The following is a 121,896-nucleotide window of genomic DNA, read 5'->3' as shown; positions in this document are numbered from 1 at the left end:
TACATATGGAGATGTTTGACTGAACAATGTGCCTTAGAGTATTGAATCCAGCATGAAAGTGCGGGGTCAACAATGCGTGAGGAGGTTAACATCACTTGACTTAGCGCACCACATAATAAGCATGCAGATAAAATAATCCCCTTCAAAGCATCAGGAGCTTTTTAATATGTTCCATTCGTACTCTTTGGCCTCTGAGAATAAGTGTTTCCTTTATACCAATAATGCAGCGTACTTAGAGTCCTGTAAAGCGGGGGGTATAGGTTTTTATTTATGAGCCTCTGAACCAGGGCTTGAAGATCTAGCAGGAATGTGAATCTGATCTGCCGCGGCACCAGGTCTTTACTGGACCTGCTGTGAGGGGAAAGGTCAGAAGGTCATTGAGGTGACATCCACATTTACAGAAGTCGGATTGGAAGTCCAAGACTTCTCGGCCCAAAGTGATCCCTCAACATTGCTTAAAGGGGCCCTATTCTGCTCATTATCATTTCATTTGTATCTAGTGTCTCCACGGGGACATGTCTCCATGCTTTAATGTTCAAAAAGCTCTTTATTTCTCTCATAGTGCTGCAGCACCTCTTGTCACCCTCTGTCTGAAACCAGAGCCTGCTCTGATTGGTTAGCTGGCCAGCTCTGTTGTGATTGCTCAACTGCTTAGAGATGTCCGCACCTCTTAGCCTATCACGTACAATGTGTTGGAGCGCTAGCCAATAGAAGCGTCAGTGCTACGTGGTGATGTCACTACGTTCAGGAAGTAAGCAAAGGAGGCCTCTGGAGGGAACTCTGGGATTGTAGCCTTTGTCAACCATCACATGCACAACAACACACACTACTGGAAAGGGGAAACCCCAAAAAGCTTAATAGGGCTGCTTTGATCTCGTCCCAAGAAGGTGAATTTTACCCGGATAGGGACTAACATCCAATTCAGACTCTTCAGACACATGAACTGTCCACCCTTGGTTTGTAGTAGGTGTGTGTTTGGCTGTTCTTTCGTTAAGGATTAAGTACCAGCCTTATATCGACTGATACTTTGTACATCTTTGCTTGAAATGCTTCAACGTAAAGAAACACTCTATCCTGTGTGTTTATGAGCAGATCAGTGATATTACAAGAAGTGCTCGGAAGCAAGAAGCCGGTTTTCAAAGCTCTATTCATCTATTTTCTGTAGATTCACACACAGCGTATAACTCCAACCATGACCTGATGTATTAACAGAAACTATCCAAGTGAAGAATGTTAAAAGAGAGACGAAGCAGAGGCACATTATAAAAAGAGAACACTTTAGTGGTGGCAAGCTGGAAATCAATGCATTAAGATAAGATAAGATAAGATGGAGCTGTATTAATCCCCGTGGGGAAATTCAGTAGTTTAATAATTCCTTACATTTATTATAGCGCTTTTCCAGATGCTCAAAGCGCTTTACAAATACTCAGTCATTACACATATCATACATGCATTGGTCACCACTGTGGACAATACCCACAGGAGCAAGTTCAGGTGAAGTGTCTTGCCCAAGGACACAGCAACAGGGTGAGAATGAAAAACATGACAGCACAGATTAACACAAGATTAAAGATTAATACAATTAAAGATACAATTAAAGTTATATATAGGTATACGTGACTGTTAAAATAAGAAATTAATTAAATGAATATAAACATATTTTAGTCATATATACATATTATTAAATATATTTATCAACCTGATCTCACCAGAATGCGTGACTCCACCACGACTCCTTAACACCGCATTGCGTGGTGGAGTCACGAACTTTGTTACATTTGCGTGTCGGCACCACGCAAACAACCCCAATGTAAAGTGAATGAGGCTCCTTTGTCGTGGTGCACACACGCATTTCTACAACGTCCTGCAGTGAGCTTTTATTCTATAAAACGTTTTTAAAATCTACTTTATGGCTTGTAGTAACTCACGGGAGGCTTCTTTTATTTTATTTGTATTCATAATCATTTTTATTTTTCGTCAGAATGTATTATGGTGCATTAGTTACGAATTTTTGTTCTCAAAAAACAGTGCATTTTGTGTAATACAACTGTGATTTTTATTACATTAGTTAGTTTTTAAGGAAGGCCAGAGCTTCAGCTGTGTCAAATAGATTGTTCCCTTTAGTTAACGTTTTTTAAAAGAACATTATATTCCGATTTGATCATGTCCCCTTTATTGTATTACGGAGAGCAATGTGAGCGTCCATTCCCATTGGATAACGGAGGATTTTACCCCGGAAGTAAGTTTTCTCCTTACTGTCGATTGATTTTACAGTGCTATCTGCACTACTCATCAACTCAAAAACACCAGATTATCCTTGTTGATTACACAACATTGGTTGGTTTAAATTGTGTACAATGTTTTTGTAATTTTCCCCTTCGATTCGGAGAAACAAATATGTGTTCAGTTTAGGATGGCCGAAGACACTACACTACCCAGAATCCTCAGCTATTGTTCCGCGTTGCCTCAAGCTCTGTGATTGGTTGACCTCCAACTGCATTCCATATGAAAAAAACGTTTCGTAAAAGATAAATCATACTTTATTCAGCAGTGCTTGCTTTACTCTTTGAAAGTCATCACATGAATGCATTGTAATAACTGGTTTGGCTGCATTAAATATTACACATCTGTCGTAGCTCTTTATTTGTATTTATCTACAGAGATCGGGCTCAGAATAGACCGGAAACTATTCTTTTACCGTTCTGTTTTAATTTCACAATAAAGTTAGTAGTAATAATTTGTTTTGATATTATTGTTTTTTATTAACTACTAGACCGCTGGTTCATGTTAAGACCATCTTTTCTGTGTTGCTGTCGGTTTTTTCCATCGCTTTTGTGTTACAAATATCAAAACAATAACTAAATATATCCGTCGTAAACTAAACCAGAAACAGCAGTATATTTTATTTTGTTAACACTGTAAACTTGACAGCTTTTTAACCCAAACCACCTACTGGTTAAAGCACGTTATTACCATACAGTCTATGGTTATTACACGTTTACGGAGCGTCCACACTACAGCTCCAAAAATAGCTTGGAGCTGGGCGTGTCTGGAGCTTGGGGATTTTATTCAAGCAACACGACCAACAACCAATCACATGAATCTCCCGCCCCCAACATACAAAGCAAAAACCCCCGGGGAGCAATATATATATATATATAAACTCCCCAAACAGGCGAAAACCTACCAGTTTCCTCCACTGTCTCTGCCACCTCCCTCCATGCCTGGTTCCTCCGGTTTGTATCCCGGTAGGTGAAGAGGGTCTGGTCATACAAAACCGGGTGATTTGCTACGGCGATAGTTAGTTTCTCCTCCGACTTTTTTTTAAATATAGAAATGAACGGCGGGATATCTCTCCCAGCTTAGACGCGGTTTGATTGGCTACGGCTTCAGCTGTCAGATTTTGGGAAACGGGATTTGATTGGCTGGCGCTGGCTACTCCGGCGTCTCAGGCGACAGAAGTTGAACATTGTTCAACTTCTGAGACGCCTGAGACGCCTCGCTCTGCTACCCACAATTCAGTTCGGCGAAAAAGCGCGGCTACGTGACGTCACCCCATTGAAAGTGAATGGGCAGATTGGAGCAGATTGGAGCTTTCGACGCTGTCGACGCTGTAGTGTAGACGGGCCGTTAGAGTAATATTGAAATCTTGAAAAGGGATGTCCAAAATAGCAATTATATACAGTTTTTAATTAACTATTTGTAGAGAATAACGAGTAATGTATATACTTTATAGGGATCTGCAGATACATATTTAGTCTTCTCAAGCACCAACAATCATTACATTACATTACATTGCATTTAGCTGACGCTTTTATCCAAAGCGACTTACAATAAGTGCGTTCGACCAACAAAATACAACCTTGAAGAAAACAGAAGCATAAAGTACATCAGTGCTACTCAACTGGCTTTAGATAAGCCAGTCCTCCAATCAAATATCTCTCCTGATTGTTGGCACTTGACAATCACCTTCCCTGTATTTTACTCAGGTGTAACTAAAGTCTGCTTTAAGGGTTGTTTATATTTCACATCATTAATCAGAATCTGTAAAGTAACTAAAATAAATGTAGTGGAGTAAAAATACCTGGTTAACCTTAAAGAAAGCCCTCAGGATTATAAAAGACCCCCCTCACCCCAGCCACAAACTGTTCTGTCTGCTGCCATCTGGCCAACAAGTCCTCCAACTCATACGACCAAATGGGTCGATTGTTTTAAGCCCTTATTACGACCAAATATGTCGTTTGTTCAAGCGCTTAATACGACCTATAATTACGTTTTAAAATTGTCGGCCTCGAGTGCTCCCGTTGAATGCAAACGTTACAGAGGGTTGTTTATTCACAAATAACCCTCTCTGTAAAATCCTAAATTGTAGGATAGTTTGGCCATTAAAACGCTTTATGATTAGATTTATAGCGAGAAGTATATATTGTACTTTTAGAATCCACGTCCAGTCGATATGTAGGATCTATAGTTTGATAGATATTACGAAGTTGATTTGAGATTTCGTCAGGAGAACGTGTATATGCGGCAAGCTTCCATGTAAAGTTACGGGTTGAAAACAGTATTTCCGGTCTCGCCGTTTTCATAATAAAACCAATGATCAAATGATTTAACAGTGATATCTGCACTACTCATCCACTAAAAAAACATCAGTTTATCCTAGTTCATTATACGACATTAATTGGTTTAAATTGTGTACAATGCTTTTGTGTTTTTCCCATAGGTTTTTCTCTTTCGATTCTGAGAGACACATTTCTTTTTTCAGAGGTTTTGATAGGCTAAAATCACGCCGCAATGCACGTCGGGATATGGTGTTTATGTGATATGAAATCGGAAAACATTAAAAATAATAATAGAACTTTATTCCGAGTGCTCTTGCTTTTCTCTGTGAAAGTCATCACATAATGGCATTGTAATACACGGTTCGGCTGCATTAAATATTACATATCTGCCCTAGATATGTATTTATAGAGCCCTGATCAGAAGACCTTTTGACAAACTGGAAGAGATGCCGCCAAAACTGAATACGTGACGTGAACCATAAATATATCAACAATTAAACAACATCTTCCATTTCTTTTCACACAATACGTCTCCTTGCAGTATCAACACTAATTCGGCTGACTTTTATATTTGATCCAATTAGTAGATAGTCTGTATTTACACCATAACGGTGCACAGCTGATCGAAAGGGACTTTTTTGTAGTTTTTAAAGATATTACTGATTTTCTGAACTACCTTTCCAACTCCTCATGCAGTTGACTGTTACAGGTCTATACAGGTTCATGGTACAATGCATAAGCTTCACATCGAGAGACTGAAACTGTATTTTCCTTTACCGTTCTGTTTTAAACTCACAATAAAGTGAATAGTCATATTATGTACGATATTATTATGTTTTATTAACTAGACCACTGGTCTAAACCGCACCTCCTAGTGGTTAAAGCACGTTATTGAATGTAGTTGTTGAATAAGTTATATTTATTTAGTTATTGATGAAAACATTTAAATATTAAGAGTAGCCTACATACAAAATAGGGGTCAATGATAGAAATATAGAATGGAAAATATCTAGAAGATACTGTAGTGATCTCTACAATAAAACAGTTTAGTGCAGGACGTCCAAAGATATTAACAGGAGGATGTGCAAAACAGACAAACTGATAAGGCTGAATGTTACTCAGGTGTAACTAAAGTCTGATTTAAGGGTTGTTTATATTTCACATCATTAATCAGAATCTGCAAAGTAACAAAAATAAATGTAGTAGAGTAAAAATACCAGGTTAACCTCTGAATTGTAGTGGAGTAGAACAAAGTAGTACATGCTGCTGTAACAAAAACATTTCCCAACTTGGGATCAATAAAGTATCTTATCTTAAGATGATCGATGGCTACTGCCATATTTGCTAAATGTGCATCTGAACCTTGACAAGTGCATGTTTCAGGCTTATCAATGAACAACAGGAGGGGTCACAGACATAAGTCCAGCTGTCATGTGGGTATATTAATGCTGCCCATTATGGACACAAGCAATTTTCACCCATGTATTAATTATATGTTTTAAATTTGATAACACCAATGTGTTTCGTGTCCCCTAAACCTCCAGGGATGTATACAGTTTAATACTGGCAACTTCTAATTGTGGGAAATACGAAAACGTCTTTTAAAACTACATTTCCCAGTAGAGACGTGCCATAGAACATGTTGCGAAACACACAATAGGCAGCAAGTGTAATTCTGGGGGGGAGGGCCGGGCTGGACCCGTCCAAGTCCAGTTTTGGATAGTCTGGCGTGGTTCCATTCCATTTCAAAGAGCTTTGACGCTCAGCGTAACCTTGTCACACTGCCACTCCAATATCCAATCACAGAGCTTGAGGGCTAATCACGGGGTTTGTAAAGCAAGGCGGATGTTGTAGTCCCAAACGATAGCTGGGGATTCTGGGTAGTGTAGTGTCTTCGGAAACTCTGTCGTGTCTAAACTCCGAAAAAACTATTTGTTTCTCCGAATCGAAGGTTAAAAACACAAAAGCATTGTACACAATTTAAACCAATCAATATTGTGTAATTAACAAGGATAAACTGATGTGTTTTAGTGGATGAGTAATGGAGATATCACTGCGTAATCATTTGACAGTGTGGGGAATACTTCCGGTTTTATTATGAAAACTTCGAGACCGGAAATACTGTTTTCACCCACGCTAACTTTACATGGAAGTTGCCCCATATACAGTACACGTTCTCCTGGCGAGACCTCAAATCATCTTCGTATATCTATCAAACTGTAGATCCTACACATCCACTGGACGTGGATTATAAAAGTACAATATACGCTTCTCGCTAGAAATCTAATAAAAAAGCATTTTAATGGCCAAACTATTCCACAATTTAGGATTTTCCAGAGAGGGTTATTTGTGAATAAACGACCCTCCGGAGCATTTGCAATCGACAGGAGCATGTTGTTTCTTACACGACCACTAGAGGCGCTACACTTTAAAACGTGTCTCTGGGTCGTATTTAGCTGCTGAACAATCGACCTATATGGTCGTTTTTTGTAGGAGGACAGGCTGCATCTGGCACAACAGCCGCATTCTAGGAGAGGATGTGGCTGTTGTGGAGGACTATAGTACCTGGGAGTGCACTTATGGGCTGAACTGGAGGATCAACACTGACGCTGTGTACAAGAAGGGGATGAGCAGACTCTATGTTCTGAGGAAGCTGAGATCCTTCCACGTGTGCAGCAAGATGCTGGAGATCTTCTAGTCTGTTGTGGCCAGTGCACTCTTCTTTGCTGCGGTCTGCTAGATGGGCAGCATCAGAGCCGGTGACACCAGCAGGATCAATAAAGTGATCCGGAAAGCTGGGTCTGTCATCGGCATCAAGCTGGACCCCTTTGAAGCTGTGGTGGAGAGAAGGACACTGAACAGGCTGTTGTCCATGATGGATAACCCACCCATCCTCTCCACCTGCAGCTGGACAGTCAACGGAGCTCCTTCTCCAACAGACTGCTGCAGCTCCGCTGTCACAAGGACCGATACAGGAACACATTCCTGCCCACTGCAATAACTCTGTACAATAAATCACCTCTGGCTGGAAGAGAACTCTCTGCTCCATAGTTTCTCTGTAATACAACCTCGCTGTACATTTTACACATATATAATCTGTTCAATATTTGATATTCCATATTCCATTGTCATATATTTTTGAATATGTGTATTTGCATATATAATATCTACATGTATGTTTTCTATTTCAACACGTATATTTTCTATTTTCTTTTCTTTTCTTTCTATTCTTGTTTATTTGTTTTATTGTAAAATGCCTTGTCTTTTATGCTGCTGCAACAAAAACAATTTTACCATCCAATCACAGAGCTTGAGGCCAAACCACGGGGTTTGTCAAGCACAGCACATGGTGTAGTCCCAAACGATAGCTGAGGATTCTGGGTAGTATAGTGTCTTCGGCCATCCTGAACTGAACAAATGTTTGTTTCTCCGAATCGAAGGGGAAAATTACAAAAACATTGTACACAATTTAAACCAATCAATGTTGTGTAATCAACAAGGATAATCTGGTGTTTTTAAGTTGATGAGTAGTGCAGATATCACTGTAAAATCAATCGACAGTAAAGAGAATACTTACTTCCGGGTGTAAAATCCTGCGTTATCCAATGGGAATGGACGCTCACATTGCTCTCCGTAATACAATAAGGGAACAATCTATTTGACACAGCTGAAGCTCTGGCCTTCCTCAAAAACAAACTAATGTAATAAAAATCACAGTTGTATTACACACAATGCACTGTTTTTTGAGAACAAAAAATCGTAACTAATGCACCATAATACATTCTGACGAAAAATAAAAATGATTATGAATACAAATAAAATAAAAGAAGCCTCCCGTGAGTTACTACAAGCTATAAAGTAGATTTTAAAAACGTTTTATAGAATAAAAGCTCACTGCAGGATGTGGTAGAAATGCGTGTGTGCACCATGACAAAGGAGCTACTCATTCAATTTACACGTTGTTTGCGTGGTGCAGACACATAAATGTAACAAAGTTCGTGACTCCACCACGCAATGCGGTGTTAAGGAGTCGTGGTGGAGTCACGCATTCTGGTGAGATCAGGTTGATATTTACATGTATGTGTGTCGGTAATGCATACATCAGGTTTGTGTTATTGCCAGCCATTGTTAAAGGTGGGGTAGGTACATTTGAGAAACCGGCTCGAGATCGCTAGAATTTGAAAATACACAACCGGAGAAAATCTACCACTTTCTTACAGAGCCCCTCCTCCAACACACACGAACGCGCACATGACCAATGAGGGCACGAGATAAGTTTGTGCCCCGATGGAAGGCTGACAGGCAGGTAGGCCATCCAGTTACTTTAGCCGGGCCGGCTAAACGGATTGGTTGTACTTTTTACAGTATTACGGCTTCTACAGATGAAATTTTTTTATGGATTTGTTGTCAAAGCACTTAAGATATTCATTGCTATCGGGATGTTAAGAGCATTCAATGGAATATAACAAAAAGTGTATCTCGAGCCGGTTTCTGAAACGTACCTACCCCACCTTTAACTGTGATGTTCCTACTAGTCACAAACTGCTTTAATTAACGGTGGATCGGCAATTAAGTCTGAAAATCCACCGTATGGCATTATGGTAATATGTTGTGATGGTAAGCATGTTTTGTTTCTTGAATTATAAACGACTTAATACAGCAATCTGTTGTTAGACTAACACACATTAGATTGTGTTTGTGTTCTTTTGAATAGGAAAATGCATTGTTGCGTTTCCCAATGCTTTGTTTGCATTCGATTGTGTAACGCTTTGGAGCTCTAGCTCTCTGTAAAACAAAGTACTGCATGCATTAACATCTAGTGATAAAGCAAAAGACTCCCCCATTAATAAAGGTAGCAACATAACACTATCTGCAATGAGTGTTTAGTGCTCGGTCTCTATGGAAAAAGGGAAAGGGGCTTGTGTTCCTCTAATCTCCCCCCGAGTCTCTTATTTAAAAGCAAGATGTTTGTTGACATTGGGAGCTTGAGTAAACAGCTGAAGGCGCTGTAGCTCAATGTGATCTCTCTTGCATGTGTGTCTGTTTCCTGGAAGGGACAATGTGAAATGCAGATTATGTTTACACGCCTCATGCCGCTCTGGTCAGTAGGGGGTACAGTCTCAGGGGGAGCAGCGCTTTCCCAAGCTAGGTCTTGACCCCCTTTGAACTCCTCGCTGGGCTCCATCGGGCCCTTTGGGCAGCTCAGTGTGCCGCAGAGTCAGGCAGGCAAGGGGCTTATGTGCTGGCTCTGCCGTGGCAGATTTTAAATCCGTCTGTGGGGAACAGATAGGTCTGGTTGATCAGCCCTCGTTTATAATGCATATTCTATTTGTAAATCCACAAAACTAAAAGTGTTCCCTTCTTTTGCCCACACAAACAGGCAGAAACAAAAGTGACTGCCACAGTTAGTTCAGTCACAGCAGGATATAAAATGCCTACCACACAAACAAAGGGGCCGCGAATTCAGTCAGAGATCGTGGCTATGGAGCAGCTGGAAGAACATCACATGATACAAGAAATCAGGTCACAATAACGCCGATACACGGAACCACACAATACTTTTCTGCTTGTCTTTCTGCTTCACACGCACGTAGAGCGTGTGATCTATTGCCTACCAGGGTTGAAGCCGAGCAGTGGGTGTAAACCAGACACATTTAGGTGTAAACAAGCAGCAAATATTGGAAATAAAGGAAATCTGCTGGAATGAAAGCGCTACAGGCACAGCGAAATGGCTCTGGCTGTTCCCACTATAATTACATGTGGTTTTCTTTATTCTAAATATACACATACAATAACCTACTTCCTTTACTGTTCCTAGTACATTATTACACTTCAAACATTACAGGATCAGTTTTCAAGTGATCTAAGTGAATACATATCGGGTGTGTGGACGCCAAGTTATTAATAACAGTAACTCACAATGTGCTCTCATTCCACAGAAGCACACAATTATAAAACACTCCAGTGGTATCAAAACACTTCAATGTTCGTTCTCTTACGTGTTAAAGCCCTTATGTCAATATTTAAAGTGTTCAAGCTTAAAGGATGTTGCAAACTTGCGCAACGGCAGTTGAAACCTTGGCAACCATCAGCCTGAATGATGCACACATCCAATGTGAAAAGCATGATGGACCATGCGATGCTGTATTGGCTGGTGGGTGAGGTTCTCCTCAGGGGAAACGCAGCTCCAACGCAACGCATACACCGGAACCATTCTCTGAATTAACTGCGTGGAAAGCACCAGAGGGACATCGAGCAGGACTTAAGCCTGGCTTGCAATTAAATTCTTAGCATTCCCAGAGACAAGTGTATCCAGCACTTAGAGTGTATGTCAGCCATTCTGTACAGGACTAAACAGCAAGTTGTTATTCATGACGCATGTTCTTATCACGTGAACACATTATACTAGTCTGACTTCTGCTGGACATGACATGCCATTACATCAAATAACACACATTGGATGGAGTCTCTTGTTTGCTTAAATGAGCAAAATACCGTGTTGACACATCCGTCATTGAACAAAGATGGCTACAGTATACATACACACATTTACTGTTAATTTAGTGCAACTGCGCTTCTATGCCGTGGTGCAAAAAACAACAATGAGTGCGTTATCAACTGTGCTCAGATAGCCTTTATTTATTTAATCTATTTACAAAGAATACAAAAGTCTCCTCCTGGAGCTGCGATGAACTGGTGTTCACAGCACGTACACTTCCTTCAAATCACTGAATTGAAACAACAACAAAATACACATTAGGCACAAAAGGGAGGGTGGCTGAGAAACTATGGGACGTGGAGGCGAATCATTTGTGGTGCAGTTTGGTCCAATTGGCAGCTTCTTTGCGTCCTTGTTTCAACCCCTGTACAAAAGGAATACGATGTTAATAAAGCTCACCTTATAAAAATCAAGGTCTCACAGCTTTTATGCAGCTGGTCGCATTGGAGGGAAAGGTTATTGGAGATGAGAAATAACAGCAACATGTGTGCAACTACCCAAAACTCCTCCAAATAATGACCATAAACACCCGTTGCTAAATAATGCAAGAGGCTGTAAATATAGGCTGTAATGTTCCTTTATAGCCATCATAAGGCAGATAGCTGCTGTGCACATACCAAGTAGTATCCAGTGTGATATCCACTCATGTACCAGGAGATCAGCACGCTGCCCAGAGCCTCGTCATCCACCATGTCAGGGCTCATGGGAGGAGGGGGGGGGATCATCTGAAGCAGAGAGGGAGGGAGAGATCATGAAGATGAAAATATGTGTTGTCTGTCAATTACATTTTGAATTGATAGTCGTTCCTTAATTTACCAGCTGAAGGAGTAAATGTGTGTGTTTTTACATCAAATAATCAGTGTCTGCCGTAGCTGGTGCATTTCTCTTTAGTGTAGAGATATATGCAAACTTACTGGAGGACCAAAAGGCATCATGGGAGGCCAGGAAGGAGGCGCAGGCCCGTGACCACCGGATCTTCTGCTTCCACCCTGATGAAGGTAAACAAAACATTCATTTTGATAAAAAGGAGAAACATGGCTCGAAAAACTTTCTTCACTGAACTTTACCTGAAATGAAATATCTACAGTCTGAGGCTTACTCAGTTGTGTACATAATGTCCAATCTGCAAGGGAGCTTTGATTTCATATTCATTCTTTGAAAAAACAACATTTGTACTATTCCTTCTTTTATACAGAGTTATATTTATACAGAGGGCAGAGACATTAGCATAACCACCAGTTAGATTCATTGCAACCCAATACAATCTCCCGGCTATAAATGCCAACTCTGAGAGGCTGTTGTTTATATGCTGGTTTTATTGTTTACATTGAATTTGTTATATTATTTTCCTTGCAGCAAAACTAACCCACTCATAGAATGTATTAAGCCTTCATTTTCTAATCTTACATTTCAAACTTTCTGCGACATTAGCCGCTTTCACACCAAGTACTTTGCCGCACTTAGTGCCCCCATGGAACTAAGTACAGACCGCGTTCACACCAGCAAAAGTCCCTGAGGGAAGATTAGGCAAATGAAGCCGCTGACGTCACTTCTTCTTCTTCTTCTTCTTCTGCTTTGGGTTTACTGGCAGGCCGCAAACAACTTCACGGTGTATACTGCCACCCGAAGTCCCCGGAGTTGGGGACTGGCTCCAGCAGAAGCTGCTGGGACTCCCAGCAGCTTCTGCTGAAGCCTTCCGAGTAAATCGCCAGAACGCCTCCTCATCTCCACCGCTCCCATGTTTTGTTTTGTGTTGCCATAAGTTATTCTCTCTCCGTTGGTGCGCGGAGCTGATGCTAATAATGCTAATGCCAGCAAATACAATGGCGGCTTCACAAAACTGTTCAGAGTTTTACGGGGCGTGGTTTGCAATTCGCCCAGTTAATATAAATTGGTACTTTTTTCTCCCCAGGATAGTACCACCTCTCTAGCAGGCACTAACAATGGGGGTAAAAGTTCTCGGAACTAAGTACTCTTTTTGGTGTGAACGCAAAATTCCAGCAACTATCGGAACTAAACGGGAAAAGTACGGGTAAAAGTACTCCGGTGTGAACGCGCCTATTGTGTATGAAAATAGTCTGTTACCGGGACATTCTCACAAGGCCTTTTGTGGGCGCCAGCAACTTCTTTCAATTGTTTCCGATGAGGAAGCAGCACATGTGTTTGCATGTGGCCGACTCGAGGGAAAGCGGCTTATTTCTGAGGGCACCAATGCTTCTGCGTGGACACACCGAGCGCTTCAAGTTGAAAAATATTCAAACTTTTCAGAAAAGCGCTGTGACATCACTGTGTGAACTGGAATAAAAAGCTTGTTTTTCAAAACAAAACCGAAGCCTTTTTTTTAAGCCGATCGTCTTTCCCCCTTCCCTCCTGTCAGACTGAGCGGTGAAGAATATTCAATGCAAAGTGAGAGAGCAACAATCTTTTCTGATAAATACAATGTCAATCAAGTGTAGAGTAGCACACAAAGATAAAACAACATCAATGGGGCGTTGCTGGTTTGTTAGACAACGGTGATGATACGTTGTCAAGATATCGTGGGATCATACTAGGATGAAGCTTTGAACAGAACAGGTGCTATGTGGCTTCTTTCTTCTCACCTGTCTGAAAGCATGCATGAGGGGCGGCCCAGGAGGAAAGCCAGGAGGTAACCCAGGGAAACCAGGACCCCACATAGGAGGAGGTTGTCTGTTGCTCTTGGACTTCTGCGGTTTACTGTGCTGTGGTTTGTGTTGGTTGGGTGTGGCTGACCGGTCACTCTCCTCTGTTGACGTTTCTGTCTCCTTTACCTGAGTAGCAGAGACAATATGTTAGCCTTGATTTGTCACCTTCTTTTATGAGTTTATACACATAGGAGGATTTTCTAAATAATATTTGAGTTCGTTTTTGTACCCCTCAAAGCAATAGGGCAAAAACAGAAGAAAAAAGTGTCTTGTTACATTTCTTACAATCCATATCAGATGCTTTACTAATTACACGTAACCCTTATATTGATAGCCCACAGTGTTATTGATAGCAATGTGTTATGTTGCATTCCAGAAGTATTATTGGATAGAAAAGGAAGTACTAATTGACATTAACCGATCTATTCGGTCAACAATTAGGTAACATATGTTCAGAAAATGGCCAAATAAAAACTTAAAGGATATGACAGTTTGTATGATTTTTAGAGCCAGTATTTTGATTTGATAAGAAAGGCCACCTAATTGTGACGTCTGTAGTCAACGCACTATAAAGGACTACAATTCCCACGGCGCCTGTGCTGACGCCACAGTGATGGGCAACCTGTTGAGAGACGCCGTCGAGGAACAGTTTTTAACCGTACTCGTACCGTACATACAAACCGTACGAGTACCCTTTAAGTTGTGAAGTTATAAGCATTATCACGAAAGAAAGAAAGTCGTTTGTTTTATTTGAGTTTTGCCCATTTCTTTTGAATATTGTAAAGGCCTATGTTCTTTGTTGCATGTGCAAAAGTTTGTTATGTTATTTTGAGCAAACACATCTTCTAAACCATGGGAGGCCAAGCAACACTTCAAACTGTGAGTAATTTAAGGAAAGAAACGAGTTAGAACTGTCCGTTTAAGGCGTCTAGTGGCTTGGTGGAAAAACAAGGAAGGAGGCCACGACACTGTTCATTTAAGTAATTTCCCATTTGTGGTGTGCATATCTGCAGAGTGAAAGACAGAACCTCGTGTGAACGGCATCATGGAATAATAAAGCCTTTTTTCACGAGGTGAAAGTTGTAGAAGTTGCTCATTGAGTGATTTGGAAAATGACTCCAGCTCCTTTTCATAGCGCACAGCGAGATGTAAAGTTGGTGAGCCATTCACAAATTAAGCTGCACGTGTGCAAGGGGCTTTTCAATACTGAACATATAGATGTGTAGAAAGAACCCTCTTTCCTTTAATGTTTTCAGTCACGCCATTACATTTATTTAAAAAGGGAATAATACTAAATGTTCCCAAACTAAATGAACTCAAGAGATGCAATGTACCACCATCAAGCTTAAATAAAGAGGCATGGAATATACATTGAATAAAATGCAACATTTCTAATGTAATGCACTGCTTTACCTCGACATTTGTTTCCTCATCAGCCTCGGAAATGTCTGTAAGCAAGTCTTCAAGGTTTTGCTCCTCCTCGTTGCCATATCCTGTAAAAACAACTATACAAGTGCCCTTATCCTCGTCTATGGAGGAGATGTTGGCTGCGTAGAGCTGGCCGTCCTCAGACCAGTACGCACTGCAAGAGTCCCCAACCTGCCACTGCAACACACAATAAAAACAGACTGTCACTATTCTGTTTTGGATGTGTCAGAGGCCTGTACGAGGAAGCCGGCTATTCGCTTAGCGAGCTAACTTCAGGGATAACGCTGGGTTTCCGGTCCTACGACCCTGGTTCACTTCTTAGCGGGCTAGATCTCCATGGTAACTTATGCTGAACGGCTAACCTGCTCTTTTACCAGCTGTATTCACCTTGCAGGTTCAGCTATGTGGCTTTGATCCTGGATCAAGTGTTTAAGTCATGGATGTTTAAAGTGCAACATCTTCATATTTGTCTAATATTAAAGTTGACTTTTCATTCAGGAAGTATGACGCTGCGCTGTCAGTACGTTTCCCCATGTTTGTGATTGGTCAAATGTTGCTAACCCCGCCCCTTTCACGTGAACGCGCTCTCAGCCGGACAGAGAAACCCTGGCTTGAGTTACCGAGTTGAGAACCAGCGTCGTAGGACCGCTTAGCGAGAGCGAGTTTGTTTTGGATTAGGTAAGCCGGGTAACTCAAACATATCCAGGGTATGTTGAACTGGATTCGTAGTACTGGGCAGGCCTCTGGTCTAAACGAAGCCAAATCCAGAATAAGTAAACGGGTGGAAAAAATTGTGAAATTAAATAAAAGAAATGTGTTATCTTTTGTGTAAAAAGGGTGTGATTTGGATTTGAGTGACATCACTGATACCTCTACTGACAATAATTACCCTACTATGTTTACACGGACTGGCCCCCCCTCCCTTAGGGGAATTCATCCACAAAAAAGACACTGACGTTGCACTGGGTCAGAAACCAGAGGAGCCTGTGAAGTCCACCGTAGACGGACCACTTTTGGACAAAACGTTCTTTCCATAAAAAGGCAGCTGGAATAGCCTCCCAACTGAGATACGGGATTGACCCACTCTCAATAGTTTTAAAAGTCAACTCAACTAATCATCACCACTAAATGCACTTTAATACAGGGGTATCTTCTCTTGCACTTTATGTATCGATACTGCCATTTTGTTTGACCATGTCCTAAATACTTGGGTATTTGACTCTTACACTTTTATGTATTTCTAATGCTATGTTTGGAATTTTCATTTTCTTAATGTTTTATGTGGAGACTGCGGCTGGAAAGTAGCTCAAAGTTAAATCCGGCATATTTACACTTGGCATATTTCATGTTTTAAGTGTTCATTAATGTGCAATGTCCCTGCCAAATAAACGAATAAATAAATAAAAATAAATCTGTATTCTTTAGTTAGTCACCTCTTTATCTGCATTGGTTCTTTTCCTGCTCTGGTTCTTCTTGTTGTTCTTGCGTTTTTTTCCAGGTAGGTTTTTCTTGGAGGCTTCTGGCTCTTCGTCACCCTTAAGGGCAGTCTGGAACACAGATCAAAAGCAAACAAATGAGCGGCAAAACTAAAAACATGTCCCTTTAAGTTACACATACATTGCAAAGCACCTGTGTTACCTTGAATGATGTGACTGCCTTGTCATAAGCCTTTATCAATGCTGTGTCATCCCATATATCAGAATCATCACTCTGGAAATAAGAACAGATTTATAGCATGAAAAGATTCTATAGATGAAAAGATTCATGTTCTTACACACATTTCACATTCAATGCATAACAAGACAGATAACATGCACAAGGATTGTGGGCTCTTTTGTGATTTGTATGCTTCTTTTTTTTTACTTACAGTTACACTTTAACAGAGTAGCTATTTTATTTAGTTATCCTGACCTGTATGGTTTAGCTTTGCATCACTGCACTTTGGAAAGGATGCTACAATAAGTGCAACATAAACGAGCAGCTAAAGCTAGCTCACGTGAAGTCTGTCCAATACAATATATTACAAGTGGGAAACATTTCGACAAATGAAACACTTCAGATACTCTATAGATATTAAGTTTTATTGTTTCTGTATCTTTTCCTCTTTGTTACCAACTAAACCGAGCTAGTTTGTAGCTTAGCTTCCAAGCTCAACAACTCTCCAAATCTACAGCAGCCTTTAAAGCATCGCACGTGTTGTCACCTTATGCTCATTAGTGCACCATAACTGACCTGTCCACCTCCACGAGAAAACAACGTGTCTTTGTATCCATTCGCCATGAGAAGACGTGTAAATGTCACTGCTCAAAGCTAACTGCTAAAAACTAACCCAGCAACGTGCGTCGGTAAATAGTGACGCGTGTTCTAATTCTGACGTATATTAGTTGCGACGTGGTGGTTGGCTTGGCAACGACAGTAGCTAGGTTAGCGCAGGTTAGCTTAGCTGTCGACTTCTCCAAGACACGTAAACGAAGCAGATTATTGTGTGTTATTGTCGGATATACAGTTATATTCTACACCAGGCAGCAGCGGAGAGCATCATATGTGCCGTGTGAGTCAGTGAAGATGATTGAGTCATCTTTAGCTTCTTTGGGGGCAAAAGTTGTTGTCGCTTCATCGAGCGACGAGAATCACCCTCCAGAAAACATCACGGATGGGTTAGTGTTTAAGTTGTTACATTATTTTTATATCCTCCTACGAACCGCAGAAATAGTGTCTTCCAATTTACTTTTTTGTGTCATTTGCTACTTATCTAGGGATCTCTCTCTCTCTCTCTCTCTCTCGCTCTCTCTCTCTCTACCTACCTACCTACCTACCTACCTACCTACCTACCTACTGTGTAACATTATCCTTACAGAGTGATATTAATACAATAATTCATTCACCTTTATTACATACATAAATAAGTAATTGGTCGGAACATTGCTATATATTTGGTGAATGCTGCCAAATCTTTAAAGACTTTGTTGTCAATGTACTGTGAAAAGAACTGAATTGGACTCCAGTATGCACAGGTTGTGGGGTCATCTTGACTAGTTTTATGGATGTCAAATGTGTCAGATCAGTTTCATTTATTATTGTCTGAGGACCACAGATGGAAATTAGCTATAAACTGGCATATTGCATCTCTTCTCTTTGCTGAGATTAATGTTTTTGTATGCATGGTCCTTCTATACATAAATAAAAACATTTTGTTTATTTTATATTTATCTGTAGTCAATCCCATACCATTTGGATTAGCGATAACATTAAGGTGTTTGTTTTTCCCTTTTTATCAAGAAATACCAACACGTTCTGGATGTCCACCGGGATGTTTCCTCAAGAGTTCATCATTCGCTTTGCTGAACCCACAGATATTTCTGCAGTGACAGTGGACAGCTATAATGGTATGGTGTCACACATACTATGCTACCTTTTATATTACTGTACTGCAATGTTTGCCAATTGACCCATTTTATAAACACTTACATGGACAGACAATAAACCCAATATATCTAATTCAAAGCAACCCTAATACATTTTAAAGCCAAAGGGCATAAACATGTGATCTGCTATCAAATCACCCCCATTTGAATATGCCAAATGTTTTTATTTTATTTTAATGTTTGTCATTTTTCAACCACATTCACCATGCTCATTGTCAAAAACAAGATTTCCTGAAAAACGTATCCTTCATAAAAAGAATACATGTAGTTTTTGTTGTTTCAGAGTTTTGTTCCTGTTAAAAAAACTTTATGAAAATCTAGCCTTGATTTTTTCTTCTGCAGTCAAGCATCTAAAGATAGAGAAGAACACCTCACAGAGCGCCTCTCAGTTTGAGTCTGTTACAGAGAAAGGTAAGAGGAACAGCCGTCGACAGCACCTGTTTGTGAATTTAGTTTTTAATGCCATAGAATTTTAATTGGGATTAACAACATCATTGTTTTACAGAATTTCAACAAACAGACGGACATCTTCAGTCAAATGCTATTTCGGTGAGTCAAAATGAAAGTATTTTAATGTAAAACAAATACAATTAATGGAATTAACAAATAAATCACCTACTTTTATTTATATTATTCTATTTTGCAGCTTAATGGGAGCGGTGCAACTCACCTTCGTCTCATCATCACCTCAGGATATGATCATTTCGCCTCAGTGCATCGAGTCAGTGTGCAAAATGAACACTCCTGATTGTTGTGAATTAAAGCCTGATCTATGTTCTATTGCTTTAGTCTTTATTTATACGTCATTAATTATCAGCCTGTTTAGATCACACACACACACACACACACACACACACACACACACACACACACACACACACACACACACACACACACACACACACACACACACACACACACACACACACACACACACACACACACACACACACACACACACACACACACACACACACACACACACACACACACACACACACACACACACACACTGATATCTTGTCCCTCGTGGCAGACAGCTGTACCTAAATCTGGAAAATCAATGGTTACAAAAACATTTAGTTTGTCATTTTTAACCGGATCGTCAGTCCCAGACACATTTCCTGGTTTTAAGCTAAAGTGCATTTTAAAATCTGGCCTGAAATTAGGAAATTACCTGCAGTCCATTTTTTGGGTTTGTGCTCGTTTAATATTATGGATTCGCTCCTAGGGCTTTTATCCCGCATTCAACTGCTCCTCACTAATTTCACGAGCTGACAGTCGGCAAGCTGTAGAATAAAAGGGCTGGATTGTGATGAATGGTAGACTTACGTACAAAGGGAGATTCTCTCTGTGTGAGAGATAGAGTTAATTAAGTAATTTTGGGCAGTGGGGGCTTAAATTGGCACCCGGACAGGCCCCCCCCCCCCTACCACCATGAGCGAAAATTGACATCCCCATAGAAACGGGCGATGCAGCTGGTTGGCTGGGGAACCAGATGGTTTCCCAGCCAACCAGCGACTCTAAACTACTGCGGGCCTAAATAGGTCGCTCCATCCACCTCCTGCACTATTATTACACACACACACACACACACACACACACACACACACACACACACACACACACACACACACACACACACACACACACACACACACACACACACACACACACACACACACACACACACACACACACACACACACACACACACACACACACCTATCTACCTCCATTGCCATTTCAACTCGTCGGTAGCAGAGATTTCAGCAGTGTGTGCGAGGACCCTTTGGGACTCCCTCCCCAATTACTTTGGTGACTGCAGAGGAGCTCGGGGATTTGCTGAGGCTGTGTTTGCGGGAGCTTGGCCTGCATGTAGGGCTCCGGATAAACCAATAACGCTGTGAAATACATGCCTGGATAACTAGCCCCCTGATATTTTAGAGCAACTAATTGCTTAGGGGTAGTGCTGGGATGAAGCACATTTGACTATGTGTGTGGGTAATGAGTAATGAGGGCAAGGTAGAAACTGTATAGTATTATTGACTCATCTATTATTTATCAGTATGGAATATTTATTATAATTTTTAGAGGTGAGGGTCGGACCATCAAATGTAGTGAAAACTCCCATTGTGCAATTATAGATTTCCCACAATAGTTCACATGGTGAATATATTCAATTTTCTCTCCTGTGAATATTTAAGCAAAGATGGCTCTTTTGTATGTCGAACCGGTTTGCAAATGCACCTCTCCATTAATAATGGATTCAGGCCCCTTTGTGCCTGACTGTCAGCCGATCAGGAGAATCACAGCAGGATATGAGGGCATTATTATCATGTCACTGCAGGGCACGGCCAAATTGTCCCCAGGAGGGTTTGGACGACTGCCTAACTGCTGTTCAATCGCCCTGAGACATCTGCTGGACCAACACTCAGTATGTTGTTAATATAGACAATTAATACAAACAAGGTACAAGAACACAACATCAGTATTGCCTATTAAGAAAAGAGTCCTCCTGTGAGTTATCCAATTGCAACGCTTATGCTCAAAGATCTCATATGTTGTTGCACAGTAACTCAAACCTAATAGAAAATAAGTTTCAGAATGTATAGATATAGAAGAATATATACTTGAAGTCTCAAGGAAGTAGTTAAACAAGTAATTTTCAGGGCTTAAATTAAATAATGATACAATACCAGCCAATGAAAACATCGAAAAACCACTCTGATCGCTCGTGGCATGATAACAAATTATAGATTTTAGGAAGAAGATACACATTGTAAAGCAGAATTTAATGAAAGGTGGGGTAGGTAATTTTGGAGAAACCAGCTCGAGTGCGCTAGAATTTGAAAATACACAGCTAGAACACAAATCTGCCACTTCCTTACAGAGCCCCTCCTCCAACGCACACGAACGCGCACATGACCAATGAGGGCACGAGATAAGTTTGTGCGGTTTGTGCCCCGATGGAAGGCTGACAGGCAGGTAGGCCATCCAGTTACTTTAGCCGGGCCGGCTAAAATGATTGGTCGTGCTTTTTACAGTACTACGGTTTCCACAGATGACATATTTTATGGATTTTTTGTCAAAGCACTTAAAGGTGGGGTAGGTAACACTTTTTGTTATATTCCATGGAATGCTCTTAATATCCCGATAGCAATGAATATCTTAAGTGCTTTGATAAAAAAAATCCATAAATGTCATCTGTAGAAGCCGTAATACTGTAAAAAGTACAACCTGATGGCCTACCTGCCTGTCAGCCTTCCATCGGGGCACAAACTATCTCGTGCCCTCATTGGTCATGTGCGCGTCCGTGTGTGTTGGAGGAGGGGCTCTATAAGAAAGTGGCAGATTTTCTCCGGTTGTGTATTTTCAAATTCTAGCGATCTCGAGCCGGTTTCTCAAACTTACCTACCCCACATTTAAGTGCTTTGACAAAAAATCCATTAAAAAAACGTCATCTGTGGAAGCCGTAGTAGCCTACTGTACATAGCCTACTGTACAAAGCACAGGAAGTGGCTGTGTATTTTCACATTCTAGCGCACTCGAGCTGGTTTCTCCAAAATTACCTGAAAATTACCGACCCCACCTTTTAAGATATTCATTGCTATCGGGATGTTAAGAGCATTCCATGGAATATAACAAGTGTATCTCGAGCCGGTTTCTCAAACTGACCTACTGTACCCCACCTTTAATAATGTGCCTTGAAAACATTATTTTAAACTAGTCTGCAGGTAAAGCACACGAGAAAGTGCCTCGTATTTCTTGCATGACTCACACGCAGCGGCGTAGCTGTGGGTGGGCCCGGGTGGGCCTGGGCCCACCCACAAGCACGTCTGGCCCACCCATAGCCAATCAACGCTTCATAGCGCAGAGCCGGGAAGCCCAGAAGGAAGTGCCACAAACTGCAGTTCATCTAGTGGCCGACAGGGGATGGATGCAAAAAGGAGCAATTCCCATAGACCCCCATGTTAAAATGCCCAACTTTACAGCAGAAATAAACATGTTTCTAGCCTGGATCCAATCAAACTTATTCTGGATATAGTTAGATTCCACCTTCATGACAATGGAATAAGGAGTGCATTTTTTTTTACCGTGAGTTTTTATAGTAAGTAAAGTAACTTTTGCCGTGAGTGAATGAAAGTATTATTTCTTCTTGAGGTCTGCAGTTTAGCGTGTACACATTTGCTGAATATGAAAACACTCAGTGTGTGCCCACTGTGCGACTGTCAAAGATAAACAACCTGTGCCCCCGATATATGTTGTATTATTGCTACACAAACATTACATTGTAAGTGTCGCCAACTCCGTTGATCTCTCCCCTGTATGCTTGCGAGGGGGCGGGGCAGTTTACACACACGCAGCTGCTACATGCAGCAACACACACACGGAGGAGATGGAGAGAACGCGCTCCGAGGTGTGGTTAAACTATAGCCGTGTCGATGGGGACAATACTCGTTACCAAAAGTGGAATAAGAGTTTAGCATGTAAGGGCGGTAACACGAGCAATTTGTCTAAACATTTAGCAAAAATGCACCACATTCAGACGGATTTCGACTGTCTTTCTCTCTGTAGCCCCATCCACGAGTAACGTTTCCACGTCAGGTGTTATGTATGCTAGCAGCAACACACCGAGTTAACTACATTATACAAACATGGGTTAATGACTAGAGGTAACTGAGTTATTTATTTTTGTTAAAGTTTCAGCTATTCTGTTAACAGTTCTGTCATCACATTATTTAATATGATTTGTTAAAACATTGTTGTTTCTTTTGATGAGAAATATTATGTATTTAATTTAAATAAAAAGCAATGTTAGTTTTGTTCAATTTGTTTAGTTAGTTTACCTTATTTTTGTCTCCAAAATAACCGATAAAAGTAATGTTAAAGGACGGATCGATAAGACATAGACATGGACATACTTTATTGTCATTTCAACAAGACACAGAGTGTACTATTAAAACGAAATTTCGTTGTACTGGCTTACAGGAAAAGGACAATATAAAAACTTGCTAAAATTGTACATATAAATAAATAATAGTGACGTGGTGCTGATAAAATTAAAGATAACGTGTGCGTTTAAAATATAAAGACTTACTATACATATAAATAAAATAGACATACTATATAAAAAATATGTGCTCTTTACACAGCGTAATGTAATCTTTATGTTACTGGTCTACTTGCTGTTCAGCAGTCTGATGGCTTGGGGGAAAAGCTATTGCAGAATCTGGCTGTTTTGCTCTTAATGCTGCGGAACCTCTTGCCGGAGGGCAGCAGGGAGAACAGAGCATGGTGAGGATGAGTGGGGTCTTTAAAAAAATTCTGGGCTTTTATCAGGGAGCGTTTCTGAGCGGTGTCTCTGATGGGAGGGAGAGAAACTCCGATGATCTTCTCTGCTGTCCTGACCACTCTCTGCAGAGACTTCCAGTCTTTGGCGTTGCAGTCTCTCGACCAGATGGACATGCCGCTGGTCAGCACGCTCTCTATGGTTCCTCTGTAGAACGTGGTGAGGATGGGAGGGGGGAGCTGTGCAGGAAGTGTAGGCGCTGCTGTGCCTTCTTAAATAGTGATGTAGTGTGAGTGGACCAGGTCAGACTGCTTGTGATATGCACCCCTAGGAACTTGGTGCTGTCTTTAGTCTCCACTGCTGTGCCGTTAATGTGGAGTGGTGGGTGACAGTGCTTTTTGTTCCTGAAGTCGACAATAATGTCTTTTGTTTTATCGACATTCAGGATCAGGTTGTTGGTGTTACAGCAGTCTGTCAGATGTTTCACCTCCTCCCTGTAGGCCTGTTCGTTGTTGTCCCTGATGAGTCCCACCACTGTTGTATCGTCCGCGTACTTTATGATGTGGTTGGTACTGAACCTGGAGCATAAGCATAAGCGCTATCGATAAAAGTAGTAGTACCGTTAAAGCCTTAACGATACCCATCCCTATGTGGATGTCAGTTTTACACACATTCTGAGGTTGCCGTGCCTATGTTTTTTGTTTTCACTGCTAATGTATGCTTATGTTCTATTAGTGCATTAAAAAATCATTAAAATCATTAATGAAGTTTCAGCTCAGACCCCACGCTTAATATGTCTCCCCCTGGCCCACCTACATTTCTCCAGGCCCACCCACACAATAATTCCTGGCTACGCCACTGCTCACACGAGAACATTGCTGCGGTGTAAATTTCTTTATGCGTATTTATTTCACGTCCCTTCATCCAGTCAGCTCCGTTGCTTTCTTTCATGTCAAAGCAGCGACTTTGAATTCCTTCTTATCTCTTGTTGGTGGTCCTCCTTTCATGTCAGTGACGGAGCAACGCACACTGACAATGGGCCTTAATTTGATTTCAGTTTTGATTTGGTCCAATCAGCTCAGTAATGACAGCAGATAAGCTGCAAAAGAGCTTCTGTGTGAGGGAAGAAACACTATATAAAAGGCAAATTAGATGATTAGGCGGGAGAGGAAAACAATCTTAAAGTCCAAGAGGAATGGAGAATGATAATGAGGGATTGACAAAAGCGCAGTCGGAAAAAAGTGTTGATTATATACCAATATCATTCATGTTAGTTATTAAATCCAGCATTAGCTTTTGAATGAGCCCGACACATATTAACAAGCATGCAGCTGCAGTATTGTCCATTTTGGTGTGGTGGAGCCTACTCAATCAAAAGTATACATATCTTTCAAGTGCATTAAAGTACAGTTTTAATGTGTATTCATAGCCACACGCAGGTTTGTCAATATGCTGTTGATGTGTGAACAAATCCTCTATTTAAAAAGGGCTAAACTATTCATTTTTGTTTATACAGAATAGCCTACAGAATAAAGTAATTTAGTAAAAGTGTTTGAACACAAATGCCAGACATTAGCTACTTTTTAAAATCACCCATAGAGTGTTTGTTGGTAGGCTACTTATTTCAAATGTCATCCCTTTTTTTTCACTGAAGCTTTTATTTTGGGAAGTAGAAAAGACAAACAAGTTGATAGTGCAGAAATGTCACTGGTCAAACTTTCTTGGAATTCAATATACAAAAATCATTCACTTGTTCACTTTTCTACAAGTGAATGATTTTTGTATGGAATTCCAAGAAAGTTTTACCAGTGACATTTCTGCACTATCAACTTGTTTGTCTTTTCTACTTCCCTATTTCACCCATTATGTTCTAAGGACCAAAGTTCGGAGTGTAAACATATGGATGTGGACCCGCGGTGGTCATGTCATTGATTGGTGGGAAGCTGAGCAATCTCAAGAAGCCTCGTTACAGAACTTTCCACACACTCTAGGCCAGCTCAATGTGTGCACATTTAGTGTACGTGAGCCCCTGAGTATGGAGTGGGTGGAGCAGTACAACTTTTGCTTCACAAACTACTTTGCCCTTGTGGGAAATGGAAAAGCTCCAAAACAGCAGAGCCAAACGTGCGGCGCCGCTGCGAGGAAGGTTTGTTTTTCTCCAAGTGGAGCGGTGCCAGCGCACGAAAGTACGACGAACAACGCAGGGAGGGAGGTAGATATAACCGCGAGATCTCCTCTGTTTCTCTGTAAATATTTGCTTCTATTGCTTTGCGTCCAGCCCCGTGTAATCCCTCTTTCTCTCAAAACACAAAGTGAATCCCTCACATTAGCATTTGCCCTTGGTATCTGCCAGAGGTGTTATAGCATACACTCTATTTGTGCATTTTCTACACCAGGAACATCTTCAGGCCTAAGGTTTGCTACAAAGAAATAGTTTATTACATAAATAATAATAATAGTTTTTCGACGAGTGTTGTGTATGTTTCATTTGAATTGACACATGTAATGATAAGATAAGATGGACTTTTATTAATCCCTCGTGGGGAAATTGTTTCTCTGCATTTGACCCATCCTAGTGTTAGGAGCAGTGTGGGGAACGGTACCTTGCTCAGGGACACCTTGTAGTACTTGGTTTTGCCGGGACTTGAATTGGTGACCTTCCAGTTGCCAAGCCAAGTCCCTATCGACTTCGCCACCACCGCCCTGCTGATACTGCCTTGCATGATGCATTTACTGAAATGTTCTAAGTGTGACAAGATTAAGAGGATGACATTCATATGGTTTATTAAAATATATCTACTTCACTTAGTGCACTTTGAATAAGGTCCTTACTTTTGAATTGAATGTAAGGGGTGACAATGCATGACAGTTTATATGATTTTAGAATGTTGTGTGAAGTGTAAAACACATTTCCTTTTACATTTGTGTGGGTATAATAAATACTTGTATCATAAGACATGTGTTTTGTTTTGATGGCTCATAACATGGCTTATATCTGTGTTCCATGCATACAGTCATGCGTATAAACAAAGAAAAGTCTGTTCAGGCTCACAGATGATACGTCACTGTCATGCTTATCGTGTGTTACCATTAGGCGTTAATCATAGATACATCAGCTCGTCATCCACGTGTCATCCACCAAATTCTACACGATAACTTATCTAAAAGATGAGTTATCTTGTTGGACATCATGGAAAGAAACAAATGAAATAACTTATGCTTTACCCTAAACTGAGGAATTATGTTTGTGCCAATAAAATCAAGCAACGCTTCTTAAGTATCAAGCACAAATAAGAATTCAAGAGAAAACGAAATTCAGCGAAGCAAGAACAGTCATCTCAAAAGTGAAAGTAGTGTAAGGGAACTGTGAACAAAAATATATATTATACACAAGGGGAAAAACAATATTTTACAGGATAAACCATTTAATTTGTTTGCAAGTTATACCCTTTTTACTTCACTTATTTCATTTTCTTATATTCTTATCATACTTAGGAAGTTTTGCTTGATCATTTTGGCACAAATCCTTTTCATAGTAAACAAGTACTGACAGTGTCATCACAAACAGACATTTTCTTCTGTCCCCTGGAACAAAATGCACTACTGCTCATTCTATTACATAACCTGTGTAAAACACTAGTAGGCAGTGAAGGAAGTCCAGCTGTTATCATAAATATCTGTGGTGAAAAAAATAGTGCTCAGTTCACTTTGACTCAACATGTGAGTGTTCCCATCAAATCTCCGTGGCAATAACGTCGTCGTAAGTCTGTAACCCTGAGCTGTAGTTGATGTCCATGCCGAGCTCCGTCCGGCTCTCCAGCTCGGCCGTCAGCTCCTTCAGGATCCGCTCCAGGTCCTGGTTCTTCTTGTGCACCTGCAGGTAGTTGATCTGCAGCTGCTTCTGGTACTTGATGACTCTGTCTTTCTCCTTGTTCCATGTGAGCCTCTCCTGCTCAAAGCTACCGGCCAGGTTCTCCTGAGCGTCCTTCTCCTCCCTGAGCTGCTGCTTCATTCTCTCCACTTCCCTCTGGAGGGTGGATGTTTGTCTGTTGTTCTCCCCCCCCCTGGCCTCGGGTGGGGGAGTCTGAGCCTTGGTTCAGTTTTTCCGAGTCCTGAGTCTGGGCCTCTGGTGGCAAACTGTTCTGCCTTTGCTCTTTGGCCCTGGCCAGATCCTGTTTCATTCCCTGAATGTCTTGCTCCAGTTTTCCAGCTTTCTCTCTCAACAAATCAGCCTCATTCTTCTTGCGCTGGAGTTCATTTTCGCACACCTGAATAAAAACACATGGGCAGCATTTAAGAGGGTTATTTTGGTTACATGTATGCTAAGCAGGGACGTGCACAGGCATTTGGAGGGGCTATTGCTCTAAACTAGAAAAAGCCCCCCCTGAAAATCTAAGAACTTTTTTAATATATAAAAAAAAAAATGAAAACCAGGGGAAAAAAACGTTGCGGTCCATATCTCATTAACATATCGAATGTTAGTAACTATTAAAGACAAAATGCGGACAATTCTGTTTTAATGTAGTTTGACCATTGTAACTGCTGTGCCTAAAATAAACTCACTAATGAATGAAACCAGTTCAATATGCATTATTCTTATTCTTATCATTCTTTATGAGCGCAGTAACGGTAAGGTATCTAATTACTTATTTATTTAGTATTCCATAACTTAATAACAGAGATGGTCAAACTAAAGTAGAGACATGGCAGAAATCCTACAATGAAGCGGGACAGTGAAGTGTTCTCCTGTGAGAGGGCGATCAAGAAAAGAGAGAGAGCGGTGAGGGAGTTTACGGAGCAGATGAAAAGACACAGAAAGACAGAAGCACAATAACAAGTATATTTAGGTGGTTTTTTGTAAATAACAGACGGTGTCAAGAGGAAGTAAAGTCCCCTGGTTCTAACTGTCATGAGAAAACTCAAAATCAATTTAAGCATATTTAAAAACGGGAACATTTCCGGGGACAGATTGACCCGAGGATTGGCCACCAAAGCCAGGCAGGCACATGATCACCATAGCCATGAGGCCGGACCGGACTCGGAGGGCTTCCCTTTGCTTTCCAGCTGTCAGATTGTAAACAAAGTCACGTGACTGGGGGCGCTGACAAGGTGTGTTTGCAGCGAGAATCTAAAATACTAATTGTGGGCTTATCATGTTTATTCGGCCACAACAGAAAAAAAGACTTTTCAGGTCAGCCAAAAAGTTCAAAAGGGCCGTTGCCCGGGCAACATTAGCCCGTACCTGTGCACGTCCCTGATGCTAAGTCTGCTTTAACACAGACATAGCAATTGTCTGGAGGTCACAGTTGAGTGTAGCAAATAATGTGAAGTATCCTTCCAAGTGCTTTCAAATTATAAGCACTGTGTGGGCATTAAACACACATTCTTATGTCAATGCCATGGTAGAATGAATTACCACTGAATAAAGATCAGACTCACCTCCACCTCTCTGGTGCGACAGTGAAGTTTCTCCTCATGGTCCTTATTCTGTCTCTCGAGCATATCCATCTTTGCCGTGTTTTCCTTCAGCGACGCCTTGAGGCTGACGATGTCGTTCAGCTTGTGTTGGACGTCCGTCTGGCAGTCTCTGAGCTGCCGCTTCAACAGGGAGATCTCTCCTGACTTCTGGCACACCTGCATTCGGACAGATATGATAATGCAGATGAACCAGTTGTAATGTGTGGTATGTACGGCACTCCGGCAGCTAAAGGACAGATCTCTTATACTGTTAATAATGTTCATGTGCATTTCCCTTAATCATAGCACACAGCAAATGATGAGAGAATTCTTTGGACATTTGTGACATTAAATATAACTCGTTTATTTTATTTTATAAAACATCATGTAACAATAGTTTGCATGGGGAACTTTCACATTCTCACCGTATGCCAAAAGTAAGCTGAACATTTGAATAATAAAAACAAATAAGTTGGGCTAGTAGAGAGCCAAGCTGTAAACACAACATTTACATATTTTCAACTCAAACATTAAATTGAAATGTGTTCCAAATATGTTTATGCCAATTTAAAATCCATTTAAAGTTGTGTGTCTGGCCAGTTCCACTGTCATGTTGGCTCCGTTTTGTCTCTTTTCACTGCCAAATGTCCAATGATGTTTGTTCACCATAGTTTTTAACTGTGCTTGTCTTCCATTTGTTGTTGGGCAGGTGGCGTCGGCTACAGTTGGATGAAACAGCTGGAAATGATTCTGGTGAGAGCTGTGATAATGAATCAAAATAGAAAACTCGGCGGCTTTAACCCCCCCCCCCCCCCTGCAGAACTACTGAAAAATGGACTTCAGAAGTGTTGATCATCCTCTGATGTTGAAAGGCAACATTATGAAATACTCAGAAACATATCAAAGAGAACATTTGGTGGGTTTTCTTCGAATAAACTTGATGCATAAAGCTGGATTTCTCCTCCTGTGATGAAGGAACATAATGTCCCTCATCTCACCTGCAGCGATCAAGGTTTCACATTGTTTGGTGTGCTGAAAGCTTTCAAACCCAACTGATGTCACACATATGACTCATGACTCACCTCCCATTGAGTCTCCTCAAGTGTCGGAGCGAGCTGTGTGCTCTCTGTCGCATAACACCTCAGTCTGAGCTCAACACGATCCCTCTCCTGTGTGAGCTTTGTGACATCCTGCTGAAGCCTCTCCTTCTCAGCCTGCACAAGAACACATTTCTCTTTTCACTTGTTTGTGCGTGGAAAGTATTTTCTCAAATGAGAAGGTAAAATACTGCGCCACATTTAAGATGAACCAGAGATGTAAAAAGAAAATAGGAGGTGGTCTGACCTGGAGCTGGCTGACCTGCAGCTGGAGGGCTTGCTGGGTTTTCGCAGCCATGTGGGACACTTGGCGAAGCTTTGTGGAGCATCGCTGCTTCAGCCCCTCCATCTCCTCAGAGCAGTACGTCTGTCTTTCCTCAAACAGCTGGCAGGTTCCCACCTCCTTGTCTTCAAAACTCACCTGTCGCAAGGGAAAGACATGTTAGTAATAATCACAGTTCTGCAGTCATTAACGGCAGAAGTAAAAAGTCCTGCATCCAAAATGTTACTCAGGTAAAAGAACAAAAGTATTGGCATCACAATATACTTACTGAAGTAAAAAAGTCAAAGTGCATATTATGAAGATTGCCACATTTCTTAATCATATAGTATGTGTTTCTACAATTGATGTATTGATGTGTTTATCAAAGCGTGTAAAGGTGGAACTCGTTCTAATTTCGTGAATACCTGCTGGGTCGCTTGTGAATTTAATCCAGGTGTAACGAAAGTCTAATTTAAGTGTTGATTATATTGTTTATCATGAATCATCCGCAAAGTAACTAAAGGTACTTCATACTCTGAATTGGAGATGTACAGAGTAGCATAACATGGAAATTCTCCGGTAAAGTACAAGTACCTGTAAGGACAGTACTTTGGTAAAGTACTTAACACCCTAATTAATGGTAAACACATACAGATTGATGAACAAGCTGTTTAGTTGCTGATGCGACAGCGTGGTACCTGCAGCTCCTGCAGTTCAGTCTCTCTCTCCAGCAGCCTTTGTTCCAAACGCTCAATCAGAGACTCATCTGTAGTAATGGGGGACCGGATCCCCCCCGCAGTCTCAGAGAGAGCTCCTGGCTCATCTGCAGGAAGTGGGGAGCCAGCGTCCAACCCTGTGCTATTTAAACCAGGCCTGGAGCTGCAGTCAAGGTTAGTGCTATTCCCGTTGACCCACGGAGGGAAGTTGGGCAGCGCTCCCTTGCTGAGGCGGTGTGCGGGAGCTGGGCCGCCTTCACTGTGACTGACGGGGCCCGTGGAAGCAATCAGACTGCCGCTGGTGCTGTGAGTGGGCAGGCTGGACATGGAGTTACGCCCAGAGTCAGAAAGAGTCCCTGGAAGGAAAACAAAGGACATTTACGTTAGGGGAAATGTGTCAGTCAACTCAAATGTGTTGTTGAATTTTGTAGCACAAGCTGTTGTTCTAACTGTTGTTGTCTCATTGTATAGTTACAATTTAAAATAGCATTTCAACTGAGGTGGAGGAAGTACTCAAGATTTTCAAGATTCAATATTTTTCAAGGCTTTTATTTTCATTCGTACATAGCTACGGTGTAGTTATGTCGATGAAAATCTTAGGTCACGGGCTCCTCCAACAGTGCAACTCAATAACACAGATACAATAGTGCAAGTAAATACAAATAAAATAGAATAGAAATAGTGCAATAAGAGTCTATATACAAGTAATTCAATTTTATACTTAAGTCAAAGTAGCAATACTTAAAGGTGGGGTAGGTAAGTTTGAGAAACCGGCTCGAGATCGCTAGAATTTGAAAATACACAACCGGAGAAAATCTGCCTCTTCCTTACAGAGCCCCTCCTCCAACACACACGAACGCGCACATGACCAATGAGGGCACGAGATAAGTTTGTGCCCCGATGGAAGGCTGACAGGCAGGGAGGCCAACCAATCCGTTTAGCCGGGCCGGCTAAACGGATTGGTTGTACTTTTTACAGTATTACGGCTTCTACAGATGAACATTTTTTATGGATTTTTTGTCAAAGCACTTCAGATATTGCTATCGGGATGTTAAGAGCATTCCATGGAATATAACAAAAAGTGTATCTCGAGCCGGTTTCTGAAACTTACCTACCCCACCTTTAATTGTAAAAATACTCTGAGTAAAAGTACTGCATCACATAAGTAAAGTACAAAAGTATATGCCGCAAAATAAACTTCATGTACCAAAAGTACCCGTTTGCGTAATGTCCCGTTTTATAATCATATGTTAAATGACTGGATTGTGTTTATTGATGCATTAATGTGTATGTCACGTCTGGTAAAGTATTATCTGAATCAGTTAAGTAGCTAAAGCTATCAGATACATGTAGTGGAGTAAAAAGTACAATATTGGCTTCCAAAATGTAACGGATGAGAAGTTTAGATTAGCATCAAATGAAAATACTGAGGTAAAGTACCTCAACATACTACTACTTAAATACAACGCTTGAGTACATCGACTTAGTTGTTCTACTGCTGCATTTGAACAAAATGAATAACCTGAGAAGGTGTCGTGCTTGTGTCTGATGTCTGAACTCCGGGCTCTCTCCAGAGGACAGAGGATGTGGTCCAGGCTGTTGTGGCCTGTCTCCGTGGAGGATGCACTCCTGGGAAGCACAGGCTTGAAGGCAGTGGAACGGACCAATGGCTTGTCAGCAGAGGTCTGGAAGAGATGACATACAGTCAGGGGTGCTCTTCCCAATTGTTATTTTAATATTCAGCGTCTCCACAAACCACGGATGGGTCCATTCTGAAACTTGGAAATCGTAATGACTGGCTTCCACAGAGATACATATTGCTCGGTAGAAGTGAAAGGGATAGATATTTTTCCCAATCATGTCGTTTTCATGCTGAAAATAGAATTACTAAAGCGTGCAGAATTCCTTCGCTACATGCCGGCAGTATTAAAAGCTACGCAGCAGTAGGTGCAAGTCAAATTCGCCAGACTGTCATGAAAGAGAAAACTCATTTCAAAGATAAACTTATACTCCACATGCCCCCATCTGTGCTGTCCAAGAACGTCACCAGCTGTAGCATTCCTCCCCTCCTCTCAGACCTCCTCCCCTCCCCCTTTGCATCCCACATCTCTCCCCCATGTGCTGTCTGAGCGAAGATGAATAGCCCTTCTCTGTGATATTAATAATATGAGCTACTGCTGAAGTGTGTGAGCTCAGCATTCCTTCTCACTGACTTCACGACTGGGATGCCTACCCTCATTTGTTCCTCTCTGTCTACCCCTCAAACTCTCTTTGGCCCTCGATTCGTCTTTCTCTTTTCTTTCACATCCTCCGCTCCGTCTCTTTTAAAGCGGCTACCTATTCCTCTCCTTTCTCCCCTTCTTGCCCCAGAGGAATAAAGACCCATTGAAATAGACTCCGTTTGTCTATTCTTGGCACAGAAATGACTTCAATGAGAAGATCAAGGCATTCTTAGGTCATTAATCTGGGAGGGGGTGATTAATAAACTGAGGCGGTTCAACACAGGTTATGAGGAATACCATTTCAACTACCCGCTGTGCATGTTTTATACTCAACTGTGCGGTTTATAAAGTCGCAGTTACGCAGTATGACTTCTTAATGTTCGTAAGTATAACCATAATGATTCCAGTTAACTGAAGGACAGCGGACCAAATTTGATCAATGGACATCTCATTTAATATCTGATAGCATGTAGCCCGGCTAGCTTTTCCTCACGTTAGCAGTCGTAATGCTAAGCTAAACTAACCTAACCAATGTATTAGTCCACCCCCACACATTTGCTGTAAAAATATTAGCTTGCAATGAATCTTCTCATGGCAAGAAAGCAAGACATCCCTCATAATGTTCAACCATTCCTTTAAAATGTAGTGATATCATTTAGGTAAGCTTTAGAGGAGATAACATGTGCACTCTTCTCACCTTTACAGTAATATTTCCAGACTTGAGCAGCAGTTTTGGTTGCTCTCCCCCGTCTGATTCCCCGTCTGTCTTCTGTCCACCTGAATGATCTTCCATTGGGCCTCTGTAATACGCTGACCTGGGTTTATGGCTCACCTTTAAGGGAACAGGATACACACGTTAGGCTTTGTAACTGAAATGTGCAGTATTAAAGTCATAGTTTGAAATGAAAGGACACGTACCTTGATGTAAAAAAAGTCTTCGCTTCGTCCTGAGCGGGAGTGCGACAGGCCTCTGGAGGGGTGGGTGGGGCCCTGAGTGAAGCCACACTTCAGTAAGTCGTCGAGGCTGCAACCTCCGCTCCTTCTTTGAGGATGTGCTCCCTTTTTTAACTGATGTTCAGACTCCTTGCAGTGTCTGCTGTTGAGGTCGTTTCCACTCACGAGGCTGCTGACACTGCCCATGGTGCTGCAGGCATAGGTGAGGAGGGGGGTGCTGAGGTCCAGGTGAGCACGTTACACAGAAGAGAAGAGAAGACACAACTCATGACCCCAGAACAGCACTCTCAATGGCTACATCTGCAAGACAGGAAATATATAATACACATTAAACACAGAGAATGCTGTTGATCCTTAAACATTACATTTTTCCATGAAAGGACAAACCACAGTTTCCTCTGAGGCTTTATTACTGTTGTGAAATTCTGTTGTTTCCTGAATCAGTCCAGACATGCATTGTTGAAGCAGGTGTGTTAACATTTGCTAAACACCTTGGCACTCTCCCTGTGACTACATTTATGGCTCGGCAGTTGAATTTGACAAATAGCCCTTAGGGTGCCCTTCCTCTAAACAAACTCGCAAATAGGCTACTTATAGTTTACTCCACTTGAATAACACTATACAAACATTTCATATGTAGGCTACTGTTGTCCTTGAGACACATCATAGGCGGCGCGTGAGGCTCAGCTTTGGGAAGGCTAAATCCCTTTTTTTTACCTGACGCCTCAGTGTGCGGAGTCAAATATATTAAACTGCCGTATGCAGAGAAGACGCCGACGTGTCGCACTTATCATTCATATCACATTCAATCCGATCATATAATATCATAATATATCGTAGGCCTATGTCCTTATCTGAGTCAGCTTCTCCAGCCGTATTTGGCCGTGCAACACGTACAGTGTCACATACTGTATGCAGACGTATTATTTTAAGCAATACATTGGGTTGACGAAACACTCAACTCAAATGTAATTAAAGTCAGATCCACTCGTGACATAGATGGGGGAGTGATATCATAAAACTGTTACGCTTTCAAACACTCGGTAGTTTATTTATTTTTTAATCAGTTCACCATCACCATATTCACCTTGCAGGTGAAACTATGTGGCTTGTATCCTGCATTATAGGCTATGTGTAAGTCATGGATGTTTAAAGTTCATATTTGTCTAATATTAGTTTACTTTTCATTAATGAAATATGACGCTGCGCTGTCAGTACACTTGTCCCTGTTTGTGATTGGTCAAATGTAGCTAACCCCGCCCCTTTCACGTGAACGCGCTCTCAGCTGGTGAGGGAAACCCTGGCTTGATTTACCGAGTTGATTAACCAGCGTAGTATGACCGCTGAGCGAGATCTCGTTTGTTAGGGTTAGTTAAGATAACTCAAACATATCCAGGATATGTTGAACTGGCTTTGTAGTAGGCCTAAAGGGCACAGGTGGCTGCATAGCAGCGCTAATGTCAAACATTATACATTATATTTTTATTTTACCAGGATGCAGTGACACAAACATTTGGGAAGGCTTAGCCTACAGTACCCGCCAAACAAACATATATACAAGAGCAGGTTGTATATCCTGGATACTTGAATGCAGAGCATGGGGATCGAACTAACTAATCAAAATAATTGCCAATTTTTTATTAATTACATTTTAATATATTGAGAGTGGCTGAAACTATGACATTTTAGAAGTTGTGAGAAAAAAGACAAACAACTTCTTTGACCACACAATGTGTGTCATTTATTAAAGGAGCCCTATAAAGCTTTTGGGGTTTTTCCATTTCCTGTCATTTGTTATATAGATTTGTGTGCATGTAAATGGTCTGCAGAGACTCAAATCCAAGTTCCCTCCAGAGGGAGCTTCTCTGTCCCACACACTGCGATGTACATCCGTAAAACAAAGTGACATCACAATGAAACAATCGTGCTTCTATTGGCTAGCGCTCCAACACATTGAACGTGATATTTCTGGGGGACATCTCTAAGCAGTCGACCAATCACAACAGAGCTGGCCAGCTAACCAATCAGAGCAGCCTGGGCTCTGGTTTCAGACAGAGGGTGAAAAGAGGAGCTGCAGCACAGGCAGTCTGATAAACATGAAAGCATGAGAGCATGTCCCAGTTGAGGCACTAAATACACATGTGAACCTGAACATGAGCTGAATAATAGGGCCCCTTTAACACATGCTATAAAGCAACCATTGGGAAAACAATACTTTCCACACTATACATCACCATAGTAACTGTCACTGTCCAACTGTTACTATGATAGGATACGTATAGCATAACAAAAATGAAAGATAATAGTGTATGTGTTACCACAGATAATGTTGAATCATGTTCATAAAGTCCGCTACAAAATAAAGAATGAACTAAAAGAGATAGGATTCATATTTTTGTTGTTTTACTATTCTTATTTATAATACAATGATATTCATTCAGAGAGGTAAAAGGGATGCTCTCTATTGGCTTTCTCCAACTCCCCTTAAAACACAACAGGACCCCAGATGCTGCTCGCCATGATCTCCAGCCCACAGGGGAACATCAGTGAGTTAGTAGCAAAGGGGCTGATCAGGCCTGGGGGCTTCCCTAAACACCTGGTCCTCAGCCTCCAAGCATTTCATAATGGCCACACTAACAAAGCAGGGCCCTAATATCCCGCTGTCAGTCACATAATAGTGTACATTGCATTTGGCTCGAGGCTAATCCATAATTATTGGTTGCACAGTTGTGTTTCTAACTAGGATATTCATAGCTGTCAGTGTCACTTCCTTGAAGTGTGTTTGAGAGGCATAGTCGAAGGAAAATATTCCGAATGAAGGCGGGCGACCGGATCAAGGCTGTCACTTTCCATCGCCAAGGAAACAACGATAAGCAAGATGAGACGTGTACGAAATAGATGTTACATCATGAGGAGAATAATAGGAGCATCAGAGACAGACAGAAAGTTAGACACAGTTGGAGAGTTTGAGTGGTTTTCTACGACAACATAAGAAGCTGACAGTTATACTCTATTTAAGGTGAAAACAGGGGAGGAAAGATAATACTAAATTGCAGAGAGGCTTCTAATCTTGGAAAAATCAAATAGTCTTCCGTTTTGTTTTTCTGTTTCCCTAAATGTAACCTGCTAGTAAGTAAACCGCTTATGTTAATGATGTTGAGTATATGTATAGCAGTCTGTGGCCCTGATGCAAACCCACTCTGACACGACTGCCTCTCTTCTGCTGCTTAACTCCAGCCTTCACTCTCACTCTTACATCCTCCACTGACATGCCTGAAGTAATGAAACAATAGATTGTACTTACTGCCCGGTCAATCTAAGCATCCATTTCTCGCAAAGGCCCCTGCAGAGTCATACATCCCGTCCTGGAGGAAGTGTGTGTACTTCTGTGTGTATGCCCTTGAATGAACCAGCAGCAACATGCAAACCTCACACTATCTCCAGTCAGGAGGGTCTGCTAACTGTTTTGTGGAAGGGGGCGTGTCCTTCTGGTTGGCCTGTACCCAGCTTTGCATTATAACTGACATGTAAATTCAACTATGTGTGTGTGGGAGTGTTTTGGGACCTCCCTCTCCCCCCGGGGGAACTAGTGTACGACATGTGCTCCCATAGAACTGGCGTGTGCCGCTCAAGTGATTAAGTCTCAGCCTTCACAATAGATATTTTACACCCCCAGCGTGCCCCCCTATTCTCCCCACTATCGCCCACATACACCCTCCGTTTGTGCATCGACTTACTGTGTAATAACCATTCATCCTTCACCCCCCCCCTTCCCTTCTTCCATCAGTCCCTCCCTCCATCCATCCGTCCCACTCGGCGCCCTGCACCCACCCTGAACAAACAACACTTCATTTGAACTGAGAAATAAGGCGCTTGCCCTCTCTCTTCGTGCTCTTTGTCTGTTGAAGTGTGCCGCTCTTTGTGTGGACTCTTGTGTGCCGGTTGATGTATTCTCCCCAAACAGCCCAGGACCATATTTGAGCGTTAAATAAATGACTAGTCCTCACAATGAGAAGGCTAGAGAGCTTCAGTTTTATAGTGATTTGCCAGCATCCTGCCTTTATGCTGTTTGTTCTGATCCACACACTCTCACACACCTGCACACAAAGAACACACACTTTCAAACTTCTGAGTCTCTCTAAGAGCAGTCGAGCGTTCAGAAACCCACGGAGTACACACTGTTGACAACACACAATGTGGATGAAATATAATCACACTTCGCGACAGAAACATTTACCAGTGCTCCAAGTGAACAGATATTAGAGGTCACCAGAAAGAGTCGGTGATGCAGCCTTTGTAAACTACGCCCCAAAACTGTGGAACACGTTACCCAACAATATTAGGGAAGCCAATACATTAGGCATTTTTAAAAGGCAGCTTAAAATCTATTTACCAAAGCATTTGACTGATTTTACACTATTATACTGCACTATTCTCCGTGATTGACATTGCACTATTTCTCTATGTTTTATTCCCCGTGTTTTTATTTTTAATTATTTTAATCCACTTGATGCTTTGCTCTTGTTTTACACTGATTTTATGTCTTGTTTTTTACTGATGTAAAGCACTTTGAACTGCAATCCCCTGTATGAAAGGCGCTATACAAATAAAGTTATAATTATTAAAGTTATTAACAGAAGAAATATGGCCCCCGAGCTCTGCGGCTAACAAAACAGGTGTAAATCTCACACCCCATTGTTGTCAAGAGTAAAGTAATACTTTAAAAAAGGACGGCTTTATTACCGCATGCAGCGGCGGAACTCCACTGATTCATTGATATCACCCCGAGAACAATCGATAAAGAAATCCGTTTGTTCAAATGGAATGAATGCGAAGCAGCACGACCCTATACTGTGACATCGTTCAACAGACAGATCTGCACCAAAGTGTACATCACCTTACATCGTGCGGTCGGCAGGTTCTTTTTCCCTAGAAAGTATTTTCACAAAGTCTACAAAGAGGATCGACCATCATCTTTTTCAGCAGCAGCAGCAGCAGCAGCAGCAGCAATGCTCACTCATCCTTTTCGTGGCCTAGCATTGTTCCTCCGATTAGTCCCATTGTGCCGCCCCCCCCCCCCAAAAGCCTGTTTGTCTGGACAATGATCCGACCATTTCACTTTTACGTTCCCTTTCACTCACTGGCGAGAATCGTTCAATTTCACTTCTATTTCACGCAAATATTGAAGGGGTTTAAAATTCTATTTATTGCTTGATCTTTGCACATTTTAATAAGCAGTTCAAATGGTCTGACCGTGTGACTTTTAAGGGGGCAGTTTGATTTAAGACCTTTGGTGAGATGGGATCATGAGGTGTGTGTGTGTGTGTGTGTGTGTGTGTGTGTGTGTGTGTGTGTGTGTGTGTGTGTGTGTGTGTGTGTGTGTGTGTGTGTGTGTGTGTGTGTGTGTGTGTGTGTGTGTGTGTGTGTGTGTGTGTGTGTGTGTGTGGATGCATGCTTATATCTAATCTTATATCTGATGGGCTGCATGTTTTGTTTTGTGTCTGCACAAAAGAGTGTGTGTGTGTAGTTGGGGGGGGAGTTGTCTTGCTTTCGATCCCCAGCTGACCTGCCTGACACAAAGCCCTGTAGCGCACACGACCAGCTGACAATACACCCCCCCCTCTCGCGCGCGCGCGCACACACACACACACGCACGCACACACGCACGCACGCACACACACACACACACACACACACGCACGCACGCACGCACGCACGCACACACACACACACACACACACACACACACACACACACGCGCACACACACACACGCACTCCGAGAGCATAGCCAATCCATTACCACAGCCAGTGGACGGCAGCAGTGTGCTGTAAGGGTCCAGGATTTATACCTGTCTCCCAATGACCGTGAACTTCTCCGTTCTCACTGTACCTCTTCAATGCCACGGTGCCAGATGGCATCATTTTAATTCTCACTGTCATATGGTAATTTCTAACAGATGCATGTGTAATCTATCTAGTTCAGTGTGTCTGTTTTTTTAGGTCACTCTAAAACAGATTATGTTTCTTTGTTCATATGCAGCGTCTTAAGCTCACACACAATTTCATACACTGTGTTTCTTTACATGAATGCCAAATCTGCTGAAACTGTTTTCATAAGTAACATACTTTTAAAGAGATGTTTTACTCCATGCTTTAGCCAATAACTTTGTTGTAATTTAAGGTTAATCAAGGTCATTTTAACATAACTTTGGAGGATTTAGGGTTAGGGTTAAGGAGACCTGGAAATAGTCAAAATCAGAACAGCAAGAGACTAAATATCCTAAGTTCTTCATATCAAGCTCAAAAACACTTTTCCTAATAAAAATCAACGGCATTGTTTCTCTTAACCGTCCATGCTCAGATATATCCACGTCTTTAAACTCCAAGCCCAACCCCGATGACATCTGGGTTTTATTTCCTGACTTGTTTGAATGCCCGAGCCACATAATTTGACATATAAAATACTTCCGATAATAGATAGACTAAACTTACATTCTGTGGAGTCCCTCTCTACCATTGACTTATTACTCCTTTTCCAAAACGATGAGGCTTTGTTTTTTATTTATCTTTATTCTTAAACACATTTCTTGTATTGTATTGGCTGCCAATACCTTTCACTAAAGTCAGTTTGGCGTCGTTTAGACTCAAACCTTACTCGATGCAGATAATTCATCTCAGTTTATATTGTTGTTAAAGTTTGGTTATCATTGTGAGATAGCGGAGATGAAAGCAGTTTGTTTTGCAGAAGCTTCCAGTACTCATGTTCAAGTGCTGGCAGGGATGTCTGACTTCAAAGCCCTTTGAAAGAGTAGACGACTGAAGAACAGCTCAACATTTACAACTCAACATGTGGGCCAACATAAGCTCTAACTGACTGTGATTTCACAAGTAATACTTGTAAATTAAAGTGGATCTATCATGCTATATTTGAAAAATATATTGTAGGGCCATACTATCTATATAATGTGTTTTTACTGTATTTATTCCTAAAAAGTCTTTTAATTTGTTTTGTAAAGCACTTTGAATTGTCACGTACAGAAAAGTGCTATATAAATAAACTTGCCTTGCCTATACGAAACATATCTGTGAAGTTTCTTTTCAAAACACCAAACAGATCACGCATTGTAGCCATCCCTCATACTGCTCAAACCCCTCTTTTGCAGCCCTGTTAGAGAAAGGCAGATTTTGGGTCCTTAGCTTGAAAAAAAGAAAAGAAGAGGAGGCGGAGCTAATGCCTGGTCAGAATTCTACCGGAGATAAAGTTAAATTCGGTTGTGATAAAACGCCATCCTGTTTAAACCACGTCAAGGATTATTTCTGAAACAGTATGGAGCTCAAATGCTTTTTCTCTTGCGGGTTTATCACAAGGTGAGTTCTTTTTTTATTTCCTGCTTTTTAAACACATGTGCTCTCCAGTACAGAGGCCTGTACTACGAAGCTGGTTCAACATAACCTGGATATGTTTGAGTTAGCCGGTTGGCCTAATCCAAAACATACGCGCTCTCGCTAAACGGTCCTACGACGCTGGTTATCAAGTGGATCGCTCAAGCCAGCCGTGTCCTATCTAGTTAGGTGCGCGTTCACATGAAAGGGGTGGTATTTGGAGCAATCGACCAATCACAAACATGGAGAAGCGCACTGACAGCGCAGCGTCATACTTCCTGAATGAAAAGTCAACTATAATATTAGACATATGAAGAAATTAAACTTTAAACATCCATGACTAAAACACTTTATCCAGGATCAAAGCCACAGAGCTGCACCTGCAAGGTGAATACAGCTGGCAAAAGAAAAAGTGTTTGAATGCGTACATTAACAGGTTTATGATATCACTGTCCCGTCTAAAACACGATCTGACTTTAATTACATTTGACTCGAGTGTTTCGTCAACTTAATGTGTTGCTTAAAATAATACTTCTGCATACAGTATGTGACGCTGTGAGTGTTGCACGGCCAGATACGGCTCAGCTGACTCAGATAAGGAGATATATGACACATTATGAAGTGATATGCCGCGGACTGTATGTACTTAATGTTACTTTGATCCGGTTACTTATGTTGTAGCAGATATTTAATTAAGCTTTCTTAACGCTAATGTTATAATAGTCAGATTGCTCTGAAGATGGGAGGTGATATTCTATTCATGTTCACGTTCACACAGTCGGTGAATTTTGACGGCCGTCTTTCCTGCAACGGAGGTTTAAACTGTATTTCCTTTCTCCTGTAATATGACTTAATCACTTTAAACTCCGCACACTGAGCTCTGATTGGTCAGCAGGCGGTGCTTTCACTGAGTTGATCTCTTAGCCTGCAACCTAACCTGCTCCGGAGCAGGTTAGCCGCACAGCATAAGTTACCATGGAGATCTAGCCCGCTAAAAAGAGAACCAGCGTCGTAGGACCGGAAAGCCCGAGTTTTCCCTGCAGTTAACCCGCTAAGCGAAAATCCTGCTTCGTAGTGCAGGCCTCTGGTTATCTCTGAGTGTTAGCGAGGCTTGCTAATGTAAACAAAGACGTCCAAAACACGTCAGGCATTGTTTCTGATAGCAACTTTCTGTGGGTCCACCACCGCTATAATATTACTTCACAGCGGATGGAATCTGTATCCGCTTGTTGTACACCCGTTTTTAAAAGATTTGGGTACGGAGGAAAAGAGAGGGTTTTATTTTCGACACACCGGGGACACATATTTATGTATAAAAGACATCACAAAGTGCATTTTGCATGATAGGTCCCCTTTAATTTCTAGCTTTAGTCTCTCAATAGGAATTTTGGTTATTTTTGTAAAATCATACAATAAAACATTGAAGGCAGTAGTAGGGCAACCACATATTTTTCCTATGTGCAAAATACAATTATAGATTTAGAACATCCACAAGCGCTATCTAGCATAAGAACAATGTAAATGGTTAAAACGTCTGTTTAGGGCCTTTTATTTCTGAGTGCGAGATCAATCTGAATCAATCCATATTATGTCGCTCGATCGTCTAAATGCATGCAGAACATACTGCTCCCGGTTTGATGCAACACGTTGGATAGCTGGAATCGATCCGGTTCACACAGAGTAACAGATGATTCACATGTAATGAAGCAGGCATTTCTATTATCCCAGGCGTGACACTGGAGATTAAACTCACAAATGAAAGCGAGGACGAGAAGAAACAGGTCCTGTGTGACAGGAGAGATCATTTCCAGAGAATAATAGGCTGATGGTTTGAGTTACTGGGAAGTCATACTCCTTCGATTTCTCTATCATCCACATGTGGACTGTCACACACACGCACACGCACACACACATTCCCATGTCTTACCCACTGTGGCTGAGCTGTGGGGATGAGTAATGTGGCTTCCAGCAGAAGCATCAACTGGGAATGAAGTGTGGGGTACAGACAGCCATCTATCTTCCACTCTCACTGCTAACACTATCTACTAACCAAGCACACACACACACACACACACACACACACACACACACACACACACACACACACACACACACACACACACACACACACACACACACACACACACACACACACACACACACACACACACACACACACACACACACACACACACACACACACACACACACACACACACACACACACACACACACACGATGGCAGCCACTAGCAGCTAATTGGGTAATCCGTTTAGCGCATTGTAAAGGAGATTGAGCATGAATAGCGCTTCGATGCGGAGCAGCATAGCAGACACTCATTACGGCCCTGGAGTACGGAGATGGAACACCAGGCACGGGACAAAGAGAAAGAAACAGACATGCAAAGACACAAGTGTGTGTGGAAGACAGATTTATATTGTGTGGATCTAACTAGTGCATTATACACTGATGCTACTGTGCAGCAAACAGTCAATGTGTCCTCTGTTCAAAGTGTGCATGTAGAAAAAGGCTTTCTTAAACGCACGTTCACTTGAATTCCGCGAGTAATTGCTCATTAATTCGATCTCGGTGTCTTTTATTGGCAGCCGCGTGGCCGCATCTTTCACTACAGGCTAGCTTTTAGTGACGGACCCCCCTGTATGAATTAGATTGCATTCAGATACTATTATGTGCATCCAAATGAGACATTAGGTCAGCCCTACAATCAGCCTCCATGGTTTTAATAGATAGAGGTTGTGTACACTGCTCACTAGTGTTGTCACGATACCAACATTTTGGTTTCGATACCAAGTCAAGAATTGCGATTCCGATTCTTTTTCGATACTTTTCTTAAAAAAGGGGAAACACGGAATATCGGCTTTAAAATTAGGAATAACAGATGATTTTAGCAGTCAGAACAACTAAAGCAGCAGTGTCACTAAGAACAGAAACACCAAAGAGTCACATCTAATATAAATATATATAAAAGCATTTATTTTAATTGTGTAGCAGTGAGTTTAACATTTTGGCAGCACTGTTGAGCATTTTGAAAATGTATTGTCATGCCTCTGTGCTTAGTCTTTCTATCTTTATAGCCACTGGTGTAAAGTAACTAAGTTCATAAACTCAACAAGTACTACTTGGGTACAATTTTGAGATACTTGTACTTTATTTAAGTATTTCAATGTTTCTTTTGCTACTTTGTACTCCACTACAGTTCAGAGGTACATGGTGTACTTTTACTCCACTACATGTATTAATACCTTTAGTTACTTTACAGATGTGGATGAATGATGTGAAATATAATCAATACTTAAATCAGACTTTAGTTCCACCTGGAGTAAATCCTCCAGCTACCCTGCAGTCTACAAAGTACTTCAGACTAGCTGCACCTCCACCAGCTTTGAGAACACTTTCATGATCAATCATTATAAAACATATATATATATTATTCTGAAATGGACCAATCTGCACAATGACTACTTTTACTGTCGCTACTTTAATACTTTTAGTTGAGGAACATTTTGAATGCAGTACTTTTACTGTAACAGACTATTCCTACACTCTGGTGCTTCTACTTTTACTGTCGCTACTTTAACTATATTTTGATGATAATACTTTTGTACTTTTATTTGAGGAACATTTTGATTGCAGGATTGTTCCTACATTCTGGTACTTCTACTTTAACTCAAGTACAAGACCTGGGTACTTCTACTTTTACTCAAGTACAAGATATATACTTGTACCACCTCCGTTTATAGCCTATGAAAAAAACTAATAGAAAACGAAGGCTAAAGCTAACGTTAGCAGATAGTGATGCTAGTTTGCTAGTTACGTTTGCTCAACGATAATATTGCGACAGAAACACTTTTCAGTGCACATCACGCTCTGTCGGCTCCGACAGGGAGCTCTGCTCTGAACACCTGAACGGCCCGTTCACAGACTTCTGGCGTCTTTTTTGTCAACAAGCCGAAGCGCAGCGGCAGTTGCACTCCCACTTGCAGCCATGCTTCTCGTTTTCTCACATGCTCTGGCAGCTAGCGCGTGGCCGCGTGCACGAGAGAGGGGAGGGACTTAGAGCGTGCTTGAGAGGGGCGGGACTGAAGGCACGACTGCAGTGCAGGGAGTGGAAGCAGAGCGCTGAACACACACGGCTCTTATTAAAACGGCGCTTTTTCACGGGAGTACTTTTCCCCGTCATTCTTAAAGTACCGATACTAATGAAACGGAGGAATCGTACCGTTTTTAACGGCAGGGTATCGCGGTACCTTTCAAGTATCGGTACACCGTGCAACACTACTGCTCACTGAGCTGATATGGCTGGCCTACTACTGCTCCTTTAGCTCGGGCATTTGCATAACCTTGGCAGATGGAGTGTAGAGGAAAATGCATTTTCAATGGAGTCTAAATGGAAGCCTTTAGTGCTCTGACAAGGATGGGAATTGATGCTCATGAATTTAAGAAGTCCTAAAATAAAATTGTATTATATATTCCTTTATTGAGCGGCATCCATCCTTACACGATTGATTATTTTATTACAATATGTCTACGCACATTTCTGTAATGCTTTAAACTAATGCAGTGACCTGGAATCAATCCAAAAATAGTTTCACAGAGTCGTATGCGTCTTAAAGTTACAGCAGATCCCCAGCCAACTCCACAGCCATGAAATATTTACATGTAAGGCTTTTATCCCACTTATCCCAAAAGCAAGAGAGAATGTATTGAAACACACGGGCGTATTTTTAGACATTTTGAATTATTGCTCATCCATTATCCACAAATATTTACCTTTTCCATTATCCTTCACTTGTTTTGAACACGCCGTGTCATTTATGCATGATGAAACAGCCGCATGAATATGAAATTGAACTTGATGTATTGTCATAAAAGCTTAGTTCTCGTGTCGGATCATTATTTGGACAATAATTGAGCTTTCAGCATGAAAAGCACACTTGCAGTCAAAGTACAGAGTTGTGATGGTGACACGTATGAGCCCACTTGATAAAATAAATAGACAAAATATTAATTTGAGATAAGCATCTTTTAGGGGCCCTATTATGCTCATTTCAGGTATTTTGTGCCTCTACTGATGGCTGTGTTGTGATTGGTCAACTGCCAAGAGATGTCACGCCCCTTATCACGTACATTGTGTTAGAGCGCTAGCCAATAGAAGCGCAAGTGTTACTTAGTGATGTCACTATGTAAGGGAAATAAACAAACAAATCCAAGTGTGTGGGAGAGAAACTCCCTCTGGAGGGAAGTTTGGGATTGTAGCCTTTACAGACCATTGACATGCTCAAAACCCTATAACACCCCATAGGAAAGGCAAAACCCGGATAAGCATAGAGCCGCTTTACATAAACTAAAACAACATAAACTCTCTTAAGTTTTCTGTTCCTCACATGGTCACTCCACCATTTCTTAAAACTATCCTATGTGTTTTCGTTTGATACGTTATAACTGTGGAAGGACATTCATAGGTGCAGAATGAGGCTTTCCTGAGGCCTATTGACCCCGCAAGCTGAAGACTCAGTGATAAGGTTGTCAATCTGGAGTACAACCATCCTCCCATCCTCCTGTGTGTGTGTGTGTGTGTGTGTGTGTGTGTGTGTGTGTGTGTGTGTGTGTGTGTGTGTGTGTGTGTGTGTGTGTGTGTGTGTGTGTGTGTGTGTGTGTGTGTGTGTGTGGTGTGTGTGTGTGTGTGTGTGTGTGTGTGTGTGTGTGTGTGTGTGTGTGTGTGTGTGTGTGTGTGTGTGTGTGTGTGTGTGTGTGTGTGTGTGGTCTAGCATTACTATACTTGTGGGGACCTAAATCTGTTTACACAGTCACGTGTGGGGACTCGCTTCCCTTATGGGGACAAATTGGAGGTCCCCATGAGGGGGATCATTAATTTTAGGGTGAAGACTTGGTTAGGGTTAGGCATGTGTTGGTTATGGTTAAGGTTAGGATAAGTCTCCAGGAAATGCATGTACGTCAATGTAATGTCCCCTGAAGTGATGTGTACATTGTGTGTGTGTGTGTGTGTGTGTGTGTGTGTGTGTGTGTGTGTGTGTGTGTGTGTGTGTGTGTGTGTGTGTGTGTGGCTGTGGGAGTAAGAGAAGACATAACAAACTCACTGTAAGGGGTCTGTATATCTTTCTGGAAGCAGCTGGAGATATGTGCTGCAGCTCCACCATAACAGCCCCCCTGACCTTGCGATGCTAAATTGTTCATGGTGGGAAACTCTGTGTGGTTCTTTCAACCGTTAAAAGTCACGTCTGTTACTCACCTGCTGTGCACAGTCGCTCCGCTGACTCACATACAATGAGAATATACCTCTATTCTGAGCACATGAATCAATAATGAAAAGTTTGCAACATCATACAGAGCAAACACTCCCAGAGATGGTGGGATGCTGCATTTGGGTATCTGGGACAGTTATTTTAAGACGCGTATCCTTTAGCAGGTCATGACAGCTCCGGTGGTTTGTCACACGCTAGGGAACTAAACTGCGTTAGCTATTATGAAACAACTGCAACTATAATCCTGCACTTAACATCAGATACACAGCTTTTCTCTGCCGGGACTTTACAACTTGCCACATTCATCCTCCACACCCCCTTGTGATTCTTCCGCTTTTCTTCGCACAATAAGTTAGAGTCCAGGGCAAAGCTGAACATGCCCGAGCAGGTGCCTTTTCCTCTCGCATTCACCTTGTCACCAGCAGTAAGCTAAGTCATGCTCCCCACAGGTCTCAACACATATCTCTGTGCACAGGTGTGACAGTCTTGAGACTATGAGGTTGTGCTGAAGGTGAATCGTTCCCCACACAGACCTCCACCTTGTGTAAATTGCACTGTCAGATTATAAGAATATGATTTGAATGATTTAGGAGAATCACAGGGTGGGACCGATATATGGACATTAATACCTGCTTGAAACACCTTTAACTACCTGGCTCTGTGGCCAACGCCATTCATTTCCTCAAATTGCTGTGTATAGTGCAACATCTAAATAAAGACCCTATCATTTCCCTAGTTTTAAAACAATGGTTTGTCAAGTTATGGCTTATATATAATGGTAGTTGTCTGCAAAGAGACACAAGAAAATGTTGACTTTTCAATCAGAGCTGGCATGTCGTCAAACACAGACATGTTTTGACTTTGAGCTTTTTTGGAAATAGCGGGACTTGGATCCATGCTGAACAGCTTTCAGTCAACTAAGTCAAATGGATATACCTACATGTGGAAACAAAATAAACCCATGCCTTCATTTGGTACCTTACTTAGTATAGCTAAACAACTTCCCACAAGTCACAGTAAGTCAGCCCCCTTTAACACATCACACACACTCAACTCTGTAATGCCACCCAGACTCACTGTGAGTACTCTGTCACATGCAATCGAACAGCCACAACTTTCCTGCACGTCCCGCTGAAGGTGCTTACCTCCATAAGAGTCTGCCTGCCCCCACGTCACAGTCACAGATGTGTGCTTCTGTTGCATGATCTCTCTCGGTCCCCTCTTCAATACCTGGTACGGTACAGTCAGTCCGTCCCATCTCCCATACTCTGAACACAGTCACATTCCTCCACACACACTCTCTTTCTCCCTCCCTCTCTCCACAGTGTATCCTCGTTGCCTCCCTCCCACTCTGAACATCAAACCCTGCCTCCCATCTTCCCTCCCTCTGCTGCTAGCCTATCTCTTTAGTTGTGAACTATTTCTTTATTGTTTCTTACTCTCTTTTCCATGGCATCATGCCCAGCTATTCATTTTTAAACCACTTTACTGCCTCCGCATGCCTACATAAAGCACATCATCCCTGCCCAGCACAAATATCTGTAGGCGATCTAAATGTTTAAACATGTGAATCTTGAAATTTAGATTTTATCCTGCGTCCAGAACGTGTGATTATATTGATGTGAACCTGTGTGGCTGTTGGGCTGATGACTCATCCACGCTGGTAGCCACCGTGCTCTGCTGCCGAAGATTTAACCTGCTTCACTGCTTCAGCTGAATGCATTGGCTCTCACAGGACGCCAGGGGCGGATCTGTTGTGTTTTGGTTTATTTATGTAACAGATGAGTTGAATAAATGATCAGGAGGGTGGTGTGCAGGTTATAACCCTGCAGTGCAGTTCTTGCAGTACTTGACATGCCAACACATCCTTCCATATCACTGCTTTGTCTTTCTGTATCCATCATGTTTTGCCTCCATGTATTTCTTATCATTCTTTCCTTATTTCTTCTACAGTCTATGTCCAGCATTTTGCACTAAAACTATCTTCTGCATCATAATTAGAAGCAGCAAAACTTCCAGTCTGTTTCACACATAATAACGATATAATACAATTACGTTCTAAGCTCCTGGCTGTGAACAAAATGAACAATATTCCTCTTGGCTGTCTGGGCATGTCTAGTGGAGATATAATGACGATTTTAGACTTCCTTCAGTGTTCCTGGAGTGCCAATTTGTCTTTAATATATTCCCCCCTGTAGCAATCAGCCCACAGAATGTCATCCCTTTTATACTCAGTGGGTACCATTGGGTGTATATATTTGTATAATGATGTGTTTTGGAAGTTTTATACAAGCCTGTAATTTAAGTTGTGACAAAGTGACCACATCCAGGTTTATTGATGTTGTCTTCAGTTGTTTTGTCCTCATCACACATGCACTGCCAGGAAAAGGTACACCGTGTCATTGTCTGAGCACTCTTAGAAAGCCCTGCATTTAACTACCTATTTGCCCTCAAAAAGCATCTTCCTTTGTGTGTATAGATTTTCAGATTGTGTGTGTTTTTTTGAGTGTGCACATATAATTTCATCTGAAAAGAGTGTGGGTTCTGAAATAATCAGTTTTGTACCATGCGGCAAGGTATCAATAATAATGTGGGTTGTTACAATGATGTGTGTACCTTAGCAACCCTTTTGGGTGTGAGTGTGTGTGTGTAGAGTGCATGGTTGGGAGGGTAACTTTAAGACAGAATCTTGTTACAATTACGGTGGCAATTTATGATGGCCAACCAGTACCACTGTCACTGGACACAACAAGTATGTTTTTATCGGCTTATTTTAACAACGGGATCGCATGATTCCTTCCAATATAATTGCAGATATGCTGTAAACTATCTAGCCAGGACCGGCCCTAACCAATTTGCTGCCCGAGGCAAGATTTTAGCTGGTGCCCCCCACCCCCAAAATGCAGACACTCACTATGCCTCGCGCATTCATGCACGTGCACGGTTGTGGCATGACCACCAAAACAGAAAGATATGGACACAAGATGTGTGCAACTGTATTTAGTATCCTATCCATTTGAACATGATTTAAGGGGGGTGGACCTAACATCCTCTAGGGGAGTCCGGGAGCATGTTCCCCCGGGACGATTTTTTTTAATGTTGAAGTTAAAAGCATCACTCTGGTGCACTTTGAGAGCAAAATGAAGAGATCTATGGATACATCTCTCAACATCCATTTGAAACAGAACTGTAAGCAGATTTACTTTTTCTTTATGGATATTTTACAAATCACTCCTCTTTTAAACTGTATTCTTGTTTATTAATAACAACTTTTTTGTACTTTCATATAGTATTTTATACCTGTTTTTCATCTATTCTCTTATTTTTTATAACTATAATGATCATATAAAGGTGTGCCTTTACCTCACTGAGCTGGGGTATTCAGAGCCGCTCAGTCTTTCAGGAGAGAGCTCTCTAAAGCTCTCCCCCCCGCGGCCGCTTACACAGCAAATTCCAATGTTAATAAAAGCTGTATACGTTTTTTGGGAGTTTGATTTATTTAAAATGAACACAAATACAAAATGAATTCCTATAATTGCACACTAAAACCATTATTTCAAAAAAAATACTTTCTTTTTAAAACCTCTGGGGCTGGGGCGGTTCAACTTGATTTGGGGGGGGGGGGGTGCCACAGTTTATGGGCGCTGTACGCAATATAGGTGTAGTTTTGTTAGTATAAGATAATAAGATGTACTTTGTTGATCCAAAATTGGGAAATTGTGTTGTTATGAAATTAAATTAAAAAAATGTTTTCCCCCCAATCTTTGGTGCCCCCGATGAGTTGATGCACCCTTAGCATTTGCCCATACTGCCTATGCCAAGGGCCGGCCCTGTATCTAGCTAACGTAGCTAACCTAGTAATTTCGAATCTACTAACAAATGTGAAACAGACTAGCTGCGAGAGTGACAGTTGGCCAACTTTATAATCCCGAACTTAAACAAACGCTCCAGTCTCAGCTGTGTGCATCACTTTTTAGTGGCCCTGTTTCCGTTGTGGTTTGAGCTTCTTTCAGCATGTTGTATTTGTGGCGTTTTGTTTATGCAGCACTTTTAGTTAAGCCTGAGAATGTTTCGTCTAGTTGGTGAAGATGTTTCTTCATTTGCATGTGGTTTACATTCCTGTTTTTAATATTTGCATTGTTTCTGAAAGTGCAGCGTGTTTCTCCTAATGGATTGTTTTTACCCTGATCTAATTATCACAATATGAAAGTTATATTTCCCAATTATTTTCTGTAACTTTTGGAGTATTTCAGTTTCAAATACAATGCAAATAAATGAAAGAGAAAAGCACACCAGTATTTTGTGTGTCCACCTACTGTGAAAAGAAGATATTAATATCAAAAAGAAGAAGATTGAAACTAGCCTAAATGAGAACACAAAGCCAATACTGACGGCACAGCTTCCTATTACAAGTACTGGACAACACGTTTGTTTTATCTAAAAAGCATTTACCTGTAAATGTTGTTTTAAATTAGTTGTTGACTAATTGGGTGATGAGAGTATATTAACACCTGGAAGGCACACCTTGCACTGATAGATAATGTTGCTTCTCTTTCTCTCCTTTGAACACAAAATAATGGCGCAATGTCCACCGAAAGCCTCATTTGAACTAAAGTCCACGATGATGAACTGAGAGCTGGACTCGATTCACCTGTTTGAGACAAGTGTGTGCACATGTGCCTCTCAGTATTGTAAATGTATTGGAACATTTTAAACCTGCTAGTAATCCCCATTGTTGAAGAATGTAACATTAATCTGATTACATATATTTTTATTTAACTATAAGGAAATACAGTAATCTTTTTTTGTATCCTGATCACATATTAACATGTATTCCATTACACCCTAAACTTGATTGTCTGTGTGTGTGTGTGTGTGTGTGTGTGTGTGTGTGTGTGTGTGTGTGTGTGTGTGTGTGTGTGTGTGTGTGTGTGTGTGTGTGTGTGTGTGTGTGTGTGTGTGTGTGTGTGTGTGTGTGTGTGTGTGTGTGTGTGTGTGTGTGTGTGTGTGTGTGTGTGTGTGTGTGTGTGTGTGTGTGTGTGTGTGTGTGTGTGTGTGTGTGTGTGTGTTTGCTTGCATGCACTGTCATATACATCTCCTGACAGGTCTCTAAAGATCGCATTACAGGAAAACAATTAAGAGATGTTTGTGTTTTCTGCCAAAGTGAATGAACCGGCGTGATTACTCATGTGAGTTTTGTGTTTTCACTTCTTGAAGGAGCAGACTGTCACACTGGGAACGGGGCCGCAGCAATTGATTGGATTTTATGTTAAATTTACTCTTCCAGAATGTACCTCCTTTTCTTGGCCTGACCCCATCTCCCTGCTTAGCCCCCCCAACACACACACACACACACACACACACACACACACACACACACACACACACACACACACACACACACACACACACACACACACACACACACACACACACACACACACACACACACACACACCACACACACACACACACACACACACACACACACACCACACACACACACACACACACACACACACACACACACACACACACACACACACACACACACACACACACACACACACACACACACACACACACACACACACACACAGACAGAGGAAGATCAATACCCAGTTGAATAAGTAGGCCAGCTGGCCCAAGAAACTGACCCTTGTCAATGAAGATGGCCAGATGCTGAACAAAGATCACACACACACACACACACACACACACACACACACACACACACACACACACACACACACACACACACACACACACACACACACACACACACACACACACACACACACACACACACACACACACACACACACACACACACACACACACATTGATGTCACTTATACACATCTTCATGTATGTACAAATTAAATATGTATAGAATATGCATTCAGACCCTAAGGATTTTGATGAACTAGTTCTTTAACAAGTATTTAGAAATTAACACCACACACACACACACACACACACACACACACACACACACACACACACACACACACACACACACACACACACACACACACACACACACACACACACACACACACACACACACACACACACACACACACACACACTCACACACGTTGCCAATTTCAAAATCCAATTTCTTATGTAAGCCTGCTCTATATTTGCACATATGCCTTTTTTTGGCAGACTGGTGGATGTCGGCAGCTGAATGTGAATCCAATATGAATCCATATAACACTGGAGATTTAAAGGACACTGTTGAATCATAATAGTATCACAAATTGAACAAACACGCACAGTCGATGTAGGATTTACCACTGTCATTTACATTTGTAATGAGCCATATTGTTGTAACGTTTGATTCAGAATGTCCTGAAAAGTTGGAATAAAACTTAAAATGAAAGTTGTTGTTGTCTGTAAAATGAAAGAGTTTTTTATAAAAGTTTGAGATTTTTCACGAATGAGTTATAAAACATGCTTACTTTTACCAAATGATCACTGCTTCTAAAATATTCATTAGCAAAATGGTTCCAGAATAGATCAAAAGCATGTACATTTTGAACCCTTCATCTGCACTTTACGACTCCACTGCAACTACGATCTCTTAAAAATCGTTTTTGTGTGGAATATTTCCAAGAGAGATTATGGAACCATTTCCCAAAATATATTCCAAATCCCTTATGGGAGGACTTCATAATGGTAATCGTCGGTAATAAATGAAAGCCAAACCTCTCCACCACAGGAAACTGCTACTCGTTGGGTCGTAAACAGGTAGCAGTGACATTGACGCTCCAGTTTAATTACCGCGAACTACTCCCCAGTGCTCCTTCTATCTCTCTAATAGCATTTCCACTGCTGTCTCAAATGGTTTGTGGGTACTACACAAGGCCCTCTATCATGTAAACTGTCTATTTGGGGAACATTCGCCCCTCCAGAGCCTGAATCACTCAGCCCTGCTGCAAAATATTAACTATGCATTTTTTTGATGGTGCCGCTGCACTAACAAGCTGAATGGCCTTCGGTAATCCTCAGGCCTTGGTCTTTTTTCTTAATTTCCCCCCCCGTCTCAAGTCAAGGCTGACAGCTCCGTCGTGTATCAACATGTTCACCTGGGGCCGAGCAGAAGGGCAGATAGAGATAATATTGACAGTCGAGTTGGAGTCAGACACAGATAAATGATGCCACTCTGGACAAGACAGAAGTGGAAAGAAGAATGAACAAGAAGAATTTGGGTAAGGAGAGAAAGTGCACACAACTATGGCTTTAAGCTAAAGATGTATTGATTCTGTTTTTTTTTTTTCTGTCCCTGTCTCAGAGGACACGCTTGGCCTATGATGTATGGCCGCCTCATTCTCTGCCGCTGCGAAAGGGGACACAAGTCAGGGAGTCAGGCACTGCGGGAACGCTTTGTACTTCAGGTGTACATCATCACAACTCCACCGAGAGCTGTGTGAACCATAGAGAGAAAAAGACACGTTGACCTGCTTGTTGACCTGCAAGAACATGGCTTCCCGCTGAACTCAATAAATCTCCTGCGCTCACTGCCAGACAACAGACAACATAACCTTGCCATCGATAAATACAATCTATACACAGATTTGTATTTTCCCCTGGCGATAATACGTACAACTTGTACTGCAAGAGTTGGAGTGTGAGGTTGCAACACACACACACACACACACACACACACACACACACACACACACACACACACACACACACACACACACACACACACACACACACACACACACACACACACACACACACACACAGACACACACATGCTCACACTTCAAAGCAGCGATGGTTGTCTCTCTCTGTGCGAGGCAATTTGCTCTCCCCGAGATCTCTCGCTCCGGCAGCATATAAATAAGCCTGGCACCGAGCGGTCAGACTGCACAGTAACAGCCTGTCAGGTTAGACGGGGACAATAAAGTTGTCTGTCTGTCCCACACACCTGATGAGTGGACCGAGTAGAGCAAAGCACGCATTACACACCCAGACGCTGGTGTTGTCACTGAGACGCCACGCAATCACATACAGGGCGTTATTAGCATTGATTTAATGTACCTCGCTCAACTCCACTAAGCCACAGTTTGATAAGGCTTTCATTCATCAACACGGAGGGTGTGTTGAAGGTGTCAGGCACAGAGCCAAGGCGAGCATTGTCCTCATAGACCAGTGTTTCTCAAACTTGTTCATACCAAGGACCACTTAACCAATAAAAAAACACTCGCGGACCACCTAACTCCACAAATATCTAAAAACACATCGTTTTTCTAGAACAGATTAGAAATCGCCTGAAAATGGTACAAACAAGTGGAAACATGTGTAATGAAGGTGTTGCGCTGGGCTATATCATGCAATCGAAAGTGAAACTTCAGCTCACACCATTGCGGAGATATTTCCGCGAGAGTGCGGACAACTTAAATGTATTTATTTATTTCAAATGTGAAATTTTACCAATATACCCACGGACCACTAGGGGGCGCTCACGGACCACCAGTGGTCCGCGGACCACACTTTGAGAAGCACTGTCATAGACGAAGAAGGACTGACTTTAGATAAGGGTACAGGATCAAGCACGTACATATCTGCTCATCAATACATGTTGACCCGATGAAATATGCAGAAGTGAGAGATATTGGTAGGACAGGGATGCCTCTGGCGCTCACTAATCCCTATTAGAGCTGCCGTTTCACCCTTATTTTACCTTTTAGACCGATTTGCACATAATCCTTTTCAATTGTGGAGTTTAATGGAAGAATCCTTTCTAATGATTTTAGTTTGTGATGCAGTGGCGTAGAGGTGCAGGGTGACTGCCCGTATGTAGTACAGATGGATCACTGCCAAAGTCACCCTGATGCAGCCGTGTTACCCCTAGGTGTTAACGTGCATCTTTTAAATGTCACAAATCAAGTCATCAATCCCTCCTGGTGGTTAACACTTCACAGGCTAGCAACAGTTTGCTGCGTTCACAAGTCTTCAGCATCTGCTAATAGGTATTATATGGAGTGTAACTAAGCAGGTATTGTAAATTGCGCAGTCAGGTAGCGTGAGAATAGCAGAATACACTCCATAATCTGTCTTCTTCATAGAGCAAGGTCAGTTTATGTTATAGAACAGGATAGAATAAAATAAAAACCTGTATTGTCATTATACAATTAAAACAGAAGAGCTATTCCTTTTTAAGGTGCCATCCAAACATTCAGAAGAAAATAAATTGCTCGGGATCCTATTGTTTTTTGTAGTTTCTGCTAAAGATTGATGGTAATATATGTAAATTGCTAAAGCTGACCATGCCAGTGTCTCAATTGAATCATGAAAAAGCGATCTGCTAGCCAGTGCAGTTATTACTTTACACAGAGGCCAAGCGGGTGAAAAATGGCCTTCAATATCATGTAATTAAGCTTATGTGAACACTAGCACAGTATTAAACGAACGTGCTAATACTTGCTTCACTAATTAAAGCAGAGGCCCCACTGCACTAAAGCACTTATAGACATAATACCAGCTTGTGATTGCACTTTATTCAAACCGTTATTTTATCCGTCTTTTATTCTCTGCAACAAACTGTTATAAACTGGCACCTTAAAATAACCCCAATTCACATAACCTCCTCAGCCTCAGCCATTGTGTCAGTCCTGATCTTTCCTGATCACTTAATCCCCTTGAGCATGGCTGAAGTAACTAAGGTGTGGTGACAGTATGAGGCTGAAATCAGCTTCTTCGTGTATAAAAGAAAAGACAAATGTGATGCCTTGAAAATCTTTAGTTGGAGTGAAACTGAATGAAGTTGCTTATCTGCTCACAAGGGGGCACTGTTGCCATTCACTTCATAAAGTCTCCTCACACGTTATTTTTCATGATTTACTCTTTCTTTGTGATGATATCATACATGAAATGAAATATGTTATTCCTTATAAGCAGAAGGGGGGTATTAACAACAGCTTACCAATTTCTCTCCTTGGTTAAAATGAGCTGAGTGCTGATACGGGGGGCAGTTCCTCCATTGTGCTTGGTGCACACAGGGTCTCTGTTAATTTCCTAGCTCAGTGGCGAGGCAGTCATTATCTGAGGATGGGCATCTACAATGGATAATTATCCTGGGAAAAAGGATTTCAAACTGTGGAGAAAATACTGCTTTCAGCACGGGGGCCTGAATGCACAAAAACACTGGCTAGCAGTTAGTCGTTGCCATTACGTCTCTCAATCTGCTTTTTTCCAGACGCCCAGTTGTGATTTGGACGAACCCCAGACGAAACAATTAAAACAATGTTGTTTCTACATAATTCTATATCTATTGCTGTTTTAAATCAAATTTGATTTGCTGGCTGAAGAGACCAGATAATAAAGTGTGTAATTTGAGTGAAGAGTGCACACAAATGTGCAGTTGGCTCAGGTGCATGCATACGCACATACCTGCAAATACACTGAAATGAAATTATAGTGGAGGCTGTGTATAAGCTTGACGTGTTTCACTCGCTGTTGAATTCATATCAATAATTACTATCTTATATTTCAAAGGGAGCATTTTGGAGGTGGGTTGTTTTAAATGGACTCTTCCTTGGTGAGAAAGCATCCAACATCAAAGAGAGAGAGAGTCCATTTATCAGCACAGACACTCTGACTTTCATGCACTGATTTACAATTTTAAAGAATATGGGGGGCTAGTGGACCTCAATGAGAATCTCCTTCTGCTGTCAATCATTTTATCGGAAAGTCGAAAGATAAATGACTTGACATAATGTCATGTCAATGTTATCTCTACCTCTTACATGAAAATCAATACCACGGTCAATTCCTTTGTGTTCGCGGGGACTCAATGTGAATGATTCAGACTGGTCTTTTTGAAAGATAAAACAGATCTTGTATCAGAAGCGTTTTGACCTCACTGTGCTGAGAGAAGTTCAGTTCGCTCATACGCCCTCAGAACGTAGAAATTGCTATTTTATTCCACCGTGGACGTCATTTCTTATCGGAAAAAACCATGCAGAGAATCAATTGATGCCCAGCAATGCTGTGCGGTAAACCTAAATAATATTAGAAGCTTCACACACACTCAGACATACTCACTACACACTATTCCCTCTTCCCCGTTGCAGAAATGTTTGACCAAAGCAGGGCAAGTGAGGAAAAAGCCAGATCTTGAAAAATACATTACATCCTAATAAGGTTATCCTCTATAAGATAAAAGTTAAATAAAATAAGAGGAAATCTCTCTATATCGGGGAATAAGTGGATGACAACACTGTGCTCTGATTTGTTTCTGGTGTACTGCTTTAGCTCAATGTAATTGGCCATACGGTCTGCAGAACACAGGTGATTTACAGATAAGTGGGTCTGCATGAGGCCTGGTTCAGGCTAATGCTCATACATTCACGTCAGCAGTTGGTCTCCTTTTTGTTTCAACTCATTAGACCTGAGTGCTGCAGAGGGCGGGGGAAAGATGGAGCTGAGAGTCTAGAGCTGCAACTCTTAGAACAGCCATGCAAGTATATGTATAATTTCTAAAAGGGAAAGCTTCATAGTGCACTTTACTTACTTTTTATTGTAGCTTGCCAACGGGGGTGCTGGGAAAGTGAAAAATGAGGAGAGACAGAGAGTGAGAATAAATATAATGAATTTAAGGCTCTGTCACGCTAAACCTGTCACTGTCACTTGAATACTTAAGTTTGGGATGTTGGGATTTTCTACTTATCCTCTACCCCCTCACAATTTAAATCCCTTTCCCAAAGACACATTATTATTCCCGTATCAGTGGATTGTGTGTCCCAGGTGACAGAAGATTAAAATAAAAGATACCCACAAGAAAGACAATTCCAGCCGAAGGTTTTGCAATCTGATTATGAACCATATCGTTTGTATGATAACACACATAGGCCTATACCGTCTCGTTGCTAGAGTTCTTGTCCTCAAAATACCAAAGTCTACCTTTGCAGTGCTATTTCGTTGTAATATATTTAAGTGTGTACCCACACTTATGAATGGCTATAATACTTAAATGAAAACTTTAGATCAGAAGGCCAACACGGAGTATAAAAGGTGTTTCAATGCCACTGCCTTGGATGAAGTGGTCTGCTGTGTATTAGCTTTGAAAATGCTCCAATGTTAAACAGAATAACTCTTAATCCTTCTGTCTGGCCAAAATATCTCCCTTTAAAATCACAGCTAAACAGATGCACAGTAGCACTTCTGTGGAAGCATTCAAAACAAATCATCAACTTTGTGTTTTTCCATTACTGTCTTGTTGTCTTTCCCCATTAGCTGCAAGCATCAACAAGCAGCCATCTTCTCTTTCAGCGTACTTGACCCCCTCAATTAATCACCCCTCCTCCCTATTTTCCATGAAATGTTTACCGTCTTCCTCTCTGTCCAGCCCTACTCACTCTATCATTTCCTTCCATCTCACCAAGTCTCCAGTGATATCTTCGTAAAAGATGGAGCAGTCATCATGTCAGGGATGGAGAGCCAGCATTCATTAATGATAAAGTTGTGTAGATTTCTTGAAGATATACCACATTGATTCGCCTCACTAAAAAACTCCCTGTTGAGCTGTTTTAACGTAAGGGCATTAGTCAGTATCAGCGCCATATATAGATATATTATATGGCTCTGGTCAGTATGTTTGGGAAATGTGCTTAATCACTTTCTTGCGAAGATTAAAAGATCAATACTATCTGCCCTCAAGGATCACGGTGAGCCGAAGGCATGTTAGCTTAGCATAGCATAAAGACTAGCTTTGACCAGCATTTACATTATTTACTTATAGAGTTCTCTATTAAACATATTTAATATAATATGAAAATCGAGTTACCCATGAGTTATGAGCCAGATCTTTCTTCCTTTGTATGTACATTGTGTTCCTGGCTCTTCCTGTTTTCAGTGTTTGTGCCAAAATAGAAAATCTTTGCTATGAAATATTGCGACTCATTGTGCTCTGTTACAGCAATAGTTCAACCTTTAAGTGAAATACGCTTATTCTCTTTCTTGCTGAAAGTTAGAAGCTTGATAGGTTGCCAGTTCTGAAGTTACAGCCAGTAGCTAGTTAGCATATAGCATACAAACTGGAAACGTATAAACAGCTAGCCACAGTAGCTACGGCTAGCTACAGTATCTACAATAGTGGGTACAGTATCATACATGTACAAGTACAAATACCGTGGCTTTTTTGACAGTATCATGGTATTATGGTATTTTTTTATATTATTATTGTGCATTTACCATGGCATATTTTTTCCAGAGCACATACTGTTTACTAGGTGTGTGCAGTGGCGACTGGTCATTAGGCACAGCCCCACCTAGTGTCAGCAGAAAGTATTAAAATAATGATTACAACAAAATACAAAAAATAAATTAAAAAATATATAAAATATATTTTAAGATCATGTTTAATCATCTGATTCGTCTGTACATTGCTGTTTTAGTATGTGTTCTTCTAATTAGTGTCTACAGTGTGTGCCTATTGAGCTGTTTAGAGCCATGTGGGACAAAACCCGATCCTGCCCCTCCCTCTGACTGTCTAAGTGAACGGTGACTGTAAAAACTACACTGCGCATGCTCAGAGTATTTTCCTATTTAATGTGTGTGGCAAAAAATAATGACCATAGGGGCAAAGTGCTGCCAGAGCCATTTAATAGAAGAGTTACGACATCTCTGTTCACTCCAATGGACCACTTTTTTACAGCAATGGCGGATCGTGGATCCTGTCAATCGTTCCCCGGAAGTTAGCGCCAAGGCTGGCAGAGCTGTGGAGTTGCAGCATAATAGACCGTCCGTGACGGACTTTTAAAGGTAAGAAGAAGTTTAAAGATGTATATTGCGGATATTATCAGTACATCTGATTCTAATGAACATGTGTATTAAAGGATGGCAGTGGATTATCCCTAAATTAGTAGATTTAGGGAACGTTTACAGATAACAGATTAAGCTAGCATACCGAAGCAAGTTAGCAACACACGTTGAACAGCCTTTTAATTGTAAATTCCGTTCTCTCTATGTCATTTCGTCCAACATGTTGAATTAGAGAAGAGGGGCTTCTAAACGGGATTGTATGCGGGGGTGGAGGGAGTTAAATATTAGATAAATATAACTTTGGTGCGTGTAAGAGTGAGTGTTTTTAGCAGAGCCATATTGTGTCCTTGTGATTATGTTGATTATTACCTGTCTGTATAATGTTGCAGCCCAGCTGATTCTGGATTGATGGCAAAGGGAGAGGGACTTAAGTGAGAGTGAAAACACAAGGTACGTTTAATACTACTGTTTTATATAAGTAAACACGTTATCTCCCCAAGGCAATAGGTGTGCTATATAGGTGTGTATAACCCTTTCTCCTGTCTGTTGCTCCCTCTCTCAGCACAAGAACCAGAGGGGGGTTCAATGGAGCCTGAATACCTGCACTGAGACCCTCACCCTGCACCCTGAGTCTCAACTCTGTGTTTTTCAAGCCTTTCCCTGTTTTTTTGTATTAAACAAAACATTAAGCTTTCCCAATGGTGTGGTTTTCGTTTTGTGAAAAAGTGCAAATGCAGTGTTTGTATATAAATCACATATTTTGTTGCTGTTGGTCGTGAAATTGCTCCTGCTGACTTGAGCCAGCCAATTTTTCCTCCGCTCTGTGTCAGTGGGGAAGCCGTACATTCGTACTCCTTTCTCTGAGAGATTTGAGCATCCCCAGGCAGCACAGCAAACCATGGTGGCGACTAGGAGGCAGCACAGCAAACCAGGACAACACGGAGGAAAAGGCACCGACAAACTGCATGATATGCTCTTCTATGTTTATTGAATTCCATGTATTTGCAATGGAAGTTCCTAAAGCAACACATTTAACATCATCATCATCATCATCATCATCATCATCATCATCATCATCATCATCATCATCATCATCATCATCATCATCATCATCATCATCATCATATCGGTCTCCTGTCCTTTCTGAAAGCCATAAAGACGACATTAGTCATTTAGATAACTTGTGTCCTCAGTTACCAGGGGATTACTGAAACTACCATGAATTTAAGAAAATGGTAGAAATGAATCCAATCTGAATTTTAAAGCATTACTTTAGATCCCCTCCCTCTAAATGTATCAATAAACATTAGAAAGTGATCCTCCTGACTACCATACAAGTTTAAGAAGATAATATTGGTTTGAAAGAATTCAAAGCTATAAATAAACAGCAACAGGCTCTTTAACCAAGGCACTGTTAGTAACATGTAAACTAGTTGTTCACACTAATCCTAATATTATCACTTAATATTAGCAAATTCGATTTTATTTTTGAAAACATATTGATGTAAATACATACACATATCGATTTGTTGTATAAATATTGCAAATCAAAACCTTTATTCACTAATAATTAACAAAAATCGTAGTTCTATCTCCTGTTATCAATGCATTCACATTGCCCGCCATGAACTTCCGGGGAACGATCCCTCGTCTACATGAACCACGTGACGATAACCGTTTTTGGACTTCCGGTGTCGTAACTCTTCTATTAAATAGCTCTGAGTGCTGCCATCCCCACCATACGTCATCTCACATCATTCAGAGCTGATTGGCTGTAAGTACGTGTGCCGCGAAAAGTGTGGTGTGTGAAGAGCAGACGAGAGAGCTGCAGTGAGGCGTCCTAAAACCAGGAAGTAAGCTGCGCATGGCTTCCCTCCACAAAAAAGCAACGAGATTTCTCCATAGGATTTTAGAAAATAGCTCAAAATAAGATCTGTGGGAAACGTAGCTGTTAGATAAATGTACGTTTTGTTCAGCCGGATAATATCCACATGTCTACCCTACTTTTATCATTTTCGAATCAAAAATCTATTGATTAGATTAGATTTATGATAGACTTTTGAAACTACAAGAAGATAAGGAGGACTTTTACAAAAAAGTAATAGAGATTTTTGTCCAGAAGGATAGGCAAATGGACTTAATCTTCAAGTCAAGGTAAGACTGCAATTTTATTGAAAATGGGATCTTACTAAGAGAGAACAATTCAATATTTAAATGATAAAATAAATTTTTTTTGGGTATCCTTCTGTTGAACTGTCTGTTTAAAAGTAATTGAAGCATCAGACAAAAAAAGCTTTTGAAAATAATATTATATTTTGATTTAATATATTTGTAAACCTGAAGAGTCAGTGCCAGTGCCTCACCAGCCATGAACCTCTCTGCAGAAGCTTATATATAGACATCTGAGTTTTTTGTGCCCCACCACTTTTGTACATATAGAAACGCCACTGGGTGTGTGTGGTACTTAAGTTACCATAGTGTATTCCAACCCAGTCTCACGGCATTTCGTGGTATAGTCACGAAATTAATCTATTGACTCGTGTTCACCAACACGATTTCCCCATTTTTTTCGTGTCACACAGAACGATTTTAAAAGCAATGCAAATAATTACAAATTAGAAGGAAACAATTTCTACGGAGCCCCCCTGGTGACATTGGTGAGAAAAATATTAATATGTGGCCATGTATTAATAATGCGTGGCCACGAGTTAATAATGCGTGGCCACGAGTTAATAATGCGTGGCCACGAGTTAATAATGCGTGGCCACGAGTTAATAATGCGTGGCCACGAATTCGTTATTATGTTCTCACGCATTAGTAATTCGTGGGAACACAATAATTATTACGCAATAACTAAATCCAGATAGTCTATAGCAGGGCTCTCAACACGTCGATCGCAAGCAGCTTTTCAGTAGCTCGTCGGCAGCTTTTCAGTAGCTCGTCGGCGCCGCTTGATTATCGATTATAGCGTAGTAAGGTTGCTTCTTGATTTTTCGGTCGCGGCTGGACAATAACGTTTTTTTATTTTAGAATTGTTTCTGTCACACGAATATCAAATTGGTCGGTGATGCAGAGATCAAGGAACAGACGTGACAGCGGCACAGCGACACCATACACGGAGCAGTCTGCTTTCTCCAGCAACACCAGCAGAATGACCCGCTCTGAATCAGGCCCTGTCGCTGCGGCTCAGAGACACACAGGGAGGGATTTGTGTTTTTTGAAAAACACTCGTTATCGTCAGGTTTTTGATGGATTTAATCAAGTCTTGGATTGCAGAGTATGAATGTCCTCTTGCTATTTTCAGTAAGAAGAAGAAGAAGAAGAAGAAGAAGAAGAAGAAGAAGAAGAAGAAGAAGAAGAAGAAGAAGAAGAAGAAGAAGAAGGCTGAACTGTTCAGTGTCAATCCTGTGGAGATGGAGGTTATACATATCCAAAATAATGTTCAGCTGAAGTCTCAGCAAAACTCACAACATTTCTGGAGCCTTGTAGACCCAGAAAACTATAAGAACATTCACCAAGCAGCACTGCAAATGTCTGCTTTATTTGGTTCCAATTGCCTTTGTGAAGCAGCTTTTTCTGACATGAATGTCGTGAAATCTAAATACAGAACAAGGCTGACTGATGAACATTTAAATGACTCTATTAGAGCGAACCTAAGTGGGTACACTCCATCATAGACCTGTATGGTGGACTCCATGCAGCGCCATTCATCTCACTGACTGTACAAAAGAGTGAATGCACTTATTTTACACATGTGCCATAAGATGGTGGTGATTAAGGACATTTATGTGAATTTTCAGTGATGTACTTACTATGTGGGCCATAATAATATGTGAGACATTTTCGTTTTCTTGGACCTTCATGTGAAGTTAAGATTTGTGATAAGCTTTAGGTATTGCAATTTCACACGTGTACAAAAGTAGCTTAATTCAACTGATGATATATGTGAATAAATGTAAGCGATGTGATGCAAGTAGCTCTTGGCCACTTTCATTTTTTCAAAGTAGCTCTCAGATGAAGAAAGGTTGGAGACCCCTGGTCTATAGAAACTGATGACTGAGTGACAACAAGTCGAGTAAAGTTGGAACGATATTGGCAGATTCAGATTTCACGGATCAATAACTCCAAACCGGAGACATTACATTGGTCTCTATCTGCAGCCGGAGAAGAGACGTGTGCTCAGGGACTGTCTGCAAAGTGCAACTCCGAAAAAAGAGAATACAATAATATTCAATAACGTCACTATTATACAGTATATTTCTACCAAACTCACTACACACATCAATAGTCTCCTGGTGGTCAGACTACAGTAGAGAGTTTGGAAGAATGTGCTTTTGAATAATTTTGGTGAATATTTATAGTGTAAAATCTTCAATAAATATGGCATAATCTTCAATAACGTTACTATTATACAGTATAAATATTCACCAAAATTATTCCAAACCATATTCTTCCAAACTCTCTGATGTAGTATGAGCAACAGATGACTATTGATGTGTGTAATGAGTTTGGTAGTAATATACTGTAGAATATATTCTCTTTTTTCGGAGTTGCACTTTGCAGACGGTCCCTGAGCACTCGTTTCTTCTCCGGCTGCAGATAGAGACCAATGTAATGTGTCCAGCTCGGAGCGAGGACGGCGCATATTGGCTTTTTTTTTATCAACATGTGATTGTAATTCGTTGTCAACCTTTCCACGGTACTTAGGAGACGTAATTTGTGTCTGAATAACGTTTTGTTCATGAGTTATTGATCCGTGAAATCCGAATCTGCCAATATCGTTCTAACTTTACTCAACTAGCCTACGTTTCAAACCGTGCATTTTCAGCAGCCGAATCAAGTGCCTTTTGCTAAGGATGACACTGTGCTTAACTGCAAGGGATTGCAGAATCTCATTATAATTCATACCCAAATGAAAATAAAATAAAATCAAAATGATCCATGCTTCGCGATAATAGCCGTAACAGAGTTTAGCTATAGTGTTGTCACCTTTATATATACAGTCTATGGTTGTCACTCAGTCATCAGTTTCTATAGACTATCTGGATTTAGTTATTGCGTAATAATTATTGTGTTCCCACGAATTACTAATGCGTGGGAACATAATAACTAATTCGTGGCCACGCATTATTAACTCGTGGCCACGCATTATTAATACGTGGCCACGTATTAATATTTTTCTCACCAATGTCACCAGGGGGGCTCCGTAGATTTCAGTATTCTGAGGCTCTGAGCCCCATTTCTTTTGGGCAAAAAAAGTCCGACATTATACGATTTAAAATAAAAACAATAATCGTGGCTTGATATTGAGTAAGAAAATGTTTTTGTGAACCCCACAGCTTCCGGTCTTCCAAGACCCGACCGGACAAAAAGACGTGGTGCAGGCACGAAACTACCAATAGAAATACATTGCTTTTGAAATCGTTCTGTGTGACACGAAAAAAATGGGAAAATCGTGTTGTTGAACACGAATCAATAGATTCAATTAATTTTGTGACTATTACACAAAATGCCGTGAGACTTACCATGTCACCGTCAAAAAGACCATGGTTAGGGGTACCATAGTACTCATGGTACTATTTTAAACAGTGCCCAACAGTAAGTCTGTCACGATCACAGGTACAGATCAGAACCCAATAGCACGACTCAGATACAACCAGTGGATAGCAATGTTCAGTTTATTCAGGTCAGGGACAGGCAGGGTCAAAACCAGTAAATCCGTCAGACAGGCAACCAAAACCAGACAGGGAGCAGGCAGGAACTCGATATCCGTAAACAGGCAGGCAGGTAGTGATGTTACGTATTGCGCCGAGGCTTCGGAGCGTGTGTCGAGTAATCCCCGAAGCTTTTTGTGAAGCATGTACCGAGGCTTGTATCGTTTTGGGCCAGTGACGTCACCGATGACAAACGAAGCCTCGCTGCCTGTCGATACCACGTGACTGCTTCAGGAAGCGCTTCAGATCGGTTGAACCGCTGAACCACAACGCTCATAATACCCATGGATGTATACTAAGAACCATATTACGCCTCCTGTACCCGGGCCCGGTGACACGATGGAATCAAGAGAGCTCAGACCCTCACTCATATAGAGGTCGGAACATGTCATAAGTATAAATAGATACAAGCATAAATAAATGTAGGAATAAAAACATGAATAAATAAATACAGGAATAAATATGTTCCAGTGTTTTCAAGGAGATTCAGCGTGTGTGCTGTGGCTCAGCTGGAAAGCGGTTGACTCATGACCGCAGGGTCCCTGGTTCAACGACTGGTCAATACGTATTTGTTGTTGTTTATAAAAGCTACAGCTAAATGAGATAATGTAGTTAATAAATGTATTCTTTGATATGGTTTAGCCTTTCTCCGGCTACAACATGGTTAAGTTTATGAATATTATTAAGGAATACAAATCCCTCTTTGCAATGTTTACCAGCCTCCTTAGGATTTTCAATCACAATCATTCAACTGGAATAAATACAATATTGTTGACATGAAAATATGATTTAATGTTCGTTGTTTAGAGTTATTCTAAGGCTTTACTCAATGGGAACTCGGTATGAGATAGAGCACTGTTGAGATGTCCAATCTGCCTGTTTTACACACTTTGACCAGCAGGGGGGTTTGTGTTCAAATGAAGCCCATGATGAAGCCTCGTGAGATGAACCCTTTTGCGAACCAATTGGCTGGAAAGCTTCAAAGCTTCATCTCGCCATCACTACAGGCAGGGATCAAAAACCGGACAGGACAAAAATCTAGGCTAGAGCACAACACTCACTGGAGAGCTTGGCGGAAACGACAAGACAATCTGGCAAAGGACAACTGATAGTGAGGTGGTATAAATACTGTGGAGTGATGAGGGAATGAGTAACAGGTGAGGGGAAGGGCTGGGGAGACCAGGTGAGGGAAGTGAGCTGATTACAAGGGCCTGGAGGAAGGCGGGATCTGAAATGACAGGAGAGTTTAGATGAGCCACCAAACAAACAATAATAGAAGGTTCTAACTTGTGACAAAGTCAAACTATTTCTTAACAGAGATATCTTGCCGTCTGCAGTTGAATATATACCACTTTAAAGAAGATAGTGTTTATTAAAGGAATTCTGTTCTTCCATCATTCCGTTCTTACAAAATGCAGCATTTTCCTGCAAAAGGAGTAATCACAAGTTATTATTTTTCTCCATTTCCAGAACTTTTGCCAGTTGCTACAAAGTGCAGCACTTGGTATGTGTCTGTGCGGTATCAGTATTCACCACAAAATGTCTGTAGTGGGAGAAAGGGAGCTTGGCAAATCTTCAGGTTGGCGATTATCTCACTTTGTTGCGTCTTTTTTGCCTGGTCCAAGCAATCTCTCTTTTTCTCCATCTCCTCAAACCTGCCCATACCACACACACACACACACACACACACACACACACACACACACACACACACACACACACACACACACACACACACACACACACACACACACACACACACACACACACACACACACACACACACACACACACACACACACACACACACACACACACACACACACACACACACACACACACACACACACACACACACTGCATATAGGCCTTCCATTTCTCATTACTATCTGTAAGACATCACCCCCCCCTTCCCCTTAATTGTTCATCCTTTTCCCCAACACTCTCGTTATTTCTCATTGTCTACATTTCTTCCTCTACCTTTCCTCCCTGAGCTCTATCTCTCTCCCCTTCACTGTCTTAGCCCTGCCTTGTGTGTGGTTGTAAGAAAAGGTGTTTCGACCTGACATTGAGTTTGTTCAGCACGTCAGTCCATAGCTGCTGGAAGCTCTGTGGGGTCCTCTGGGGTCGGGTTGTGTTGGTTGTGGAGTGCAGTTGTCCAGCCAAGCCTCATTCTGAATACAAACCTGGAGCTCACCTCTGAGGGGGGAGACAGGGAGAAGGCTGAGAGGAGGAGTGGGGAGAGGAGGAGGGGGGTCATCACCACCTCTTCTTCCCTCCATTCATCCCTCCTAACCCCTCTCCTCCTTCGCTGTTCTCCTCTTACTCTATGCCTCAATGCATATACATAAAGTACACACACTCAGGGTAGTCCAACGGCCCTGGGCAAAGACCTACAAATACAAGCTTTAACACATCCTGACACACACACACACACACACACACACACACACACACACACACACACACACACACACACACACACACACACACACACACACACACACACACACACACACACACACACACACACACACACACACACACACACACACACACACACACACACACACACACACGCACGCGTGGTTGCGATATCTGACTGAGATGCCCAGAGCTGCTCTCTCCCTTGTACTGAGCTTTGTATGATGTTCACCTTTACTCAGACTTCTTCTCAACTCAATACATCTCTGTCCACACTTTCACTGTAGTTTTTTTTAATCCGAATTTAAGTCCATTGTGTTTTTAGCCGGACTACAAATCTCCTTTTTCCTTTAAGTTGTTTAATGCGCTGTTGAAACACTTCATCACGATTTAGGGGCTTCTGATTCTGACTAATGCAATATTCATTATGATAGTGCATATTTATCAATACTGTTTGATATGTTGACAAGCCATCTCAATCATTATGAGTGATTCCAAATAATTATTCCAGATCTAAACATTTCCCCCTTGCGTTGGGTTGTACAGCACACTCAAATATAATTAATTAATTATTTGCTGTTGGTTATGATCTGACTGTTAACGCCAGGAAAGAAATAAGACCTACCACCACGGTTGCAGGCAGATTTGCTGGAGCAGCAAAATACTCTATTGATGAAGCACGACAGTGTACAGTATTTCATGTGCTGAGTAATTTTCTAAATGGTCAAGGGGTAGCAAATGGTTTTGCAGCCTCTCAGCGGGGGGAACGCTTGCTCATCAGAGTAAAAGGAAATGGGGAAAGAAATGCATTGAATTGTGAATCTCTTTAACTGGCAACATGAACGGAGTTTTTGACTAATGAAAACAAAATGTTCAACACATTGCTTACTTACTGCTTGCTGTACCTTTTTGGGCTTTATAACTGTCATGTCTAACTTTGACCTTCAAAATGCTTCTTCAGTGATCAGATCTCATGCACCACTCCTGCTGGAACATGTACAGCTCATGTAAATATGATTACAAGTCTGGAAGACACTCGCATCAGGTTATATGCAGTGTGTGCATGTCCACAGAGAGAATGCGATCCTATATTGGACCCTTCAACAGAGGTAAGGCAAGGCAAGTTTATTTATATAGCACTTTTCTGTACGCGACAATTCAAAGTGCTTTACAAAACAAATTAAAAGACTTTTTAGGAATAAATACAGTAAAAACACATTATAATGGTATTTTACAACAGGCATTACAAAGCTATTTTTATAAAATAATAAAAATAAACATCACAGGTATACAATACATGTTTAAAAGGCATACTGTAGTTCGAATATGAGCATCTCAATTAAAAGCAGCGGCAAAGAGATATGTTTGGATTGAACATTTTTGCATAATGGATTTTCCACAACTCACATAGACTTGCATGAATGAAGTGTGATGTTTTAGACGGTTGAAGTTGTGGGAATAGCTGGAGAACATATGGTATGTTGTGGAAAATTAAGGCACCAGATACATTTCAGAGTGTAGACGTGCAATAAGTAGAGGTAGGTAGGGGATGCTTTTTAACAATTCCTCCCGTCCACCTTATTGAGAAAATACTCTAATCATGTTGTCAAAATTCTTAAAGGGTTGATTGTAAAAATCCAAGGGAAATTGACAAAAATGGTTGGCGTATTGATGTTTTTTGGTATCATCCAAAAGAGGTGGGTCATCTGCTCTAAATTCAAATATTCCAGTAGTGAGAAGAACCAAGGGTAATTATTTTTTGAGAGCTCATGTAATCCGAAAATCCACCCATAGCATTTTAAATCACCAGAGGCAGCAGGAATAATGAATCTGTGTGTACGTCATAAACATGTAAACTGGCTGGGCCGGGAGGTGCAAGAATAATGAGAGGCAGTCTAAACAGTCCGTTATCATCTATGCCTTTAGAGTGGGTCCTTTACCCTGGCCCCTGCAAAGTATATTGGTAGCATTATAGCATAGCGGTCCTCAATTTATCAATAAAAGAACCAATGTGTCACTCCAGCAAACACACAGGCTGCATTTGCATTCAAGATAACGAGACCTGTCATGTGAATTTTATACTCTGTCTCCTCGCTCTGTTGGTGCTGTCCTTCTTTTTTGCTCTCTTCCCTTTTTTCTCGCTTTGGAAATTTGGATGAAAGCTCCTCCCGTGACCACAACTGTTCTTCATGGACCACTCGAATATTCAGATTCTAGTGCGTTGCAGATCAATTATTCATGAATTGTTTTGAATAGCACCATTTTATTCTATTCTACAAAAATGTGTTGTATTCTTCATTTCTATTGGTTTACATGCATTACATACATTGGTTCTTTCCCCACCTATTGTCGCATGCTTCCTGCCAACACATCCTCACTCCCAGGTCGGCCTATGTTGACGTTATGTCAAGTCCCCTGCCGGCTTTTTCCAACGCAAGGGAGGGGGCCTTAGAGTCCATTTTCAACGCAAGGGGGGGGGGGGGCCTTAGCGTCCATTTTCAGCTTTCCGGGATGTCCATATGCTCCTATGGACGCTCATGGAAGCACGGCAATCGTTTGTGTCGACTGCCCTTAAAGGCAATGAGAGCGTCCATTCCCATTGGATAACGGAGAATTGTACACCCGGAAGTAAGTATTACCCTTACTGACGATTGATTTTACAGTGATATCTACACTACTCATCGACTAAAAAACACCAGATTATCCTTGTTAATTACACAACATTGATTGGTTTAAATTGTGTGCAATGCTTTTGTATTTTTCCCCTTCGATTCGGAGAAACAAATCTTTTTTCTGAGTAAAGGATGGCAGAAGACACTACACTACCCAGAATCCCCAGCTATCATTTGGACTACACCATGTGCTCTGTTTGACGTCACGTGATCTTCAAATTTCTCCCTGCAAAAAAAAAACATGGCCGAACTTCGTTTTATTCTGGGTGTAAAATGTCTATTTTAAAGTTAGTTTGGCCATTAAAATGCGTTTTGATGTCATTTGATGCGAGAAATATGAGTTGTTATTTCAGATTATGTGTGCAGTGGATGTACATGATCTTTAGTTTGCTAGTTATTACGAAGATTACTTCAGGAAATTGCGTCCAACGTTTTCATTGTTACCAAGGTGGTTGCTAGGGACGCTGCTATCGATATTATTTCTGTTATGTTGTGTAACTGTTTAATGGTGTTATCTTTATTGCTACCCCCTTCCCCGTCAATGTATAGTGTTGGTCCACAGCGCAAACATATTAGTTTAACAAAATCCGCATCTAAAGATACGTTATTTCCCCCTGTGCAATTCCAGTCTCACATCTCACAGCACATCGTCATTAACAAATACCGGAAACAGACCGAAAACATTTTTAAAAAATAAAATAATACCTTATTCCGAGTGTGCTTGCTTTTCTCTTTGAAAGTCATCACATAACGGCATTGTAATACACGGTTCGGCTGCATTAAATATTACATATCTGCCGTAGTTCTGTATTTATAGCCCTGATGAGAAGACCTCTAGACAAACATGAGGAACTGAAAACGTGACGTGGATCATAAATATATCAGCCATTAAACAACATCTTACATTTCTTTTCACACAATACGTCTCCTTGCAGTATCAACACTAATTCGGCTGACTTTTATATTTGATCCAATTGGTAGATAGGCTGTATTTACACCATAAAGGTGCACAGCTGATATAAAGGGACACCTAGTGGTTAAAGCATGTTATTGAATTTCATTATTTTTTATTATTAGATATTAATACGATCCTTATAAAGTATATTCATTACTCGTTATTCTCTACTAATAGTTAATTAAAGACTGTATGTAATGACTATTTTGCACATCCCGTTCAAGATTTCAAGATTTTCTAAGGTTTATTGACATATCATATAGGCCTACACAACTGTGGTGTAGTTCTGCACTGAATGAAAAACTTGGGTTGCAGGTTCCTCAACAGTGCATTACAAGACATCTATCAATATGTGTGCATACCTCCAGCAATGTTAACTATGTTGAAGCACTTATTTTAACTGATATTATACATAATGTATTATACTCTTATAAGATGTATGTAGATATTTCATCTCCGGCCTTGTCAGGTATTGAACAATCAATAAATAAAGAACACAGAATTGTTAAATATAAAACACAGAATTTGTGTGATTATACTAAATGATTTTCAAATAAACACAACTGCATATTTAACTGCTACACATGCTGATGTAACGCAAATGTTCCAACTTGGGATCAATAAAGTATATCTTATCTTAAGCTGATCGATGGCTACTGCCATATTTGCAAAATGTGCCTCTGAACCTTGACAAGTGCATGTTTCAGGCTTATCAATTAATGTAATGTAATGTTATCACAGGGGTCACACACATAAGACCAGCTGTTAAATAAAGCTCTTCTGACCTTAGCTGGCATGTGGGTATATATATTAATACTGCCCATTATGGGCACAAGCAATTTTCTCCCATTTATTAATTATATGTTAAATGTGAGTGTTTCCTGTCCCCTAAACCTCCAGGGATGTACACAGTTTAATACTGGCAACTTCTTATTATGGGAAATACGAAAACGTCTTTTAAAACTACAACTCCCAGTAGAGACGTGCCATAGAGAACATGTTGCGAAACAGAATAGCCAGCATGTGTAGTTCTGGGGACGGGGTGGGGGAGGGGGGGACGCGGTGGACCCGTTCAAATCCAGTTTTGGACAGTCTGCCGTGGTTCCATCCCATTTCAAGTGCTTTCAAACCTTTATTTATTCAGATTGGTCCCATTGAGATCATAGATCTCTTTTTCAAGGGAGACCTGCAGCATATAGATTCCACATGAAACATAAAACAATAAAGGACATTACACATTATATTTACACTCTCCAATCACAGAGCTTGAGGACTATCACGGGGTTTGTCAAACAGAGCACATGGTGTAGTCCAAACGATAGCTGGGGATTCTGGGTAGTGTAGTGTCTTCTGCCATCCTTTAGTCCGAAAAAATATTTGTTTCTCCGAATCGAAGGGGAAAAATACAAAAGCATTGCACACAATTTAAACCAATCAATGTTGTGTAATTAACAAGGATAATCTGGTGTTTTTTAGTCGATGAGTAGTGCAGATATCACTGTAAAATCAATCGACAGTAAGGGGAATATTTACTTCCGGGTGTACAATTCTCCGTTATCCAATGGGAATGGACGCTCACATTGCCTTTAAGGGCAGCCGACACACACGAATGCCGTGCTTCCATGAGCGTCCATAGAAGCATATGGACATCCCGGAAAGCTGAAAATGGACGCTAAGGGCCCCCCCCTTGCGTTGAAAATGGACTCTAAGCCCCCCCCCCTTGCGTTAGAAAAAGCCGGCAGGGGACTTGACATAACGTCAACATAGGCCGACCTGGGAGTGAGGATGTGTTGTTCCTGCAGCCACAGCTGGTACCAACTCTGGTTTTCACTTCGGCTTTTTCTTTATCAGCCTGCTTCCATTATGTTTGCCTTCTCCCCTCTCCTTTTGCAAAAATATAATACGTTTTCAGAGAGCGCAAACAAAATGTACCTATTACCTGTTCTGAGAAGGAAAAACTGAATTAAAATGCGGTGTTGACAGACCAATCCGGAGAGAGTAAACAATATACGGTGGTGGGCAACGACATAATCCCTATACGCGCAAGACTCCATACGCTGTACCGTGCGTTTGTGTATATAATGTGCCCTCCACAGGATGGGTGTGCAATAAAGGCCAAACTACAGCTGTGAGAGAGACAGAGATCCCATCGCCAAATCCAATAAGAGGACTAGAATTTCATTACAGATGTTCAGCTTGGATATGACGGCTCCATCAATAACCACCCCACGTGTGAGAGATGTGAGCATGACGCAGTCAAAGTCGCACAGCCATGGCAGAATCTATATCGGATTGTTTCAAAGCTCCACTAGCCTGAGTCGTGTTCTCTCTCAACGCCTCTTTGTACTTGCTGATGCTTCTCTTTCAGTCTCTGTCCTTCTCTCTTTCTTTCAGCTTTTTTTTGGTCTTGACAATAGAAATGTCCAGTCTTTCTTCATTGGAGCAAGGAATTACATCTCAAGTGGTCTAGTTCAATACTGCTGTCCACTCTTCTCTGCTGACAGAGTAGATGTTTGCTTCAAAAAAAATATACGGCCCTTGCTATGATTTCCAATTGCATTCTGTCTCTCTCCTCCAAGCCGAAACAGTTTTCACCTGTCAAACAACTTTTCATTATCAACACCTTTTGTTATTTGACAGCAAAGTGTTGTGCGTCGGCAACTTTGTTAAATGATTTTTGTTAGTTTAGTTATTGATGTTCCACATCCTGTTTTATTTTGTATTCACCTTGTCTCGTTCCTGGTTCCTTTTCTTCCTGCCTTGGTTGTTTTCCTGCCATCATCAGTGTCTGCCCCGCCCCTGATTGTTTCCACCTGTGCCCACTTCCCTCTTGTATATAGTCTCCTGTCTTCCTTTGTTTGTTGCCAGATTGTCTTGTGTCTTTTGCCAAACGCTCCAGCGTTATCCTATTTGCATCTAATTATCTAAGTTATAGTCATTGGCCGTAGATTTTGTTATAGTAAGGTAAGATCAGGTAGAAGTATTTTTCTAGTTATTAGTTAGGTAAACATTAGTGTAGATTCTTTATTGTATATATTGTTGTACTGTTTCTGCTTTTTTAAGTAAAGACTTTACTTGAATCCTGTGTCTGCCTTCGCGCAGGGGTGGTTCTAGGGGGGGGGGGGGGGCAGGGGGGCCAGTGCCCCCTAACACTGACCTCTGACCCCCCTGTGGCCCCCCTAACAATGAAACGTTTTTTTTTAAATTTATATTTTCTGGTACTCGGTTTGCCAAAAAACGCAGGATTTTGTTGCTGTAATGTGAGATTGTGCAGACCTTATGTGAAGTAGAGATGTAACTGTTCATTGCCTTTATTTTTATATAAATATGGTGTTAGTGCAAACATTGCACTATAACTTAAGCTGAAGCTAACAGTAATAACTATAAGATCTATCTGAAATAAATAAGTGTACTGAAACAAATACCAATAACTATATTGCATTGTTTTGTTATGCGCAATTACTTAGACATACTGTCTAGTTCTCTTTTTCGTCCTGCATTTATTGTGCCCCCCTCAGAAAATAACTGGCCCCCCAGTGGCCCCCCCAGTCAAATTGGTCTAGAACCGCCACTGCCTTCGTGCTTTTGGGTCCACTCCTTGTACACCCGTAACACAAAGAGAGAGTTTGACAATGAATTAAAACATCAACACCAATTCAATGAAATAGAATCTCTGTTGTTTGTAAAGTCAATATATGTTTTTCTCATTTCCTGTGAGACAACTGAAAAGGAGGTTTATAGCTTATTTCCCCAATAACCTACCTAAAAGTAATGTCCCCTACATATTCATAATGGGATGTGTAGTCCTTTGTCAGAGCATTTTGTTGAAGCTTACCTTTAAATACTGTTAAACAGGCACTATTGTGTTTTTTGGGGTTTTCCCCATTCAGTGATATAGGTTTGTGTGCATTTAAATGGTCTGCAAAGGCTAAAATCCCAAGGTTCTCTTCATAAGGAGTTTCCCCCTCGCCTCGATTGTAGTCCTTTGTTTACTTCCGTAATATAGTGACATCACATTGTAACACTGACGCTTCTATTTGCTAGCACTCCAACACATTGTACGTGATAGGCTCAGGGCCGCCCCTGGCCAACACGAGGCCCCACGCAAAGTTATATGATGATGAGGCCCTCTGCTTCGCGAGCGTCGTCGGGTGTGGCGCCTCCAGAAACCTTTCATAGGGGTGGCCAAATGGGGCCACTGAAAATCTTGGGGTGGCCCACCAAAACCAAGAATGTAATTGTTGTAAAAGTATAGACTAGATGAAAACAATGGCAAAGAGAATCACCTACTGATATACTTTGGTTTCTTATTTTACATTTTCTGATACTATTCATCTGAAGTGAATATAATACGGATAGTTAACATTTTACTTCAAACAACATTTAAAAGAACCTTGTTTTGTGTTATGTATACATGTGTTGGTGATTTATTGTTTTGTTTTTTATATATGCTAGTTGTTCTTTCCTTTTTAAAAAGACAAATACAGCTTAATTTAAATAAGTTCCTTTATTGTAAGGCACAACATGTTCAGCATTCTCAACACATACAATACACAAGGCAACACAACATGTTCTTCAGTTATATTATGTCTCTAGGTTATAAATAGTTTTAGAACAAAGCTGTTTGTGTCACACTGGGATCAAAGATGATTGACCTGACTTTATTAAATCAAGTTTTAAAACATGACTATTTTATTTCAACAGGACCCAAAAACTCAAGGGGTATAAAATGGTAAATACATACTGTGATTGAACACAAAAACACCATCTATTATTGACCTTTATAGCAAATTCAAAACATTATAAATGATACAAAACACCACCTTTTAGTATTAGACAGAAAATCGGTGACGAGACATATTTCTATTTTTTTTTAGATTAGGCCACTGTGGTGAGAGTAATACGTTTGTTTTGAAAATGTATATTTATACTTTATAAACAAACTGGTTACCCTTTTTTTTAAATTAGCATACAGAACATTATGAAATCAAACTTGACTAATGGTCGGCTCATAACCTCAGAACACAGAAGAGGAAAAACTGCATAGATTCTCGTTTCGTTTTGAAGGAGCTGCAGACCTAAAGTGTGTAGAAGACTTAAATGATTAAAAAGGTCACAATCACATTAATAAAACTGTACTTAGGTTTTAGTTTCACTTTTACAAAACAGAGTTCCACGTGTACTTTCTAGCATGTATGGCCATCTCCTCACTAGCCCTATGCTGCTGCTCCCCTGCCAGCTCTGTCTCTCCTTTACTCATCTTCTTCTTACAATAAGAAGAGATGTCTGTTGACTTTCTCTTCATTTTCTGCAGATTGACATTACACACAGCAGTGATTAATAGTAGCCTACGCATTACACCAGCCCAGCATACAGACATCAGCTAACGTTAGCTTAGCAAGCTAAACTAACGCTAACTAGGATAGCCGCCAAAGTGTGTTTACAGACGAATTATACCTGAAGTCAAGCCGGCCTTTACTGAGCCCCGAGCCTGTTTTCCAGGTCTTCCAGCGTTTTTCTCGTTTTAATGCCATTGAACACACATTTTTATCAGAATAACAGCTAAAGGTAAGCATATCTCCGTTTTTTGCTACCTAAAGCTAACACATTAAAACCTAAAGTGTTGTGGGGCTTAACAGGCAACGAACGTATACGACTTACCTTCTAGAAGTCTGGTGTATTTTTGTCAAGTCAGTAGAAAAGTCAGTAGAAAGAAACGTTTCGCTACAACCTGCTGCTGTCTGTGCGAGTGGTGCACCGAGTATCAGAGTGGTGCGCCGAGTATCAGAGTGTTACCATGGTAGCAGTGGGAGAGGGAGGGGCTGCAGTATGAGTGTTGGAAGCTCAAATCAAGCGACTCGCTGGCTGTGTATTTGTTGTTAAATATCAGATAAACTACTACGCATACGTGACTGTGGTGGGGGGGCCAGTGGGGGGGCCAACAAATATATCAGGGTGGCCATGCCCCCCCCCCCTGCTGGCGCCACTGGGTGGGGGGGGGGGGAGGTGCGAGTGGAGACTCGCAGCGGCGAAACCGTGTCGCACCACACTAATTGCGCCGCATAAGTGCGCAGCATTTTCGGTTCAGTTGAGGCACCCTCCGCAAGGTGAGGCCCCACGCAGTCTGCATGATCGGCCTGTAGGGAGGGACGGCCCTGGATAGGCTAAGGGGCGGGACATCTCTAAGCGGTTGACCAATCACAACAGAGTCGACCAGCTAACCAATCAGAGCAGACTGGGCTCTGGTTTCAGACAGAGGGTGAAAAGAGGTGCTGCAGCACAGGCAGTATGAGAAAAGAGCTTTTTGAACATTAAAGCATGGAGACATGTCACAGTAGAGGAACACATTACAAATATGGACCTGAAAATGAGTCCTCTTTAAAATAACACTGCAGTCCATAAGAGATATTTGAACTCACCATACAAAGTCTTAAGAAGGTCAAACCAACTCCACCAGACACTGAATAGAAAGAAAGGACAGCAGCGTCTGGAAGAGTTGTCATCCGTCTTGAACATTTGGTGACAAAAAAAGTAATGGAAATGTCAGAAGAATTTTTCAGACCATTTAACTTTTATTCAGACTACCGAATACGTGAGGGATTCCAGTCTTTCTTTAGAAACACAATTTGTGAAAAGGAATTCACAGCCTTTTTTAAAAGTCTCACATGATTTTGCCCTGATTTGAATGCATGAATACACTTTGCCATTTTCCTCATTAAAACATCACCTCCAACTATATGATTGTGAAAACGTTTTTTGTTCAAAAACAGGTGCACAGGTTACAGTTAGGCAGAAATTATTGACATAAAAAAGGCTTTTCATGGTTGTAATAGTATAATGTAAAAAAGCACAACTCAAAATGTTGCACTGCAGATGTTGAATTGGTCGTGTCATGCAGGCAGCGGAGAGGCAGGAATATTTGTGGGTTTGTTTTGTGTTTTGTGTTTCTTTTTACAGCTGCCACTTGGGTTGAATGAATGCAGGGTATTGAAGTTCACATTTTTCAATTACCTCTCGCTGCCATCTGGAACCCACTGCTATGGCCAACCTTTGTTTTATTTAATGAGCAGAGTTGTTTCACAGAAGCCCATGAAAATCCAAAATGCATCATATATGTTATAGAAGCAAGATTTTGGATTATCATAATAGCAAACCTCACTCAGTTAATTAGATTTGCATTGTCGGATAATTATTCCTTCTCCTACAGTCAAGTGCTAAATATTATGCAAACTTCAGAGAAAAGAAACTTAATTATTGCCATGTCACTGTGATGTGCTGGGCTTGAATCCAACATCTCCACTTTCACATGCATCTATTTTTTCCCATCCCTTTCTGTCTTCTATAAATTACCTAAATAAAGCTAAATGTCTTTTTACAACATTAGGTGAGCACTGCATGTCCATCTAGGGACTCACTGGTGTTGCACCTGTCTCTTTATTCACTTGAATTCCCTAAAACTGCCTGGGTAATACCGTATTGCGTATCGAGCAACCAGGAAGGATGCCTCACATTATAGTAAAATATTAACACCTTTAGTGGAACAAATGAAAGCAGAAAGAAATTAGTTTGGCTTACAGATCGTGACAAAAACATCTGAATTTGTCTCGCTGGCATTAAAGTAATTTCTTATCTCACGAGGTATACTACACACAACATCATGAGCAGTCCATTACTTTGAATGTATTCCTTTGATGCTCTTTTCACTTCTCATTTTATCCTCCCTTGAGATATGTTCACATTGGATTACAGTGCTGAGGATACATGCTGTGGCTTTTGCCAAGCATTGAAATAACTATCATTCTCAGCTCATATCGCAGTGGATTCGAAAGCATTAGTGCTTGCCATACATATGTATCAAGGATCATCACATCCAGGCTGCGTATCAAACTTGATACACATGAGTTTATATCAGAAATCCAGTCCCGTCAAGCGTGAAAGTGATACATTTTCAAGCACATCCGCAACTATTAGTCAATATTTTACTGGAGGATTTCTTTTTTTCAGTTGTCAGCAGGCAGCCTACTATACTTTTCCTTTTGCATGATGACGTGTGGCGCACTGGTCTGTGCATCTGATCATCAGATCAAGGGGGGTGCTGGGGAACTCCAGTTCGAAACCCGCTCCTGCCGCCACTGCGTCAGGCCGTTGTGTCCTTGGGCAAGACACTTCACCCGAACTTGTTCCTGTGGGTATTGTCCACAGCAGAGTTGGGTGTAACGCGTTACTGTAATAATATTACTTTGTCGGTAACGGAGTAGTGTAACGCGTTACTTTTATAATTCAGTAATCACACTACAGTTACTAACATTGCACCGACACGCGTTACTTCGTTACTTTCTAAAATCAGTCATAATCAAACCTCAACAAACACCTGCAAAGAACACATGCTAAGGTGAAGCTAACGCACATAGCTGTTGTTTATTTATATCACACACGTAGTCTGTTCTTCTTCTCTGTTTTCCGGTTGTTGCCTGTTTTGAATGACGAATACACACTACCGCCGCCTGCTGGTAAGGAGAGTTATTGCCACTTACGCATGCGCAGTTCGTACTGCTCGGCTGAAGTCTTTGCGGTGTGCTCCAGTCTGGCTCCAGTGCAACACATGGCCAACACGCAGGAGAACACGCCGACGCAACAGCGTGAGCAGAGATAGACTGCGCAAAATATACAGATAGCAGGAGACGGAGGACAGCCATGGTCAGATAGGAAAACATTCAGGATCTGGATCAGTCTTATGCGACAATGGAAACTGAACTAAAGAGAACATTTGAAACTTTAGCAGTCTGCGTGATCTGCCTGTAGGGAGGGGCGGGCCGGCCCTGCGAGTAAAGTAACGAGTAAAGTAACGAGTAAAGTAACGAATTACTTTATGTAGAGAGTAACGAAGTAGTGTAATATATTACTTTTTTTTTAAAAGTAATATGTAATATGTAATAGATTACTTTTTTTTTAGTAACGACTCCATCTCTGGTCCAGTGACCATTGCATGTATATAAAATATGTGTGATGTGTATTTGTAAAGCGCTTTGAGCATCTGGAAAAAGCGCTATAATAAATGTAAGGAATTATTAATTAATTATGACATAAACCACATTAAGAACTCATTACAAGCGTTTACATCCGTTTCTGTAATCTCTAAACACAGCCCGTGAAACACAGTAGCAGACGTGTCACTCATTTCTGAGACAAAAATGTCTAGGGTAAAGGATCCAATTGCATCAGCAACAAACTACTGCGCAGAAGAGAAGAAGAGAGCCCAACAAAAACAGGTGGGTGAGCTCAGAAAGGAATGATGGGACGGCAATGGGAGCCGTATGTGATTGGAGCCTTCCGAGCCTCTGTAAACCTTTCTTCTCTCTGCGCCATGTGCAGAGTGTTGATAAGAGACATCATCCCACTGACTCATTAATCAACTGTGAAATGTACAGCTACCTGCCTCTTTCTTATTCCCGTGCCCCCAAAACCCTCCTCTTCTCCACTTCTACCCGCCTGTAAAAAGAAGAAACAAATTGGACTCCACGAGGATTTCCTTTTGAAAGAAAAAAAAAGGAGAAAATTGCTCTCCTCGCACATTTTCTGTTTCAAGATGTTGTACTCACACCCTCGTGTACGCAGGCATTCACACACAGAGACAAGCGTGAACACACAGGGGCAAAGAAGAGCCCAGAACTTTCTAATGCCGACACATGTCCTTCATATTTCTGTCTCGGTAGCTTAAATTATGATCAGACAGATAACCGCACATTTTGGATTAACGACATCAAAACCGAGCTGACACCATCCACTTTATTCTTCCTGTTCTCTGTCTCCTCGCTGCTCTCCTGCGCTGGTAATACCTGCTATAACATTCCTGATATATATTTATAAATTGAGCAGTGTGTTGTGCAGGTCTCCAGCATATACTTCCCCTTAAACTGTGTCAGAACTGCTGATCTGCTGTCTTTTCAACCCAAAGCTCCGCCCCACTCCAGGGAAGGTGAAATGAAGTGAGGGTCGATTTGAATTTTGATCAGTTTATTTGCATGTCAAAACCCTTAATGTGTCTTTCATCGCCTTTATAAGGAGCTGACTATATAATAACTCACCGGGTGTCATCAATTTTTCTGAAAAGTAAGCAACAACCTGACCAAATGAAAGTTTGATTAATAGGCAGGGAGGTATATGCGCATTGTCCTGGTGACAGCTGCGTAAACAGGACGCCCATGGGAGCCTTTTAACTCTACATTTCCTGATGGAGTAGGTTGTAAAATATACACAGCAAGGCAGAAATTCACTTTCATGTTGCATTTATGAAACAGAAAATACTGCTAACAGGCAAAATGCACTGATTTACATTTGCGGTACACTGCGGAGGCATGAAGAACTCTATTCACGCGTGGAGTGAAAGCCAAAAACATTTGATGTTGTCAGACGGGTTGAACTGAAGTGTCAGTCAGCGACTCCTCACAGAACATCACCAGGTGCCGTTATCATCAGTGCACAAATGCTGCAGTCAGTCTGCGTTTCACCTTCTCTCACCCTGCCGTAGACCCTTCTGACTCCTGAGCTCTAAATTATTCAGCCAAATGCAAAATACACAGCGGTGTAAATTACTGCAGGCAAAGAAGTGTCGAACTGGACAAACACGCCTTGCAATAAAAAGCTCAAATACACTATATTTGTCATTTATTATGAAAAGGTACGCATGCACTACAAAAACTCGAAATCTTGCCAAGTATATTTGTCTAATTTCTAATCAGAATATGTCTGTACTTGCTATAAGACATTTTAACCTCATAAGTAACACTGCAGTGAGATATCGGGTCTTGTTTTTAGACAATGCATTTCATCTTGTTAAGTCGAAAAAACTTATTTTGAGTCGTATCTCAGTTGAAACACATATTTTTTTACATATTTATTAGAAAATCACCACTAACATCAGAAAACAGAACACTTTTGAGCATTTGCGGCTTATATAACACAACATTTCCTGATTCTGGTCAGTTCAAAGTGAGTTCTCAGCTAATTACAACATCTGATTTATCTAAATATCCCTTCTTATTTCAGAAGTCTAACCGAGCTGATTTTCACTTGTGCTATTGGCAGATTGTTGCTTATTTCAAGTGAAAACACCTTGTTTTTATTATTGTTTACTTGTTTTTGGTCCAGTGCTGTGCAAACAATCTGAATACGGTTTTCCTACAAAGAGGACCCATGTCTGTGGGACTATGACCGTGTTGCCGTTCGGACTTCAGAGCCTGTTCTGGAGGGAAAACTGGCAGCTCTGCTTCAACTTTGATGGGTTTCTGTCTCTGAAATTGTTAAATGTTGACGTAAGATCAGACACCTTTGCTTTTTTTGATTCTCAAACACAGACTTTGACTTCTGATGCTACGGGTGGGTTTTAGATTGATGGTTTGATTGATTTGTTTAAATTGGACCGTTTTGAACACCCAACCGATGTTTTATGTTCAAATAACTATATCTGTGAAAACGTGTGTTGTTGAATAGATTGTGATTCCTTTAGAACAGCTTGTAAACATTCACAAACATACATTTTTACTGCAGCATTGCCAATAGCAGAGAAAACAATATATATTCTTTATCCTTTAATCTTTTGAAGTAGCTGGTAATGTTGAGGGATGTTACAAAAGTGGGATTGTTTGCCATGGTGAAAAGTAACTTAATACATTCACTTAAGGACACATTTGAGGAACTTTTTTCCTTTTTTTAAACTGGGTTTTCTCTGGAAGTGTTTCCTTGTACGATGTGAGGGTCTAAGGACAGAGGGTCTAAGGACAGAGGGAGTCGTATTGTCAGACTGATATTCTGTACACACTGTGAAGACCACTGAGACAAATGTAACATGTGTGATATTGGGCAATATAAATAAACATTGATTGATTGATTGAACTTGTACCCGACTATTTTCCTTTTACACTACTTCATACTATAGCCCACTACATTTTGGCAGCCAATTTTATACTTTTTACACCAATACATTTATTTACAAATTTGTTGCATGTTGAATTTGTGCTGACAAATGAAACATATTATATCCCAGTGTTTGACATGTTATATTCTCAGAAGCCCAGAGCAGTAAACACACACGTTTAGGTCGTTCCTGACAGACCCGACCACACTGTGTACGGTGCAAGCACAGTTAACAATAACATATTGAGCAAAGTTTAATTTGACGTCTGTTCCCGTGACAGATTGTATACTTTTTTTTTGAAAATCAACAGGGAACATAAAGCTCTTTGATTCAGAGCATGCATGTACGTGGTAAAACACTATGGTGGATGTGTCGCCATGGAGACATAAACATTTAGTGGAAACACTCATTGTGCATCAGTTACAGTTCATTCGCCGCAAGGGAAAAAATGATGTATGTATAAACATTTGAAAATACATCCTGCTACCCATGTTGTGAAATGAATCCGTCAGAAGGGTTTTAAATAATGGCTCGGATAGATTTAAATACAACCTCATTCGACCTTGTGTACATTGGAAAAACAATTGGTTTCGTTCACTGTGGCAAAGAGAATATCTCTGTCTCGTGTATGGGACGAAATCAAAGTCATCTGTATGAAGGAAAGCCATCAACAGGACGAATAATCACAGCAATAACTTGTTCAATCTACATAGGTATGAGGCCTTTGAGTCTTTAAAGTGCTTGAAAGGTACTTTGTTGCCCAAAGTTAGCATAAAACTGCCGATGTACAGTATATGGTCAGCTTTGCACGACCCCTCCTAAATGATAGAAGTGTAATCGTCACACAAAAAGCAAGATGTTGTGTGTTGATTATTCAGCTTTGCAGGAGCTGGTGGGTAAATGTTTGTGCATACATGTTCCTGTTTTCAGGCTTAAGATGATCTGCTAAACAGCTGCATGGCGGTAGCTTCGTATCCAGTACGAGTGTTCTTGATCTTTACTTTTGTCAAGGGACTCATTTGGAAATGTCAGATCATTCCTTTAAGTTGATACTAGTTCCACAACTAGAAGGACATATTTGAACAAGTTCTATATTTTTCAGTAAAAAGATATGGATGCGGGTGAAGTTCAAAAATAAAAGGCCTTTTTTTTTAATTAATAGTCTATGAAAAGTTGTCATAGAACATTGGTTCATCGGCCGCACTAAAAATCTATCGGCCGTCTTGTTTGCGGTTGACTACACGATGCATCTAACCTCTGCTCTCTGAGGGGGCAGAAGAACCCCCACACTGGCCATTTAACCTGCTTCTAATAAGCTACCTTTCTCCTGCATGGAAATATAGACACACACACACACACACACGTTGTAATAATTGTCCACGCATACTCAGTGATAATACTCACACACGGGGTTATGGCTTTCCAAGCAGTTTGAGCTTGTTTAATCTCATCCCTGTATACATTCTTTGTGATCAATCCATTATAGACAAATATAAACGCAGATAATGAAGGCCTTCAATTCGTCCCAGTACAGAGTCATCTTACAGTCCATTCAAGGTACATCATTTGGTTGAATGAAAGAAAAGAGTTGTATATATATATACATAGAGACAGAAAAATACACATGTGCAGGTGGGCGTTTGGCGCACACCCACAGTCATTAACACACACAGCTCAAAGGACCGTTAACTACGTCACCATCGTTAAGTTCTTTCCGCCGCCGGCTGAAAAAGTACCCAAATGAAAGATCGGTACGGTAGTTTGATTATGGTCACGGATACTATACCAACACTTATAACACTGAGTAGGCTTTACAGTTTAGAGTTTACAGTAGTGTTGAAGAGGCAGAATGTAATCATCTCCCATCCCCTCCCCTAAATGTGCGGTCTGTTCATCTGAGAGAAGATTAAGTCGAGAACCAATTCAAGACAAAAAAAGTGTGACGGAAAGCAGAAATATGTCTCTTTCTCTCTCCCTCCCACCCTCTACCGCTCTACCCCATTTACCTCTTGCTCATTCCCTTTTATCTCTGCAACAATTTATTTTCTGTCAATCCAGTCTTCTTTTAATTAACTTGTTCATTCCCTCTCTCCCTCCTTTGGTGCGAAAACGTGCAGAAGTCTTTGAAATGATCAGCTTCAGTCCTCCAGGATTGTGTGTCTTAGTCTGAGAGAGAGTCCTTCCTGGAGAATGGCCTCTCCTACCAAGGGAACTCTTTAAAAAGCCACGTGCTCCATCAAAGTCGTGTTCCGACCTAACAATACATCAAATGAACAACAAATTGACAATTGCGAAATTTCAATATTTTCACTTTTTGTTTTTTTTTCTCCGCTTTCATAAATGCCATTTTACGTCGACCGCAGAGCGATCCAGCCTTCTTCATCTCAGTCTCCCAAATAACACCTTCTGCTTTTGGGATCAGCTTGTGGGTGGATGACCTCTTTTCTCTCCTCCTGGCGCTTCTACAAGGCATGCTGGGCCAGGACCAGAGCCAAGGCCAGGGCGGGAACCAGCGCCCAGACGTTGGCACACAGACAGGCAGAGTGGTCCTCTGGCAGGCCACGGGTTTTGCCCAGGCCAACCTCACTTGGATCAGGATACTGAGCAGATAGGGACACACACACAGAGGGAGAGAGATGTGAAAAGTTAGACATGACTCAGACACAAGAAGACGCTGCTTCTTACGCTGGCATTTGATGAGGAGAGAGACGCGGGGGGGAGGCGAGTGAGCACGGAGCTAAAGAGAAGAGAAATAAACAAAGTCAGAAAGTCAGAGTAAAAGTGAGACACTACGATTCTGTGGCAGACGCACTTTGGCACGGAAATCAAGTGCTTGATCCAACAAATGTTTTGATATGTGAAGTATACTCCAAGCCCCGGCTGCTTAGTATGCTCTCTTTTTCTTTAACAAGTTGGCAACAAAAGGAAAGATTCATGTGAGGACTTTTTCCTAAACTCTTTAAGGTTGTGCCAGCAAGTCTCTAAACAGTTTTTAAAGCTATCAATAAAGACGTTATGTACAAGAAAGAACATGCTACCAAGCCAAGCACACACTGCAGAAGCCAGCAGCTGTGGATTTCTTTCAATATTTCATAAGGCATAAATTACAGCAGCAAACACAACACTTTCAAGACTATGCAGTTTGACTGTGCACAACTGAAAACACTACAATGTCTATTGTTATCACAGACTGTATATATATATAAGATTGTTATGCACAAGGGGAAATAGACGTATGTATGGAGAGCGAGCGGAGGGGAAGGAAAGCAGTTCACCACGCTGCTCACATTACGGCAGAGAGCAGTGGGAACACATCAGCCCATATATTAAACTCCGTGGCCTCCAGAGTTCGACTGTTATATCCACACGGAAATTGCCTTATTATATGCTCTCCCATAAAACTGTTAGCATTTTGAATACTTTTTACATTCTCTCCGATTCTTGTAACACAAAGCATAACCATTTGCCTCGAAGTTAAAGTAGTCTCGCTCAATTTGTGGAGGCATCATTTCCAGCGCAGCCATACGGCGGCCCATCATAAGGAACATGAAACAGTTCCTCCCCCTCCTCCTCCTCGCACTCCATCACCCCCTCGACTCGTCTTCACCGATGTAACCTTTGCACAAATTGTACTTTGCACCATTTCCTTGTACACAGGAATCTAATCAGATGTTATCTCCCGGCACTTCATCTTCCCAACAGAACAAGGCAACATATAAACATCAAAAAATGATACATGAAAAGTGTGTTGGATTCTATTAACAAGACAAGCATATTATTTCCCCTGTAAAGGAAAGGAAGGAAGGATGGAGAGTGAGGAAGGGGAAAGGCGGGGCTTCCAAATAGCTGCAGTTATCTCAGTACCTGGGCTTGTACTTCCATACAAAAATGGTGAAATGACAGTTGCCAAAAAAGGGGGGGGGGGGTAAACGCTGTGGGTAGCTTGACAATGCACCAAACACATCCGCGACTAAAAGCCAATTAATTAGCAAGAGCAGTGATGTGTGGCAGCAGCCTGTTGACATGAGTCCAGATCTCCGGCTGCAGCCAATATCCACACGTACACTCGGGCTTGTGAGACGGCACACACACACACCAAAACACACGCCTAAAAAGCAGCAGGCACGCAAACAGATGCATGCACCGTGACGAAGCGCAGACAATGTCATTTACTCATTTACTGATGCTAACACACGTCTGGAAATCTAGGTGTAGTCATGGACTCTGACCTGAGTTTCAACAGTCACATTAAACAGTTACTAAATCAGCCGACTATCACCTAAAGAACATATCTAGGATTAAAAGACTAATGTCACAGCAGGATCTGGAAACACTTGTCCATGCTTTTATCTTCGGTAGACTCGACTACTGCAATGGTGTCTTCACAGGTCTCACTAAAACATCTGTTAGGAAGCTGCAGCTGATTCAGAACGCCGCTGCTCGAGTCCTCACTGACACTAAGAAAGTGGATCACATCACTCCTGTTCTGAAGTCTTTACACTGGCTTCCTGTGTGTCAAAGAATAGATTTCAAAATACTGCTGCTGGTTTATAAAGCACTGAATGGTTTAGGCCCAAATGACATTTCTGACCTCCTGCTAAACTATGAACCATCCAGATCTCTCAGGCCTTCAGGGACTGGTCAGCTTTCTGTCCCCAGAGTCAGAACTAAACATGGAGAAGCAGCGTTCTGTTATTATGCTCCAAACATCTGGAACAAACTCCCAGAAACCTGCAGGTCCGCTGCAACTCTGACTACTTTTAAATCCAGGCTGAAGACTTTTCTTTTTGTCGCTGCTTTTAATTGAACTATTCATATCTTAAACTGCACTGTAACTTTTATCCATGTACTTTTTCTTTTAATGTTTATTTTATTATCTTTTCTTTTTAATGACTGATTTTAAATGCCATTTTCTTAATGTCTTTCGTTTTTTGTAAAGCACTTTGAATTGCCTGTGTTGAAAGGCGCTATATAAATAAACTTGCCTTGCCTTGCCTTGCCTTGCCTTGCCTTGCCTTGCCTTGCGACAGGATGGAAAACAGTATTTATTTTAAATACTGATCAGGCTATTTATCAATGAACAGGTTACTACACATTTACTGTAGACAGTGTTTTCCTTATCGATCCGCACATTGTCAAATGTACAGTTTGATAAGGCTGCATCTTCCAAGGCAGGCGGGAGTAACCCTGGGGTATGGACTGTACTTTCTATCCACAATCAATTGTAGTCAATTGAGCAGAACATCAACACATGGCAGTGACAGTGTGGGAACACAGACAGCAGCGGCTTCCCACTGGCTATGAGAGTGAACAAATGAAAATGAAAACTTGAAAAGCAGTACAAATAATAAACATTTCCTTATTTGAGAAGGACATTTCCAATTCGAAAAAGGATTATAAAAGCCTAGAAAAATAGTAAAGACATCACTGGGGATTTAAAATATTCCTCACTAAACGGAAATGTTTTCGTAAATGGGGAAAATTATGTGTCTCCATATAAACAAAGATTATTACACTCTGACAATGCTCAAAGGAACTTGCCTCAGCCCACATGTTTACTCACTAAGCAGGGGATAAAACCCACAACAACTGGTACTGACATCTATGAATAATTATGCATCTAAATGAGCTGAAACACTCTATTAGAGAGCAGTGTGACAGACGTGAAGACTTAGTCACATCCAACACCATCCTAACATATTCTGTACAGCGAGGACCCCACGCTGGCCAACGGGAGATTTACAACCGTGGACGGTCCGTCTTCTGCCAAGAGGGCTCCATACCACAACAACATTTATCTGCCATGGAGGTTCGACAAGTTTTAATTGCCAGGCATACATAGCAGTCTGAGAAGGCAGGGCCGCCCAAAATGTCCCTACCAAGCTCCCTCTCTAATTATAAACTTCCTGCTTGAGTAATCACATGTCTTATTGTTTCCTAATTACCATTTTTACAATAAATTAAACACCACGCTGCACTGAGACAGGCGGAGAGCACTGCATCAATACTGACATGCACACAGTCCTCTGCAGATATCTACAATGCATTACCTCCCGGCCATCTCGCCCTGCAACACCTTTCCCAGACATACACAGTGTTTTTGTTATCAGAGCTGCTCGTTCATTAATTGTCTTCCTCGCAGCTTTTTTAATATTTTAATTTGCTGTCTTCGCGACAATGAGTGTTTCTGCGTGAAGGACAATGCTGCATGACTCGGGTGCCGTGTGACCGTTTATTGGCTGTGAAAGCCCCTGGAATTACTCAAAAGAGATGTCTTAATGGGAGTCATCCATTCATTTGCTAATTTGCATCCATAGACCTGGCACGCTGCTTAGATTCTGTGTCTATCTGTAATAGTGACTGAAACATGACATTAACAATAACATCAGCGGGAGAAGAAGGTTCTCAAAGTGCAATTTTATACTACAGTAGGGCTGGACGATTAATCGATTTTAAATCGTAATCGCGATTTGAAATGATGCAATTATGAAATCGCAAAGCCAGCGATTTTTTTTTAACATTTTTTGTTTTTGTTCTTGTGTGTCAGTCATCCACACCAATCAGAAGTGCTGTGCTCCACATGTACCAGCCATTGTTAACCAATCAGAAGTGGCCCATGATAGCAGGTGATAGACAGATTGATCCAATCACCTGCCAAGTCTTTTTGAAAGTGCCTGCCCTTTCCAGATGGCTTCCAATGGAGCTTTCCTAGATGGTTTCTGAGTCAGGTTAGTAATGCTCCATCACGTGTTTCTATTACAGGGCGAATCTTAAACTGAAGCTTGACTTTAAAGCAACAACTGGTACTATTCTGTCTTGGAATAGTCTGCAAATTAAATGGAAACTGAACAATCTGGTGCCACTAAATGTTTTTAAAGCTCGGTTGGATGCTAGTCAATCGGAAGCTATTGGTACCTGTTTAAGTGGATAATTTTGTAAATGATGCTGTATGATGTCCTTTTGTTGTTCTGTTTATGCTTTTATGTTTCATGTGGAACTACTTGAGCAGGTCTCCCTTGGAAAAGAGATCAATGATCTCAATGGGATTTTATCTGTATAAATAAAGGTTTGAAATGAAATGAAATGAAATGAAATGAACCCAACGGAAGTTTCATGTACAGTAAGTTTAGTTCTTTCACTCGTAGCTCGGGCTGCGGGGGTGCTAGAGACGGGAGCACGTTGATACGACCTTCCTAGCCGGAGTTATGGCCGCATTTTACAATAAACTTCCGTTGGGTCGCTTAAAAACAAATATGGCAATTCGAATCGCAATATCTGTCAGAAAAATCGCAATTCGATTTTGCAGCCCTAAACTACCGTATATAATTCAGCCGTGCTTGGGAACTGGGTCTCCTGCTAAGGTGAGAAACATCATCAGTCTTTCACCAGAAGGCAGCAGGGCACATCTAAAATACATCTGTAAAACAGAGCGATATTTCATTGTGAAAACTAATCAAAGTCAGCTAGATAAAAAAAGAGAGGGGGGAAAACCTCTCCTTTGCCCAAACTGCAAATGAAATATTCCTGTCCTGTTCAAGAGAGACAGAGAGTGAGGCGGCACACAAAATGCTCCTTTCATTTTGCACATTTATTTAAAAGGAAAATGAAGTTCTATTAAAAGACAAACACATGTGCATTCTTGCAGCACAGCAGCGAGTGATGTGTTTCTGCTCCAGACGGTGAACCCAGTTATAGCTGAGCCGACTGCAGTCTTCTGCTCGGGCCCTGGGCCAGTGTTTTAGAACCTCTAATCCAGATTAAAAACCTGTCTTCTCATTTATTTCGCCATTTCATTGAGTGAGAGAGAAATACAACATTTCGACCGTATGTCATCATCTCGGGTGTAGCCTAATCTGTCTTATCATAAAGCGCCTGAACTGACGCACCAACTGTGAATGAGAATGGGCCTTTGTTGAACGTCATGATTTCGCCTCTTTACAAAATCCTCCTTTCATGAGAGCAGAGTTAAAGACTGTGGATCGTCTGAAAAGTAAGTTATCACACATTTAGCCATGGAAGTTGACTGCTGGAAGTGAACGGATACATTTGTGCTGCAACAACATGTACATAAAACACATTATTGTATGTACGTTAAACATGTGTTGTAACCAGGCTTGGGGAGCAACGGACTACATGTAACGGGATAATACGGATACAAAAAAGGGTAAATGTAATCGCTAAAAAAACACTATCAGAAAACTGTTACCTTTTTTTTTTGGCTACTTCAACTTTCATTGTTTTCACATCGACATTTTAATATTGAGGTAATCCAAGAGTATTGGGAAAGTAATCAGGTTACATTACTTTCATAGTGTGATACTTTGATAAGGTGTGACTACTGTAGTGATTGTAAAGGCCCTGTCACACTGTCCCGAAATTGACACCCGATGGACACACGATAAAGGAAATGTTCAAATTCGGCTGTGATCGTAGCAACATCGGGCCATTCGTGAGGGCATCTAAGCCATCGTATGACCGCCGGTGGAGTTTCTCAGGCTCCGGCAGCAACTTCGTGAGCGGCAACTTCGTAAGGCACTCGTGAGGGCATCTTGTCAAATCGTGTCATCTTCGTGTTATCATCAGTGCATTCAGCCTCACTCTGATCGGGGCGAATGCCCGATGGCACCGAGGATAACAAGATGCCCTCACGATGGCCTTACGAAGGGCAACATGGACACGAATTCAACACGAAAATGAACCTTCGCAAGGCCCTTCGGCTATTTTTTGGCATGCCAAAGATTTTGCCTCCGCTCACGAAGTTGCTGCCGGAGCCTGAGAAACTCCACCGGCGGTCATACGAAGGCTTAGATGCCCTCACGAATGGCCCGATGTTGCTACGATCACAGCCGAATTTGAACATTTCCTTTATCGTGTTGTTTTATTGCACAACAAAATCATGTAAACATATTATGTAAATAACCCAATTAGTGTTCTGTGAAACTAAAAAGGATATAATATATTATTTTGAAGGACAGTTGACAGGAAGTTGTTGTTGTTATGGAAACAACATTACGGAGAAAACGTAATATTTTCTACATATAAAGACGGAGAAAGTAAAGAACAAAGTCTGAAGATGTCAGTACAGTATCATAGTACTGTAACATAATTGTTTTTGGTACTTTCATTGCAGTTGTATTTCTTAAATGTAATGTAAATGTTGCCTTCGTGTGTGGTTCGGGGCCATCTTCGTGCGAAATTCACAATTCCATATTCGTGTGTCCATCGGGTGTCAACTTCGGGACAGTGTGACAGGGTCTTTAAGGAATACATTTCATGTCAAGTAACCCTGCCAACCCTGGTTGTAAGACAAGCAACAAAACCACCAATATTAACACATTACCTTGTGGATGATGACAAAGGGATGTTCTGAGGGGGCTGTTGTCCAATCAGAACCCGTCTTCGTTGTCGCCGAGGGGCCGGGGACAGACGCATTTTTGTTCTGCATGTTGTCTAACCCGTAGCCGAAGGCCTGGATGGCGTTTCCTGCAGGGACAGAGATATAAAGTCATTTGTTTTGTTTGCGAGCAGACAGCTCTAAGTCAGCTTCTTGGTCCCCTGCCCAATCTTTGGCAACCGAGGGAATGAGGGGGGGGGGGGGGGGGGGGGGGGGGAGAGAGGGAATGAAAAAAGGAAGGAGAAGAAAGAGTAAGGACAATCAGCCTTTTTCTGCGTTAGTGAACTTGAGAGTTCAACTAATCAAAAACAGCAATCAGGGTTTGGTTTCAAACAAATCTTTGAAGTGTGGAGCCGAGGCTTTTATCAGGTCAAGTCCCTCTAATCATTAAGTGATTTTGAAAGGGTTATACATGTTTCATCTTAACCTAACTTCTGTAAGGCCCTTCCCGCTGGAAGCCAGGCCTCCGAACACTCTGGTCTGCCATCTTGAAGCTCTTTTTCCCCTCTCGAAACACGCAGGTTCGTAATACTCTCCTCCCTGTGCCGGCTCTATAGAGCTGCTCACCGTAATCACCTTTCAGGCCCTCAGACGCCACGCCGATAATCCGCCATCGGTCAAAGTAGCGCCGTCAGTGAGTGTCTGTTCGCCAACCAACATGTGCCTTCCGCTGCAGGACATACGTGTTGATCGGCTCTTTGCTGTTGTCTTTGTGTCGTGTTCAGAAGCAACAAGTAAGTCCGAGATAACAGTCGACCCGGTGGCCACTAGTTCGTCAATGTCCGTTTGGTGTTTCTGGGCCTTTACTCGTCTGTAAATTCTTCAAGTCTAGCCCCTTGTTTTAAGTTGTTTTTCGGTCCGTGTGCATTGTTTACTTATTTGCTAGCAGGGTGAGCCCTTTTTGCTTAAAGAAAACCATTCTGCCGAGTTGTTTGAACTTAGGTACAGCCCTTACTTCATTCAGTATTCGGTTGATCTTAAGAATGTATTGTTAGCCTACTTTAAGTTGTTGAAGTCGAGCCGTTGTTTTTTGGGGTTACTTTACGTCCGTGTGAATTGTATTTAGATTTCCGAGCATGACCAGCAATCCCGTGGTTGTTATCCCCCCTTCGCAAGCGGCCATGCCTCGAGACGTTTGGATTTGGGCACAGCCAGAACTTCCTGTACGTTTTGGAATTGATTTTAAGAATGTGTCGTTAGCCTCATTCGATTGGACACGCTTCAATCTATCTTTCCAACCTTTGACAACCGTAAGGTCACTAAGGTCCGCTGACCAGTTGCTTCGGGTGCTGCCAAGAACACACTGCCTCATGTTTAATATTCTATGTCGCGCTTTCGTTTTGAATGCATGTTTATAGCATGCTATCAATTTAGCTTCTAATTAAGCTTCTATAAATGAATCCTGCGGGGACATGATAGAGACGTCTATCAAATACAAACAACAAATAGAGGAATAATGTCCGCACTTGAGATGATGAACCCCAATTAGTTTCTCGACAGTTACACACTCAGCAATTTAATCTGTTAAAAGTAGACAATCATTCAGCTCAAACGAAGAACAGCAGCCTGTGAATATGAGTGCCTGCAGATTTAGTGTGTGTGTGTTGTGCCTACGAGCTTGTGTGAGTCCCTGCAAACACGCGATAAATCCCTGTTCAGTCAGCTTTTCAACTAGATATGGCAAAAATAGGGGCTGAGTACCTTTTCGTTGCTCATCCGTTTAAAACACGAGACTTGTTTCTCTTTGTTCAGCCGGAGAGAAGGCAAGGCATGTAATTGCTTGGCAACCACCTCCATTATAAGGTCAGCATGTCGAGATGACTTTAAATAGATTCATGTGACTGATCAAACTGAACATATTCCCAAACAAAGCAAAAGAGAGGCATTCTCCCACCACCACACGACACAGATTATCGGATGGACACAAACATCCCTTAGTACTCCGATGCACGGCCACATGTGGCTGTCACATCCGCCATCCACCTACACGGTGTTGCACACAAGCACACACAAAGGCAAACACACATACCCCTGCACACTTAACACATACAAAAGCACCCTTCATGTTTCGCTTTCTCTTCGACACTGGTGATTTGCTGCTGGAAAATAAAATCGCATGAAGGAACGGGGCTCACCGGAGAAGCCTAACAACTTAAACGCCAGCAGTTAGGAGCCTGCAAAGTGCCGCGGAGACACGTGACGCTCGCTGTCCTCCTAGATGGCGCACGACGGAGGAATAAAGTCATAAATCAAACTACTTAGCTGGAAGGCCTCCACACAGGATGCTTTAATGCTTCACTGAGTGATTAAGCTCAAGGCCAATAGCGATTCTATTTTTTAATGACTTGATAAGTTGTCCTTTGACCCCTGGGCATAGCACGCATAGCCCTACCTGCAGGGACAGATGGAGGAAGAGAAAAGGAGGTGAGAACAAGAAAAGGAGGGGCATGTTTGATAATGATATTCATTTAGTTGGACTGCTTTATTTTGGTCGCTATTCACAACTTATCCTTTTAATTTATTTACAAGATCTTTTAATTTATTTACTAGATCTTTTAAGGGGAGACTGTGAGACAAGGTGTCTTTAATAAATGATTTGTCTTACGCCTTCAATGTGCTTCAGAATGTCAATCAATGTAAGGTATAAGGTGTGTACTCGATAGAAACAGTGAACGTTAGTCGATGAGGGCAACTGGGAGCTAAAAGTGATTTTTCATATAGATTTATATGTTTGTTTATGACTGCACATCGAGTGTTTTTTGATATATTCTCCTCAGCGTTGTGTCAAAGTTTATCGCCTGTTCTCCTCGACTGCAGAGCGGAGATGCTGCATTTTGTGTTCTTTTTCAAGACGCCTCCTCAGCTCCCAGCCTCATCCCTCATCCTGCACACTCAGCTAAAAAGCGGTACACCAGCAATCTATTGAAATGGTCTGAAAGCATTATCCACAAAATGGAACATGTTAAAGGCAATGGTGTCGTGTAGCGCTGATCACGCTGCTCGCTGCACCAAGGACAGAGCTTTCTGGATTTTATTTTTTCAGTGAAGAACAAGAGTACAAGCACAAGAGTGTTGGAGGTAACCACGCTGTCCTGCTGCACCCTGGGTGTTATGCATGAGATGGACAGATGATATGTATTTTAGCTTCTGCTATTATTTCATTTCTACTTGTTCCGTTCCTTTTTCCATGACATTTTTCCGCCGCAAGGGATAAGCCCTTTAACTCTCGCAGATTGAATATGAAAATGACATGCAAATGGTTTCCTTTGTATTGAAGTCTGGGCAGATCTTGTCCAAAGGGGGGATGAGAAGTTTTGAGAAAGTAAGAACATTTAATTCCATCTTAATCAGTGGGCAAAGGGGTGTTCGAGGTTAAAGCGGATCAAATGTAGCACATACACTTTATATAGAGTTTCATCAATAAGTACCTTAATCCTTCTGGTTTTATTTAACTATGTTACGTAAATAATGTATTTCCTCATTAATTTAAGTAAACAAATCGATATTAACTTTAATTGTATACCTGGATGTTTGAAGAGTATCCACCCAACAACATCACCTCCCGAGTTCCATCACTGCAGAGCTCCAGGACATTGAAAAACAGAGTCTGCCATGAGGCCATTAAAGTTGCATTAGATCGAAGTTCATAGCTCACTCGACTCTTACATGGCAGCAAGAGTAACTACCGCATCACAAGCTAGTGCTCTTATCAATATAACATGACTGTCGGACCCCATCAGTTACACAACCCGCGACACATGCAGAGTATCCATAGGTGGCGACGGCTTACTCAGGCATGTGTTGTCCGTGAACTCCCGCAGGAAGTTGGAGCATTCCTCTTCCTGGTTGCCGCTGCCCTTACAGCTGCACCACGGGGAGACGGTCCAGTTGGAGAAGCTGCTGTCGACATAGTTGGGAGTCATTTCTGTCCCTGTGAGGGCACCCACACACAAACACATACACACATCAGGACACACTGTTAGAGGTCACTAATGGACAATAATGGACTACATTTATTGCATAGTCTATAAACAGATAACAAGATGGTAGTCATGGGTTTGCCCTCTGATTTATAAGGTAAGGCATTTTGTACTGCTTTATTTTAGATGTAAAGAGGCCATTATGTTATGAATATTTGTGCAAAGTAGGTGCTTTAGGGAGTGTGTGTGTGTGCTGTTTGAATATAGCACCGCTGTACCAAAACATTTAGCAAATGTGTCCCTGTGCCGATGCTTTCAGCGGGAGTCAGGAGATGCACTTTGTGTCGTTTTTCTAGAGAGACGCCAGGAAGAGCCATGGCAAATGAACACTTCACACTGCACCAGTTGTGGCACACGGTGGGGAGGCAGTGACTGATTGTGAATTATGGACACTTCAGCAACCACTATGCAGTATAAAAAAGTTCTTTTTATGTAAATTTGCATTTTAAAAATCGTCCCGAGCTCCGTGACGCCAAGGGACCGTTATCAAACGTTGGCCAGGGTTGAAATACATGCATGGACTAGTCCAAGCACATTGTCTGAGCACCATTTACTACGAGCAAACAGATGGTCATCAAGTGTTTTAATTAAGTAAACACTCTGTGCCTCTCCTGCCTAATCACTTCTCGTAGCAAGCTGATGTCCAGTGTGCTTTGGGAGATGTAGTCCAGGAGGGGGGAAAAGTGAAGGTCGACCTGTCTTTTACCATCAATATTTATCTCCTCTAATACCTGGATTTTGATGTGGGATTTAAAGTACATTTCTATTTTCTCTCAAGCACTCAAAGAAACTCACCGATGAGCCGTGCGTAGGAGGCCAAACAGGCTTGGTGATTGTCTTGGTTGGGACAGGTGCTCACGGTCTGCGGAGTCACCTCGCAGTTCACCATGTAATCAGCCAGCCTTGACCTGCACAACAAACACGAAGCACAGAACCGAAAATCAAAAAAGGCAGGCACGGGTTCAGTAAGAAGCACCGCTTTCACTCTGAAGCATCTGCCAATAGCCAAACTGGGATAGTATGCAACCTGTTTCTAGGCCATGACAACAGGTGTCCTGAATTACAAACCAGGTCTCGCTCACAACAGAAACAACAAGCGTTTTACTATTTTCAACACGACCCCAGTTAATTTGTGTGAGAAAGATACGATAGTGGCTGTTTCCTCCATGCTTATCCTGGACATCTCCACTGTTTCCCGAGCTCGCTTTCCCCACAAACCTAGGGAGCTGATAAAAATAGTATGTTTTTGTTTCGGTGTGTGTTTGTGATAAGAGCGTAAGCCTGTGGAGGCCCCCAGGGCAGCATTGCTAATCCACTTAAGCAGGTTTATTGGAAGTAGCGTGTGCAAAGTTGGTCTGTCTGTACTGTTCACATCACAGCTGCCCACTAAGTGAGTCACAAACCATTGCGCATGTCTTCCCCTCTGTATCTCTGTATCTCGCTCTGCCACGACTTATTCTGTGACCTGGTCTGACCAATTTCTGCAGCCTTAAGTTCAAAGGTAACTGAATTGTTCCTCGGGCGGTCTCTTGGGATGACTAACACAAACACACAAGGAAACACAGAAACGTGATCTGTAAGGGAAGTGATGTACTGTTTAAAAACAATGTGGGTGCTATGTGGGGGATTTATAAAAACATTATTGACATTGAAACACCATTAAGATATTTATCGGCATCCAGAGTTCAAGTCTTTGTGTCAAGCCAGTGGTGTTGGGACTGCTGTTCCTCAAAATTAAAGGAACTGTTCAACATTTTGGAAAAATCCTTCTTTGTGATATTTTGGGAAGTAAAGACCAAAAACCACTCAATAATACCGCTCCCACATCAGTACGATATGTCCAGTATCTGGATTAAGGAGAAAGCTAGTTTAGTTCCGTCGTGCAGACATCAAAGTTTTTACATTTGTACTTTTCTTTCACGGTGCTAACAACCTATCTGCTCTTGAGTCAGACATGTTTTAAACAGTGTGTTCAGTTGTCTGACAGCATGTGCTTTTAAGCATGCAGCTGTCCATACAAGACACACACAGCCAATCTCTAGCTGTGCAAGGTTTAGACAAGGCGTCAGAAATGTGCAGTCTGGTGCTAATTTCCTTCAGTTAAGTCATTATCCCGATGTCTCAAAATGGATGTGATAATAACTGAAAATTCAACAATTATAACAACTCTCCTTGCATTAATGTCAAACACATCGACATACTGCCTTGTCTTTAAATATGCATTGCGCCACTTTGTACTTTTACCTTCTACGGCACCGCTACTTGATCAGTACTCATAACTGTGTGCCTTTTCTGAAGTCATTGGATTCGATGAGATGCATTTGAATGATTCTGAGCTTCCGCGTGTTTTTCGGCAAACACTGAATCTATTGCTTTCGGCGGACATTGTTGTTCAGGGAACTCGGAGGAGGGTACATGTAGCCGTAACTCTGTATCAGAGAAAGAGAGTTCTTCTGTTGTTGCAGCAAGTTTAAGACCAATGTATTCTGTATCTCAGCTCAGTGAAGACAGCGGAGACAAGCAGATTTGGCTGAGGGGAACCTGAGGTGATAAGGTTACAATCTCTCCGTCTCTCTCCCGCAGTCTTTCGCCACAGTGGAGATGCAGTCAGTGTGGTGTGATGGGCTTGGGCCTCGAGCAGCAAAACCCACTCAGACTCACTTCATTACTCCAACTCCATCTCCATCCGCCCCACTATCAAATCAGCCGGAGAGCTTCTGGATGTGACATGCTGCTAACATCACATCGCGAGCCACGCTTCAGAAAGCGTATGGCTGCTCTTCCATGGCTGCGACGATGGATACCGATGCACGCACACACTCTAATGATACACGGTACATAACATTCCCACAAAGAGGAACACACACACAAATAGGCCCGCAAACCAATCCCGCTCCACAGCAGCCCTCCAAACTCAAAGCCCTCCTCATTCATTCCTGTTCTGAGTGAAAGAAGGCACTTGTACCCACAATCATGCCACGGACGATACACAAAAAGATACAACACACTGAGAGGGAAGAACGCTAGTGTGCCGATACAAAGCAACCCCTATAGCCACATTTCCCATTTTTATATTTCTTACAGGCGAAGTGTCCTTTCATGCCAACAAAGACTGTGAATGTCAGATTTTTTTTCTTCCGGAAAGGCAAATACCACGAACATTAAAGAAAGTGAACCGGCATTGTGTTTCTTTTTTAGATGCACAGCCTTTTCATTCAATGATGGCTTAAGAATAGTAATTTAAAGTTTAGAGAGGTGTCCTGAGTGTTCAGACAATGGTGTTCCAAGACTGAGATTCAGCACATTTCATGGCGTCCGTGGTCTTTCCATTATACCCCGGCAAAGCGCCACTCGCTGCTGAAATTACAGGCTGTCTAGCTCAACAGAGTTTTATGGTCATTTCAGCCACTCAGCCCCCAGGGAAGTGGCAGGGGAGCCCCCTCAGAGGTAGACTCCTTTCAACCAGCCTGACACGTTAAACACAGTGATTCGACTGAGCACTGAGTGCATGTCCATCCAGCTTGGCAGTAATAGAAAACTAATGGCTTTTCATATGGATTCGTATTCCTATCAGTTGATGCCTGTGACAAACAACGTGACTCAAATCAGATGAGTGTCAGTCTTGGAAACTATTTCCCTGAGGACAGAGGAGGAGCAAAAACAGTTGTCAGTCTCCTAAGTCTCTAATAGCTTCCTTTCTACGTTGAAAACGGTTGAGAGACTTCTCCTTGTGCTCCGTCTAAAAATATCAGCCCTTCTGCTGATGATAATTTCTGTTAAATGTTGCAGCCCTTTACTCTTATCGCTTCCTGCCGTCTTCAGCCGAGAGAGGCTTTAGAAACCATATCTCTCACTCATCGACAGAGAGCATAACAATAACCCTGACACAATAGCTGCCGACATAATAGCGGTTGCATGTAGCGAATGAGAAAAAACCGAAGATGGTTCTCGATGCTATGCTATCTTCTCCTCTGTTGTGTTCCTCCGGCCTCATCGCTCCACCCCTCCTCTCTCAATAACGTCTTGTTGTCTCCGTCATAAAACTGTTTGTCATTGCAGCCTTGAGTGTTCATGTGCAAACTCACGGCAAAGGAGGTTTGACCCTGGACTAATCAAAAGGCTCCAAAGCCGCGTGTGTTCTTTTGTCACTTGATGTTAAAAGCAAACAGAGTCTTGGCAGAGCTGAGATCACTCTATTTCGTCAGGCATGGTTTATTACATCATAACAATTATTATGAAAAGCCTCACAATAAAGCCCTGATTTTGTGAGGTGAGTGCTATGAATATATGTTTTTGATTAAAAGCCGATTCTTTTGTCTTTCCATTAAAAGGCAATACTATGAATTGGTGAGCTTCAGTGTCATCCTGATCCTGCCTTTCTGCCGGTGACCCAGAGATTGCTCCGGTCAGAGATGATCATCCATTTTACCCACAGCTATTTTCTCTTGGATGTGCGTGGAGAGAGGCCTTCCTCTTTTGGCAGCACTGTAGTCATTAGGATTCACAGTCAATACTCTAAAAGGGCAATGTGGACAGATGGCATTCAGTCAAAACACAAGGCAGTTTAGCTTAGCTGTCACACGACAACACCTTTCACCCCCTGACTCAGCAGAGAATAGAAACCCACAAAAACTGTCTGGTGGAACAACGTCCCATGCATTTTAAGCAGAAGTTCCACACAAAAAAAGCTACCATATGAAATGTTTTGAAACCCACTTTCTGTTATATTTACTTATGCTGCATGATTGCAATGTTCCTTGTTTGGCAACCAGAAAATTGTCTTGCTTCTTTTGCTTTCTCTCCCTTTCTGTGAACACCACCCGCTGCAGATGTCTTACAACCCCTAGTGCAGGGGTTCCCAACCTTTTTTCCCAAGAGCCCCCCCAAATGACTCCTGTTGGAGCGGTAATTAAAGTTTAAAAGTCTCAAAAATGCTACAACTACTGTCACAAACTGGATGAATGTGAAGTATGTTATTAAAGGAGGATGAAAGCGTAATTAAAGAGCACTATTGGAGTGACTTTGATGGTTATTGGACTCAGGATTAATTAATTTGGATTCCCGCTGAATGAAGAAATTAAAGGACGGCGGAAGTGGAAAGAATTCACAAAGGGATTAAACTGTTTGAAACACGTGCTCAAAGTAAACCGGATTTTGCCGATGTGTTTATGTGGATTCAAAAGTCGTAAATAATCTACAAAATGGAGGAGACCGATCTGATCGGAGCAACTGTGACAAATAATCCAACTGAAACCGGCATGGACAATGACTACGTTTTAAAAATGCGCTTCCAGAAAAGCCCGGTTTGGACACTTTATGGGCAGAAGAAACATTTCCATTAAAGAAAATCATGTATTGCCTTACAATTATATGTAAAAAAAAAAAAGTCTTAATATGATATTTGGCCTCAAATCATCTGAGGCCTGGCGCCGCCCCCCAGGTTGGGAACCACTGCCCTAGTGAATGTTATAACACCGGGATGAATGCTAAATCAAGCGTGCCACACACAAAACCCAGTACTGTTTGTTTGATAAGGGACGAGTAGATTGTTCAAGGTTATCTGAACTCCCTAAATACTCTCCGAACAAGGCAAACATCCGCCCCCAGACAAAGTGTACATGTCAAACAAATGGAATGAACTGGCCCTAAAAAGATTACACAGTTAGCAGTGCGCTAAAGAACAGATACTAGCAGTAATTAAATACCTGTTAGACATATTACATGGGACACGTTTAAAGGACGCCACAAGCTATCAATGAGACTCCGTAAGTATGAAGAGAAGTTCAGAGTAAGAATGATGGAGAGCCAAAGAGCAGGCCCTAATTGACACATTCAAAACCACACATTGACTATTCTGTAAATAAGGCTAAAGTCTTATTGATAATGTTGGCATTAATAATGGATAAGGTGCTGTTGGCTAAGGGATTGTAAAGGAAAGAATGAGAGGCCTAGTCGGTAATGACTGCAGTTTTCCCCGATACCATGTTCCGTTGGAGATTACGGTTAGGAAACTAAATGGACATACACTAATCCATGTATTCGAATGAAACGCACTACTCGTTCTTTCCAACTCCGGCCCCATCCGTCCCATTACTTGTCTTCCTCTCTCACTTTGCTCTTAGCCCGTTTGTGGCTCTCATGTGTAGCCAGCAGGCTGAGCACGTCTCCACCACTGAAGCGAAGGCCTGATTAAAGCCGCACACTGCAGCAAACTGTACTATGTATGAGGAAAAGGTCACATATTGACACATGCTTCGCTTGCAAAACCAGAGCTTAGCGCTCAGAAAAAACACTTGGATCACTTGTAATGTAACCAGGGAGATAGGAACAATCCAGGTCTGACCTTCAGCTTCGATTTGTACAAAGGTAATACGAACCTAAACTTCTGTCAAGGTGAAAAACATATTTTATTCCTTAAAGGTGGGGCTTTGGAGAAACCAGCTCGAGTGCGCTAGAATTTAAAAATACACAGTTGGAAGAAATCTGCTACTTCCTTCCAGAGCCCCTCCTCCAACACACACGAACGCGCACATGACCAATGAGGGCACGAGATAAGTTTGTGCACAGATGGAAGGCTGACAGGCAGGTAGGCCATCCAGTTACTTTAGCCGGTCCGGCTCAGATGATTGGTCGTGCTTTTTACAGCGCCACGGCTTCCACAGATGACTTTTTTTATGGATTTGTTGTCAAAGCACTTCAGATATTCATTGCTATCGGGATGTTAAGAGCATTCCATGGAATATAACAAAAAGTGTATCTCGAGCCGGTTTCTCAAACGTACCTACCCCGCCTTTAACGCAGCGTCCACACGGAGGCGTGCGTTGAAGCTTGCTGGTGAGCTTCAACTCGACCAATCACATGAATCTCCCGCCCCGGACACACAAGCACGCGGTTTGATTGGCTAGAGCTTGTACTGGCATATGATTTGATTGGCTGACACTTCCGCCGAAGCTTCAAAAGTTGAACATTGCTCAACTTTTGAAGCGAGCAACGCGAAAAAACGCGAAGCAACGTTCCCACAATGCAGTTCGGCAAAGCGTGACGTCACCCCATTCAATGTGAATGGGAGAAGCGTTGAAGCTTCAACGCACGCCGCCGTGTGGACGGGCCGGCATTAATGTAGGGACATTTTGGCTAGTCCTTACTTTCATTAACAGGGAATGTAAGACTTGGCTTTACATAAAACATTAGAATTAGAAAGATTGAAATGTGCGCTAATTAGATTTAGTCCATATTCTTATTTAAAAAAGGATCAAATGACTCTGTGTTTCTGCCCCATTCTTTTCTGCCATCTCAAATACAAACTGCATTGCTCATTACGCTTAGATAGAAACCGATTTTTTCCAAACTCAGTTTGTTTTCATATCACAAAACCTTTTCTAATCATAGTGTGCGCAAGTCTGTGTCAGAAAGAGGTTGTGAGGATGGTTGAGAAACTAGCACAGGAGACACGTTGATTTCTTTCAACTTATATACGGAGGGTAACTGAATTACCGAATTAACGTAACTAGCACATTTATTGTAGTCTAGATTAGAACATAATATTTTACTTAAAGCGGACATTTGGTAATCTCAAATTCATATCTGTATTGTGCGTCTCTACTGGGACATGTCTCCATGCTTTAATGTTCAAAAAGCTCTTTATTTTTCTCATACTGCCTGTGCTGCAGCAGCTCTTTTCACCCTCTGTCTGAAACCAGAGCCCAGTCTGCTCTGATTGGTTACCTGGCCGGCGCTGTTGTGATTGGTCAACAGCTTACAGATGTCATGTACAATGTGTTGGACATGGCCAATAGAAGCGTGTGTGTTACTTTGTGATGTCACTAAAGTCAACAATAGAGGCGTTTTAGGCAGGGGGGGGGGGGGGGGAGTGTGGGAACACAGGGATTTGAGCCTATGCAGACCATTTCCATGCACACTACAGGAAAGGAAAGCCCCCAGAAGTATAATACAGCCCCTTTAAACTTACCGAGCACTTTAACCACAATTTCAAAACTATAACAAGAATCTGGAAGTCATACGTTTTGTGCTGTCTGCACAATACCGTGCCTGAATGCATTCTGCTTTAACACGTAGGAATAAGGCTGCTGTCAGGATGCTCACTTCTTCCGTTTCACAGGCTGGATAATGTGTATGAGCTCTGCTGCACGCACTAACAAAAAGAGACAATAATCAATCCATGTTTAGGATAAGGATTTAGCTCCGGAGCTGAGATGGTAGATGCTTCGCTCACCCATTGTTCACACATGAGTCTGTAGCTCCGGGCGTATTTGGGCTGAGCTTCGAATGTGCTCTTATATCTTCATTCCTTCCCTGGGAAATGGGTTTCCACGCATCGGCTGCTCATTACAGTACATCATGGCGAACTGACTGCATGCGTGAAGACGAGGTTAGCGAACGGTGAGTGTCCTGGGAATACTCTGAGGGTCCTCACAAGTACAAGCCCACCAAAGTATATACTGTCAGTGTGTGAGGGAAAGTGAGAGAAACGGACGATGAAAAACGCAACAACAATCTTTCAACTTGGTCCCAGAGCAGAGAGTAATGCCATCATGGCCAGTGAGTCTCCTTACACTGTAGGCAGAGAAGACTGTTGATTTAGGGCAGTGTGTGTGTGTGTGTGTGTGTGTGTGTGTGTGTGTGTGTGTGTGTGTGTGTGTGTGTGTGTGTGTGTGTGTGTGTGTGTGTGTGTGTGTGTGTGTGTGTGTGTGTGTGAGAGAGTGGGGGTGTGTGTGTGTGTGTGTGTGTGTGTGTGGTCTAGCATTACTATACTTGTGGGGACCTACATCTGTTTACATAGTCACGTGTGGGGACTGGCCTCCCTTATGGGGACAAATTGGAGGTCCCCATAAGGGGGATCATTATTTTTAGGGTGAAGACTTGGTTAGGTTTAGGATTAGGATTAGGGTTAGGCATGTGTTGGTTATGGTTAAGGTTAGGATAAGTCTCTAGGAAATGCATTTAAGTCAATGTCCCCTGAAGTGATGTATACAGGTATGTGTGTGTGTGTGTGTGTGTGTGTGTGTGTGTGTGTGTGTGTGTGTGTGTGTGTGTGTGTGTGTGTGTGTGTGCGTGTGTGCGTGTGCGTGCTACCCTGTGAGTCTTCTGTGTGCAGAGGCAGCCTGGTACGGCTCCCAAACTGGGTCAGGTTACCTGTACAGTGATCGATTGTCTCTCAGCTCCCCACTTTGATAACCAGTGCCAAAATAACTCAATCAAAGAGCACCCCGTGAGCCCGAGACGCAGTGATATTAATCAAAGATAGAAGTGTTGCGTTGATCTTCGGACAATCAATGCGGTACACATAAAAGTCAATGCTCTTTGGGCTACACTTCAATGGGCTTACGCTGCGTGAACTCACATGGAATAGAACAGGGAATGCATCTGCTTGCACACATGCACACTCACATGCTCCAAACAGCACGTCCAAATATAGCCCTATTGTCACTCTGTGGACTCAGCAGTCCCTAATGAATAGAATTTGGATACATTTGAAGGGTGGTGAGAACACAGAGAGAAGAGGAAGTGGATATAAATGCAGGACGGTAACAAATATGGGTCTATTGTTTGTTGTATGTCTTGCCTTTCTCTGTTGGAGCAGGATTATGGAAGGAAGTAACGTAATAACTGAAGCAGAAGTAAGAAAGAGGAGCTGCACCATGTAGCTTGTTCTCCGTCCATCTGCAGTACCTAGATCTCCAGAGTATGTCAACAACTGCCTCCACAGAGACCAAAGAGAGAGTGAAATCTTCCAGTGCAATATGCCACCTAAGCGCGTGCCAACATTTTGTATTTCAAATCCCTTCACATATTTATTTGTGTTTGATTGAGCTCTGCGCTCCACCCGGAACAATCTGCACCGTCTCCAACGGTGAAATCAAAGCCAATCTGGCATCCAATGACAATTCAAAAAATAAAGTATTTCCTGGTGTAAAGCAGGGAACTACACTGCCTTTTTTAAACACATTTTTAAATCCGTTTTGACTTCCAATCACGACCGTTTCTTCGTCAGAGATCAGCTGTGCGACCGAACCACAGACGTCCATCCCGCTGAAGTGAAGTTACGGCCCGGATCGATTCTACGACCCTCCCTCTCTCCCTCTCATTATCTCCTCTCTTCCTCCTCCCAAATCCCTCCCCCTCGCTCGACCAGTCCCTTGAGTTCAAAGGAAATAGGCTTGCGTCAGCCGTGTGTCGCCCGTTTGGAGGCAGACAGGCGTCCCCAGGAGAGACAGGCCTGCGGTGGAAAGATCTCTGCTTTTATCAACTCATCTCTGAGAGGGGAAAAACAAGCCAATCAAAGCTTCCTATGCCGCAGTTCTTCAGAGTGCTGCGACTTCTGTGTTCAAAAGTGTTGCCCGGGCTCCTTCTCGGGGTGTTCGACGGTGTTTATCACCAAGGTGGCATGAAAACAAACTCTAATCTGTTAAATTAGCATGACAAATAGGTTTTAAATTCAATTTGCTTGTGAACACAAGCTTGGTGCAGAGCAAATTAAGAACATAGCATGTTAGTGCAACACCTCGATACATCAGATTACATCAATATGAAGACAGTGTACCCTGCATAGAAAACTATCCCGTGGTGACATCATGTAACAGATAGAGGACATTGAGACAGACAAAGGACACTTAAGGAATATCTCACAGAGGGGTCATTGTGGACACCTCAAGGCAGGATAAAAATCACCAATCAAAGCACACTGTCATCCCGGCACCGACCAATGACATCTCACTTTAATTGAATCGTGGTGACAGTCGCCTGCACGGCAGCGCTTATTCACTGCAGGAGAACGCACCACCTAAGCAGTACATTATTTGAGTCACGTTCAAGCTAAAAGTGGTTGTGTACGAGCGTGTGGTTTTGTGTGTGTGACTTCTGAATGGCTGGTGCACAAAGCAGCATGTGTCCGCGCTGCGCTGAGTGTGTGTGCGGCTCATCGAGCTGTTGACCTCAGCGGGGCATTACGCAGCCACAGATAATGAGCTTTAACGTTCTATTTCATCTTTCTCAATAAGCAGGTGCACAGCAGACACCCGAGGGCCTAAAGGTCATGAAAGCAGCTCAGCCTGAAAACAGATTACACAATGCAGGCAAGCAGGTAATTATCAAGACAATCATAAATCGTAGAGGAGGCGATAGAGGTTCCCTGCTTTAGCGGCGCGCGGGTTGGATTTAGTGTCGGTGGAGAGGAATTGAGTTTTTGCCGTTAACTCAGCTTGAAGGCTGCTTACCTCTATAGAAACAGGACAAATGTGAAGTACCATAGATATACTTTTCACGAGGATTGTTTTGCGCATGGCTAGCAAGAGTACTTTGCATTTTATGTGACTATTATTCATTCTTACAGGGGAGCTATTATGCTTTTTGGGATTTCCCTTTCCTGTAGTGTGTTAGAGGTCTTTGTGCAGGTAAATGGTCTGCTAAGGCTAACATACCAAATGTCCCTCCATAGGGAGTCTCTCTCCCACACACTCCCCCCTCTGCCTGAAACGCCTCCATTCGACTCCTTTGCTTACTTCCGTAACTTGGTGACATCACTATGTAACCCTTGTGCTTCTATTGGCTAGCGCTCCAACACGTTGTACCGGACATCTCTAACGCAGCGTCCGCGCGGCGGCGGGCGTTGAAGCTTGCCGGTGGGCGTGTCTGAAACTCGACCAACAACCAATCACAAGAATCTCCCGCCCCGGACTCACAAGCACGCGGTTTCATTGGCGAGAGCTTGTACTGGCATATGATTTGATTGGCTGACGATTCCGCCGAAGCTTCAAAAGTTGAACATTGCTCAACTTTTGAAGCGAAGCAAAGCGAAGCAAAGCGAAGCAACGCGAAGCAACGCGAAGCAACGCGAAGCAACGCGAAGCAACGCTCCATTCAAAGTGAATGGGCAGAAGCTTCAACGCACGCCGCCGTGTGGACGGGCCGTAAGAGTTGACCAATCACAACAGAACCGGCCAGCTAACCAATCAGAGCGGACTGGGCTCTGGTTCCAGACAGAGGGTGAAAAGAGGAGCTGCAGCACAGGCAGTATGAGCAAAATAAAGAGCTTTTTGAACATTAAAGCATGGAGACATGTCCCAGTAGAGACACTACATACTGAGATACACCTGCACATCAGCATAATGGGGACCCTTTAAGCAAATGATCCTGCGTGTTATCCAAAAGAGAGCAAAACAAGTAATTCAAAAGTGGTATACAATGTTTTCAGGCTTGCTTATGCCTGATATTATTTGGGAACATACTATTCACTTTAATGCAAAATAATTATTAAAAGATCCGTTTCAAGTAATCCTCTCTTATGTACTGGTTGTTGTGCCACACAGGCCTTACTAAATGCATTCTAAACTTGTCACAAGACCTGTGTCCGCCTGTCTCTGTATTGCATTCGCTGCCTAATCATCCGTCCAACTGGGACATACAAAAGTAACCTAATGTTTCCCCTCTTTATAATTCATACATCACAAGTATTATTTTTAGCGGTGAGCTTTCAGGGGTCTAACACTTGGTCGAACTCCATTAGGCTTATAAATGAGCTTTTAAATGCTTGGAATTATTTAAATGTCCCACATTTGGTGATGCTATTAGACTAATGAACGCAGAGTATCTCCTCCAACAGGCTGGATGTGTAGCCTGTTGACAGCACATGGTACCGCAGGGTATAAAGACCCTGACAGCTGATAGTATGACCGCTGTGCTTCACCTGCTCTCCGCAGCACTAACCCAAGGTAACATGTCACGCATGGGTAGCTGTGAAGTGAATCCGGCCGCTTGAATCCAATAGAGGCCCCGTGCAGCCAACGTGATCCACTAATGTTGTGTTCAGCTTAATTGAGCATTGTCTATTCAACTTAGCCTCACATCTTCATCTAATAGCCACTGTGTCCTAGAAAGTGTAATTACTTCACTGGCAAAGTTACAGCAAAGAAATATGCAACTTTGGGAAGCCATGGAAAGGAGGAAAATGTCTCTAACACACAGATTCCATTTTCTTTTCCATGAATGTTTGTCAGTACTTCTTATAGGTCCGCTGCAACTCTTAATACTTTTAAATCCAGACTGAAAACGTATCTTTTTGCCGCTGCATTTGAGTGAGCTGTTCATATTCACACTGCAGTACGGCTTGTATTCATGTATTCTATACCTGTTGTATTTGATTATCTTTGCTTTTTAATGCCTGTTTTTAAATGCCATTTTACGCTTATTTTCATTTGTAAAACACTTTGAATTGCCCTGTGCTGAAAGGTGCTATATAAATAAACTTGCCGTGCCTATATTCACAGCATAAAACTCTGCAAATCAAACCAACTTAAACATGCATGCAAATGAATGTCTGCCCTTCCACCCCTCATAATAAACACACATGCAGTACGACCCACAACATTTCCCTTTATATCACCTGCAAAGAGAGTCCTGGCGGCAGACCCTGCGATGCTCCAGACAGTTGGGTTTCTCTTTATCTTTGTACGAGCACTCAGGAACGATAGTCTGCCTGCGACGCTCTGCGCAGCCCTCGCTCTGGCAGGGGCAGAAAAGCAGCCGGTGGCTAAACTCTGGGGGCACGCGGTCCAGGAACTGCCTCAGCGCTTTGTGGCAGCGCTTCTGGCTGCAGACTTCCCCCTTGTTGGTGTCCTCCTTGCTGCAGGTGGCGATGTAGGCGGAGCGTTGCCTCTTGCAGCTGTTGTTCAGATTGCAGGCTTTGGCCGCGTCCAAACAGGGGTTGCAGTTTTTCTCGGCGTCGACGCATTGGAAACCTTTTGGGGCCACTGTGAGCATGCCTGATGGTGGAGGCAAAGAAGAGAGAGAAATCAACAGATGTCAGACATGTCTTTTCCAAATAGTTTAAGATGTACCTTTTTATTGTGATTTCATACTATGTACCCTTTAAAGGTCACCTACTATGCAAAATCCACTTAGTCATGTATTCATTTCAGAGATTCTGAAAGTTTCAGGAACAAAGATTCTCTCACTTTTTGTCCTGATCCATTTATATACAAACCTGTCTGAAAATGAGCTGATCAGATTGTGGCCACTTTATGATGTCATAACGATTTTTTGGCTTGTGTCACCATTAGCCAATCAGCAACCAAGGTAGCCCCCCCCCCACACACCCCCCCACCACCACCTTATCACCTGAATCTCTCAGAGGGGCGTGGGGAGTGGCTCCTCATTTTAATCTAAAGTAGCAGACAGAGAATCAGCACTTTGGAAACAGGGCTGAAACAGAGGGGATTATGGGTAATGCTCCAAGGATGTGTTGTGTATTTCGAGCCAAACACTTCAGAGACATGTTTTGTATATATCTGAGAGCTATAATATATTGATAAAAAACAGTATAATAGGGGATCTTTAAATGGTTTCTGCATCCTGGAGGATACATTGTTCAGATAAGGTGAAACAACAGGGACAATCACTTACAGATATACTTGTGTTTTGATGCCTATGCTCCACAGATATCAGATCAAAAGGTGTAATAACAGTAAAATATGGTCGTAGGATGGTTGCGATACTGGTGTAACATGGGGGTAATATACTGTAGGTGTAATATGGGGGTAAAATGGGGGTAAAGTGGGTTTACCATGAATGTAATATGGGTCAAATAAAAAAGAAAACCCTGAATGGGCCATGTATCTTGAGAGATTCAGATTGTTAGTTGGACATTTAGTCATTATAGATACATTAGACAATAGCAATTAAGGCTTTCTTTTTATTGCCAAGTGCTTGCCTTTAAGGGTTAACCAATATCACAATCTAAGGAAAGCAAATCTCTCCATTGATCCTCTCACTCAACACCATCAATCTGACCTAGTTTACAGTCAACCCAGTCGCAAAGTCAACGAAAAAAACAATCATTCTTGGATGTCTTCACGTCAGGGAGTTCATAGCAAATGTTTGACTTGAATGCTGAAGGAGACTCTTCGATATCATCCATCAGTAAGCCACTGGAGGAATGCCTGCAGGTAGCCGACATCCACTCTCGCTGAATTATTGATTCCGTCTGTTTCAGACCTTGAGTGAAATATGAATCAATTAAGCGACGACTCGAAATTGCAAGTTAATAAATGATTCATTTCCAGGTAAAACTATGATGTGATTATATCTGTCCATTATAAAGTTGTCTGAGCAGGTTAGCTGAATATTCTTTCGTCATTTGACTTAAGTATGTGGGTCTATGTTTAAGAAGAACACTGTATATGTTTTTAAGTTTATTGGAAAGCAAACAAGTCCCTGGGAAAATATAGAGGGAAATGCTAATTGAACACTGGTCATTGGGAGGAAACATTAAACACATCCGCCCAAGACGTGCACAACTCAAGGACTTTCGCCCACTTTGACCACTCTTGCCTCCATGCTATTTCACATGCTTTGCTAACATCCACTTATTGGACGGAAGAACAAGATTAAATTCCCTTTTGTTTCTTCCCATCGTAACCACAAACTGAAACATTGCAATTACCCCTCTGGCTGCACATCATATTTGTGGAAAACAAATGATGTCATTAGGTGTGTCTGGGCGTTCTCACATACTGCATACCAAAGTGACAGTAGATAAAAACACCCTTTTTTCACGAGATACACCGGTAATAAGCAGGATCATGTTCACTTGTGGAAGCCCTCTCTTGTATTCAGGCGGTATTAGAGAAGTTAACCTCCCTCCCCCTGTAGATAATGATATTTCAGAGGTCGTAGCTGCACAGTGACACCCAAAGAGATTCATCTCTTATTCAACAGAACCAATCTAACTCCGTGTCTATCAGCCTGCAGCGGGAAGAAGACCATTTATTTTAGAGAGGTGTGCTCGAGATGCCGTGTTGGTTCCAAGTGGTGCATCCCACGTTATCAATCTTAGGAATGGGGATAAAGAAAAGTGGTTACATCACAGCGGGGGGATACAATATTAAGCTTTCCCTTATAATTTATGATGTACTGCCATTTCAGAGAACATCAGATAAAAGAAAACTCTCCGCCACCGAAGAAAACCAGAAGTATTGGGACTTCATCACAGAGCACATGTAAGCTTTCGGTTGACCATTCATTTCATTCAGATGTAACACAGTGTAGCAGATGTGATACACTTTGATGTGTTCAAAGTAGTCCTGTATTTCATTTCATGTTTGTCTCAGGCCAGCGTGAGAACCTCCGCTTGTTTTCGTATAATCAGAACATTCACTTTCTGATTAGAATAACACATCATTGTATCGTCAATTGAAACTTGTGGGAGAGGATAAATGATCCACAGCAGATGTCTGGCAAAACCGAGTCTTGCTAGCGTACGTGATTGAAGAAGAAGGGCCGACCGAATTATGCTCAGATCATGTTCTTACTTGACAGTGACAACCCCTAAAGGCAAGATGTGAGACAATTAGTCGACCTTGTCAAGAGGGAGCAGCTCGGTTCAATAAGAATTGAAAGGAGAGCTTATTTTGGCACCGGGCGTGAAGAGGCCGGAGCGGGGCCAAAGTTGTACTAAAGTGGGCCAAGCTTGGCTGAAGCCGGCCTGAAGGAGGGCCGGACGGTCCAGCTGGAGGAGAGGTTAGCGGAGCGGCCGTCCAGTGGTTCAGGCTACATAACGTTGATGGATTGCAGCGCCTACATCTGCCCTGGCCATCTGCAGGCTCTAATGCGGGCCACCGGGGGGTCCGGGATGAAAAGAAAATAGGAGAAGGATGAGCTACTAAGATTTATCTCACCAAGCGGAGGCTGCAGCAGCTTTTGAGGCCAAAGCGACGGACGGGTTTTTTATTTTACTACCGCTGAATTGGGGCGCTTGAGATTGAATTTGGTGCTCATCCCAAAAAGATATCCTGGGGGCGAACATAAGACACAAAGCCCACACGATGGCTCTGATGGAGAAGACGAGGAAGGAAGCGAAGGAGTGGAGATGGGAGGGGAAATGTGCCGTATTGTGTTACAGAGTAATAATTGATTTTCCAAGTGCTTTACAATAAAGGTTTTCAGCAAACATATTCCGCCATAATGCGAGAAGGAAGGGGTTGATAAGCTAATGATACGAGACGGATACAAATGGAAAAAGCTTTAAGAGGGAAGAGAAGGGCGATTGATTGCAGCAGCTGATGATGAGCAATAGAGAGATGACTTGAGAGGACACAGACTCACAGATTGGACAGCCACTTACACACACTGAGTGCTTTCAATTAATCCCGCCTAATTCAGCGGAGATGTGTGACTCTTGCACGGAATAATGAACCCGGCCAATTGGCAGTGTAATCAACAGCTCACAGCATCACAATACTTTACATATATCTATCACCTCACCTCACCGGCTGTACTATACATTAATGAGCACGAGAGGCAATGCCTGAATGAAAGAACAGATAGAGAGGCCGCACTGATTGATAAATGGATGTACAGTAATGAACACATCAAGGTGATTAAGTGCAGGAAAAGTCATAAATAATATTTTTCCTATTATATCGTGGAACCGGTTGGCCGCAGAATATGAATGATTGCGGAGATGTTTACCGAGTGCAAGAAGCACAATGTGACATTCATTTGGGGAATACAAAACAGGAATTCACAAACAATAGTTTCCTATGTTGTCTATTCACAACTGCCTCGCGTAGCCCCTGAAAATGCAATCTCATAACTGTTAAGTCGATGTCAACAACAGTAAAAGCCTTGTCGATGCATTCGGAGATCCTGTAAATAGGCTTTTAATAGGGCTCTCTATTCTATGGCTATCATAAATTAGAGCCCACTGATGGCAATGCAGTGGAAACAACCATCTATTATTTCCGCACATATAAGACACACACACACACACACACACACACACACACACACACACACACACACACACACACACACACACACACACACACACACACACACACACACACACACACACACACACACACACACACACACACACACACACACACACACACACACACACACACACACACACACACACACACACACACACACACACACACACACACACACACACACACAAAGATTGAAGAGAAAGAAGTGAAAAATAAGCTGCGAGGTGAAATGTGAGATAAGAGACACCTATCGGGAGAGAGATGGAGAAAATTACATAAGACCTGTGTTCCAGTGAGAAAACAGAAAAAGGGATAATAACGTGAAAGGAGTGAGGGCGGTGGACGAAGCACGTAGAAATGAGAGGAAGTGGATGAAAAGTTCACAAACACTATATCTGGATTTTGATGCGTCTCACCCCAAAGAGTAAGGGATCTTTTTTCCCGCGGTAATTGCTCTCTGTCAGCCGAATTTGAATTCTGCATTTCATATATCATCACATCCTCAGGGGACGCCGCACTGCAGAGGGGGGTTCAGCCCTGGTTAGGAAGCGCCACTTGGCTCCGGGTATGTGCTCAGTGATTAGGAAAGGTGCCAACATTTGGATTTAATACGGCCCTGGGTGAGCGTGCGAGAGCTTGTTAGGGAAGTCTTTAGTCCGGACCCCGAGGAGCATGTCAAGCATTTCTGTGTCAAAGGGTTCATCAGTGATTAGCTCTATCCTCTGTGTCGCTGTGGGGCTTCCACAGGGCAGGAAGAGGGGGCAGATCTACAAACTCATCCTCCCCTTAAGCCTCACTGAGCAAGTCAGATAGACGTCATCAGAGGAAGGTTGATGGAGTCTTCTGTTCTCCGGGATCAAGTGACTTTTACCTCTGAGCAGGAAATGATTGGTGCAAAATCGACCGGCATGCACATGAGAGAGAATAAGCAGGGATGATGAGAGGAACTAAATGTGTGATATGAATGGGAGAGGTGGGAGAGCGGTGTCCAAAGGAATTTTAAATCATGGCAAACACACTTTGATTATTTGAGCTTTTTACGAGCGTCTGCCTTTAAGTTGGACTGCCTCTGGTGAAATTCAAAGCTTTAGCATCTTCAGTCTTAATTTGCACGTTGAAATAAGCAAACGAGTTGGGTTTGTTTGGTGAACCTACAAAATACCGACAACTGCCTCCTTTTTACACTGAACAAAAATGAGATGAACTCAAAGATCTAAAATATTTTCTATATACACGTGCATTTTTGCTTTATTGGGGGGGTCCGAAAACCAGTCAGTATCTGGTGTGAGGGGTAGGGTTAGAGTAATGTTGTGAATCGAGTGGCCTGTGTTCGTCGTCCATAACATACGCCTGCCCATACCATAACCCCACCACCACCATGGGCCACTCGATTCACAACATTACCCTAACCCTACCCCTCACACTAGATACTGACTGGTTTTCGGACCCCCCCAGACCCCCCCCAATAAAGCAAAGCTGCACGTTTCAGAGTGGCCTTTTATTGTGGCCAGCCTAAGGCACACCTGTGCAATAATCATGCTGTCTAATCAGCATCTTGATATGCCACACCTGTGAGGTGGGATGGATTATCTCGGCAAAGGAGAAGTGCTCACTATCACAGATTTTTTCAGATTTGTGAACAATATTTGAGAGAAATGGTTATTTTGTGTTAATAGAAAATGTTTTAGATCTTTGAGTTCATCTCACGAAAAATGGGAGCAAAAGCAAAAGTGTTGCGTTTATATTTTTGTTCAGTGTAATTACCGCCGTGCAAGTAGGGAATGACTTTATATGCAAACAAACTGTAACTACAAACGTGTTCCCTGGATTATTAACTCTTGTTTAATGCAAACATGTCTGAAAAACGCTGACGATAACAAAGGATAATTGTGCTAGGAACAACAACTCATTACTGATCCACAGAGAGACAATATGGGGCTTTGGTTAGGGTAAACTCATTAGGAAATTCATACAGAATAATGAAGCATATAAACAAAGTCATATAAACACACGAAAATAACTCACAAAACAAATATTGCACACATATACCCAACGAACTAAAACAAAACTGTCAGCTTGCAAACAAGAAAGATCTTCGTGTTAGCCTAAGTAATAGTAATTGTTAGGAGAAAAATCTGTAACATGTCTCGCATGCTAAGCACGGCTGTTGCATACGTCCTTTTTTTCCCCGGCTGTAGAAACAGCTTTCTGGATTTAATTGGATGGTGGGCACGCTGAGCTGAGAGGTGAGAGGCTTGGAGCTGAGAGTTAGAAGGTCTAACTCAGGATGTTAAACTTAATTCCTGGAGGGACCTTCTGAATGCAGGATTCTACGCTGCCCTCTGCTCCTAATAAGTTAATTAGCTCAGCGCTGGGTCAAGAGAACAGAATACATTTCACACGGAGCATATTAACAATTACAGTTAATTATATATTTGTATGCCGCACGTTATATGGAATTCATGTGGGCTTAGCTGAGGGTCCTGGTGCATTGTGTATGAACGTTTCTCCCCCGCATCCTTCATACATGATGTCTTATTGATTCGAGCAGAGAGCTATTGACTTGGACTGCATCTCTGCCGTGAAATGGAGAAAACAATGGTTGTACAGCTCTTTAAACATCGCCAGAGCTCTCTTGTGGGGCTCGGCAAGCAAGAGAAGAAAAGTAATACAGTTTTCTTAAATGTGAAAATGTGCTGCTTTGTTATTTTCCATCATAGCAAACCGAATGCATTTGACATTTTGACTGTTGGTCGGACAAAACAAGCTTTTTAAAGACATCGCCTTGTGCTCTTCTCTCGTAGACCCAACAATACATTTACCAGAAAAATAAGTTGAAGCACTACTTGTTATCTGCAAGCATAAAAGGAACTATTAGGACCAAATCAGGCTCCAATGTGATTCATTTCCTGAGCTAGGAACAGGAGGTGTCTGATTGGCAGGTGTGTGACAGTAAACAAGACAAATGGTGCTGTTAGATTCCCATTGGTTGAGTCACATTTGATTAGAATAGGGAGAATACACATTATTATTACTCTTTGCACTCAATTAGTTCAGCAACTACGGGGGTTTGGGGTTGAGAAGTGATCACCAGTCGACTCCTCTGGGAAATATTCTTCAGCGATCATTTTTTGTTCAAGTCACAATCAGTACCATGCATGTGTATTTATTTTTGCAAGGCTAAATGTAAGCCTTGTAAATCTCAGCTCTCCACTGATGACAAAACATTAACCGTAAGTGTCCCTCAATGTCGAGGGAAGAAGAAGGAAGTGTATCCTTAATAATGTGTTGGTGTTTTTATAAATATTTGAAGACACATGAATAGAAGCAGGTTTAATAATTGTTTGTGTCTTTCCGTTCACAATATATTGCTGTAGCAAAAACATCTCTTCTGTGGTACATGATTGTCTGAAATAATCATGTTTGACTTATAAGTGTTGTTTGTTATAAAAGAATAGCAATATGTAAAACTATAATATCTGCTTATCTCCAGTCAGTGGAGAGCATCTGAAAAAGGGCATTTGACATGCATCCTTTGATACACATCAATATGTTCATCATGATGGTACTACAGATCAGCCACTGATGATACAGATCAAGTTTAATCTCACTCTTTCTCACTCCAATACTTTGTAAAGTGGCCTAAAGGAGAAGTTTTGTATTGAATCTTTTCCCTTTTGGCCACATTTCAGGTAACCTAATCTCAAGTGTTTCTCTCGACCAGAAGAAGAACTCACTGTTCCAAAATGTTAATTATAAGGTTTGCAAACTAGAACATGAGCCACAGGGTGTTTCTCAATGTCGAGGACGCTTCCTTGGTAGGACATGTCCCTCCGAGTCAGGTCTTTCAGAAGCGAGGCAAGAATCCATCCTAGCCTCTGAAAACGAAGTGTGGTGGAACGGGGCTAGCAGGTGTGCAGGTGTGCGTCATATGCGAGGCCCCGCCTTAAATGGAGCGCGATTTTCGCCAAAGATTTGGAAATTGGTCCGTGCGCAAAGCATTGAGGGGATTTTAAAGGTCCCATGCAGGGCCGCCCCTCCCTACAGGCCAATCACGCAGGCTGCATGGGGCCCCGCCTTGCGCAGGGGGCCCCGCCCAGAGGGCCTCAGCTGCTGTGCGCAGTTCTCCGTGCACCCCCCGCTGACACGCGAGAGTGAGAGGTGACAAGGGGAGCACGTCTGTAACCCGACACCTTTGCAATGAATCGACATCTGACCAATCACGGCTTTGATACGGCCACTAGTGCAGGTGAAGAGATGTCAGTGAAAAGACAGTTCCAGTCCGGCGCAAGCAAGAGGGAAAAAAACAAAACATGAAGAAACTAGAACATCACTCGAAGGTGGGTTATTGTATGAGTCAAATGTACATCTTGTGAATGTTGTATAAGTCAAATTACCAAATTAAAACATCAGCTGCAATTCACGACATGAAGAAGGCAGTCTCTGCATAGCATACAGGCTAATGGAGATGCAGTTATTTCCAGCATTCTTTATTTACCATTCAAGTATGTGATGTCTTTTATCTGCTAATGCACAGGAGGAAGAGTGATTCACTGTCTGTCTAGTTGGCTTACATAACAGTTAAAGTTTACAGCCTAAAAAACATGGAGCATTTGTTCCCCTTTTATTCATTTTGATGTCAATTTGCACATTTCATGGTGATGCTCAGCCTCTCCCCTTAACTCCAAACAGTCATCACCATGTCAACAACAACACAGAGAAATACTGATAGAAATGTGTGTGTGGTTGTTGATACATTGCTGACAGAGGGAACTAGAATACAGATTTAAGAAATATCCGTTTTTGAGCATGTCATAAGCATGCTTTGTCTTATACTATATTACAACTATATTATAATAAAATAATATAGTATTTATATTATTGAATTGATTATGATTATGATTATTAGTAGAAGTAGTTTATTTGCATTAATTATAGTTTAATCTTTTTGAGGCTAGTATTTGGCAGGAAATGCAGACGTATCACCTGTAAACGCATACTGAACGACATACATGCACATTTACC

The 121,896-nt window shown here is 41.8% G+C and overlaps 4 protein-coding genes and 1 long non-coding RNA gene across 6 annotated transcripts in view; 2 read left to right on the top strand and 3 right to left on the bottom strand.

Moving 5' to 3' along the window:
- Window positions 1-11,179: 11,179 nt before the first annotated feature.
- On the bottom strand, window positions 11,180-17,522 carry smn1 (survival of motor neuron 1, telomeric). The gene is made up of 8 exons (XM_034090184.2): window positions 17,385-17,522; window positions 16,791-16,862; window positions 16,586-16,699; window positions 15,138-15,329; window positions 13,662-13,850; window positions 11,976-12,050; window positions 11,679-11,786; window positions 11,180-11,425 (listed from the first exon to the last, which is right to left on the bottom strand). Exons 1-8 carry the CDS (start codon window positions 17,430-17,432, stop codon window positions 11,369-11,371), a joined length of 855 nt encoding a protein of 284 aa, XP_033946075.1. The 5' UTR covers window positions 17,433-17,522; the 3' UTR covers window positions 11,180-11,368.
- Window positions 17,523-17,622: 100 nt separating this feature from the next.
- On the top strand, window positions 17,623-19,355 carry hspb11 (heat shock protein, alpha-crystallin-related, b11). The gene is made up of 5 exons (XM_034090185.2): window positions 17,623-17,809; window positions 18,432-18,538; window positions 18,920-18,988; window positions 19,083-19,126; window positions 19,224-19,355. The coding sequence occupies exons 1-5, from the start codon at window positions 17,718-17,720 to the stop codon at window positions 19,323-19,325; spliced, it is 414 nt and encodes a 137-aa protein (XP_033946076.1). The 5' UTR covers window positions 17,623-17,717; the 3' UTR covers window positions 19,326-19,355.
- Window positions 19,356-25,964: 6,609 nt separating this feature from the next.
- lzts1 (leucine zipper, putative tumor suppressor 1) lies at window positions 25,965-49,543 on the bottom strand. The gene is given in 10 exon segments (XM_034090436.2): window positions 25,965-27,933; window positions 27,935-28,138; window positions 29,310-29,504; window positions 30,410-30,541; window positions 30,672-30,845; window positions 31,385-31,758; window positions 32,925-33,087; window positions 34,322-34,456; window positions 34,543-34,795; window positions 49,393-49,543. Coding segments are annotated over 10 exon segments (2,073 nt in total). The 5' UTR covers window positions 49,506-49,543; the 3' UTR covers window positions 25,965-27,603.
- LOC139434449 (uncharacterized) lies at window positions 41,849-62,723 on the top strand. 2 transcript variants are annotated; one of them, XR_011643804.1, is made up of 4 exons: window positions 41,849-41,948; window positions 61,923-62,029; window positions 62,419-62,479; window positions 62,592-62,723. It is a non-coding gene; the product is annotated as an uncharacterized lncRNA (long non-coding RNA). The 2 variants fall into 2 exon arrangements; XR_011643803.1 differs by lacking the exon at window positions 41,849-41,948 and having other exon boundaries at window positions 61,905-62,029.
- Window positions 62,724-84,708: 21,985 nt separating this feature from the next.
- Window positions 84,709-121,896, bottom strand: part of LOC117453000 (GDNF family receptor alpha-2-like) — a 66,580-nt gene continuing 29,392 nt past the window's right edge. Inside the window, exons 5-9 of the mRNA XM_034091828.2 lie at window positions 112,482-112,860; window positions 99,878-99,990; window positions 98,893-99,033; window positions 95,049-95,191; window positions 84,709-88,308 (exon numbers count right to left, since the gene is read on the bottom strand). Coding sequence (XP_033947719.1) covers window positions 88,171-88,308; window positions 95,049-95,191; window positions 98,893-99,033; window positions 99,878-99,990; window positions 112,482-112,860 — 914 coding nt within the window. The 3' untranslated portion in view covers window positions 84,709-88,170. The remainder of the gene's footprint in view (window positions 88,309-95,048; window positions 95,192-98,892; window positions 99,034-99,877; window positions 99,991-112,481; window positions 112,861-121,896) is intronic.

Source organism: Pseudochaenichthys georgianus, chromosome 9 (genome assembly GCF_902827115.2).
Source record: "Pseudochaenichthys georgianus chromosome 9, fPseGeo1.2, whole genome shotgun sequence".
Taxonomy (NCBI): domain Eukaryota; kingdom Metazoa; phylum Chordata; class Actinopteri; order Perciformes; family Channichthyidae; genus Pseudochaenichthys; species Pseudochaenichthys georgianus.
Note: the sequence above shows the minus strand (reverse complement) of the source record. Positions and strands in the feature narration are given on the sequence as shown.

Excerpts from the sequence above, each read along its gene's own strand:
- smn1 (XM_034090184.2), bottom strand. The coding sequence starts at position 17,432 with ATGGCGAATGGATACAAAGACACGTTGTTTTCTCGTGGAGGTGGACAG. Across the intron at positions 16,863-17,384 it reads TTTCTCGTGGAGGTGGACAG|AGTGATGATTCTGATATATG; the intron begins GTCAGTTATGGT and ends TCTTATTTCCAG. Across the intron at positions 11,787-11,975 it reads TGATGCCTTTTGGTCCTCCA|ATGATCCCCCCCCCTCCTCC; the intron begins GTAAGTTTGCAT and ends TCTCTGCTTCAG.
- hspb11 (XM_034090185.2), top strand. The coding sequence starts at position 17,718 with ATGATTGAGTCATCTTTAGCTTCTTTGGGGGCAAAAGTTGTTGTCGCT. Across the intron at positions 18,989-19,082 it reads TGAGTCTGTTACAGAGAAAG|AATTTCAACAAACAGACGGA; the intron begins GTAAGAGGAACA and ends ATTGTTTTACAG. Across the intron at positions 19,127-19,223 it reads TTCAGTCAAATGCTATTTCG|CTTAATGGGAGCGGTGCAAC; the intron begins GTGAGTCAAAAT and ends TCTATTTTGCAG.